Genomic DNA, 113,607 nt, shown 5'->3' with positions numbered 1-113,607 from the left:
TCTTGAGACAATTTAAAAACGATAAACTACATTTATTTATAATTATCTATCTGTAAATGTTTTCCTATCATTGAAATCATTCATTAAACTAGAGTCAGTCATTTAAATACTAAGCCACGGTCACGTTGAGGTTTGACTGTACCTAATTTTTCCTTATACAGCATTCTACTAATGAAGATGTAAAACATGCAACCAATATGTGCACTAGTATCTTTAAGGAATATGCAAACACGTGTACATGATATTGTGCATGCATAGATTATATTATTTCTCACAAAATTCAATGTATACATTTAGGAAGTTAGTAATTTGTTTAAGTTGTCAATATCTTGTAATAAGTTGTTAATTTCCACCCGTAGGCTTCTTGGTGAATCAAAGAACATGTTCCGTTCGATTGATTTCACCAAGAGGTGCTGGCTCGCCGCTTGAGAATTATATCCGGCCGAGTAGCATAATTCTTGGATTTACGAATTCCAAAACAATCCACAAAGGATTTAAAAACTATTTTCCAACGGTGAGTTAATTTTAATTTTTATCAAATTTGGTTCTGTATGGATTTTAAACTTTAAACTACATGAAAATATGTTCTTATCTGTAAGAAATATTAAAGAACATTACGTTTGAAGGGTGCCATTTTGTAATATTGTGTATCTCTTTTTGAAAAGACCTCCTTCCCAATATATGAAAATAAAATTAGTCGATATATTTCAATTTATATTTTATAATCAGATGGTGATCTGTTCATATAAAAAAAAGTATGTCAAAACTTGTATCATTGGAGGTAACATAATGATAAAACAATTAAAAATCAAAGTCAACAGTAGCTTATCTAAAAAATACCGAGGGAATTGCATATACTTCAAACACAGCAAGGTCCGGTACGTGAAAAGTGTAGTTGTCTCCTGTTTTGCATGTATCAGCCGTCATACGAACCCAGCCTCCATCAGATTGTTATGACAGAGAACAGTACACCATCGACTATTCATACTATTAGACCTAAGATCAATATCTTATTTCACTAGTGAGTTGAGACACAACCAGGGTGACCGTAAATCTTGCGTAGTATCTAGTAGCCCTGATAGAGCAGATTATATACATTACGAGCCCTGATACAGCAGATTATATACTATAGGAGCCCTGATGGAGCAGATTATATACATTACGAGCCCTGATACAGCAGATTATATACTATAGGAGCCCTGATAGAGCAGATTATATACATTACGAGCCCTGATACAGCAGATTATATACTATAGGAGCCCTGATGGAGCAGATTATATACATAAGGAGCCCTGATGCAGGTGATGGAGCAGATTATATACATTAGGAGCCCTGATGCAGCAGATTATATACATTAGGAGCCCTGATGCAGCAGATTATTATATACATTAGGAGCGCTGATGCAGCAGATTATTTACATTAGGAGCCCTGATGTAGCAGATTATATACATTAGGAGCATACCCCTATTAAAGAAATCTATTTAATGTGAACATACCAATGGAACCGAGAGTATATGTTACTACTGAGAAATGAAAGATTGACAAAAGGAAAACTAATCGTCACGTTATATATATTAGTTTCAAGTCGAATATGTGTGAAGTTTTAAGAGGTGTATTTCTAATTTTAGTTTCTTGTGTACAGTTTGGAGTTTAGTATGGCGTTCATTATCACTGAACTAGTATATATTTGTTAAGGGGACAGCTGAAGGACGCCTCCGGGTGCGGGAATTTCTCGCTACAATGAAGACCTTTTGGTGACCTTCTGCTGTTGTCTTTTCTGTGGTCGGGTTGTTGTCTCTTTGACACAATCCCCATTTCCATTTTCAATTTTATGCATCGTAACCCCATAATACTGTATTCACAACTTTTAAAGACTCTGGACAATTTAGAGCATGAATATTTTAGTCATTTGTCCAAGTGTTGAAGGATGTATTTCTATTTTGATATCATTAATACTATAATATCCTAAATGTCGAATTTTCTGGGATGTATATGAGATGCAAAGAATTTCCGAAATGTGGGTCATTGAGTGATCAGACATGATAGATATCTGAACGTGAAATTATAAGAGAACTTCTTATATATATTGGCTATAGTCATTTTTCTTTAGTCTTTGAGAAGGATTTGTATCAATTCAGCAACATATGAATACAACCACAACCCGCAGTGGCGGATCCAGGGGGGGGGGGGGGGGTCCGGGGGTTTGAATCCCACTTTTTTTGGACGATCAATGCATTTGAATGGGGACATATGGTTGGAACCCCCCTTTTAAAATGACTGGATCCGCCCCTGCACAACTCAGAAAGCTGGTTTGAACACTTAACCAGATGATAATGGGACTCTCCACAGCAATCAATATATCTTAATTTAATTTTGCTCTTTGGTTGGGCTGTTGTCCCCGATAGAAATGGAAAACACTTTCTAATTTTTATAAAACTCTTTTTACTTAAAACCAAGCACAAAGTATACTGATTTTAAGTTATAATATTTAAATAACAAACACATTCTGTATAGTAATTTGTGAAGTTGCATTACAAATACATGAAACACTTCAAAAGAGAAAAACAAGTGCTTGGTAGTTCAATTTTTAAACTGAAACAATGTAAATACAATTACAAGAAGTCTTTTTATAATTCTATCTCGATATAAAAGAGAGTAAGTATTTAAGCATGTTTAAGCTTATAAAATTGATTTCAGCTATTTAAAAGATATAATTACATGTATATGGATACGAAAATGTGGCACGAGTGCCAATTAGACAACTATCGCTCTCTGTAACAGACACAAAACCCAAAACAACATGTTTAACTTGACTATCACCATAATTAATGAAAGGTTGAACACAAATCACAAAACACACAACACTTTCGATATATACTTTACAATCTGTATTTGGATTAACCCGAATAGCTGTGTCATACCTGACCACGGAAATGGCAAATGTGTCGTAGATACAATCAGATCCTCTAGCCTACGTTCTGACATCACGGAATAAGACCTGTCACTGAACTTTTACTTGCTGTGATCACCACGATAGGTGTCATGTCTATTTCGGGAATTACTTGTCCATTTGGGAAACACCCGATTTCACCTACAGTTATGTTGGGGTTCTTTTTGCTCTCATGCCTCTTTGTAATGTTTTTTTTCTCTCTAAAAATAACTTCGGATCCCCAATTTGATGGTAAAAGTATTGTGTTCAAGCAGATGACAAAACAAATACCCCATACCGTGCAATGTTAAATTTGAAAATAATTTGATTGATAGCGTCGAAAAACTTTCTAATCAAGATAAAAAAAAACATACCCCACCCTATTTCTCCTTTAAAGTTATATTGTTGCTTGCTTATAAATGATTTGTTGTGTAGTTTGGGGCATCTCATTGTATTAATTAACAAGCAGCTTTCCTTGTATGCAATAATTAAGGAGCTTGACTCATCTGCATAAAGTACAAGTAGGGACTCCCCTTTAAGCACCGACTCTTGGTGCTTTCTGCAGATAAGTCATATTAAATATCCTTTATTAAATATACTTTGTTATTTGCAGTATACCTCATAGTCATTTTTTTTTATATTGACATTTCTCCGCACAAACTACTAATGCCTCATGTTTGTCTTTTTAAAGTGAAGATACACTTACCGGGTGCACTTGAGTCAATTTCAACATAGTATTCATTGAATAATAATACATTGCTACTATTTTGAGTGTATTTTCTGTGGTATATTATTTTATTTTATTATTTTTATAACACTGTTATATATCTTTTATTATGTGTGTATTGCATATGTTAATGTTTATAATAATATTGTCTGTATCATATGCCCTCCTGGGGCCCTAATTTGGAAAATAAAAATATTCTATTCTATTCTATTCTATGCAGTATGTTTGTTGTTTGTCGTTTGCAGCTTTTCGTCATTTTTTTCAGTTGTTGTTAGTTTGACTGTGTTCGACTTGTGAGTTTGACACATGATATCCCTTCTGTAAATTCAAACTCTCTTTAATTCAAGAAATAAGTGTCATATGCACTACAATCTGTGTGAATAAATTAATACAGTTAAAGCTTTATAAACTATTGTCTCAAGCTTTCCTTCGTAAAAAAATAAATCATAGACATTGCTTCGAATGCAGCAAAATGGATATGCTAAAAAAAATAAACTAATACACATTTTTGTTTAGAGGCCAACTGCGGTATTTTCTCGCAGCATTGAAATTCCATTGGTGACCTTCTGCTGTTTTTTTGCTCTTCAGCCGGCCACGGTTGTTGTTTATTTGACACATTCCCTATTTCCATTCTCGATTGAATGCATGGTTTGGATTTATCATCAACTTTTCTTTTATGACTAACCATTACAAGAAAGTATCAAGTTAAAAAATAAAGGAAAGTCTTGTGATGAAAATGTTTTCAAACGATGGAAAAAGCTTATCCATATTGTATGTAGATTTAGTTTTAAATTTGAATTTACAAAATAGAAGAAATAACAATATTAGTTTCCAATGTCAAATTACACTTTGAACCAGTACACTATCAATATGATATCAACAGTGATCCTATTTCATAAATATTCTTCCCGTTCATAGAATATAAATGTCAGATGTCGTGTGACTTGGAAGACGTAGAAACTTTGCCTTAGGTTTGTTTTCCTGACAGATAACTGATTGGATCCCAAAACACGTGACGTACTTCACCACATGCACAAATAGTTCTGTCTAGACGTCAATAAATTACAATTGAAAAAAGAAAAACTTTCTAAGAAGTGACGAGACTGAACAAGGCATACCATGATCTATTATTTGTTAAGCAAATAGAAATATATGGTGTAAGGATAATGGATAAAAACAGCTTTTGAATTATTCTATTATTTACGATTAACGAGAGAGAGTGGGAGATAGGGGTTAGACACGGGGGGGTCTCTTCCTATATAAAGGTATATACATATGTGCCGCTGGAATGGGTCCCTTTTTTGATCCGTCAAATATATCAATGGGGTGCAATTTTACCGAGGAAATATATTAATAGGTAGTAATTGACCGATTGTGATATATTTGAGCTGATAAATATATAAATGGGTTATGATTTCGCTGTGAAATATATGTATAGGTAGGGATTTCACAATTATTCAATATATGAATGGGGGGTGTTTTTAAAATCCCAGCTGCCAACCTGTACCCAAAATCCCATGTTGAGACCCCCCCCCCCCCCCCGTGGGGTTAGACTTGGTACACGAAAAAAAAGGGAGGGTTACAACCCCCGGACCTCCCCCTGGATCTGCCACTGACGACAAAAAGGTAATACATATAATGATGTACTGGAAATGACATGTCATGTCAAAAGAATATTATGGTTTTGAGTTGAGGTTTAAATGTTTAAAAGACGTTGTGATGACATGAAGACATAACCCCTCCGGGTACCGTGACCCATATGAAAATCTGTGCTCTTTTTTGTGGAAACTCGTGTCATCATGCATGTTACATTTCATTTGAATATGAAGGTTGATTTTAGAATGGCGCGAGCTTGTTGTTAGTCAATCAAAACAGGTTAAAGGATAAAGTCACATTTCAACTTGAGATGTCTGGTGATGCACACTTAGACAAATAGATACCCCCAAAATCAGATTTAATTGAAGGTCGAGGATAGTGAAGGGTTTCCGCTGGCGGTCGCCATTTTCGCAATTTGCGAAAAAATAACAATTGTGGCGATTAAAATTTGTCATTGGCGAAAGAATTTGGCGAAGGAAATATATAACAATTTATTTTCAGCCATCTTGGTTATTTACTTTTTTTCGGGTTTCTCTGACTTTACCGATCAGACAATACTCGGAATTCACCTTGAACTCGTTAAGATTTTGACCGAAAATCAATAATCGGCTGATTATATTCATAGCTATCGACATCAAAGGACTAATTAATAAAGGTGTTGATTGTATGATATGACAAAATGATATAGTTTAATGGCTTCTGTCATATGTCACAAAAAGGTTTCTTAACCACTTTGCGACGCACGTGTTTAAAGCAAATGTTTTACGCTTCCTCTCCTTCTTTTGTACGATAGTCCAGAAAAGAAAATTGCTGTTATGACGGAAAATGTTCAAAAGCAAGAAAGGTCTCTGATTTAAAACTTTATCATTTAACTTTCATATAGATTATTGATTTGAGTGGGTACTTCAAAGTCGTTTCAGTGATACACGTGTTTCAAGCATATACTTTTACTAATTTCCGATGGTCTAGAAAAGAAAACTGTCGTTATGAAGAAATCTATTCAAAAGGTTGGCACGAGAGTAACCCTTCAATGTAATGACTACACCTTACACGAGGTATCAATTCCAAGTGATAAGTGTGTGTGTGGGGGGGGGGGGGGGCTGAAAAAAAGAAAAATATATTTGTATTACGTGGCGAAAAAAATAATAAAGTGGCGAAAAATATATTGTTTTGACGAAAGAAGTGGCGAAAAAAATAACTGACCCAGGGGAAACCGGGTCACTGAAGCCTCTTATTAAAACTTGTTCCTCATTGTTAGGTTGAAATATAAAACTCAGTTTTACGTCCATTTTCACTGAAGTAGTCCATGTGCAGATTTTTATCAAGAAACCTGCTTATGCCCGACTCTTGGACAAATTGGTTACATTCGGCTGTTGTTTTTTATTTTTTATTTTTGCTCTTTGGTCGGAACGGGTTGTTGTCTCTTTGACACATTCCCTATTTCCATTCTCAATGTTATCTCGCTCCATGAAACCAACTAAACTATTCAAGAGGCGAAGTAACGTACATGCTCTGAAGTTTGGAAATCTCTGAACATGTGATTTAGAACTCAGCCGTTGAAATCGTATTATCTGAAAAAAATTACACTGTGGCATTTTAATCTTCAGAGATTTATTAATTAAATCATTTAAAAGATAAGAAATATCTTGTTCTCTTTATATGAATTGAAAATACCTGGATGTGTTAATTCTTACATTTAATTTATTATATATATTGTCTTTTTATATCTAAAGTGCTGACTAAATCAAATTTAAATAGAAGTAATACATAATTGTTTTATCTTTTGATATTGTTATATTTATAAATTAACTGTGTACACAATTTTGAATTTTTTGAAAAACTAAGGCTTTTCTACCTCGGGCATAGATTACCTTAACTGTATTTGGCAAAACTTTTAGGAATTTGGTCCTCAATGCTCTTCAACTTCGGACTTTATTTGGCCTTTTAAACTTTTTTGGGTTCGAGCGTCACTGATGAGTCTTTTGTAGACGAAACGCGCGTCTGGCGTATATATAAAATTTAGTCCTGGTATATCTATGATGTTTTTATTTACTTGTTTAAAAAGAACTAGAAAGTTTCAACAAATCAGGAATAGTGTCACTATCGCAAATGTACCAGATGCATTACCACTTTCATGCAGACAATGTTTCTAAGTTATGTATTTGGAATGAAATCTTAAATGTGTCTATTTTTCTGTTATACTTAATCACTGGTTTTGTATGGAAATATGAATCTCTGTACAGGTGCGGATCCAGCCATTTAAAAAGGGGGGTTCCTAACCCAGGACTAAAAAGGGGGTCAAACTACATGTCCCCGTTCAAATGCATTGATCGTCCAAAAAAAGGGGGCCCCCTGGATCCGCCAACGCTGTACTATCTTGTCCGTTTTTTTCTGGTTTATTGTAAAATGCTAAACTTTTTACTGGTATATGATAAAACTTACTTTTAGTACCTTTAATTCCGAGCATGTCAAACGTTTGATTAAAACAGTTAGATATAGAAAGATGTGGTGTGAGTGCCAATGAGACAACTCTCCATCCAAATAACAATTTATAAAAGTAAACCATTATAGGTAAACGTACGGCCTTAAATATGAGCCTTGGCTCACACCGAACAAAAAGCTATAAAGGGCCCCAAAATAACTAGTGTAAAACCATTCAAACGGGAAAACTAACGGTCTAATCTATATAAAAAACGAGAAACGAGAAACGACGTATAAATTATATAAACAAACGACAACTACTGTACATCAGATTCATGACTTAGGACAAGTGCAAACATTTGCAGCGGGATTAAGCGTTTTAATGGTACCAAACCTAATTGTCTATTTAGGAATTAGGTGTCAATTGAATTGCATCTTTTCCAAAAAAATCTGTCACATATATTTGTCTGGGAACACTTTTTAAGAGCAATTGATATATATTAAAATATAAAAAAAAGGGATATAGATATAGAGAGGGACAATAAAACCAGACGTCATATAGATCACCATACAGCACTATGACAATGACAGAATGACAACACATATTCAACAGTATATATATAGCATCTTATTTCACACGGATGCACTCGACTCCAATCCAATCTTAATTGACTACGATTATATAAAAAAAAGAAGATGTGCCCGGTATGATTGCCAATGAGACAACTATCCACAAAAGACCAAAATGACACAAACATTAACAACTATAGGTCACCGTACGGCATTCAACAATGAGCAGATCCCATACCGCATAGTCAGCTATAAAAGGACGCGATTTTCAGTTTTCATATCGAAGGTCTGTGGTTTTCTCGGGGGACTCCGGCTTCCTCCACCAATAAAAACTGGCCGCCACGAAATACTGAGCCCAAAAGCGGAGCTTAAAAGTGTCGTTAAAACCCCAACAATCAAATTAATCATATTTCACATGACAAGTTTCTTTTGTAAATTAAAATTAAATCCTGCAACCGATTTCATTGAGCGTGTAGCTATAGGTAATGTCTTTGATTAGCTTGCTTGCTAGCTGAACCGTGAAGTCATTATTAGTTTAGGTAAACTATCCTCCCGTTTGCGAAAAGACTAGTCCGACTGATAATCAATATATCTGTCTGTAGGACTAGGCTTCTTTGAATAGAGGGTAGTATACCTAACCTAATAATGACTTCACCGTTCAGCTAGCAAGCAAGCTAAACAAAGATATTGTCTTTAGCTACACACTCGATGGAATCGGCTGTAAACACATATCTTGATAACAGTAACGCAAATCAAGTTTGTACAAATGTTGTTGTTTTCAATCAATCTTAACTTGTTTGTTTCCTTTCTTAAACAAATGGAAGTTGTGAGAAGAAATAGTTTCATTGAATTTTGTTTATGAAAAGATAAAGACACATCGATATGAAAAAAATCAATATCAAAATTCATCTAAGATTCTAAGTCTTATGTAGCTAGTTCTGTTAGCACAAATACAAATAATTTATGATAAAAAAAAATAATGATACACGTGACGTTCTCGGCTGAGCTAGAACTGATAGTCGATGGTTATCGATTATCCCCAGTTTATAGCTGATAGCTGGGAATAATCGATAACCACCGATAATTACCAGTTTATCATTGAAAACCACACTTCCTTTTGGTAGTCCAAACTACTAACGTATCAAATACACTTTTTGTGTTGGTCAAAATACTTCATTAAACATTTGAAAAATAAACCCCATGTAAGATAAGGAAATGTGGTATGATTGAGACAACTATCCAACCGAGTCCAACTAATTTAAGCAAGTTTAAGCATATATATAGTTTGACCTGTAGAAGTCATCTGGTGTTTTTATCAAAAAAAACTAGACATAATTTTTAACCTTCAGTAGTCATTTGTTTTCTATTGTTTTTTTTTTTACTTTAAGAAGTCATTTTGTTTTTTTTATTTTCTGGAAAAAAATGTTGTACCATCTCATTAATCGTTGTATCTTAAAACTCATATCTAATTCACATTTTACTCATATCTAATTCACGTTTTACTCATATCTAATTCACGTTTTACTCATATCTAATTCACGTTTTACTCATATCATACTGTGCTTCATAAAGGACTTGTAACGTATGACATACAAACTAGGGAGCAGTCATTTAACTACAAAAACGAGAGTTTGTTTGAGTCAAAAAGCTCGAATAATTTTTTTAAAGTTTTTTAACGCTATGATTTTTTTTTAATTTAACACTATAATACGGGGCGCCGAATGTGACTTGCACTTTTTGTATTCAATTACTATTTTGCGTACACAAAATTCAATTCTGTTTTACAAAACAATGGGCTAAAGACTTGTTTTATGAGAAATTCAATTTTATAATGACAAAATTCTCTTTTTGTGGACAAAATTCATTTTTGCAAATATAAGCTTATTTGCATACAAAATTGACTTTTGATACCTAATTTAAAACACAAACGTAAATTCAGTGAAATAAAATTCAATTTTGTGAGATAAAATTAAATTTTGTAAGATAAAATTAAATTTTGTAAGATAAAATTAAATTTTGTACGATAAAATTAAATTTTGTACGATAAAATTAAATTTTGTAAGATAAAATTAAATTTTGTGAGACAAAAAGACAAAATTCAATTTTGTTAGACGAATAGACAAAAAAAAACAATTTTGTTTATAGTGAGACAAAATTCAATTTTGTTAGAGAGAAAATTAAATTTTGTAAGTGAGAGTAAATTCAATTTTGTTAGTGAGAGAAAATTTAATTTTGTGTTTATTCTTATGTAGACAAAAAAAATGTTTTGTTAAACAGAAGTGAAAATTAAACAAAAGTCAATTTTATGTCATAAAAAGTAATTTTGTCACAAAAAGTAATTTTGTCACAAAAAGTAATTTTGTCACAAAAAGTAATTTTGTCACAAAAAGTAATTTTGTCACAAAAAGTAATTTTGTCGCATAAAGTAAGTTTTGTAACATAAAGTATTTTTTGTCAAAAAGTAATTTTTGTCACAAAAAGTAGTTTTTGTTACAAAAGTAATTTTGTCACACAAGTATTTTTTGTCACAAAAGAACAAATAAAAGAATTATTGTCACAAATAATGATTTTGTCTATGTCCACTGTAAATAATTTTGTAGGACAAATTTAAATTTGTAGTATGCTATACATTTTGTTAAACTTTTTTTCTGTTGAACAACACTCACTTTTTGTCAGTAGAAAATTGAATTTCGAGTACAAAACAGCAAGAGTCCTGTTCGTCGTCTCGTCTATAATGTATGGTGAAAATCTGGATTCGGGTATTTTTTTCATCTACTTGATCACAATTTTTATCGAATTAGGGATCAGAATATTTTTTTTGGGGAAAAAAACATAACCATCCCCCTTTTTTAGAAGTTAAATGGTCGTTTTCCACTTTTTGGTTCATTTATAAACATATTCGCACCTATTTTATGGTATTTGACATATTGGCATCCATTTTGACTATTTTGACCAGAAGGTAAAGAGGTCAAATTTATAACCATTTCCTAATATTACAACATTCTGTGTATTAGGAGATTATTTTTAGGTAATGACAGGAATTTGCCCTTATTTGATATTATGCTAATACTCAAAACGAGGCTTGTCTTGTTTCAGGGTAGGTTTATGACGTTGCAAATATTTCGTTAGATTTTTATTTATAATTATTTGTATTTTTTTACTTAAAGGATTATGTTTTATATTGTGGAATTCGGCAAAGAAGAACACTAAAGTACACTAAAAGGTAAGAAAAACTCCAGCTTTCTGATTTTGTGTCCAGCAATAATTCATACAAGAATTGAATAGTTCTTTTTGTAAATTTCTTGGGGTGTAATAGCGTTGACCGAAGTACATTTTGTATAAAGCACATAAGCGCTTCGTTCAAAAAATGTACGCACGTTCAACGCTTTTCTGACACTATAAAATAACTATGCGAAGCATTCAATACTTATAATTACTTTTATTATTGATATGATCATGAAAACACGATTTCTCTCAAGTTTTAATTTTATTTACCTGTGTTCTTTATTGTTGAAGCTCGTGTCATCATAAATGTTACATTTCATTTGGAAATGAATGTTGATTTCAGAATGACGCGGGCTTGCTGTTAGCCAATCAAAATAACGTAGTAATGAAACGTTCATGTGATGTAATTATTTAAGCGAAAGAAATTAGTAAATCGTGATTTAAAGAATTTACAACCGATGATGGAGTTACTTCCCTTTTCCTCCGCAAAAGTATGTATTGGAAAGTTTTTAATACAACATTGGATTATGAATTGAATTAAAAGATATAATGTGCAGCCTTTCCACATGTGAATCGCCATTGTGTGATTCCATGGTGAAGTAGTACTTTAAAAACAGAAAAAAAGTAAAGAGGGTGAAACCTATCCAATCTCTTTTTGTCACAGTGACTTGTAATATTCTACACTTCTTACATGTAAGTAAGATATAGGGAAAGACTTGTACATAAACATCTGACAAACGGAAGTCGTAAATCAAAAAAGTTCAAACCAACCATAGGCAAGTGACAAACAGGTATATCGAAAAGAAACATTTTATTAGAAGTGAAATATTTTATAACTCGAACTAAAATATTCAACAATAAAATTATTAGAAAGGCATACACATTTAATTTAACAAATTGAAAACAAATTAATGAATAAAACATATTTTTGTGTTGGTTTTCGTTTGGATAAAAGTAAACTATTAACGAGTAAAGTTTAAAATAAATCTGATTTTTGATATAGTTTATGACGACTGACGACGACGGACGCCAAGTGATGGCATAACTTGAGGCCCATTGTTGGGTTGCTGCTACTAAATTGGTAGTTTTTATTTTTTTATTTTCTTGAAAATTATTAACCCCTAGGGGTATAAATGTGCATTTCATAAATACATAAATTATAGATAGATATAAACTGTAAACAGCAATAATGTTCAGCAAAGTAACTTAAGATCTACAAAAAAATTGTATGACCAAAATTGTCTATTGACCCCCTTTTAAAAGTAGTTATTGCCCTTTGAAGACTATTTTACACAATTTTTTCATCAAGTTTGCTAACATTTAAAAATCTTCTCCTGTGAAACTACAAGGCCAAATACCTTCAAACTTGAACTTAATGTACCTTAGGGTATCTTGTTTATAAATTGTATCCGAAATTTTGATTCATCGACAAACATGGCCGCCATTGCTAAAAATAGAACATAGTGCAGTGTTTGGCTTATATCTGCAAAACTAAAGCGTTTAGAGCAAATCTTGCATGGGACAAGATTGTTCAACTGATCAAAATTTACCATCCCTGAAATTTTCAGACGAGTTAAACAATCGGGTTGCTACCACTAAATTGGTTATTTTAAGGAAATTTTGCAGTATTTGGTTATTATCTTGAATAATATTTCAGATAAAGATAAACTGTAAACAGCAAAAATGTTTAACAAAGTAAGATTTTCAAAAACAATTTATGACCAAAATTGTCAATTGAACCCTTAAGGAGTTATTGCCCCTTACGGACCATATTACACAAGTTGTTTATGTGTTTTAACTTTAAAAATCTTCTCAGATATCTAGTATAAATTTTATATTTCATTTCCTTGTACGCCAAGAAACATAGACATTCATGAATATAAATTGAAAATCAAAAATAATTATTGATGAAAGATTTAAGCAAAAACATTACAGGTGAGCGATTGATGAAAAATTTAAGCAAAAACATTACAAGTGAGCGATTCAGGCTTTTGAGATCCTCTTGTTTTTATAAAACTTCTCGTTGTATGTCTTTCGTAACAACACAAACAGCAGAACTCAGCGTTTCTGGTGAATTGTTAAAATAAAAGCGCATTTAAATGATCAGGGATGGTTTCATATAAAAATAATCGTCTTCTTTCTTAAATTCTGTCTTCTGGTTAAATGTCAAATTCTGAATTCTAAATTTTTAAATCTGAACTGAAATGTCCTTACAATTTTGAATATCGAACTTCGGCGAAATTGGAAATTAAAAAAATATGTTCCAGGGCCTTCGTAGACGATTCAATGTCAATACAATAAAACTTTTTATAGAGGAAACGATTAATTATGTTGCCTAGTCATCTATGAAAATAAACTTTGACAAAACAAATATGGATCCATCATAAAAAAAAAACCACCAAACATATGTACATGCATATGATTAAATGACAACAATCAATGATTTTTTTAGCGTTTCAAAGGTCAAGAACTTTTTATTTACTATTTTTAACGTTTCTTATACACACCCTTTACCGTTAATAATTATAAATGTGTAAATATATATTTTTTACGCTTCAGAAACGAGTAATGATGATAAAACATATTTATTTTTTTCTAACAATATAAATTTGTTTTCAGTGTTTTGTTTTACTTTCTTTTTAAAAATACATTCGATCAAGGAAAATAAATCTTAAGAAAATATATATGAATATATAAATATTGGTATCATCTCAATAAGGCGACATTACGTAACAAAAAAAATAAAATTTTAAAAATGAAAATATTAAAGTCTTTATTAAACTATATATAAAAAAAGAATAATTATAAAGATCTTCAGAGCCCCGAATGAAAAGGTTGAAATAAAAAGTATCGACAACCTTTGGGCCTACAATAATTTGAAAAACAAATTCATACTGTACAGTCGGTATGGGTACATAGCTTCATTATTGACTTCAGTTTAGAAAAAAACAATGATCCTTGAATTATATACACTTCTGTTCCTAGTAGAAGAGGTGCTGTGGTTTTTATCCTATATCAACTAACATTCCTGGTTGATATGTTCATAAATGAAATGACATATTTTCTTCATTTACTAAATAAAGGAACATGCATTTTTATATCTATATAAATCTTATTTGGATTTGTTTTTTCAGTTTCTGAAGTTTTGTTACACTTTCTTCTATCAAAATGTGTGCTTGTCCATACCTTATTGTTAAATGCATTGGTACAGGGGGAGGGTTGAGATCTCACAAAACATGTTTAACCCGCCGCATTTTTCGTCTGTCCCAAGGCAGGAACCTCTGGCCTTTGTAAGTCTTGTTTGTTAGTTTTATTTTATATATTTATATGTTTAGGAGTTTATAGTGCGACGTCCATTTTCATTGAACTAGTACACATTTTGATTAGGGCCTGTGGGTGCAGGATTGTCTCGCTGTGTTAACCTATTTTAACTTTACTGTACAAGACCTATTTGTACATGGCCTTTAGCTGTTTTCTGCTCTTTGGTCGGATTTTTGTATCTTTGACACATTCCCCAAACCAATTCTCAATTTTATTGTACCAATACAATATCGGAAGTGGATTCCGGCAGGGGAGTGGCGGGCATGCACCCCGGTCTCCCATAAAGTTTGCAAAGCGGCATGGGTTGTCCTTAGCTTAATATTTAGATAATTTTGCCTCAATATTTTTTCGACTCGCTCCGCTTAGCTTATACTTTAGCTTGCGACCATTAACCTCATATCCTGAATCCATCCCTGCATATTCCTTTCCGTACTTGTAATTTACCATTCATAAGCTCACATTAATTTGGTAAAATATTTTGGTGTTTAAGTGCGTTTCAAAAATAAATGTAAACAATATAAAAGTAGAAAAAAAGTATAAATATCACGGAAGACTATCAATCAGTAAAAATATTTTCAATTTTAATATTAACACAGTTTTAGGTAACAATGATATAATCACAGTTAACCACTTAAATTGTAATAAATTCAAAACAATATTTATGTAAATGAATTTGGTTTAAAATTATAAAAATTTAAGAAGTTTAGGATTTTCATTTTTATTCTCAAGAAAGCGAACTTTAATTAAGGTAAGTCATGCGCATTTCAATAACGTTCTAGTCTAAACTGAAGAAGAACGTTCAAATTGAACAATGAGCTTAGTTAAGTACTGATAAGACAAAATTATACAGAAAATCTAACTTTTTAACTGTTATTATATAGCACAAGAGCAGGACAACCAAAAAAGGTTACATAGGTGTCTTCCAGACCACCATCATGTAATTATTTACCATTATTTTATATAATTCGAGAGATAACACAGAAAAAGTACGGTTTCCATCTTGTGTCCATCTTATTTTATAGCAGGGAAAAAACCGTACATTGGTCCCATTTTTTTTTATTTAAAAACATATAAGAGCTTTATTTTTCTTAATTTATTTCAAAATTCTATTATAATTTAGTTTTTCTTCTATTCACAGTACGATGAAAAGGGTATGCTTTTCTCAGAGTAATCCATAAAAATGTTTCATTTTTTTTTAACATCTGTATCTTGAAATCAAGCTCTTTCATCTCATATTTCTATAATATTTTTGAACACATCACAATATTTGCTATATTTTGACAAGTAAGAAATTTCTTATACTAGACTAGTTTTACCCCCGCCTCATTCTGTATGCGCCTGTTCCAACACTGTTTTTATTGTTTTTTCGTTCATTACTTTGTACATTATAAAGACCGTTAGTTCTTTCGTTTGAATTGTTAAATGCATTTTTCATTTCGAAGTCTTTGTCTTTTGTCTTTTTATGCCCCATCTACAATAGTAAGGGGGGGGGGGGGCATTATGTTTTCTGGTCTGTGCGTCCGTTCGTCCGTCCGTCCGTCTGTCCCGCTTCAGATTAAAGTTTTTGGTCAAGGTAGTTTTTGATGAAGTTGAAGTCCAATCGACTTCAAACTTGGTACACATAATCCCTATGATATGATCTTTCTAATTTTAATGCCAAATTAGAGATTTTACCCAAATTTCACGGTCCACTGAACATAGAAAATGATAGTGCGAGTGGGGCATTCGTGTACTGAGGACACATTCTTGTTTCTTCCTTCTTTCTGTTAATCCATCTTTTCTTTTAATTTCCAAGCTGTTCAGATCTAATTTTTCATCTGTATTCACTGCTATTTTATGAGAAGATGTTGTATGATTACCAATGAGACAACTCTCCACCAGAGATCAAATGATATTGAAGTTAGCAATTACAAGTCTACGTGCGGCCTTCAACCTTGAGCAAAAATATACAATTATTGAATTACGAAATGAATAATTTCTCGATATTAAGTGTTTTTACAAATATATGCAAAACAAGACAATTGCCTCGAACGATACATACTGAGAAATATCCGATTGGTTTTATTGTATTTCCAAATTAAATTTTTCACACAACTTGTTATGAAAATTTATAGAAGGAGATGCATCTATTTTTAGTCCAAAATGTAGTTTTATGTATGTCTTCTTATCAACGGTGTGAAATTTATTAATTTGCACCTACTGCAACAGTTTATCGAGACATTCAGTCGCCTGAGACAAAATGACATATCTTATATCAAGGAAGTCGACTATGGATGACATCTCTTTAAGATAGATATCTGCATTTTTAGTATGCAGTTTTTAAAACATGCATTACCGTGAAGAAATAGAAATAGCTATATGTACTTTTTAGTTTGTTTTAATGAGAAATAATGAGAGAAAAAGTAACACAAAAATAATGAAATAAAAAATAGAAATTAGGAATTTTTACAATAAATCACAAAACACCATAGTTTCTAACATTTTTAATATAGATGAAAACTCAGTCGAGTTAATTTTATTGTAACCTTGACCTTTGACGTATAGTGATCTATGGATAATTGCGGTTTTCACCCAAAGCTATTACCCACTTAAGATATTGTCCTGGGAAAAAATCATTTCCTAAAATCATTTTTGTTTCGTTTTCATTTGACTTACTGGCACAAACGTTTATCTTCATACCAAGGATTTTTTTAGCTGAATTTGGCGAGAGTTGGATACACACTTCAAAATAAATCATCTGGAATCAAAACCTTTGACTCACTTCAATCTTTTGTATGCCTCCTGTAATTTCGACCTTGACATAGTGATCTCATTCGTAATATCTCGAAATCTTTTCTCATCTCCTGGAGCAACGGTAGATGTTGTGACCTTGACTTCTATCTATTGACCCATCAATGAATAGGAATATATATTGCATACTTTGTTGCTCTCTGAAATATTCTCATTAAATTAGGTAGAGCAAAAATGTTGAACATGGTTTAACTATAAAAATTCGGGAACACAATGTTGGCCCACATTTAATTTATCAATCGCTACTGCGATCTTGACCGTTTTTCTATTTTACCCAAATCATAGAGCCTGCCATACTCATCCTGTTGGGCAAAAGACAAAGTAGTAAGTTTGGTAAATTGTGGCCTATATTTCAAAATACAATCCTGGAACCAAAATTTTACCCAAATTTCAGTTGTATTTAAGTATCTGCTTTGACCTTGGTCTTTGACCTCAAACTCCATTTCCTCGAAATTTGGATAAAGAGATAAGAAAACACGCACAAAAAAGGATATGAAAATCTTACTTTTCTCGATTGGAAACATAATGTATAATGATATTCAGCAAAACACCGGTTGAACTATAGGTGAAAGATAAAGGTAAACTAAACGGTTGCCTTAGGTATATTATGGTAGAACGTTTTCTGTCATGCATGTATAAAATAAGATGCTGTAGGATTGCAAATGAGACAACTCTTCACCAAAGGCCTAATCGGACGTCGAAGTAGGCAATTGTGTTTAGTCTTTCTAGTTGTTCAATTAAATACCCCTTCCTTGACGATTCGAAAACATGTACGTAGTCTTTTTGTTAGGGAGCTACCAATTGATTTTTAGGGGGGAGAATGAAATTTGAAAAAATTGTAGGACCGAATAGAGTGAACAATAAAAAGACAGGATATATATAACAACTAAGAATAAATGCAGGACAACATTTGTCATCCATTCTAGACCCCCTCCACCACAAAAATCAAATGGAAGCTCCATTCCATTTGAAATAATAGCAACAATTCCCAAGATCCCATTTTATTTCTACTGCGATTTATTACATTAATTCCATAAATCTAGAGCCATGTAAAATACATTTACGTGATATAAATTCTGCCAGAACTGACTTATAAACTCATATCAAGATGTTTGAACATACATTTTCATACATTTTAATGATGTTTTTTACTTACATGTTATGATGACCTTTAATTTAATGCATATTTATTTTTTATTATAGCTTTGCTTTCGATCAATAGGTATTCCTTAATTATTTGCGGAAAAGTAATAATTTATTTTTTCCGGAATAGTTACTTTTTTTCCGGAAAAGTAACATATTTATTTGCGGAAACATAAACTTTTTTTTCCGGAAACGTCATCTTTTTTTCGCGGAAAAGTAATGCCAATTTGCGGAAACGTAAAACGCCGATATAAATCACACTTTCGTGAGTGTGTTCTTTACTTCCAATATTATAATTAGCTGACTAACTTCCTATGGGTTTTTCCAGGATTACACGCAAATCTTCATGAAATTACAAAACTGTTTAAATCGCACGACGGACTAGTCTTTTTTCATTTTTACAGTTGTAATTCATATTAAATTTAAACGTTTGTCTTGGAACCAAGCTATTGCAGGAGCTGTTAAGTCAAGTTGTTGGTAACTTTTTGTTTTCGTCTTGAATTGTTAAATTTTTCTTGATATATAGATAAATTTATCTTGATTAACTTTCTATGTATGATTAAGTATTCCAGTAAGTCAGAGTATAGGATTCAGCCTCAAAGACTGAAGCTATCACTTTATTCATTTTTGACAAGATAGCCTATGGAAAGTTGTAAATGATTTAAAAGCGCAGTTGTAACATTAATTTGTAAATGATATTAAGTTATTCAAGACGTCTACACCTAAACAGGAAGTCTCACATAAGGTGTCAGATAAGTTGCCAAAGGTATCAAAAATCCTACCAAACGTATTTTGGAGATGTAAGATCTTGTCACGTTAAAAGCTGAGTTGCAACAAAAATTACCGTATTACGGAATTCTATGTTAAGAAGTATTTTTGGTATATATTTTTGCATCTGACTATTATTACATTTAAACGGAAGGTATTTACTTGTTTTGATATCACAGCATTAAGTATTTCAGACTTAAATTGACTGCACGTATTTTTCCACAAAGAATTGATTGTATATTTAAGTATACTATTCCTTGGTGTCCATGTCAATTCGAAGTACAGTTAAACCTGCCTTGAAGATCAACTAAATTAAGCAAAAAGCTGTTTTATAAGACCATACATTTTAGATCCCTTTGTAGTACATTTCATATACTTGAAACTGTATCAAAAGACCACATGTCTTAAGAGAAAACTTTTTTTGTTCTCCCTTTTATAGTGGCCTCTAAAAATAGGTTTCACTGTACATAGCATTCGTCGAAAACAGCTTTCTTACTTTTTTTTATTTATTTCATCGCTGATCTGATAAAAAAAAGTCTAGTAAGTGTGAGCTTTTGACTACAAATTTGACATCTGCTGCCTTTCAAATAAAATCTTAACTTTCCCCACAATCTTTTATTTCTAGTATGTTTAAATTTGAAAAAAAGAAAAACAGTTAAATATCCGGTAAATAATAATCTCCATCTAACGAATAATGGCTGACTGCACCGTTGCTAACAATAACCAAAGACTTTAAAGAGACAGTGTCGGCTACCTAGACCCAACTGCATATTCATCAATGGCCATTCTCCTCCAATATTCTAGACTAGAATATTATTCATGACTAAAATACATTTTTTAATTAGACATGTACTTTACTTTCTTGATGTTATACAAAATTAACCACTTTCGGACAGTAAAGCGAATTTGACGTGCATATTTTGACGTTTCAAATTCGAATCGAAATGCGTGTGAACGCAGCATGCATTTAAGAATTGAATGCTTCTTTTTGTAAATTTATTGGGTGGTAAAAGCGTTGACCGAAGTACATTTTGTTTCCGCGCTTCATTCTAAAAATGTACGCACGGTCAACGCTTTTACAACCCTATAAAGTTTCAAAAAGAAGTATTCAATACTTATAATTACATTTTTTTAAGCTAAAATCATGAAAACACGATTTTTATCCAGTTTAGAATAATTCACCTGTGCACTTTTTTGTGGGACCTCGTGTCATCATGCATGATAAATGTTATTGTCTGATGCAATTGTTTACGGAATAACATGTTAGCCAATCAGAATAACGTATTATAATGAAACTTACATCTAATGTAATTATTATATAATAAAAGACCGTGAGTTACTCTATTCATAATGATTTGTATTTCAATGGTCTCAGTGACATGAAGCTTTTATATGATATACCATATTTCAATCTATTTTATATTATTTTTCAGATGATAAAAGGAATTCTGGTCATTGGATACATTTTATCATTATTCAGTCTTTGTTGTGCTCTGGTAGAAGAAATCAAGCCGCCCGATGAATTTTCAGCATGTCTAAAAGAAAGATTGGCAAAAAATGATCCAACACACACAACTTATGAATCACTTAATAATTTCTGTATAAGTAGCAATCGAAATAAGCAAACAGCTAAAATAGAAGGTCAGCATTTAAATATATCAGTAGAGACTGTTAACTGGATTAATGAACTTCTGCGCATGTCGGAAGTAGATATAGATATACACGAACGAGCAAAACGTCAAGCTACAAATGATACTAATATTCCTATCCCGCCATATTTACAGTTCGTTTTTCCAAGCCAATTTGGTACTCCATTATATCCCAGTTTTTCTAGTAACACAGCAAACCAAGCTCAGCAACAAAATACTGCACAGCAATCCCAGAGTAACGTGCAAGGTCAGCAGACGATAGTACAACCAGCCTCGGTTCAGCAGAATCCACAATTACCTGTACAAAACAATGTTCAAACCCCTCAAATACAAGCACAGGTACCACAAAACACACAGAACCAGTTTCAAAACGTACAGGTTCCAGCTCAAGGACCACAGGTTCCCTTTCAACGGCCACAGATTCCAGTTCAAAATCTACAATCGGGACAGGGTCCCGCAGTTCAAAATTTTCAGCCAGGCCAAAGTCCAGCAATTCAAAATCTACAAGCGGTTCAAAATCTACAACCGGTTCAAAATCCTGCAATTCAAAATATACAACAGGGTCAAAATCCTGCAATTCAAAATTTTCAGCCAGCCCAAGCTCCCGGTAATCAATTCGCTGCTGGAACACAGTTTCGACAACCACAGGTAGTAAGACCACCAGTCCAACAAGTTAGACAGCCACCTAGAAGACAGCTACGGGTACGAAAAGAGTACAGACGTCTCACAGACCAAGAGCGTGCCAGATACCACAGGGCGATTCTAATGATGAAAGCCGATACGGTATGACATTTATTTGATATAATAAATAGTTAATATGATGTTGCATGCCATATTTCTGGTTAGTCAGAATTAATTTCAACCCAAATCATAAATATTGAATAGTCATTTGACTGACATATATCTTTATAATTAATCGAAGGTCCATTCACAAACAATTAATTAACGGCTGATATTGTTATTTTTCGTTTTCGGCATTTTGAGGAATTATAGATTATTGTTGGTCATCTCAACGAGTTTGATTTCTCGCTAAAGTCGGTATGGCGAAAGAGATAAAAAGCAATCGAGTTGAGATGACCAATGATAATCTGTTTATCGCTACTTTACCTATGACGACGTTGTAAATTTTATTGAAAACAGCACGTGCATCCTTAGTGTTTCTAGCGATAATTTCTCATACCACTCTACGGTTCACAGAAAGTTCATAAGATCAAATGACAAATTCGTAAAACAGCGAGTACTTCCAATATCAAGCACTTTTGATGAGAAATACATTTTTAAAATGATCATCTGTGTAACAATTTAACACCAATACAGGGGATTCCCAACCAAGAGTAAAGGGGGGTCCAACTCCCATTCAAATGCATTGATCGTCCAAAAAAGGGGGTTCCAACCCCGGACCCCCTGGATCCGCCAATGCAATATCTAGTAATTTTGTTTACAATCACTAGGTAGATGTCACTGCTATTTGACCGCAAGTCACCAAGAGCATGTCATATTAACCCTGTCATCAGCACTACACTATGTTACATGCATGAAATTGAGAATGGATATGGGGAATGTGCCAAAGAGACAACAACCCGACCATAGAGCAGACAACAGCAGAAGGTCACCAACAGGTCTTCAGTGCAACGAGAAATTCCCACACCCGGGGCGTCCTTCAGCTGGCCCCTAAACAAATATATACTATAACATGCATAACGGCATCTTGATTTTGATAAATTTGGAAGTTGCATGATTAAGAGAGATGAAATTTGTCAGATTTTACAGATATAGTATTTTAATGCTATATTTTGTCTATTTTAAAACATTTATAGATTATGTTATAAAAAATCATTTCTTACAAAAATATATTGTTTCAGCATTTATGGTCTGCGGAAAAATGGGAGCTTTCTTATCTTTATAATATGCAATCCTTTCGATGCAACTTCCAAGCAAAGACGGTCTGATGCTCATAAAGGCAGGACTTCGGGAAAGTCCGGAGATACGAGAACCTTGCTTCGGAAGTTGCTTTTGATTGAGCTTAAAATATAATGTATCGTTGTCATTTCAGAGTGTTCCACCTAATAGATACGATGCCCTAGGTCTTATTCATTTCCGAATGGTTGACAACATACATCATGGCGGTGCCTTTTTAGCATGGCATAGAATTTTCATAACAATGTAAGTATCAAAATTTAGAGGTTCATATAAATAGCAGTATAGTTGAAAAAAATATTGAAATGGTATATATACATGTACTAGTCTGGCAACAAAAGATACGATTCACAAGTTTGAACACTCAATTTATCATAAAATACATGTATAAAGAAAATCAAAAAAGTGAAAAACTATCCAACAATTACCAAGCAAATGCATATGATTAAAAGAATCTGGGCAATTTGGACTTGAAGTTAGAAAATACCGAGTTATTGAACACGGGGTGCAAAATGATTTCGGAAATCGGCATTCAATTTCGGATGTGAGAATTAAGTATTCAAATATCTGCAAAAGCATTCAAAATTTTAAGTTCACAATGTTTAAGTCTTAATATCTTTTTTAATTTTTCGGTAAAAAAAATGGTTTTTGAAATACCCGAAATTTAAAAAAAAAATCGCGTTTTAGTCTTAAATTAATGTTTCTGATAAGAAAATAACACTCTGTAAAAATTAATATTTACCTTGGTACAGTGTATATTCTTTATATGTTGAAAATGCATTGCCTTGTGTCGTTTCTTTTGTTGACAAGTATAGTCTTAGTCCTAAGTCAAAGCAAAAAGGAAAAGAAAATAGCATTCCAAGAAGTCATAATTATTTGACTTATAAAATATGTTTTAACACACCAGTCCAAACTCATAAATCGAAAATAAAGTGACATCGTCATGGCTAAAAAAGAAAAAGACAAACAGACTAACAATAGCACACAAAAACCAACATTGAAAAGTAAATACTATGCAAAATGAACCCCTACTCCTTAAAGTAAATCTGCTGGTCTTCAGATAATTTCTATTGCAAAATACCAAAATTGTGTGGGTCAAATGCTCGATTTGTGACCCGGATGGAGCCCGCACATTCATGGAATCCTAATGTATCCCCTTCCTCATTTCGACAGAAAGCTTTGCACTTTCTTATTTCTTATTTATTCCAAAATTTGGGAGGTCAAAACCTTCGGACCACACCCTATCTTCGAGAATTCTGGCTTACATGGTAGGAAAAGCGTGGACAAGGGATAAGTATTTAATCAGATTGAATTTATGCAGTAAAACACATTGAAGCTTCCAGTGGAAAATATCTGTGGTTATCTGTATTACATGTCTTTTAAATAACGGTTTGAACAGTTCAAATATTCTGATTAAATACAAAATGCGTTTATTTTTCAGATTTGAAAATGCCCTTCGACAGAAAGTGCCAGGTGTAACACTTCCTTATTTCGATTCGACAATGGATGAAGCTATGGTAGACGAGACTCGATCGATCATGTTTTCACCCTCTTTTCTTGGGAATGGAAATGGTTTGGTGACAAGTGGTCCTTTTGCCTACTGGCAGACACCATCGGGTCCACTGATAAGAAATACTGGCAACCCTGGTGGGAGTCTATTCTCAAAAGACGAAATTCGGAGAATTTTAACAAGAAATAGAATTTCAGAAATTTTGGAACCTGGTGCTACGAACCAATTCAATCTTGAGAATATACATGGTGATGTTCATACCTGGATTGGAGGTCAAATGGAACCAATGGAAACATCAGCTTTTGACCCTATTTTCTACATGCATCATGCATTCGTTGATTATGTTTGGGAAATATTCAGAGGTAATCAAAGACGGAATGGTATCAACCCTACTCAAGATTATCCACAGAATTATGGCCCTGAATCCCATGGACCAATGACTTCAACTGGATTCGGCAACTTAGTCAATTCTTTTGGTTTAAGCGATATGTTTACGTCAGAGGTTTACACTTACGAGCCTAATCCCTCATGTTCTTTTAATAATGCAAATTGTGGATCCAACTATTTGACCTGTGACATATCCAGTGGCACTCCAACATGTATTCCAATAACATCTGGGGGACCGCCGAATGGACCACCCCCAGGTCCTCCGATGGCACCAGGCGGTTTTGGCGGGGTTAATGGACCAATGCTTCCTGGTTTTATGCCAAATGCATTCGGAGGAAGAAAGAAGCGAGCTGTGGAAAAAATTGCAAAAATGAAAGCCAAGCGTCAATTGAAAGTAAATCAGACGTCAACACTGAAAAGTCCATTTAGTAGTGATAATGAATGCTATGTTCCTTCAGATTCAAGCCAGAACACATTTGCAATTGACGAAAAATCCGATACAAGGAAATGGGTCTTCATCCCAATCAAGATAGTTAGTAAACGATCACCCGAAAGTAAAAATTTCAAAGCTTTTCCGATTTATGATGGTGTTCCTGCAAGGGATTTTGATATATATAGTCCAGAGTCGTACCCAGAGATCAGTTCTTACTTTCAAGATGAGGTTATGCTGCAATCAAAAAGATGTATACAGTCAATAGGAAAAGGCAAATCTGTAGGTCGTATTCATATCCGTTCGGATGGTCTCAACTACCGTGGTACCTACGACGAATACGTCATCGTTGACCTTCGACAAGCTTTCATGGAATCAATGACTTATATTGCATTGCGAAATCCAGACAAAGAATATTCAGAGGTTCTAATTTCAGCATACGATTCTTGTGGAAGAAAGTGTAAAGCTTTCTGTCGAAATGAGGAAGGGGATACATTAGGATTCCATGAATGTGCGGGCTCCATCCGGGTCACAAATCGAGCACCGTACGGTTTCGGGAAGAATTACGGATCAGCTGTTGACATGTCATGGAATATAAAAAGCAAAGCATCCATTCCAGAATTTAAGAACGATTCAGTTCATGTTCAGTTTTTCTGTGATCATCATGAATACTAATATATTTATGTGTTGGGGTACAACTTAAAAATTAGAAGAAACAATAAAATTAGGTACATATTAACCAGATTCGGCCGCTTCTTATCCTTTAAGTTACTTACTTGTAAAACTAGACAAATTCAATTACAGTACTGCTCAATAAACTTTGTTGTTAGTTAAATGGTGCTTTTAAAGCTATATCCTTCCAAATAGATCTTATTTTTATTTTATTGCCGAAGTCCATTCTTGAACAAAACAAATATTGAGCTACATTTGTTTTTTTATGCATAAAAAAGATGGATACTTTAACAATGGGGTATGAACTATACAATACAAATATTTATATAAAGAAAAAGAGTCAACCACTGGCACGGTTGCTGAATGCATGACGTGGCGACGTAAAACTAGCTGTTTTGTTAGATCTCTGAGTCTATCTCTCAATCTCGATCAGTGAAATTCAGTAAACAATCAACAATATCAACCAATAAAGCCTGAACACTATTTCAAAGATGATATCGGATATGTTCTTTATGTCGTAACTACAATCCGGTCCCTTTTCACGATTGTGACCTAACGAATTGGACTATTTACCGGGTTCATAATAACACGAGCAACACGACGGGTGCCACATGTGGAACAGGATCTACTTACCCTTCCAGAGCAATTGATTTATCACCCAGTTCTTCATGGGGTTCGTGTTGCTTAGTCTTAAGTTTTCTATGTTGTGTCTTGTGTACTATTTTTGTCGACCCTTCGACCTTTGTTCAAAAAGCGATCCTACATTCCGTCGTGGTCGGCAAGGTCCACAAATATTCACTCTGTGGTTAAAGTTTTTGAAATTTTAATAACTTTCTTAAACTATCCTGGATTTCTACCAAACTTGAACAGAAGCTTGCTAAATATGATCATAAATAGTATCGAGAATAAATTTTGTAAAATAGAATTCATGTTTTTCCGTATTTTACTTCTAAATGAACTTAAATTTTCTGCCAGGAAACATTACATTCACTCTGTGGATTAAGTTTTTGAAATTTAATAATTTTCAAACTATCCTGGATTTGTACCAGACTTGGTCAGAAGCTTGTTTATGATGAAAAGTTAGTATCAAGAAGGATATTTTGTTAATTTTCCCCCCTGTTTTCCATATTTTACTTATAAATGGACTTAGATTTTCTTCCAGTTAAACATTACATACAGTCTGCAGTTTAATTTTTAAAAACATTTATTAGATTCATAAACAATCCTGGATTTTTACTTAAATTGAACAGAAGCTTCTTACAATCAAAAGATAGTATCGAGAGGTATATCATCCTTATGCCCCCCTCCCCCTCATTTTTGTTGAGCCTGCGATTAACAGCTAAAGTAGGCGAGACACTGGGTTCCAAGGAACCCTTACGATTTTTTTGTCTGTTAACTTGTCTTATTTCAGCCATCGTGTTGTCAGTTTATTTTCTATCTGAGTTTGAATGTCCCTCTGATATCTTTCACTCCGATTAAAAGACATATAGTGATATTCGTCACCAATTTGTCTATTTTTACATAGATGGCCAACACTGGTTTCTCTCAATACGTTTTGCCAACTTCCTGTTTTAATCGGCAATTTGTTATTGGTTGCTCGAAATCGACAAGTGTCGAATACTTATAGGTATTGATGGACGTGGTTAGAAAATATTAAATACATATACAGGAAAACAACATTCCTCTAACAAAAGTTGACAGCACAACAGAACACACTTACCACCGACACTCAGGTCCCTACCAAGACATACAACAACGAACAACACATGGTCAAATTGTCTGCCATGGAACAATCATAATTCTGGTTGGTATTAATCGGATATAATTTTGGAAGCACAATCACATCTTTATTTATCTAGACAATTTTTTAAGTAATCCTCAAAAATTTGATGGTATTACGTACTAGTAACTAAAGAAGAAGAATTCATCGAAAAGATGACAAAATTTCTGTATATATATAAAAAAAAAAAAAAAAAAAAAAAAAGGAAGATGTGGTATGATTGGCAATGAGACAACTCTCCACAAGAGACAAAAAAGACACGAAATTAACAACTATAGGTCACTGTCCGTCCTTCAACAATGAGCAAATCCCATTGTTCAGCCATTAACATGAAGACCACTTACCTAAACACGTAATTGATTGACGGTTCATTAATTAACAAAATGTATACGTCACCAATAAGAAGCTAGTTGGTGAATGTTTCATTTCGTCCCCCATGGTTTCACCAGCCAGGTAGTCAGCACGTCTGTGTTGACATGAATATAAATTGAATGGCCATTTTTATAAATTTACTATTTGCAAAAGTATTTTAAATTATTCTAAATACTGAGGATTTTCTTATCCGAGATATAGATAACCTCAGCCGTATATTGCACAACTATTGGGGATTTTTGGGTCCGCTTCAAATTTATACTTGTTTTGGCTTTCTAACTTTTTTTACTCGAGTGCGTCACGGATGAGTCTTATGTGGACGAAACGCGGGTTAGGCGTAACAAATTATAAGCCCTATAGTACCTTTGATAACTATTGACAATGGACATGTTACCGGTTTTGTACTTTGTACTTACTTGAGACACCACATGTGTAAAATGTGCTTACCATTTCGGAGCCCCCGTAGACCCCCACAACCGGTTTTTTGTTGGTGTTTAAGGTTACTCAGACTCGTGCCTTTGTCATAAAATTGAGAATGAAAATGGGGATGTGTCAAAGAGACAACAACCCGACCAAAGAGCGGAAATTAGCCGAATGCCACCAATAAGTCATCAATACAGCGAGAAATTCCTGCTTGTTTTCATTTTATGAGTGAACATCCTGTTGGTATCTTTCGATTTATTGTAATTATAATAACCAAACAAATGATGTACATAAAATTTACATTACAATAGAAAGAAATAATAAAATGAATATCGTCAAATATCTTTTTTAGGAGAAAAATACTTAAAGAAAAGAGGCGGATACTATCTTAATATTTTTGGGGGTATTTTCGGAATTTGTAAAACAAAGGACACTAAGTAAGAAGGCAAACAGAAACAACAAGTCTAATAAAACAGGCAACAACTTGCTCAGAAGAAAAAAAACATCGATAAGACCAACAACATAAACAAAACAATACAAAAGAACTCGAGATAGAGCAAAACAAACCAAACCAAAAAAACGATGTGAACTGAGTGGAAAAGTGACTTTTGTGTAATTGAAAGACTACAGTAATTAAAACCAGCTTACTAAGGACACAAACTAGCAAACCGTACAATGATTTCAACAAAATATTACTAAACTTATACACAATGCTTATTACCACAAAATAAAGATCAAGTTTTAATTTTGGTAGCGTCACTCGAATCGTTCTAGAGTTATGCCCCTTTAAAAATGAAAAAAAAATGGGAAAAAAAATAGTTCTCATTCTCTTACTTAAGTTTGTCTCAACCAAATATTATGGAACAAAACGTAAAATAGCGAAAAGATAAACACGAGTCTACAAAATACAAAAAGACTGAGTAAAAATATGTAAAATAAACATTTTGACATGAAATGCAGGTACATTTGTCAGAAGATAGAAATGTAAGAGTGTGTGTAATTTTTTATGCATAATGTTTTTTGTAAATAATTCGCTAGACCGGATAAACACGTCGTGTCATTTTATGTGTACTACTTTATAAAACAAAAGGAGTTACCATCCTTTAATATGTTTATATTTAAAATTTTAAAATATTCGAAAAATAAAACATTATAATTCAATCAAACTAATAAATTCAATAAAATGCTTAATTATTTAAATGCCAACAAAAGTAAAACATCCTGGGGTGCCTTTATTAAAGTTGGAACGCAGGAATTAAAAAATAAAAATACCTCAACTTGCATTATCTTCAAAAATATAAAATGTTTTTTTCCACATTTGTAGTTATCGCACCCTAAACTAATGAAGGACACTGAAGGTGAAGGTGCCGTCCTTTCCAACATACTGGTAGGCAGTGGTGTTGTCCCCAATGGACTGTTTTAATTAACAGCCCTGAGGGAGTAGAACACTATACTGCCATAGCCATACACCTCTACACGGTGTATTATCTTGTGGGTTTGGGATAACCTAGAAGAATATATTTTGGAAAGGTAGTTCTCGCTTGCACTCTCTACATCTCTCTTTCTCTTTCCCCTTCTTCTATATCTCTCTCTCTTTCCCTTTCTTCGTTATTTCCTTTTCTGTCTCCTCTCTTACTGGGTAAGTTGCTGAGAGAGGGAAGTGTGCGAGAGAGAAACAGTGAACGAGAGAGAAACAGTGAACGAAAGACTGGATAAGTAAGTGAACGAACGTGCGACCGATTGAGTGAACGAGAGACTGGATGAGTGAGTGAGTGAACGAACATGCGACCGATTGAGGGAACAAGAGAGTTCAACTGAGTGAACGAGAGCGAGAAAGTGAGAGAAAGAGAGTGAGTGAACCAGTGAGTGAACGTTAGAGAGAAAGAAAGTGAGTGAACGTTACAGAGAATGTCAATGAGTGAGTAAACGACAGAGAAGGACAGTGAGATGGTAAGTGATTGAATGAACTAGAGAGAATAAGTGAAGGAGAAAGAAAGTGAGTGAGTGAAAAAGTGAGTGAACGAGAGAGAAAGAAAGGGAGTGAAAGAGTGAGTGAGTGAGTGAACGAGAGAGAGAAAGAAAGTGAGTGAGTGAACGAGAGAGACAGACAGTGGGTGAACGAGAGAGAGAAAGGGAGTGAGTGAAGAAAGAGAGGAAAAGAGTTAATGAGCCAGATAGAATGTGAAAGATAGAGTGACCGAGTGAGTGAACGTTAGAGAGAAAGAAAGTGAGTGAACGTTACAGAGAATGTGAATGAGTGAGTAAACGATAGAGAAGGAGAGTGAGATGGTAAGTGATTGAATGAACTAGAGAGAATAAGTGAAGGAGAGAAAAAGTGAGTGAGTGAACGAGAGAGAAAGAAAGTGAGTGAAAGAGTGAGTGAGTGAAAGAGTGAGTGAGTGAACGAGAGAGAAAGAAAGTGAGTGAACGAGAAAGGGAGAAAGAAAGTGAGTGAAGAAAGAGAGGAAGAGAGTTAATGAACGAGATAGAATGTGACCGAGTAAGTGAAAGATAGAGCGACCGAGAGAGAGAAAGAAAACGAGTAAGTGAACTAGAGTGAACAACAGACAGAATAAAAGTGAAAAAATGAACTTATGTAAATGAGAAAACGAGACAGAGAATGGGAGTGCAATAACCAGAAAGAGAGAGCAAGTGAATAACAAGATTAATAGAGCGGTTTTCAAGGTAAGGGAGTAACAAAGGTACCATTTGATTTTTAGGGGACTAGGATGAACAATTTTCTCATAATTTTTTTTTAGTTGTTATTTATGTTTTGTCTTTTTATTTTTTACTTTATTCTGTTATTCCTGAGAATTTTATTTTTACATACATTGTCAATTGACAAGACGTCTACACATGTTTCTACACCCTGCACAGCCAGACTGACTCTTATTCAGTTGTACCTCTAGAGCAGGGATTGCCTTTTTACATGCAATGCTTCTTTACTCCAGTCAATTATCATATGAGTTTTAATTATCCATAAAATGAGGTCAAGGGTATCGTACTTATATATTATATAATAGTTAAAGTCATAAGAAACGAGTGACCGGTGAAAAAAAATGTTCTTCCAATTCTTAAACCAATGCATACAAACATCATAAACTTAAGTCTTCTGTGCTCGAATTTATCATTTTTTTCGTGTAAATGTCGTATAATCGTCAATTTTTTTTCAATCGGTCAGTGTTGTTGTGAAAATATGGCAGGTAATTAAAGTTCGTGTCTTGAAGCCGAAGTTTAACGATTGTCACCTGTTTGTCAACAATTGACGAAAAATAAACAAAAAAGCATGGAAATTGAGCACGTGTTTAACATGTAAATTCAGATAATAGTTTATTTTAAGGACATCCATGCGTATTGTGGTCACCGGATTTTTACGAGATGGGTCACACTGAGGTCACCTTGCATACGGAAAATATATCGGGGGAATTGCTTGCTGGAAGGAAGCAATTCAAATAAAGTAAACTTCTTCTAAATATGAATAAATTAAAGAATTTTCTTCAGAAAAAAGTATATAAACATAAGTTTTATAATGAAAACTATCCATTGAGTTATAAAAAACATATGCATTATTTTTTTTGATTTGAGGTTTCTTATGACTTTAAAGGTAATATGATGTAATTAGAAAAAAACTGCACATTGGCCAATTAAATGCGCAATCAGGTCAAGCTATGGTGGACTCAGACAAACAACTCCTAACCAGTATACCTTACAATCATTCTAATTCCAGTTTGGATGGTATAACACTCGTCATTTTTTGGGCCCTTTATGGCTTACTGTTTGGTTTCAACCACGGCTCCGTGTTGAGGACCGTGCAAATTGTGATTTAGATGGAGAGTTGTCGCATTTGCACTCATATCACATCTCCAAATATGGTTGACATAATGGCTTATGGTATATGAAAAGAGGTCCAATCTCATGAAAACCTAACAATGACCAATGAACCTTGAAGATGATGAAAAGGCCAGATGATATCTGCCAGACAGTTTGCTTAAAGTATAAGAAAACCTTAAATTTAGTAATAAACAATGAAAAATAGGTAACGGTAGGATGAGATCTGCAAGACAGTTGCGTACCCTTACAATCATTCTATACACAAATATACATGTATTTATCCTATTGCAAATAGTATTTGAACAATCAAAGAGCAGAATGCTCTGAGGGATACGATTGCCATAGTTTTCATTGACACATGTAGCAGTTCTGCCAAATTTTCATTAAGCAAATGCATGAGATTTGGCCAAAATTGAAAAGATCAAAGAGGAAAAAAATAGATCCAAGGATACAGCCGCAAAAAAGCATGAACATGCGTGAGTCTCAAGCATTTTTGGCCGGTAACCCTTGTACAGCTGGATAGTATTATTTTCAAAACAAATTCACCTGCACATGCAAAATGTAATAATCTGAATAGTCACTCAACTTTAAGAATAGCCAATCCCGGTTACAAGTGAATGAGCCATGTACTCATTGTGTTTTATCGAATTATAGTTATCCCGTACCATTGTAAACTCGTACCACTAAAAAAAACTTGTACCAATGCAAACTCGTACCACTTCTTACGTGTACCAACTTATTTAAATGCATTTAAATGGTGTTAAATGTTGAATATACATGATATACGTTACTTTCACTCAATACCTCTTAAGTCTGTAAAATGTACATAATTTGAAAGTACAATGACCAATTTATAGCTAATGTTCCTTGTCTATTGGATAGAAAATACTGTGGCAGATGTAGATAATTAAAGTATTAACAGTTTCACCCGAAGAAACTTTTTCATGAATAATTAAATCTTAGCAGTTCGTCAAAATGATTGCCTATTTTTATTTTACTGTCTATAAATAACAATGAAATGTAACTGATTCCTGTTAAGAGGTCCTCCTTTTCCCCGCCAAAAAAGCACATGGCTTTCAACAATTGTAAACATATCATTCAATTTGTGATCATGGATTACAGCTTTAATTAACTTAAATTGGATATATTTATATATATATAACTCGTCTAAACATCAACCCAACAATGTTAGATCTGTAAATTTGCTTTCGCAATTTTTTGGTTCTTCCCTCGCCGGGATTCGAACCCATGCTACTGTGATATCGTGTATATATATATATACTAGAACACACCCGTGATCTCACGGGTCCGTGACTGAATTAAAGTATATAACTATGCGCAAGCCTATCTTAGTATTAGTATTGTCATCTGATAAAGTCATGCCGATTATAAGATACACAGTTTTCTCTGCTTTCAAATCTTTCTGTTTGAACCCGTCGAACTGAATTCGCTGTTTTACGTCATGCCCACTAAAAAATTGAAAACTGTACCCTATATGCCTTAGTTTTAGTCCAGATTTTTAGTATTCGTATTGTTATCTTAGAAAGTCTTACTGATTAAAATACTACAATTGGTAACAATTTGACAATTTAGTAGTGTCAACCCTGTGATTATGACCCGTGTATATAGCATATTAATCCTAAATACAACGTTTGGTGGTGCGCCTATCAGATGCGGAACGTACAGATAAGGTAATACGTAACAGGTGAATATACTATTGGTATCGGTATCGGACTCGACCCGGAACTTCTTAATTATTGGCAATATTAATTACGTGGAAAACAAAAGGGCCTGGAGTGGTGTAATTTTTAATCTTCACCTGTGTACTATATTAGTTATATATGTAGGACTCAAATCTATGGCGGGTTCCAAATCTGTGGCAGATTCCTAATCTATGGCAAATGTGACGTTACAAACGCCAAACAACTCAAATCTATGGCAGATTTTTGTTTACTCCAAATCTATGGCAGATTTTTGTTTACTCCAAATCTATGGCAGATCTTGTGGAAAGGGTACCGTATAATGTCACAATTGAATATACTGCCATATTACATCTTCGTCGCAGATAACGATGGCGGAACCCATAGATTTGAACACCATTCAAGATAAAGATATTTCCCTGGCAACAATTTGCGGGTGGTATAAAGGAAGATGTAACATATTATCCCGAAGATGGACCAAAGGCGCTGTACTGGCCGAGTCCCGCGATGAATTATGGCGCCGCTATTTTAAGTAACGCATATTTTAGAAAAAAGGATTTTTAGAGCCCTTTATAGTTTGCTGTTCAGTGTGAGCAAAGGCTCCGTGTTGAAGGCCGTACCTTGACCTTTACTGGTTTACTTATAAATTGTAACTTGGATGGACAGTTGTCTCATTGGCACTCATACCATATCTTCCTATATCTAGTTTGTAGTATAGTTTACTGTCTACGGCTGGCAAAGTTTCTATGATATATAAAATTACCGGATACAAATTTGATTTAAATCGTCAGCAAATAAAAAAAAGATGTATTAAAGATATTGCTGAAATAAATATTATTTGAAAAATTCAAGCTGGTTATTTTTCTTGGCCGTTACTTTTTTTATTTTATTTTTTATAATCAGTAGCGGCCTCCTGGTTTGTTATTATTCTGACTTTGTTTTATTAGTTTGTTTAATGAATTCGTTAAACAGGTACCATGCACAGATTAAAGAATGTTTATTTTTTACAGAGCACATCATTTTAATCTTGAAGTCTGTATTAAGGCATATGCTTTTATCATTTATGATTTTTTTTTTGGTTGACCATTAATTATGAAATGTTTATTTCACAAATATTTATAGACATGCTCCCGTTGTCGTATTTTTTCCACCTGCTTATGACAAGTCATTGGTAAACAATGTACTGCATTGGGACATTCCAGTTAATTTCTGACAGGTGGGGATGGATGGGGAGATTTTTGTTCATACCTATCAGAAAAAAACATCATGAAAAACTACCTATCAGATCTATAAATTAAGACCTATCAGATGTAGAAATTCTGTTCATATTGGGTGGATGGGCTTTCATGGGAAAAAATGACCTATCAGAATTTTTACTGCAAGGATTGTACCCATCAGAATTGTAAATCCAATACCAGGTAATGCATAATACGAAACTATCTACATTCCAAAGCACCCCTAATATTTGAAATAGGTATTTTTTGTAACCCCTAAGATGAAATTTTTTTAAATTATTTACTGTTGCAAGACCCTTAGAAATTGTTGCGTAAAAGTGTACCTTTCAGATGAAAAAACCCAAAATTTCACCCCTAAGATGTATAAATGTTACACCCCTCAGAAAGGACCATCCATCCCCCATTATCAGATATTATCTGGAATGGCCCATTGTTTTTCATTTGCACAAAACTTGCCATAAATTTGGAAACAACATAAATCCGCCATAGATTAGGAAATTACAAAACTTGCCATAGATTTGGGATGGAATGACGTCACATGTACCATAGATTAGGAACCTGCCATAGATTTGGAACCCACCATAGATTTGAGTCCTACATATATAAAGTTGAATTCTGTGATTCGTCGTTTTTACGTGATGACGGCTGACAAATTGGACCTCGTAATTTTAGTATTATAGATATATATATATATTCAATTTAAGGTACAGTTAATGCAATGTTTTAACTTTCTTCTGGATTAAGTTCTACAGTGGCGGATCCAGAACTTTTCCTAAGGGGGGCCCGCTGACTGACCTAAGAGGGGGCCCGCTCCAGTCATGCTTCAATGATTCCCTTTATAATCAACCAAATTTTCCCACGAAAAAGGGGGGGGGGGGGGGGCTGGATCCGCCTATGATCTAGTTTGAAAGATCAGTTAAAACAATAATGCTTAAAAACATTCTTTATTTTTGTCTAAGTTTTCATTAAAATCCTGTATAAAATTCAAGTAATTCAACTTTATTTTTATTAAGTTTACAAACAAAAACCCATAAAACACACAGGCACTTGTCTCAGAATTTTTTTTTACCTATATACCTTAATATACAAGGGAAAATAGGTAAAAAAAAATCTGATATTAAGGTATATAGGTAAAAAAAAAATTCTGAGACAAGTGCCTGTGATAAAACATCATATTTTTAAATATGTTTTTCTGAATGGTACGACTTCCCAGTGGTACAAGTTAACTTTTTTTGGTACGAATTGCCGTGGTACGAGTTAACTTGATTCCGTATCTTATCACCGTAATTCTACGAGGAACCCTAAAGGCTGGGCCCTGTTGTGTTCACTTATCGCTACACTGACCTTCGGTGCGAAGCTATATATAGAACGGCGGACCAGTTTAGGAGGAACACCATTTCTTACTCTTTAAATATTGTTCCTTTGGGTCAGAGGGCATGACTCCTTTCCGTACACACTCCTCTGTTTAAATTGAGATCGTTCTTAATATAATACGACGTTTATCGGCATTAACGAGTTAATTTTTCTTGACGAATACTTCTAGAAGGGAGACAACTCGAAACGATAATATGGAAGACCCCATTTCGTCTGAAGGGGTGTTATTGGTAATTTGTAGGATGAAGCATTTATTTTAATTTAAATTATGCATATGATTTAAAGTTATGCAACAACAATAACCCTCAATACCAGACAGACATAGAATGAATCCCATGAAATTCAAGTTAACCAATGAAGCGGGGAATCACTCAATCTGATACCCCTTGAAATCAGGAAAACTATACGCATGCAGGGTCTAACTAATTAGAGACAAGAAGCGTCATGAAGCGACAAGAAGAAAAAAAATAGTGACAAAAAGCGACGAGAAAACATTTTTTTTTAATTTTTTTTTTTATCAAAATAATTTTTTAGTATTATATTGAAGGATGAAGAAATTAAAAATTTGCATATTCTTTTAATATTTATTTCGAAAAAGTAATTTAAATTAAAAAAAAAATGTTTTCTTGTCGCTAAATAGTTTCTTGTTGCTAATATTATTCTTCTTGTCGCTTCTTGTCTCTAAAATTCTTCTTGTCTCTAATTAATGAGACCGCACATGCGCACTAATACATAAACAAACGGCGACTTGCGATTTGGAACAAGAACGTTTATTAAATAATACTATGAATGGTTCTCCATTTCTTTATGAGAGTACAGTATCAAATATCAGTTTCATAACGGTAAAATATAGAAATACTCCACTTCAGTTCTTATGACAGAAATAGAATTATCGATCGGAATTCAGAGAACTCTCGCAAGTTATCAAAATTTGGGATTCCCTCTGACGTGTTTCTAAATTTATAAAAACACTAAATATAAATACTGTTTATTCGGATTTTCCGTGTTGTTAAAAACACGCATATAAGTCAAGGAAAATATCACACATGAAGATAATGAGTAAAACATTACAGGAAAGTTGTTTATGTTCAATCGTTTTGCTTGTTTTTACCTTTTAAAGCAAGACAATCATAAGAATCTGAGATGTTGCTGAATGTTTAGAATAAAACGAATGACGTGAGGAAATGTAGCATGAGTCAACGGTAAAAGTCTACAGATTGCTTGACAGCAATCGTATCCCAAAAACCATCTAAAAAACAAAGAACTTAACATTGCCAAAGCTCAACATTTTTAAGTAGTCCCAAAACCATGAAAATGGAGTCAAGGACAATGGACATATGTCAGATAAAAACTTATTAACATACATGTAAGCATGATAAGGGATCTGAATACAAGGTATGCAGCATCCAGGTCTTTCACCCTTGAAAATATATAGCTGTCATAAATAATTTATATCGCTTTAAATTCAAGACAAAAATGAAGAATAGAAACAAAATGATTGCATTTGGTAATGATAGTGCATATTGCATACATGTAGTACATGTATCTTCTAAGATCAATCTGTAAAGTGTCTCTGTCATTGCTGGATTTATATTTTTTTCTATTGATACAGAATATTGAGATCTGTTCTTACATTGAGACAGCTGTATACACAAATAATCATCACATATTTACACATAGTATATAAAAGACCAATTCAGCAATTAACAGCATATTTAATATATTTCTAACAAATAATTTTTGAGCAATGTAGGCAAAGGCAATTGAGGTACTTTTTCCACTAGATTTCTGTCAATAGATTTGTAAATAGCAACTCTAGCATTTTGCTTTAAACTTCTTGGATTTTCAGCCAGACGGTTTAGAATTTGTAGGAAAGATTTCCTTGTTGCACCAAGGGGATGAAAATGGGAGATAACTCTGGCAGTATTTAGACAGTTATACAGAATATCATATGACATAGTATTATAGAATATCATCAGAAGTTCCTGCGCATTTCCATCCTGGAATATATTAATACCCATGTCTTTAACTTCATGGATATAATGACTCATAGCCTGCGTGTCTTGCTTTTTCAGAAATATTGAACTTTGTGAATGACAAATGATAGGTTCTGAAGGATAAGGTTCAAGATCCGGGTCTGCACCCCATGCAAACAATGTTTTCAGCCATCTGTGGATTTCAATGAAGTCTTCTGGTACCGCAGCCATTTCAGTTAAACGGACAAAATCAATTAACGAATTCCCACTACCTCCTTGCAAATGCTGGCTTTTTATATCAGTGACATAATTTGGGTTAAGACCATTTTTCAGAAAAGTCTCTAATAAACTGTTTACAAGTGATGAAAATATCTGCCTTGAATCACTAAAAATGGATGAATTATTGTCAGAAATGGTAAAGAAACGAGCTGCGATTTTTGCTAATATGGTAGAGCCACCATGACAAAATTTCAGAGTTTTAGCACCATTTTCTAGTAACAAGTTTACAATGTTTATTACTTCCATACTTTGTTCACATAAATTTTCAATATTGTCTTTCAATAAACATTGCATCATGAGTAATAAAGGAGTATGACCTTCAAGACATGATTTATTCAAATCTGACCCTCGGTCAAGCAAAACTTTTAAGGCACTACACAAATGACCATAATCATTTTTATAACTGTATGTTGAACTAATAGACAATTTAACACATTCACATTGCTCAGACTCTGGTAGGCAAGACTTTAGAGCGATATGCATTAATTTTTCCAAGGGCTGAAGTCCATGATTATTCTGGCTCCCAGGGTCAGCATTAAATTTCAGCAATAATTCAAGGGTCTCAACAACTTGATTTTGGTAATCTGGCTGTAACTGAGGCCGTGAACATTTTAACAAGACCTCGTCTGGGTGTGTCAGGCTCCCTCCTATGTAAGATACATGTGACACTAACACATGAAGAGGGGTTTCTCCGTTATTGTTCTTACAGTTTATCAATTGTTCAACCCCAGTTGTCAATAAATATTTTGTAGTGTCAAAAATTGTAAACAAACCATCAACATCATTGTTATATAATCTATGAAGAGCTGTCTCTCCAATACTGGATACAATTTTTACATCAGCGCCAAAATCAATCAAAGTCTTTGAGCATAGTTTTCCCCAAACTACTGCGAGTAAAAGGGGTGTGTCTTTGTTTACATCCATTGAGTTGACGATTGATGGATTTTTAGAAAGAATTTTACTGATACATTTGCTTGCCCCTCTACGACATGCAAAATGAAGAAGATCAACCATTTCAGGGATTATCTCCCCTTTATTGATCATGTGATTAAGAAGTATTGCGAAGCATGATACCCTGTCGCTAACTATTGCCCAATAAATGGGTAACAACTGATTCTTATTGCACTTGTAGACTGGTTGATCCATTAGCCAAAGCCATTTTGTATGGCCAACTGGTTGATGAGGATCGGGATAACAGATCCCTGCTGCAAAATTACATTCCAAACCATTATTTAGAAGGTGTTGTAGAATTGTCAAATCTCCCCAAGATGCTGCCAGATGAACAGGAGGACTGCAATGTTTGTAACCATGACGACCATGCCATTTCAACAAATTTAAAGCCAAATCTTTATCTCCGTTTATTATTGCAAACTGCAGAAGATTGCATCCAGTTGTTGTGTCATAAACACTAAGCACATCTTCATTCAGGGGAAACGAAGATACAAGTTCCTTAACTTTGTTCCTTGACTGACAAACATCCTTTTTACGCTTCAGAAGATAGAATGTTCTCAGCACTTTCAGTTCTGTCTCAGTAGATATTGGTTGCAGGGTTTGTTTTCCTATGATAACTTTTATAGGCCATAATGTCCCAAGATACTGATTAAGCAGCTGTAAACAATTGTATGTTAAATGTACAATTGCTGCCATGATCGGGTGAAATTTTCATCGAAGAATTCTTCATCACTTACAAATCCAAAGCCCTGAAATAAAATAAAAGAATAAGAATGCTATTTTGTATACATGTATACAGTAATGGAATAATGAAATATTTTTTTTACGAAAAAAAATTTTTTGTTTTTTTATAGTACAAGAACAGAAAAAGTGAAAATTTATAGTACAATGTAATACCAACATGACCAAACACTTTAAAGACATTGAGTGAAAAAAATCTTAATTTTCCTAAAAAAAATGAAATAAATCTTTTATGTCCAAGGTCAAAGCTCTTTTAGCAATTACCCCCCAAAAAGGCACTTAATTCATTCCAAAATTGAAGATATCTGTCCATTTTAAATGTGTTTTTTTTTTAATTCATACTTTATAGAAATGTACTAGAAATTGTATATATATTATATCAATACTTATTTAAAAAAACACCATCTTTTCCAAAAGATGAATAGTCCTAAATCATGTTAACTGATTATGACTATAGCCAGCCAAGAAGAGACAGATACAACAAGCCTATGAAAACCTCTCCAAATGTATGAAAATAGAAGATGTGGTATGAATGCCAATGAGACCACACTCCACAAGAGACCAAATGACACAAAAATTAACAACTATATGTCACTGTACAGCCTTCAACGATGAGCAAAGCTCAAACCATAATTTACTTTAAAAAAAAATGTATCCTTCAAATTGTCAATTCTCCATATCAATGTGTACCAATTAAAAAGATAAGACAGCTTAAAGCTTGAAATTACAGATACTACCAAATATAATGCCTACTGGGTCAATGAAAAAAGTTGTAAAAGACAAGATGTGCTATATATGCCAAAGAGACAACACTCCACCAAAGACCAAATGACATACATTTTTGTAGAAGTCATTAACTACATAGGTGATCATATGTATGAACAACCATGAACAAAACCCATGATGGATGTACATACATGTACATACATGTATGTAGTCAGTTTTAAAAGGCCCAGAAATAGCAAACAAGAAAGGTAATGGCCTGATTTACTAACAAAACAATGAACAAAAACAACTATGCTATATGAAATACAAATAGAAAACTACATAAATTGCTTCGTGGAGCACTGCTGTTTATGACCGATGATGTCCAACCCTGAAACATCGGGCAAAAATTGACACAATATTCATGTTTGATACAAGCATGACAAGTCTGAATTTGGATTGTAAAATTACAAAAATTGACACATAATATGTTTCTGACACAAAATAACTGTAGTCAAAGAACTTAGAATTGGTTATATGATTAGAATTTATACTCAATGTTTTGCTTTTATGCAATTAACTATGCTGTTGCCAATAGTCCCCTACCCAAAAATAAAAAAATATCGCCCCCCTCTTTTTTTTATTTTATTTTGTGCAATACACTATGCTGTTGAATATTGACCCCAACTCCAAAAAAAAAAAGAGAAAAACTTTTCCCTTAAGATATGCCATTGGAGATGCAACCATAATTACCCATTTGTATACATCATAAAAGTCTTAAAATAGAAAATTAATATTCCTTAATCAGCATAAATTTAATAGTAACTTGACAGCTAATCACCTAAAAACAATACAAGATTACCTTATACATAATTTTAAAGCAGTGTAAGGGAGGTGATCAAACACAGAGACAGATTTTTTTTGGGGGGGGGGGGGGGCGGTTGGCCAGGGCCCCCCCTTTTTGGAAAAAAAATTGGTTGCTTATATAGGGAATCACTGAAGCCTGACTGGAGCAGGCCCCCTCTTAGGTCAGTCAGTGGGCCCCCACTTATGAAAAATCCTGGATCCTCCACTGAAACATATTATGTTTGGATTACCTCAATATATTTAGATTACCTTCCTTACACTGCTTTAAAATTGTCTATTAACCAAGTAACCCTTGTTTTCCCCCTAGCTTATTCTAAGCTTATTTTAAGCCATAACCCCATAAAGCCAATCCTATCAATCCCTTTGTGATATGGAAACTTGTATTATTATTTCTAGAGAGATCCATACACTTAATACAAGTAATTGTCTGGAAACTAGAAAAATGTCTTTTTGGGCCTCTTTTTGGCCCCTAATTCCTAAACTGTTAAGATCATAACCCCCAAATCAATCCCAACCTTCCTTTTGAGGTTATACCGACAACAACAACCTGATACCAGTACACATGTACGACCAAAACATTTTTTTTGCAGTTATAAAAATGAACACAGGTCAATAATAGCATACTAGTACATACAACGAAGAAATACATTTAAACAATCTCACTACAGTTATTAAAGTCATAAGAAACATCAAGTCAAAAAAAAAATAATGCATATGTTTTTTATAACTCAATGGATAGTTTTCATTATAAAACTTATGTACATATACTTTTTTCTGTAGAACATTCTTTAGTTTGTTCATATTTAGAAGAAGTTTACTTTATCTTTATTGATTCCTTCCAGGAAGCAATTCCCCCCACATATTTTCTGTATGCAAAGCCATCTCATAAAAAAATCTGGTGATCGCAATACGCATGTATGTACTTAAAATAAACTATCATCTGATTGTACACGTTTAAAGCACATTTCAGTCAGTATGTAGCTAATGGTAATATCTTTGGTTAGCTTGCTTGTTAGCTGAACCGTGAAGTCATTGTTAGGTAAGGCAAACTTCCCTCCTTTAATAATAGACTAGCCCAACACATAAAAAAAAATATCTCTCTGCAGGACTAAGCTACTTAAAAAGGAGGGAAGTTTACCTTGCCTAAAAATGACTTCACGGTTCAGCTAACAAGCAAGCTAACCAAAGATATTACCATTAGCTACATACTGACTGAAATGTGCTGTAACAGGTGCTCAATTTCCATGCTTTTTGTTGATTGTGGACAAACAGGTGACAATCATTAAACTTCACCTTCAAAACACGAACTTTAATTACCTGCCATATTTACACAACAACACTGACTGATTGAAAAAAAAATTGACTGTTATCATGGTTACAAATGTATAAGTAATTTATGCCAAAAAAAGATAAAATCGTGGACAGAAGATAAAGTTTATGATGTTTGTATGCATTGGTTCAAGAATTGAAATAACATTATTTTTTACCAGTCACTTGTTTACTATGACTATAAATACTGTTACATGTAAATATGTATAAAGTATTTAAAAAAAATCATATATAAATATAACTAATGTTAGGGACCCCCTCCTCCCTTTGTCCTGGGTTGGAAAACCCCCTTTTTAAAATGGCTGGATCCTCCCCTGCTTCCTATAGATATAATATTCAGTAAAATTAATAGTTGTGCAAGTGAAGACCATGTTTTAAATGCCCAAACCAGAAGAAAGGAGGGGTTAAAACTATGTGTCCCAAAAAATGGGGGCAGTGCCCCCCCCCCCCCCCCCCCCTGTTGATCCACCCCAGTAGGTGTGTTTGAATTGTCAATATTAGTTCTATTAATTCTTTATTGAAAAGCACTTTACGCCCATATGGGCCAATGGCTTAAACATTATACATAATATACAGTTTACATAAAACAATGAAAATAAACAATGGCGACACTTTGAACTATAATTTTTGTCTTTTTTTAAATCAATATTCATATATATATATATGCGAAAGCAAATTTACAGATCTAACATTGTTGGGTTGATGTTTAGACGAGTTATATATATATATTTCCCTCGCCGGGATTCGAACCCATGCTACGTCCCGCTAGACCACACTACAACATGGGCTCTCAAAAAAAGAGCTTTCGGTGGGCATGTGTTACCTTTCCACGTCAGTTTTTTTTAATCTAGCGGCGTACTACAGTACATGATATAGAAGGCATGAAGATATATATATTATACAATTCGTCTAAACATCAACCCAACAATGTTAGATCTATATATATAAGAGATTGAAATTATATCAAGGAATCCCTGCCCTCCTTTTTTAAAAAGGAGCCTAATTTGCAAGTGTCCTGTTTTGTTTCAGGATTGAGGATATGTTTTAATTTATCTATATCATTTAAGTTATTATATTTATTTTCATTTAAAAATTCTTTTCTTAATTCTTCATTAATTTTACATTTAAAAAAGAAATGAAACTCATCATCTAGTATATCACAATGTGTACATAGTCTTAAATCTCTGGGAATTTTCCTGTATCTTCCAGTTTCTATTAATAAGCAGTGGTCACTTATTCGAAATTTAGAAATTAGTTGTCTATATTCAAAGTTTTGAGAAAGTAGGTATGGTTCAAAGTTATAGCTTTTCTTTCTTCTTTTTTTAAAATGCACATAACAAGACTAAATTAAACACTATTACAATTATTACATGTTTTAGTGACCATGGGATATATTTGCAAACCAATGTGAAGCAATTATTTTGAAAATATGGCGAGTTGTTTAACAAGAGACTAAGAGTGGGGCAATCAATGTTTTAAAAGTGGGACGAGTTGATGCAGGTCGATTTTCCATTGGGGCGAGTTGTCTTACTTCCCAACCATGTATAAAATTAAAAATAGATCATAGATATATTTCGTCGTACTGGCATTTAGTTAATTTACCTGTAATTGTAATGAATTCGTGGTCATTCTCGTTGTTTTGCAATGCCAATTGCATTCAAATAAAAAAGATATGTTTTACTTACCTGAACATGTTGAAGAGTGACAAGATTTCATCTGTTTACGACCTTACCCTTGTTTACCCTCTTAGTCGTACGATTTGTTTACCCTCGTAGTCGTACGACTTCCTGGTTTTCACAATAGAGAGCCTGAAGTCATCCCTGACCTAGATATTTTTTAAGCGATTCCACACAAATATCACGCGTGGTGTAACGTTTCCTCGTTGCAAGGCTACATGTATATCTATGTTATCTTTGAACGAGGACAAGTAGTCTACATCAAAGATAATAGATAAAAAGAAGAAATACTTTGGGAACGACCATTTTATAGATTTTACTTAAAGGAAAAAGGGGGGAGGGGGGGGGGGGGGGAGTCCTTAGAAATATTCTGATCCCAAAATGATAAAAAATTCTGAATCAAGATTTTCCTGAGATATATCAGATATCCTAGTCCAAATACCTTAATATAGTGTTAAATATCGAAGACGAAAAAAATCAGGTCGCAAAGCTCGCAAAAAAAAAAACGAACTCAGAAAAAAAACCCGATATCCCCCTATTTTAAGTTAAACGAATGCCATAAAGCGAAAAAGTTTAAATTCTTGCAATCTGATTTGTTTTAAAATTACTCGGGTAAAATTGAAAAACACCCCACCCCCAACTTCAAACGTGGATAATCAAAAATACTTTTTTTTTGTTCAAAATTAAAAGCAAAAATTACAAAAGTAAGCCGATAGAAAGTTTGAGAGAAATAATAAAAAAAAATACAATACTTCCAAATGTCGGGTTTTTATTGTTCAGTCTGTAAGTTTTAACGTCGTGATTTATGTATTGATGTTTCAGTGTCTTTTATAAGCTTTTTTTGCCATTGCTTTGCCAGCCAGTTTATTTTCTTCTTAAGCATTTGCATGTCCTTTTGGTATCCTTCGCCTCTCGTTAATTTTGCATCTGATAAATTGTTATATTCTTTTGACCATATTGTTATCTCTGTCTCTCCTTTAACTATTTACCAACTCTACTGTATAAAGGAAATAATGCATAAATAATCTGCTTGAATCTGAGAGCCTCAGACTACAATAACACATAGTAGTCTCAGCTTGAATGGACGAGATTAAACACCAGCCTTTATTCTGGCTTTGAAATAGCAAAAATCGGAAATTATTCAGGCTATAATGAAGCATCTAGTATAATTTTGACATACAAGAGAAAAAAGTCATTTGTTTTATCTTTATGTAAATCACAGATCTCAAAATGTTATTCGGCGACAGCACTTTTGCAATAAATACAACCACTTTGCAGTTTTAAAGAAAATATATTATACAAAATTCAAAATTTCAATTCTGATGTCAAAGTGTGTTTTTTTCCCTTTTTAGCTCACCTGGCCCGAAGGGCCAAGTGAGCTTTTCCCATCACTTTGCGTCCGGCGTCCGTCGTCGTCCGTCGTCTGTCGTCCGTCGTCCGTCGTCGTTGTTAACTTTTACAAAAATCTTCTCCTCTGAAACTACTGGGCCAAATTGAACCAAACTTGGCCACAATCATCATTGGGGTATCTAGTTTAAAAAATGTGTGGCGTGACCCGGTCAACCAACCAAGATGGCCGCCACGGCTAAAAATAGAACATAAGGGTAAAATGCAGTTTTTGGCTTATAACTCAAAAACCAAAGCATTAAGAGGAAATCTGACATGGGGTAAAATTGTTGATCAGGTCAAGATCTATCTGCCCTGAAATTTTCAGATAAATCGGTCAACCCGTTGTTCGGTTGTTGCCCCTGAATTGGTAATTTTGTGGAAAATTTGCTGTTTTTTGTTATTATCTTGAATATTATTATAGATAGAGATAAACTGTAAACAGCAATAATGTTCAGCAAAGTAGGATTTACAAATAAGTCAACATGACCGAAATGGTCAGTTGACCCCTTTAGGAGTTATTGCCCTTTATAGTCAATTTTTAACCATTTTTCGTAAATCTTAGTTATCTTTTACAAAAATCTTCTCCTCTGAAACTACTAAGCCAAATTGAACCAAACTTGGCCACAATCATCATTGGGGTATGTAGTTTAAAAAATGTGTGGCCTGACCCGGTCAACCAACAAAGATGGCCGCCACGGCTAAAAATAGAACATAGGGGTAAAATGCAGTTTTTGGCTTATAACTCAAAAACCAAAGCATATAGAGGAAATCTGACAAGGGGTAAAAATGTTTATCAGTTCAAGATCTATCTGCCCTGAAATTTTCAGATGAATCAATCAACCCGTTGTTGGGTTGCTGCCCCTGAATTGATAATTTTGTGGAAATTTAGCTGTTTTTGGTTATTATCTTGAATATTATTATAGATAGAGATAAACTGTAAACAGCAATAATGTTAAGCAAAGTAGGATTTACAAATAAGTCGACATGACCGAAATGGTCAGTTGACCCCTTAAGGAGTAATTGCCCTTTATAGTCAATTTTTAACCATTTTTCGTAAATCTTAGTTATCTTTTACAAAAATCTTCTCCTCTGAAACTACTAGGCCAAATTGAACCAAACTTGACAACAATCATCTTTGGGGTATCTTGTTTTAAAAATGTGTCCGGTGACCCGACCATCAAATCAAGATGGCCGCCACAGCTAAAATAGAACATAGGGGTAAAAGGCAGTTTTTGGCTTATACCTCAAAAACCAAAGCATTTAGAGCAAATCTGACAGGTGGTAAAACTGTTTATCAGATCAAGATCTATCTGCCCTTTAATTTTCAGATAAATCTGACAACCCATTGTTGGGTTGCTGCCCCTGAATTGGTAATTTTAGGGAAATTTTGCTGTTTTTGGTTATTATTTTGAATATTATTATAGATACAGATAAACTGTTAACAGCAATTATGTTCAGCAAAGTAAGATTTACAAATAAGTCAACATGACCGAAATGGTCAATTGACCTCCTAAGGAGTTATTGTCCTTTATAGTCAATTTTTAACAATTTTCATAAAATTTGTAAATTTTTATTAACATTTTCCACTGAAACTACTGGGCCAAGTTCATTATAGATAGAGATAAATGTAAGCAGCAAGACTGTTTAGTAAAGTAAGATTTACAAACACATCACCATCACCAAAACACAATTTTGTCATGAATCCATCTGCTTCCTTTGTTTGATATTCACATAGACCAAGGTGAGCGACACAGGCTCCTTGGAGCCTCTAGTTTTATTCTTCTAAAAACTTATTCTGATTCCAAATTTTACGAAGAAAAAGATCTATAAGCAGATGACAAAATAATATTCTAATAAATTATTTCCCACAAACCTAGGCCCTGTAGTGTTAAATATTGAAAATCGTTGATATCTTAAAAAAATAAATATTTTTTCTTACTCAGACAAAAACCATAACTCCCTTGAAGAAAAATGGTTGCTACCTAAATATAAAGGGTTTTTTTAAAGAACATAGGAAAATGGATTTTAGTAGCTATAGAATACCTTTCAGTTTTCAAATTAAGGGGGGGGGGGGCTAGAAAAGATCTCATTTTGACACTTTCAGTGCTCTTCAACTTCGTTCTTTATATTATTTTGCCTTTAGAATTTTTATTCGAGCTTCACTGACGAGTTTTTTTTATTAAAGCGAAATGCTTTTCTGGAATACAAAATTATAAGCTCAAGGTACTTTTGATGAGTTTCTTTGTATGACTTTTTGCTTTGTCATAAATAATTGTGAAAGATATGAATTCGAGTCCGATTACTTTTACAGAAGAGGAAGCATAATGTCCATTAAAAAGCCCCAGTCACACTGTCCCGTTATTTTGAAAGCTAGGTTTTACTTGGTTTGTGCTACGTTCTTATCACGTTTTGCTACGTACTAGTACGTGTAGACCAACTTTTCAATACGTAGTAAGCACGTTTTGTTTCGTTCGGCTAAGCTTTGATAAGTATTTTCTAGGTTTTTACTTCGTTTCAATTTTCGCTAAGTTTGTTGTTGCTCTGATTTGAAGTGATTTTATTCTTCGAAATAATTTTATAGGGTTGTAAAACCGTTGACCGTGCGTACATTTCATGAATGAAGTGCTTCCGCGCTTCAAACAAAATTTACTTCGGTTAAAGCTTTTACACCCCAATGAATTTACAAAAACTAGCAGTCAATTCTTAAATAAACACAAGTATAGTTACAGTATAAATGTACAATTCAGTCGCCTTATTTCCTTTATTCATAAAAAAAAAGAAGGGTTTTATCAACTGGTTCTCTTCGTTTGAGTGTTGATACATTAATTTGTTAGTCGTTTAGTGTTTGTTTATGTCTTAATCGTTCCCATATCCATATTTGTCCATTGTGTCATGTGCATTCGGCAAGTTTTAATTTGTTTTCTGCATCCGAAGTCAGACACAGTCCTGTATCTATGTTTTGTATCAAGTTATCCTGCAATCAAAACAAAATGATATATTTACATATGGTTTATTAGTGTATATGATACTTTGTTATATTATATAGAATCGAAAAACGTGATTGTGTATTCATAAACTTACCCTGCCGGAGCACCTGAGATCACCCCTAGTTTTTAGTTGGGTTCGTGTTGCTATGTTGTCTATGATTGTGTCTTGTGTACTGTTATTTGTCTGTTTGTCTTTTTCATTTTTGCTAAGGCGTCAGTTTATTTTCGATCTTTGAGTTTGAATGTCTGTCTGGTATCTTTCGCCCCTCTTTCACAAGAATTCACTACCAGCACGGAAGTCCAAGGCAAAGAAAAATTGCTTTCGCAGAAATTTTTCAAATTAAAGACAGAATGTTGACTGAATGATGAATTCATCATTACGTAACTAACACAAATCTTTAAGTTCAAGACGGATTCAAACCTTGCTTGGCATTATAATCTGTTTTAAGTGCTGTGGATTTATTATTGTTCGCGAGATACCAATTTGTGTGAGTTTCGAGGGTAAATGTGAACCACAAAGTCCAATTTTTAACGAATAAATAAATTATGAAGGCTTTGTATGCAGTGATTGGCAACACCATGAAATTTAATATCCACGGAAATTCGTACACACGAAAATAAATGAATCCACAGTAAACAGTATGAACATCATGTATGGTAAAATATGATTTAAAAATATTAAAACATGTTACAATTATTTTCATTATAACACGTCGATATGTCTACTAATTAAAGCTTTATTAAATTGAAGCCTGGGTTCAATTTTCTCAAAAATCGGTGGCTGTACTGAATCTGGCAGTGTCAATTCGACTTCAAAGTATAATTTAAACATGCGAATGGAAGTGTATCCATGTAAACATATATGCAATCAGCACAAATATATTTTTTTGCAATAATAATCATTCAATGTCATTTTCCAATTGTAAAACGACTTTGTTTTAAAAACTGTTCGCAATTATAGATTATGTGAGACAGCTGCATCAATGTATGCTATTAATAGAATTCCTTGAACTTTATTTTTAAAGTATATCGTCAAGGTTACTACTTTAAAACATTTAAAACACAAATGTATCGTTTGATAAATTCTAATTTCGAGGTTAACAAGTTCGTTAACAAACAATTTATTATCTATCATCTGCGTAATACTAGAGGATGGGGGTACTTTTACTTTTAAATGCGACGTCTATTTTCTTTTGCTGAAATAGTTAACATTATTGTTTTGAGCAGAAACGAAGGCCGGATGCGGGTGTGGAATATTCACTCTGCGTTGAAGATTTGTTGGTGGTTTTGCGCTGCTTTCTTTGACTTTCTGAAGCACTTAGCTTTATTTTTTTACGCCAGATTTCCATTACATAAAAGTAAGGCTTGGATTAGTAAATACACAATTATGAATGCTACAATTCCAATGTGTAGGCTTACCTGGTTAGATCGACAGATAATTCAGTTGCGGTAAATTTTCATTTTGCATTCTTAAAAATGTTATGCGTACTGTTACAACGCCCCATAATATTCAATTTGAATTAAAAAAATAATGTTTTTCTCATGTCAGGTCCAAAATGTCTACCTCTTTTTATTTTTGATAACACGCAGATACAAGAGAAAAAGACGAATACACAACAGATATTTGTATAATACTGTTGTCAAGTCATTTATATGGGCATTGTGATGAATTTCCTGTTACAAAACTTTGAATTTTTTCTTAAAACCAAAGGATTTTCTTATCCCAGGAATAGATTACCTTAGCCGTATTTGACACAACTTTTTGGAACCTTTGGTCCTCAATGATCTTCAACTTTGTGTTTGTTTGTAGACGAAATACGTGGTCTAGCGTATTTTAAAAATTATAATCCTGGTACCTTTGATAACTATCAAGATGACATTTTTCTTAACTATCATTTATTGAATTATCAGGTCCTTCTATATAAATTCTAAAACCTGTAGTTTGTATGATACGGGTTATGCTTATCGTATACTTCAATATGGCATGACAGCTAGCCCATAACGGAAGAATCGTGGTTGGTATCAAATTGATGAAGACATAATATTTGATCAATTTAAAATTTGGGTATTTAGCTGGCATTCTAATAACTACTAGTAGTTCTTTGTTAATTATGTTGATCTGTGTCATTTTTACAAGTTTCTTCGGATACCTATTCTAACTTCGGATTTGGACTCTTTTTTTAAGTGAGTTTAACTTGTTTATCTTTATTACTCAGAGATGAAGCCCGGATGCGGGTATGGAATTGTCACCCTGCTTTGAATATTTATTGGTGGTTTTGCGCTGTTGTTTTTTTTAAAGTTTGAAGCACTTAGCCTTTTCTATCAGGAATAGAGTACCTATAAAGCTTTATTTAGCAAAAAATTTAGAAACATTTGTTCCTCAATGCTCTTCAACCTCGTCTTATTTGGCCTTTTTATCTTTTTTTTATAGATTCAAGCGTCATTGATGAGTCTTTTGTAGGCTAAACGAGCATCTGGTGCTAATACAAAATGTCAAACCTGAGATCTATGGTGAGTCTATTTTCTACCCTTTAATCGTGTGGTTGCTCTCCGATACATTCCCCGTTTCCGTTATTTACCCTAAGAGGTGTTTTGCATTCGATTGTACCAAGTTAGGCATGTTATTCTAGAGTATCTGGTTTTGCTCGTTCTATTTCTTTAAGATATAGAACGATAACTTTTGTTCCCGCATGTTAAAAAAGTTTAAGTCGATCAGAAGGTTAAAGTTAAATCACTAAAATACGGAACTTTGAGGAAAATACAAAACGGTGAGTTCCTAACTAAATGGCAAAATCAAAAGCTCAAACTAATCATACGAATGTATAACAACTGTTATATTTCTGATTTGGTACAAGCATTTTCCAATGTAGAAAAAAGTGGATTTAATATGGTTTTATAGTTTTTGTATGACAGTCGCATCAAATATCAAATATTGACAACGATGTGTGAACAAGGCAAAGATGTCAAAAATAGGAGGTATAATCTTAATCCTTATAAAAACTAGTTTAAGGTTGTTGTCTTACCTGGTCCTTGTTGTTTTCGAGGCGGAAGTAGAAAACTCCTCGATTGTATTTTTTGGTCTTCATTTGAATACAACATTTTCCCGTTTTCTATTGTTTTTTTCTGTTCAATTCTAGTTTTACAGGAGCATTATGAACCGGATTATTCATTTCTAACCCTTTGTCACTTTTAACACTAGATGAAGATGCAAAATCATGAAATTGAAGAAAGTTAAATGCTTTTAATGTTATTAATACACCTCACAAGATAAGAAACTGTAACACAAAATATCTATACCTCGTAGTCATTGTTCAATGAAGACTTACGACTGCTATTGATTTAAGGTTTTTGCAATACATTTCCATTTCAGACAGCCTGAGTATACATGTACGTGTTTTTAAGTATTATTTGATTATTTTTTAACGACACATTTGAATTCTATGGTTGACGTTTCTTTTTAAGTTTTCTTAATTGTTTGATATATTATTAAAACAAAGAAAAACTGTGAATCAGCTGTTACACAATCTGAAATTTTATTATCACTGATTTCGACATGTTAGATGAATATTTTTTCTACGAGCAAAAATGAACAAATTTGAATCATGTTATATCAACACTTCAAAAATCTGCAATGCTATATTTGCATGCTGATTTTTATGACTTTATAACTATTTTGATAGTCACTGGTGAGTTATATGTAGACGAAACGCGCGTCTGGTGTACTAAATTATAATCCTGGTATTATCTTAATCTCTATAACAATATTTAGTAAATTTCACAGGTATAAATTTCAAATATAGCGATGATAGAACATCCAATGGGGATCTAAGGATACATATAAAATAACTTTATGTTGTTCAGACGTGAGGCCGTGACAAAAAAAAAGTCACACACATACAGTTTATTAGCACAATAAAAATAAATAAACACTGAATAATAAAGGCAACAGAAGTATACCGCTGTTTGAAACTCATAAATCAATTGAGAAAAAAACAAATCCGGATTACAAACTAAAACTGAGGAAAACGCATCAAATATAAGAGCAGAACAACGACACAACAGAAACACAACATTAAAATGTAACATACACAAAAACGAACTATAATATAACAATGGCCATTTTCCTGACATGGTACAGGACATTTTAAGAAAAAAATGATGGGTTGAACCTGGTTTTGTGGCATGCCAAACCTCCCGCTGTTATGGCAATGTTAAATATTTACATTAAAACTGAGCGACACGAACACAACCAAAAACCGGGTGTTTTATTAGGTTCTCCGTTTTCCATAAGGGTGAACAGGTCCAACTTCATAGGTTCCGCATATACAGAAGTACATATTTTTTATTGAAAAATAATTATGTTTTATGGACTTGTAATCTTCATTTTGTTTTACTTACACGAAGTAAAATGAAGACGAAAATTAAATATTTCTGTGGATCAGATGGCGTTTATTTTAAATTGTATATGAATCAGTCAGTTTATAAACATTTACAATATACTTAAACAAATCAGTTTTCACTACAAATACAAGAAAACAAATATTTTTCAAAATCTTGATATAATAAAAAAAAATTAGCATATTAAAATAAATCATTTATGTTCTAATAGAACGAGAATAGGATAAATAAATTGACAAATTTTGAAATGAAAATATGAAAACAAAAAAATATAATTTACGTTTAGCATCATGATAACGTTTTATGAAATATATTATTGCTTCATTCAATCACAATGAACATTATAAGCAGTTAATTGCTATTCCTGGTTCTAGTGGATCCATTATGTTGTTCTTTCGTTTGATGTGTTTGAGCTTTTGAATTTGCCATTTGATTAAAGACTTTCCGTTTTGAATTTTCCTCAATGTTCAGTATTTTTGTGATTCTACTTTTTATCAGTTTTTTTTTACTAATGAGTTCGATTTCTCTAAGATATCATTTGCCTCTCTTTTCTGTACCTTAGATTTTAAAACTCTACACAGAAAAAAACAGATGTCCTTCCTGGATCATCAAAAAACATAACAATCACGATCTATCATCTTCATGCTGGAATAAGAAAATATATCAAAAAACTTATTGACGGGATCATTTTGATTATAACATACATCGTGATGATATACATTATTATTAGCTCTCATTATTGATTGAAATTATATCCGTTTTATTCATTTCTTTATACTGATATATAAACAAACACTGAAGGAGACTGATGAACTGTTAAATGTTTTTGTTGATATTTTAATTTGCCATTTATAAGATAGTTGAATGACGAAATTTCGGAGGGAGACCTACTAGTATATCATTTTTCACTAATACCATAGGAGGTGTACATTATGGATGCAAAACTATATAGCACAACTGAACAACCCATCTTGTTATGAAATCCTCCTTATACTTATTTGAGCGCACATATACACTTAACATATTAAACATACAGAAACATTTAATTTTTTTGATTAATACAACTTTAAAAGGTTTTACGGCCCCACACATTAACATTTTTTTTAAATGTATGTCTGTATATCTGTTTATAATGAGACACTACATTTTATATAGAAACTCTTCAAAAAAATACCAGGTTATCATGATATTGTATGACAGATTGGCATTTCAAATAAAAATAAAGACCCATTAAACTCAAGAGTTGCTTGACCGTTATGAAATATTGGTTTCACAGATGATAGCGGATAAGCTCCTTATGTCTTAACTACAATCCTTTTCCTTTTTCACGAATGTGACCTACCACATAAGACTTATGATTGAGTTTTTACAAACATGAGTAAGACGACGGGTGCGACATGTATAGCAAGATCTGCCAACCCTTCCGAAGCACCTGAGATCACACCAAGTTTTTTGTTGGGTTCGTTTTGCTAAGTCTTTATTTTCTATGTTGTGTTTTGTGTACTGTTGTTTGCCTGTTTGTCTTTTTCTTTTGTTCAAAGCTTTAGTCCTGACAGTGTCAGATTATGAATTTGAATGTCCATCTGGTATATAATGACAAAATACTGTACGAAGTTGAAGAGAATTTAAAGACGGCAAATCAAGGTATTTGATGTCCCATTGAATTTTAAAACCGAAAAGTACTATCTGACAGACATCATTATTCATTTTTTGGAATTTAGCATTTCATGCTCTTAAATGCCAAAATTGTACTAGAATTCTCAATAATTAATCAAATTAAAAAACACAATATCTTTAGGTGTAATAACACCAATTACTCCCTCGAATTTAAAACATTTGTAAAAGTAGTCATTTTTTTATACTTAAATTGTAAACTACCAAATTTGATTTTTTTTTACTTTTGGTGAAAGCGAAATATATTTTGACCATTTTGAGCCAAACTTTACTTGGCTATGATTTTGCATTAAAAATTCAGCAACATTGCGCACTATAGGATACTAATTTCATATTTCAAGAAATCCAGGAGTTTCTTTTGGTAGTATCTGTGTTCCGAAGGTCAGATTTATCTTTTAAGTCTTGAAAGGTAGGTTGCATATAGTTACCAAAGGTACCAGGAGTATCATTTAAAACACAGGACGCGCGTTTCGTCTACATAAGTCTCATCAGTGACGCTCAGATCAAAATAGCTATAAAGCCAAACAAGTCTAAAGTTGAAGAGCATTGAGGATAAAAAATTCCAAAAAGTTGTGCCAAATTCGGCAAAATTAATCTATTCCTGGGATAAGAAAATCTTTAGTTTTTAGAGAAATTTAAAGTTTTGTTACAGGAAATTTATAAAATGACCATATAATTGATATTCCTGTCAACACCGAAGTGCTGACTACTGATCCGGTTGAAAACTGGCATGTAAAAAGTGATAAATGTACATGTACGATGTAGGTCTGGTTTCTAAGAAGTTGAAGTTAAATAGTTAAAAAGTTGTGAAAATTGCAAACTTTGGTTGAACAGATAGGGAGTTTTACCTTGGTAGTCTGACACCGGCCTTATTAATTTCCGATTCATGCTCGTTTCTCAACTCGTCGTTCAAAGCAAATCTGTATCATGCATTTACACCAAAAAAAAGTATAGGAAAATATGTCAAAGCAGAAACAAAGGCTATGAATTTAAGAGACAATAAAGAGACGTTCAACCTCATAGGTCGAATATAAACGTAACCGCTTTGAACACTTGTTGTAATATATTTATAATAAATTTATCAATCAAAAGGATAGAAATATATTGCAGTAGTCAAATAATGAAAATATATCATGAAGACCCCTTTGTAAAGTCACAGCACCTTGTGGAATATTCAACATTAATGGAAATTGTACGATTGCTTTTTTCATTACCATACATAGCTTATCTTAGTGTAGAACCGATCTTAATTTTGACGTAAAAAGTGTAAAGCTTCAAACTAGTTCCAATGAACACGTACTTTGATAAACGGAAGTTTATGTTGAAAGAGTAGAACAAGGCAAGAAAATGGCCATTGTTATATTATTGTTCGTTTCTGTGTGTGTTACATTTTAATTTTTTGTTTCTGTTGTGTCGCTGTTCTCCTCTTATATTTGATGCGTTTCCCTCAGTTTTAGTTTGTAACCCGAATTTGTTTTATCCTCAATTGATTTATGAGTTTCGAACAGCGGTATACTACTGTTGCCTCTATTTAAACTCCTAGCAGTATTGTAAACTGATTGTGTTGTGTTGTGTTTTACTCATTACTGATTAAAACAATGGACTGAATGATGTTAAAACTATAAATGTTCTGTTCTACTTTTTCAGTCGTATATAACAAAATTTTTTTAATCGAAAATGGACATATCAATATTTATGATAACTTTTAGTACTGTTACAACATAAAAGAAAAGTTATATGAGAAAAAAAACTAACGTGGTATTATTGAAGTTATCCAATGAAAATAGAAGTTGATGAATATGTTAAGTGACACATTTTCTATATAATTCAAACCCCAGACCAGAATAATAAGGAAGAAGACTATTGTTACAAACTTAAATATGAAAGTAGTGCTAATCTTATTCGTTAGTTTACTTTTAAGGACTGCAATTCATTCCGAATTCAATTTGAATGTAGGAATAGTTTCAGAATCACAGTCTTTCCTTACTGGAGAATTCAAATCAACAATTAATCCAGCAAGGTATTATGAGTCTACGTCGACACTTTCTACAGATTTAAGCAGAATCACCAGAGATGCAGAACCATTTACATTTATTTCAAAAAGGCCCATCTTGCATGAGGATAATTACACAACTATAGTAGACAAAAGCGGACAGACATCAGAAATATTTCAAGTTACTAAACTTCAGAGGTCAACTGATTTATCTACCCCATCTTCTTTAGTGGATCCATGTTTTCACGTAGGCTCGTGTAGTTTTACGTCAAACATGGTCCATCAATTTTGCAAGTGTGACAAGGAATGTCAAATATATAACGATTGTTGTCAAGATTATAATAAAGAACCTCATTCATTAAGTTCTGGATATTCCGAGCACCTTTCCTGCATTAGAGGACATAATGATAAACAGGCATTTGAAGGATACTTTGCAGTAACAACCTGTCCATTAGATTATGAGAACCAGACTGTCATTACAAGATGTTATGAAGATGATATAATAAACAATGGACCAAGTGTAGCTAATGAATCTGTTGTTTTTAAAAACAAATTCTGTGCTCTATGTCACCACGTAGTTGATTACGTAGTTTTCCGGTTGAAATTCTCCATAACTGATCGAACTAGAAAATATTTATTAAATGTCTCAAGAACTGATAAATTACAATATTTGATAAATTTAAAAGATATGCTATATACAACAGTTCCCCCCGAAAATGTTTCTATTCGTCCGTGTATAGTACATTCAAGCTCTACAAACACCTTCTCTTGTCCAAGTTATATTAATCCTGTATATCAATTTGCATTCCGAAATAGTGTCATGATGTACAGAAATCACTTTTGTGTTCCTGTAGAACAAAGAGGGGCTTGCCTAGGTCTTTTATACGACAGAATTGCTGAGATTGGAAGACTTACTATTTATCCATTGACTGTAATGTTTTCGTTTACAGCAATGACGAAAACAGAATCTGAATGCAGTATCTGGAATGAACAGGTAAATAATTTATATGCTGTTTTTTTCCAAAATAAAACACAAGTTTGTAAAACAATACACAAACATACACACGAAAACAACATCGTAAAAAAAAAACATAAGGTAAACATTTTTCCGAGAAAGAGCGGTTTTGTTGGAACAAAATATTGATTACGTATTATTGGTTCGGATATCTGCAGATTATGACATCATTTTAGTATAGTAAAGGTAAACTATGTGAAATAGGTGAACGTGTCTGGTTCGTTTAAAGAGTAGAAGATTACAACCTGTCAACTCGGAGGTTATAAATTCGAATCCCGTACGTGGTTAGGTGTGTTCGTTTCCAACTAAAGTTATTCTTTTGTAAATAATGAAAGTTAAATACGATTCAGTTTATATATACCACGGCAAAAAATGACTCATGATCAGGAATACATATAAGTTTAAATAAAAACAAAATCGATAGATACAAAACTGTTACACATTAAAAGATAACTTTCGAGTTCGATTCATTTCCGTCAAAAACTATTGAACATCATTCGTGTGTTAAAGGGTATTGTCATTTCTATCCTCATGTTGAGCTTATAAATAGAAACATATGATTCAATATTGCACGAATTCTGATAGCTGACACCCAGCACTGATTGTCATTAGGGAATTGAAATAACGTACTTACCGAACATATATTATTTCTAGTTAATCCTGCACAATGACGATAACTGAGACGCTTGATGAACGTTAAAAGTGCAGGGATACTGACGATTCCCTCTACCTGGTAAATGACGCCATAAAGGCGCGCATAACTGACGATTTTTTTCCGTTGAAGAACATAACTCAAGAGGGGTCTATTGAAATATGCATAGATTAAATATAAATATTTGAATAATGTATCACTGTGGCTTCCAGATTAAGATCATGCAACTTACTGTTTCGTTGATGAAATATGTATAGAGATTTCGTTTTATAAAACACTTTATCCATTTTTTCCATTGAATTAGCTTTACATTTTTTAGTTTGTATTCCATAAAAAATGGCTGTCGTTTCCATGGAAACGGAACAATTGTGAAAAATTCCAGTTTTTGGTTTTGGTAAATAATTCGGAGATGCTTAAACTCAGGATCATTATATTTCCATGCAATGTAGGTGCCAGCCATATACTAGTTTTGGATGATTATGGCAATCATTGGAACTACTATGAAACTGCACCAAAAATTTCAAAAATATCAAAATGTTCCAATTTTTTAAAAACTTCATGGTAACAATGAGCAACATTGGAAGATGTGGAATTTGGCGTTCGAATTTCCAAAATGTCTGCTGTTACCATGGAAACATTGCAAAAAGGTCAAAATGCTAAAAAAAACTTCAGGGTTTGGTGAATAATTTTGGTATGCTTGAACATAAAATCATCAAATTTTAATACAATGTAGTTGTCCACTATATACAGGTTTTGAATGATTTTGACAATCATTGGAACTACTATGTTAAAATTGAGAATGGAAATGGGGAATGTGTCAAAGAGATAACAACCCGACCATATAAAAAAAATGGATACAGGAACAAATATTTCAAAAACTTAAAAATGCTCCAAAATTGATGAAACTTAATATGATAGTTGACTGGCAAGGTTGGATGAGACATTTTACTTTGGAATTTCCAAAATGGACACCGTTGCCATGGAAACTGCCAAAAAGTCAAAAAGTCTCAAAATGCTTCGAACTTAATGAAACTTGATATAATGGTTTACTGGCAAGTAAAGGTGAGACTTTTGACTTTGAAATTTTCAAAATGGCTGCCATTGCCATGGAAACAGCAGAAATGTGAAATTCTGTAAAATGTGATTTTTTTTTAAACCATTTTGAAAATGGCTGCTGCATAGCGGAAATAGGGGGGAAGGGTGACATCTGCCTTTGCTTGCAATGGCAATTCTAGTTTGTATTGTTATTCACCAATGGTAAAATAAAAACAAAGGAAAAAAAAATAATTAAAATTTCTACGTAGCAAGCATCTTCAAAAAGTTTTGTTTTTATATATCTTCAGATTGAAGAAAAGGACACCTGCTCTTTCACAGAAACGTATACAAACATGAGCTTCGATGTTAATTTGAAATTGGTATCCGACAAACAGTTACAAGCTATAGACATTTTACATATTAGCTTAATGTATGCCTTGACATTTAATATTGGAAATTTAACATCATGGACAGATTATAAATTGGTCATCAATGAAGAAAATCCGACAGATGTAACGCTATATATGCTGACGATCAAAATATACAAAACTATGTTTGAAGAAGAAGGAAATGATTTTATCCAAATGGTTAACGACTTGAAATGGCAGTTAAAACTTTATGATGAAATAACAGGTGACACGTTTACAGTACATAAACGTTCGGGAAATGCAAGTAACACAAAGAAAAAATCTATTCTAAATTATGATAAATTATTTTTAGAGGCTAATCACAGCTATGTTATAGACTATAAGTGTCCAATCCTAACAAGTTATCATGAAATACCAAAACGAGATAGTTTATGTCCAGATATAGCAATTACTGTTATGCGAAAAAATATGTCACACTTGGCTATAACTTCTTTTGTATGTCAGTTGAAAATAGAAAACCCAACAACCGGCTGAAAGCAATTGTAACCTATGTATGTATGAGTGTTTCTATCTTTTCTTTAATTTTGTTAATCATTATTTACAGAAAACTTAACCTTTCATCTTCTGTTCCAGGTTCTAATCTAGAAAATGTTGCAGTGTCGCTTATATTTTCGAATCTTTTATTTATGTTAGGAATTGGTGCTTCTGATAATGGTTTAGTATGTTATGTTATTGGTGTTGGTCTTCATTATATTTGGCTTGCTGTATTCAGTTTTATGTCAGTGTCTGTTTGTTGTATAACGTTAACTCTTATTAAAATAAGGTCAAACGGTTCAGATAGGAAAGATAAGCTGACACAAAAAAGACGTTGTTTAACATTTGTAGGAATGATCATTCCATTGCTTTTTGTCTGTCCTGCTGTGCTCTTGGATCTATATGGAAGTTCGTATCTATCATCCGGCTATAGCAAACAACCATGTTTCCCTAACAAATATCCTGCGAATGTAATATTCTTTAGTGGTCCATCTTTATTATCTATCATAATTAATTTTATATGCCTCCTTCGAATTGTTATCAAAATTTGCAAGCTCCAATCTGAAATACGCCACGTGTCAAAAACCAATCCATTCAGGTATGCTAAGGTATATCTTCGTATTCTGGTCATTTCCGGTTTCTTTTGGTTGATTGGTGTTGTGTCATCCGTGTTCAAAAATGAATGGCTTGAATACTCATTTATCATAATATGTGGTCTTCATGGTTTTTTTGTTTCCCTTGCAAGCCTGTCTACAAGAAGAATTGTTCGATCGTTTGTAGAGGATAGAGAAACTAAGACGTCCATGGTGTCGTAAAAGACGAATACTGTAAACCAACTTATTTTCGCGGATACTTTATTTCGCGTTTTACCCTTTCTTGACCACTTCGCGGCTATTTAATTTCGCGATTATCTGATTTACTTGATGAAGTTTATTAAGGACAGATCAGAGATAGACATATTCGCGTTATTTTTCTACTCGCGAAAGTCGCGAAAATAAATCGCTCGCGAAAATAAGTTGGTTTACAGTAGTTTCCTATCAGAAATCCTCGAGTGAATCCGTTACTCTCTTGATGAAGGTACTGAATTGGTCGAGTTTGGAAGAATTGGATAATTTCCTTTCCGTCTGATGTTGTGTCTTGTTGTTGACAGTTGCTGTTGTATACCACATTGATTTAATTTTAGAAGCTGAAAAAAACTAATTTTGTTTGCACCTGTCCTAAGTCAGGAACTTGATGTTCAATGGTTGTCGTTTGTTGTTACGGGTTTAATTGTTTCTCGATTTTATTTTTTATATATATTACACCGTTGGTTTTTCTGTTTGAATGGTTTTACACTAGTCATTTGTGATGGCTTTTGTTTAATCTTTTTATTCATGGTGTTTTGGATGGATATTTGTCTCATTGGCACTTTTACCTCATCCTCTTTTAACTATAATTGAGAAAAAATTTATTTCTTAATTTCAAAAGCATATTTTTAGTGCGATCTTAACACTTTTTTCATATTGTAACATTTTATGCAGTAAACAACTCCCACATCAAAAACTTGAGAAAAATCAAGGATCACCAATGTTCTAAAAAATATTTTAAGACTATTCAGTGTGTCTCACCTTGATTCATACAAAGGGTGTTTGTATCATTGAAATTACAGATTAATGTATATATTTGCTTAAAATAAAGTTTTGTAGGCCTCAATTTGTATTCATGTTATTGTTCATAACGTTAAGTGTATAACATAGCACTAACCGACTGAGTAAAAATGTATCTTACTTTATATGTTAGTTGTTATTAATTAACATTTTTGAATAAGCCACATCATGTGGATCATATGCCACTAAGGCTGCTGTTCACAAACATAAATGAAGATAATGATATACAACAAATTCGAATTTCTGGATAACATTATGAACTCAAATATTTTAAAGCCTATGGTCTTTTAATATGTAGACATATGATTAACCATTCGACCAAAAAGAACCTAAATAGAATAGCCAAATTAATCAAAAACATTTGAACGTTGATTATACGAGAAAAAGATGTGTAATGATTGTCTGTGAATAAACTCGTCATAGATACCAGAATTGAAATTTTGTATTTGTGCCAGACGCTCGTTTCGACTATAAAAGGCTCATCAGTGATATACGAATCGAAAAACGTTAAAAAGGCCAAATCAAGCACGAATTTGAAGAGCATTGAGGACCGAAAATTCCTAAACGTTTTGCCAAATACAGCAAAGGTTGTCTATTCCTGATTTAGAAAAACCTTAGTATTTTTAATTTTTGTAAACAGTTAATTTAAAATTATGACCATATTAATGATAATTCATGTAAACACAGAACTGCTAAGTACTCAATTTAGGGTACCCTCGGGGAATAAAAACTATAAAAAAAATATCAACAGTGGCATCGATCCAGTGATTGTAAATAAACTCATCATAGATACCAGGATTAACAGTTTGTATTTGAAATAACTCTCCATCAGCAACCAAATGATGTAGAATCATTAACTACTGAGCTGATGATATCCTCAATACTGTAAACCAACTTATTTTCGCGACATTCGCGAGTAGAAAAATAACGCAAATATAAATCGTCGCGAATATGTTTAACTTTGACCTTACTTATCAAACTGCAACAAGATGATAAGAAAATCGCGAAATTTAGTAGCCGCGAAGTGGACTAGAAATCGTAAAACGCGAAATAAAGTATCCGCGAAAAGAAGTTGGTTTACAGTATCTAACGGTACACCAGCAGTAGTATTGACCCAGCGATAGTAAATGAAAATTCTACTTGATTAGTTAGGTCTTTCTGCTTTTTGTTGAAAGACCGTTTGTTTTGTTCTTCTGATTATTTTGTTCTTCTGCCGTCTGTAATGTTCTTTTACAACATATCGGATGGATGTTTTGGCCAATGATGTCGTACAGTAATGGGAATTTCAAAATCACTCTGTGTTACCAAACATTTATTCTTATAGAAGTTATCTTCCTGCGTCCCATTTCTTTTGTTATCTTTTTAACTCTGAAAAAACTCAAAGATTTTAAAAAACTGTTTTCAACATATTGTTCGTCTACTCTTAAGAATGATTTGGTTTAATTTATCTGATGTGATCGGATGACATCTTATGGGAGTTATTGCCCTTTGAAAATTTAACATATGTGATATATTGGATACATTCATACATTACAAGACAATTACAATCAAAACCAAGGAGTAAACAAAGACTTATAAAACCAAGGACATTTACATCAACATTTATAAATATTAATGTCAATTCGATACAACATAAACAATGTGTTGCTCACTTTAAAATAACACGCGTTATTTAGTGTGCACCACATTTTTTATGTTATTTCTTCATAGTCAGAAAAAATATTACAGTCATTCCTTAATTGGTTGTGCGGATTGCTGTTATCAGGTTCATTAGCATCATCGGTCTGCGTCGATGGGTTTCAGCAGGACCACCTAAAATCAATCGTATTTTTTTGGTGCTCATGATGCTCAGCCTATAGCATATGTTTAGTGTTCTACGTTGTTTAGTATAATATTTTTGTTTTATTTTTTGACGTTTTTTTTCGTTTTTGGTAATGGCATTGTCAAGGGGATGAATTGCATTGGCCGAGTAAGATATTAAAAACTTCGTTTACATTTATGGTGATTAGATATGAAACAATACCACGGTTAACATCTGGCACCAAATCATTAAATTGTCACAAACGATTATAAGAGAAAAAGCGATAGTTTTAATAGATTTTTTTATTTCTTTTGTCTCCAATTCGATTTCTTTTCCCACCAATCTAATTAATTTTTGTATCTTTTTCATATCAATTCTTACAAAATCATGTTTTGGATTGAAATTTTAGTTACGACAATTTGGACATCGTCATTTTGTTAAATTGATACGGTATAAATTAATAACCACTTCGTGATATTTTCAATGGATTGATTTCTCCTTATCCAAATTAAAGTCTTAGTTTAAAAGATCTCTTGTAAGCAGCAACCAAATATCACGGAAACCAAGGTGATAAAATGTAAGTTTTTGTAAATGATATCAACTGGGAGGTATATACTACGTATGCAGATGCTGTAATAATGTTGATACATATAAATGGAAATTTCAGAATTGGAAAAAACAAAAGTTCTCTTTTTTTTTGTTCTCAGCTAACCCTCATTGTCAATCTCCAAAGGAGTAATTGGTAAAGTTGAAATTATCCAATCGAAAATATCACCAGTTGGTTTTCCAATTTGGGATAAACACTTTGCATTCTAATCTTTCATTTTTGCTTATAAGCTTTGTCTATTTGCCTGATATTTGCTCTACATTATACAAGAGGGACATTCTTAATGGCATGCATGATAGAGGTAGCTATCTGTAAAACCAGAATTTAATCTACCATTTTCTTTATAAGAAAATACTTGTACCAAGTCAGGAATATGACAGTTGTTATCCTTTCGTTTGATATGTGTTCAAGCTCTTGATTTAAACATTTAATAAAGGACTCTCCGTTTTGAATTTCCCTCGGCGTTTTTTTATTTTTTTTATTTTACTTTTTATTCCAAGTTCGATCGGAATAAATGTCTTGAACAACGTCACCAAACTTATTTATTGAGTTTCGATCATATCATATAGCGTGAATTTAATGATAATGTTAGCTTTTATTCTCATTAAGAAGCTCCTGAAAGAAATCTTTGCAATGTGATATAAAGAGGAAACTAATTGAATGGAATTACAATTTACGAATCTTGTAAATTGTAAATTTTGATTTAAAAACAAAACACAATGAAAAGAACAACGGATAAATAAAAGAAAATCATCAGGACAATATATTTATGAAATAAGAAGCTGTGTTTTCCCTCAGCGACAAACAATTTTTGAGTGCACCGACATGTCTAATAGCATAAATATTTTTTGTCTGCTTCCCCGTTTTGTAAATGTATGCTCCAGAAGGTCATTTTTCAAGTTTTAACATGTATTCCTGTTAGTTTTTGTAGGACTCCGATACCGCGCGATGGGTGCATTCTTTCGTTTAAAGACATTGGTAATTACATTAATGAAAATTTTGATCTCCTTCGTTCACAGCTTTGATTCTTTCTGTAAGTTGTTTTTCACGGTTTGTGTTCTTTTCTAAAGGCATTTTCAACGAATTCTAATGAATATTTCCTTGATTGTCATCTATTTATTTGTCGAAATGCACATCGGATGCGTAAAAATAAGACCAATTAGTTATCATTGCAGATGTTTATATGCTGCGTTTGGATTTTTCTATTTCGTTAAATTGTAAGCGGTATAACATTATGAAATTAATTTTTGGATAATTATACATGTGCAATCAGTTATAAATCTGATTAAGCATTTATTTTGTCAGTTTTAATGGCTTTTGCTCCTAAACCTCCTGTTAGTTTATTTTAGAGTTATCATAATATTTTGAAATAGAAATAGGTGACGAAAATTCTAATTCGTAGACGGACAAAAACATGTGTTGCTCATACCAAATTATAAGTCTGATATCCTTATGCGTTTTTGCATTACAGAGTTGTCTCTCGTTCAGCGTAAAACATCATTATGCTTAGGATTGTCGCTTTAATCCAACATCTTAATTCTTCTCTTCTGTTGCAAGCCTCATATCAGAGATGTACATTCTGTGTCTGTTACACAAATAATAAAAGATGGTCTTAATTGCGGTTATGTTGTGCGCCGTTTTATTTACTTTATATTTTTCCTCCATCTGTCTTCAGGCTATTTTTTTTCTTTCGTTCGTATGACTTTTGCCGTGTCATGGTAATCATAAAATCCCGCTTATAGATTTTTTTCGGTGTTCCTGGTGCAGGTTGGTCCTAGTGTGCTAATCGGATGCAAGACGCTTTTACCATGTTGTTTTTATCTTGTTTACTTTTATATCTATATTCTTCGTAATGTGTATACGGTAGGTATAATCACCGACAAAAACGTTTGTAACGGCGTCTTTGTCAATTTACTATCAACAGCAATGTTGTGTTTGTCTTTTGTAAGATTTATTTCTCATGTTTGTTTGATTTTTTTTTTATCAGTTGTATTGTATTTTGGTGGTGTATGTTTACATGTAGTTTGGCTTTTGGATCCCAATTATTGTCGCATTATCCTATTATATATATTGTATATGTCTGTTCAGCTTGTTGATATAACAGAAATATTAACAGCTGCCATACAAGTAGGAGGTTAAGGTTTACAACCAGGGTTTACTAAAACATTTCTTCGGACAATACCTGGCCCAAGTCAGATATACGACAGTTTTTTTGGTTTTATAACGTTTGATGTTGTGAGTTAAAAAAAAATTAAGGGTCTTCCACCTCTTTAAATCTACCTTTAGACTTCGGTATTTTTTCTATATTACATAAAATTGAGAATGGAAATGTACATTTGATGTCGTGAGTTAAAACAAAATAAGGGACTTTCACCTTCTTAAATCTACCTTTAGACTTTTGTATTTTTTCTATAATACATAAAATTGAGAATGGAAATGTTCATTTGATGTTGTGAGTTAAAACAAAATAAGGGACTTTCACCTTCTCAAATCTACCTTTAGACTTTTGTATTGTTTCTATAATACATAAATTTGAGAATGGAAATGTTCATTTGATGTTGTGAGTTAAAACAAAATAAGGGACTTTCACCTTCTCAAATCTACCTTTAGACTTTTGTATTTTTTCTATAATACATAAAATTGAGAATGGAAATGTACATTTGATGTTGTGAGTTAAAAAAAAAAAATTAAGGGACTTCCACCTTTTTAAATCTACCGTAGACTTCGGTATTTGTTCTATAATACATAAAATTGAGAATGGAAATGGATATTTTTCTGACTGTGGAACAACAAACAAGATATTTTATTTAAATGCAGATTAGTACAATAAGAATATTTAAATGGTATCTTTTTGTTTATAAAAGTTACAAAAAGTAAAAATAACAAATTACCGACCTTCAATGAAAATTTAAACCGAAAAGTCTTCAATCAAATGACTAATCAAAAGCTCAAACACATCATAAATGGGAAACAACTGTCATATTCCTGACTTAGTATTTCCTAATGGAGTAAATGGTAGATTTTTCCAAAACAAAACTTAAATCAATTTTATGTTTGTTTTGAAGTAAATATGTTTTTTTATACTAATTAAAGGCCATAAAAAATGAAAGGATAGAAAGGAAAAGAAAACTAATCATTTCATCGCTTCAAAAGGTTCATATAAATAGTAGAAATGAAAACTCAAAAATCATAAATAATCTATATAGTTAATAATTAATACGCAAGACGCGCGTTTCGTCTACATAAGACTCAACAGTGACGCTCACATCAAAATAGTTATAAAGCTAGACAAGTACAAAGTTGAAAAGCATTGAGGACCCAAAATTTCAAAAAGTTGTGCCAAATACGTCTAAGGTTATGTCTTCCTTGGATAAGGAAATCCTTTGTTTTTCGAAAAATTTAAAGTTTTGTAACAGAAAATTTATAGAAATTACCATATAATTGATATTCATGTCAACACCGAAGTGCTGACTACTGGGCTGGTGATATCATCGGGGACGAAACGTCCATCAGCAGTGGTATCTACCCAGTGGTGTAAATAGTTATCAAAGGTACCAGGATTATAATTTAATACGCCAGACGCGCGTTTTGTCTGCATAAGACTCATCAGTGACGCTTATATCAAAATAGTTATAAAGCCAAACAAGTACAAACTTGCAGAGCATTGAGGACCTAAAATTTCAAAAAGCTGTGCTAAATACGGCTAAGGTTATATATTCCTGGTATAAGGACTTTCTTAGTTCCGTTTATTTGTTAATTTCATTTTCAAAAATGATAACTGAATGCAAATAAGACCAAAAAAAGTAAATTAACAAAAATACTGTACAATTTGGAAATTAGTATGGTGTTCATTATCACTGAACTAGTATCTATTTGTTTAGGGGCCAGCTGAAGAACGCCTCCGGGTGCGGGAATTTCTCGTTACATTGAAGACCTGTTGGTGACCCTCTGCTGTTGTTTTTTCTATGGTCGGGTTGTTGTCTCTTTGATACATTCCCCATTTCCATTCTCCATTTTATGAATAAGAAAATTTCAAAACAGAAAGTCATTTATCAAATATCAAAATGAAAAGCACAAACACATCAAACGAATGGGAAACAACTTCCTTATAGCTGACTCAGTATAGGTTTTTAAAACTTTTCCTTATGTGGAAAATAGTGATGAATATAATTGAAGAAATCGGATACCTTTATCATTATAAGATATATACTCAAATATTTCTAAATATGTAATATGTAACTTATTTTGCGAACAATACCTTGAGTAAAACCTTTTCGCCTATAAAATCATGGTTTTAAGAATATCAACAATCCCCTAATAAACCCTAGCTTCTGGTCCTGACACCATTACAGAGTACTAAAACAAAACATTGAAATTTTTACAGACATCCTCACTTTTATAATTACTATATCATTCAAAACAGATAAATACCGGAACCATCTGACTGGAACAATGCAAATGTCATACCTATGGTAGCGCTCCACAGTTAGGTGTGTAGTTTCGTGGATTTTTCAAATATAAGAGCTAGTGTGCAATGAAATTCTTTTTTGGATAGCTGAGTATTAAAATAGCCTTGGTATTGGGTTTACATGAAGATCAAGATCATATCATGTATGTAATATAAGCTGTTTTCCTTATGACAGTCCTTATTTGTATGTCCATGCCATACATTGGTACGGCAATTATTGTAATGTTTTTTCCATCTTTTTGTCGCACGACCTTTGTGATTAGATTTTACAAAAAATGAGGCGACAGACACCCATGTTTTATTAGATCCTTAGGAACATTTATGAAACAGTGTATTAGAAATCCAGGAATAGGAGATGATAAAACACTGTGTGGCTCATTTTTTAATTTGATTTTCTAAATAAAGGCAACAGTAGTATACCGCTGTTCAAAACTCATAAATCCATGGACAAAAAACAAAATCGGGGCAACAAACCAAAACTGAGGGAAACGCATTAAATATAAGAGGAGAACAACGACACAACACCGAAACGCAACAGCACACAGAAACGGACCAAGCAACAGACAATACACCACGAGAATAACAAATATAACATCAAAACCAAATACATGAATATGGGATAGACAAGTACCGTGCCACGTCTTATTTCAAAAATAAGAGAAAACAGAAACGAACAATATTATAACAATGGCCATCTTCCTGACTTGGTACAGGACACTTTTAAAGGGGAATAAAAGTGGTGGGTTGAACCTGGTTTTAAGGCATGCCAAACCTCGCACTTTAATGGCACAGTTAAATATAACATTGAAATGAAAACAAAAAATTACAGGACTACAATACAAATAAAAAGCAGAACATATTAGACAAAGAAAAGCATGATTAATAGATAACAAAAAGCATCAGGTTTAAAATTCAATACGCCAAAAACGCGTCTAGTCCACACGAGACTCACCAGTGACGAAAAAAATACAAAATTGTACAGCACTGAAGATAAAAAGTTGAAAAGGTTTTGCCAAATACGGCATTGTTTGTAAGCCCAGGATAAGAACATTCATATTATATACAACAATTCACTCTATTGCAAACAGTAAATTTTAACAAATGAATATGAAAGAGATATACATAATGAAACTGAAGTAAAAACTAATTACAGAAAACTAAACCCGAATACATAACGCCCAGATATACAAGATCGAAAGTGAAAAAAGTACAAAGTTGTACAGCACTGAAGATCAAAAGTTGAAAAGGTTTTGCTAAATACGGCATTGTATTGTGCCCGGGATAAGAACACTATTATATAGAACGATTCATGCTATTGCAAACTGTGTAGTGCTACTCTTACTTTGTTGACGGCATTGGTAGCGGACCACAATCTATCGATGGTAATTATCCAGTGTTTATCACATAGCTTGTAGACCTCAGGTTACCGATGATATCAACAGTCACTCTGCCACAGCTATTGATTGCCTTGTAGACTGCAAGTCGCTTAAAAAGGAGCGAAAGATACTAGAGAGACTTTCAAACTCATAGACCGAACATAAATTGACAACGCCATGGCTAAAAAAGAAAACGACAAACAGACAAATAATAGTCATAAAACACCTACGACTTAGCAACACATTTCCCATAAAAAAAAATGGGGATGATATCAGGTCTTTTGGAAGGGTAGGCAGACTATGATGGAATCAACAGGTGAGTTGCAAGTCGGTTTCAACTAAGATGACTTTACTTTGGTTTTGTTCTATTCTGTTCTATACAGATCGCATCCTCTATTATTGGAGCACTCCTACTTGAGATAGAGGTTTTAATTAACTCTTAACTTCTATTCAAAGGATGATAAATTGTATGGGTTATTCAACAAATTAGAACTGTGAGTTTGAAAAAAAACCAAATATTTATAGTTGTGTGCTTTGTATATCATTTCTAGTTCTAACTAAGTTTAAATAAATGGATTTTGAATGATCTTAGTTTCTTTCGTTAGGAAAAAGTGGGGTTTGATACCAGATGTTTAAAATTACTCACAATTGGGGAGGAGGAATCAGTTAACAAGGTCAAATGTGTTTGCTTTATTATAATGTTATTCTGATGATGCACTTGACTAAAGTTATTTTCCGTATCTGTTTTTATTTGTAAATAGTTATCAACGGTACCAGGATTGTAACAGTTGTTGTTTGTGGTGGGTTTTTTTTTTTCTCTCTCTTTATTTATGTCTTGGTTGACCAAACTCAAGCTAACGTCTAATAAAGATCACATTTAGAATCAACCAGCTAAAGAAACAACAAGGCGGTCTTTAATGGTCGTTTAACTCAACTGTGGCTAGAAATTGGCCACTAGCTTGAGTCTAGTTTCTTTTTTGTGTTTGTATGGTTTCGTGTCTCTTCCTTTGATTTTTCGGAGTATTCGATGTTATATTTCGGACCGCCAGTCAATAAAAATCAAAATTTCAAACTGTTTATAAAAGAGGGACAAAAGATACCAGAGGGACAGTCAAACTCATAAATCGAAAATAAACTGACAAAGTGCATTAATTGGAATTTGGTCATATGTAATTTTGTTTCTAGATGCAAGTAAAACAAAGAACAATGCCAAATTGCAAGATGCATGCTTTCTTTATGTCAGAGAACCGTGCTGATTAATTTAGTCTGAAAGTCGAAACAGCAACAGATAGATAGATTTTCATAAGATTTTTTAATGTTACATGTCAGAAAGCCAGTACAAATCAAAGTTTCAAAATATGCATAAAGTGCATCAATTTGAATTCGGTCATCGTGTAATTTTAGTATTAGTAGCAAATAACAAAGAACATTGAAAAATTGCACGATGCACACTGTTTTAAGGACAGAGAACCGTGTTGATTGATATAGTCTGGAAGTCGAAACAGCGACAGATATATCGACCCCCATAAGATTTATCGATATATTTTATGGCCAAGTATATTTTCCTTGACATTATCGTTAAACCTTAAATTGATATATCGTCAGTTTAACCAAAAAAACTGCTATTGGTAACATTTAAGCCACTGTATGCAGAAACATATATATTGATGTCGATACACTTATACGAGTAATTCTATATGACAGTATACAATGTATATATATCTACTTTAGGATTAAACTTTTATTTGTTGAAAGTTTTAAATCATATAATTGAACAATTTCGATGAATTTGCAGTCAGACGCTTCCAAAATCCACAAATCTCCCGAAGTCTTGATTCGAGATTTTATCAATTTAAAAGCCTATCATATTCATTTTCCATTAGATATACTGCTCCTAGCTGTATGTAAACTGTTATCTTACAGCAATTCACATTTTGCAATGCATATACTCATAAATTCACAATTGCAGTAATTCTCATAACATTTAATATTTATGTCACGTTCTCATTGTAAACTAATTTTCACATACTCCAGCGTTAGAAGTCAATGGTCTATATATATTTATTAAATCGTACGTTTTTATCTAGTTTACATTATTAACTTGCGACATCTGTGTTCAAAATAAAAAATCAATTATTGTATTATCTGCAAGCATAGTTAACACATTTGTATCTGAGACAGATATTTAGCCCTGAAATTGATATTTACTTAAAATCCGGTAATAAATTTATATGCTTATGTTATATGGATGTACATTTTATCAATACATGCTTGATTGGTAAGTAGATTTCTTTTTTATCAAGCATATGTACTAGATCATTTATTTCATTTATGAATGAATCGGCGTAACATTCTTGCAAACCTTTGCTAAGATTCTCAACTCTAACACTTTGCTATTGTTTGAATACCTATTACTGTATTAATATCTATAAAGATTCAGATCCTAGATAGACGTTTAGTTTGTTTGAATAATATATCGGAACAAGGGAAAATATAGTTTTTATTAAGTCAACCTTCTTCGTCTATAATTTTTGCTTATCTGCTTGGTCTATATGCATTTTAGTGCTTCTTTGTTACATATGTATTTGTTTTATAGTGATAACAATTAAAACACAATGTTGACTGCTGAACCCCTATTTTTTTTTACATTTCTATCTATCATATCTGTTTGTTTTGTTCACACATCGTTGTCAATATTATGGAATTTGATGCGACTGTCATACAAGTGAGACGTTAAGCTAGCCATAACACCAGGTTTAATCCAACGTTTTTTACATCAACAATGCCTGCACTAAGTCAGGAATATGACAGTTTTTATCCATTCGTGTAATGTGTTTGAGCTTTTGATTTTGCCACTCGATTAGGGAAATTCTGTTTTGAATTTTCCTAGGAGTTCAGTATTTTTGTGATTTTATTTTTGTGCATCTTTTCCGAACTTACACGTTCTTGCATGTTACCACCTGTTTTGTGTCCACATTACTGCTCATGTTCCATACTTATTATTTTAGTGATGTTTGTCTGGTTGCTGGATCGCAAATATTGTCACGTTTGGGTTCCTCCGCGCACCAAAAGTTCGTCAATAGAACGGAACTAAAAACAACTGTCACACCAGATGGAAGTTAAGCTAGCTGAATGACTAGATTTAGCCAACCATTTTCTTGGTGAAATGTCTTTATAAATTAAGTCAGGAACAAGATGGTTGTTTGAGTTGTTTCATGGTTGATATAGTCGATCGTTTGGTTATGTCAGGTTATATGGACTCCTCCCATTTTTATTTTCCTTCCGTAGAGTTTGGTATTTTTGTAATGACATTAGTTTATTAAGTAAATGATTCCATAAAAACGCGTCTGTATAAAGCAGTGAAGTAATGAAGACAATCAAGATACAACAAAAGAGGGGCGAAAGATACCAGAGTGGCATTCAAACTCATAGATCATCGAAAAATAAACTGACAACACCATGGCTATAAAAGAAAATAGAAAAACAGAACAACAATAGTACACAAGACGCAACATAGAAAACTAAAGACTAAGCAGCACGAACCAAACCCAAAACTGGGGGTGATCTCAGGTGTTCCGAAAGGGTAAGCGGATCATACTCCACATGGGGAACCCGTCGTGTTGCTCATATTGGTACACACTAGGTTAATAGTCTGATTCAGTAGGTCACATTCGTGGAAAGGGAACGCGGGATTGTAGTGACGATTTTAGGAACATATTCGATACCATCTGTAAAACGAATATTCCTTAATGTTCAACTAACTCGTGATGGCGTCCGTAAAATTTACGAATGGATGATTTCAACTTCACTGTTTTGAACTCTTGGTTCAATAGCTTCCTTGTTACCAGGCATTTTTCATGCTTTCATGTATGTAATTGTTTAAAATTACATGTAAAAGCTAGTGTGTTGGACCTTTTTCCTACACCTACATTGTAGTTTCTTTGTTTAGTTTAATTGAACTACAATACTTTTCTTAACAGCACATACATGTATTTAATCAATCTCCTTAAATTTTTAACTGTTCGAACACGTTTTTTTGTTCCAGGATTGTCCATCGCAGTTAAGATAGTTTGCACACGAACTGCTTGCAAACTTGTTTTTCCATGTTTCAGTTATAATTCTATAATATTTTTTTAACTTTTTTTTTTAATTTTTTTATTGACTGGATATCTTATTATTATTAATTCGAATTAATTTATCAGATAGACTTATTCTGTTAAATACTTTTCTTTTTGATTGTCTGCATACTCGTTCTGTTGGTGAAGCTGTTTGTTAGTAAGTCCTATTTTAACGCTTTTGCTTTTTCCGTTGTGTCGTTTGTTTTCTCTTATATTTGAGTGTGAATTCACATTACTATGAGACGTGTCACTGTACTTTTCTATCCCAAATTCATGTATTTGGTTTTGATGTTATATTTGTTATTCTCATCGGATTTTGTCTAATGCTTAGTCCGTTTCTGTGTGTGTTACATTTTAATGTTGTGTCGTTGTTCTCCTCTTATATTCAATGCGTTTCCCTCAGTTTTAGTTTGTTACCCCAATTTTGTTTTTTTGTCCATAGATTTACGAGTTTTGAACAGCGGTATAAACAGCGGTATACTACTGTTGCCTTTATTTTGCAGGATCTAAAGAAGGTGATGCTTACGGTGTTCAAAGTGCAGCCAGCTATAACTAAAATTTGATAATTTTCATTTTATTTGTGATTTTCACAGGGCATATAGCTCATATTCTCTTTATCAGTTTTGTTATCCCCTGTATCGTCATGCGCAGGGGATATGAGGCGTTGTCCGGAAACGTGAGTCAATATCCTCTGTGAAGCCTAAACAATAATTATATTACTCTGTAGTACCACCCTGTTTCAACATTAAGGTGGTACCTAACACTACAGGGAGATAACTCTGTAAAATCAGAAGAACGTTTTAATGACGTTGTGTTCTCAAGGGAACATAAAGCTTCTCAATGATCAAAATAAGTGTTTGTCAAACTGCTATGTAACCAGTGTAATTTTTCTGATTAAACGGTTGGTTCAATTTTTTTGATTTTTTTATATTTTTGTCAAAGGGTCAAAGTAAATACTTTGTCAAAATTTAAAGAAAATTAAACGAGCCAAATTATTTTTAGTTCAGGTGTTAGGTACCACCTTAATTACAATTTTTATCACAGGGTATACCAGCTCATATACCTTGATAATTTTTTCATTTTTAGCCATGGCGTTTTTAGTTTATTTTCAATCTATGCGTTTGAATGTCTCTCTGGTATCTTTCGCCCCTCTTTAGTAAGGTAACCAATTTTCTGTCATGATAAGCTGGGATATTTCACTGCAGAAAAGTATATAAGCACATGATACAAATACCGGTGCACATGAACGTATTTCTGGATTAGCTTTCGTCTACAAAGTTTTACTTTTTACAGAATGATTCATTTTCAAAGACCAATCAGATACGTTCATTTACAAGGAAATGTCATCAACTATTTTTATCTATAGATTTGTATATTACAATTAATTTCATCTTATCTATTTGAAATATGTCTGACTTCCGCCTTTGGAAACTTGCGTAAAACAACATTATTAAAAAAAGAAAGTTTTTTTTTTTTTTGCTTTATTGACATTTAGAAACGAAACTTCTAACTAAATGTCAAAGGAAAACAAGAATACAATTTGATTTTATAGTTGGCAAATAAGCCAAAGCAGCTTAAAGGCTGACGGAAACATTTTGATGGTTTCCGTCTATAACGTCACTCAAAAGTATTTTCAACATTGAAATGAAAAAGACATCGCAGGGAAACAGAGATTATTACTTACATTTGATGTAAACTCAAGAAAAAAACAAATAAAGACAATTAAAAAACAATAATTTATTTCGCGATTTGCCATCACGGATTTTGTACCTCACATATATGACTTCGTTTGATAACTTCTTTATATAAGATGTTTTTACTCTGTGGTGTTGTATGGCTTGTTTAATCATTGCGGAAAAAGAACGATGTTAAATTACCAAGATATATTTTGTTGAAGGCAGATCAATGACATTTTTCTTCTCCCCATATCACGGTGGGTATGGTTGTCCTGCGAGAGAACGTACTTTGCTGGTGATTCGGTCCTGACGGGTGCTGGTGATCAATGAAAAAATGTAAACAAAGACGAAAATGATGATTTTTGACGTTTTCACTCATGAAAAATGGAAGAAAACAGTTGAGATTTTTCAATTTCGTTTCTGATGGGTCCATATATAAACCATTAAAAAATTGACCCTCTAAACTGTTTCAGTAAGCGTAACACAAAAATGCTCATTTTCAGAAAATCTCGAACTGAAAAAATAAAACAAAAATGATCATTGAGTCCGCTTTCTATACCGCAATGCACACGACAAAACAATTTTGTGAAAAAACATTGCAATTTATTAAAATTTTGCATTTTCTCAATTTATTCATGTCCTGATACTGTGCTGGTGGGTCCTGTCATTGTGCTGGTGGGTCCTGATACGGTGCTGGTGATTTTGGATAAGAAGTTGGTCATATTTGAAACAAATGTTACAAAATCAATACAGTTAGCCAGATAATTGTTGCCAACAGGATCTATAACTCCTATTTTAGCTCTTGTGCATCCATTTGGCTTTTAACATGTGTTTTCAAATGATATGAACTTGTATTACATAATAACATAATAGGGCAACATCTTTCGTCCAATATCAGATAACAATATATAGTATCTAAAATAAGTTAAAAATTCCACAATACTAATAATATAATTCATTTTATGTGTCGATTTGTTCGAAAAAAGTCGAAAAGAAGAGACTTTTATTAATGTCATGATTATCTGTCGCTTTCTAGATCTATGCTTAGCATTTATTTCAGATGACATGGACTCCTCACCCTGATGACCCTGCTGCCTTTCATAACTTTATCCGTATACATATATTAATAGATAAAAAAAAAGGCTGCAACACGTATTTTTGTATTTAAAATGATTCGTTGTAACGAGAATATTTGTGGTGAATGGAAACTGTGAGGGTCACAATCTTAAATTGCTTATAAATGTTGCTGGACCAGTTTCGTTATCTGATCTGAATTTTCTAAAATGTGCAAGGTAGATAGACATTTTGATTTTTTTTACTCGGTAATGAACCACTGTGTTGATCCCATGCTAAACATAACAAAAATCTCTGTACAAAGGTCTGTGAATTCTCACAAAAATAGTGATTTTATTTTCACTAAATTCTCTTTTTCTACTAAATACAATAATGAACTATAAATAATAATGCTTTCCCCTTGATATATGTACAAAATTATATCTCTGTTATTCATTGTCTGTGCTGTTTTGATACTATTGCAGTTTGCACATTTCGGAATTGACAGGCCACAGGAGGGGTCATAAACCGTACACGAAAAGATAAAATATTGATATACGGTGTTTATATATCGCAACTCGTTCGGTTTGCCCGTGTGTGTTCTGATGTCATAGATTTTAACGAACGTAATCAATGCATCACTGGTAAATTGTTGTGTCAGGGATTTCGATACCATAAATTACTTAAAACTTTTACTAAATTCTTTCATAGATACAAAGATTTGATTAGTAAATTTGGCTATACCTGTAGAAAGCTTATTAAAGATGGTATTTCTCATCCTAAATTTTATGGTAATATTGTACTTAAAGCGAGGAAATCACTATGTGATCCTTGTAAACTCATCGAACCTTTAAACAAACTTATAAGTAAGGGTTATCGTACCAATATTGTAATTAGATCTCTGAATATAGTTCACATTGGCACTAATATTGATTTTGTCATTAGCAAATTAAAACATAACTAAATTTCATTACCTTTTGAGGCGAGATGTATAGGGGACACAGCCACGTTAACTTTTATTTCTATAGAAGTCGCTCTTCACTATACTACTACCTGTCGATACATTTATTTTTGGCATTGCACAAGTCATGTCTTCTTTGAATATTAATGACGTTAAAATACTAAATCCCTGTGATGTGTTTTAGTCGATTTTAGTCTCTGATGCATGATTTTTTACTATTAATTGGTTTTGGCTTTTAACTAGCTGTCAGTAACTGCGAGTACTCTCAAATCGTATTTTCTTGTTAATTCGACCTGTTGATACTGTTTATAATGCTTTTTTGTCATTTTTTATTTATATGGATCTTGGCTGTATACCAGCTTTGATTATTTGTAATATCTTCAATTTTTCACTTATTCTTACAACATTTGTATAAACTTCAAGATTATAAAAAAACGGTTTTTTTCTAAAGTGAACATTGATTGGTTAAATATTTCTCAGTGTGTTTGAATTTGTTTGATAGCCTTTTGGTCATGACTGTTTGTCTCTAATATTTAATTAACTGTGCATTTGTATTCAGATATCGCAGATCAAATTTATTCGTTCTTTGTGTAATCATACGTTTTTTGATTGAGTTAAGTCTGCTAATTGATATTTTATCGTATGTTTTTATATGTTGTGATGTTATGCTATTGTTTCAGAAAAAGGGAGAAGGTTTGGGCCCATTAAAACGTTTAATCCCGCTGCAAATGTTTGCACCTGTCCTAAGTCAGGAATCTGATGTACAGTAGTTGTCGTTTGTTTATGTAATATATACGTGTTTCTCGTTTCTCGTTTTGTTTATATAGATTAGACCGTTGGTTTTCCCGTTTGAATGGTTTTACACTAGTAATTTTGGGGCCCTTTATAGCTTGTTGTTCGGTGTGAGCCAAGGCTCCGTGTTGAAGGCCGTACTTTAACCTATAATGGTTTAATTTTTAAATTAATTTTTGGATGGAGAGTTGTCTCATTGGCACTCACACCACATCTTCCTATATCTACTTAATTTGCATCTTTGCGGCTTGTTTTTTTAGGAGCCTGTGGTGTCTAAAAATTGTCGATTACAGACAGCCGAGTACGCATTTTCTAGGCGTGTTATTGTTGATTGTTAAAGTCCTGAAAACGGATAGATGGAAACAAAAATGTTTGATATATCTGGCTTTAGATTCAGTTTTTTTAAATATAAATTAAGGCTACATTATAATATATTAAATTTATGAATTCACAATATAAAAAAATGCAGAAAAAAAAATGAATGAAGTGAAATATCTTAGTAAGGAGTCATTACTACAGAGATGGTGTGTTTGACACACAAAACTTAAAAGCTTAGTGATATTTCCAATATTAAAATAAAAGTGTATTTTAGTTGGGTATTTTTTCCATTTACTCATTTTCAATTATAATCAAGGCACATTTTATCTTTATTCATGAAAAATATTTTAATATAGAAAAGGAGGACACATCGTTCACTTCCTCCCCGTCATTCTATATCAAGAATATTTATTTTTAAATGAAAAAACTAAGAAATCGTAATTTTGTTAGTGTTCTCTAGGTTATCTCGTCTTCATTCTCTGACACATTCTAGCCTGCCCTTTCATAAAATAGTGATTTTTTTTAGTGTTCTATCGAACTTTCGAAAAAAAATATACCTGATAAAAGAGGGACCAAAGATACCAAAGGGACAGTCAAACTCGTAAATCTAAAACAAACCGTTTAGACAAAAAAAAATATGTTGGAAAAATCTAACAGCAAGTGATTCTTAACAGCTATAAGATACATTTTTCTTTAACAATACAACTTTTAAATCTTACGGGAAACTATTCCAAGCTTGCACTGTAACCTCGCTCTAACTTATCTCCATCCCTCCCCACCCCCACCCCCCCCCAAAAAAAAAACACCAAACAAACAAACCCGCAATACTATTGTCATTCTTATAGTCAGCACTCAATTGTTGACAAACAAATGTGTTTTAAGCTGCTAAAGACATGATTCAAACGCTCAGAAAGTCCTTTGTTCTATATTTTTGCTCTCCATTTTTATGTTAAACCTTTTACATTTTTATTTTATGGGTTATTGTTAAAGGTCGTACGATGACGTATGGTTGTTAACACATACTTCCTTTGGTTTCTTATGGAAATTTGTCCATTGACAACAAACACACATCATCTACTTTATATAAGTATTGTAAAACTACAACGTATTTTGGTGATCTTGCAAAATGATCGTAATCCCGAAAATCGTAAACATATTTTCTTATCTTAAATGGGGGCAAGAAGGGTTCCTTCCATTAACATGCCAATAAATAAGATTACAGTTAATTTAAAAAAAAAATAGAAAAAATAGGGGTATTTTTTCTCTCATAATAACAGTAAACAGATTCACAACAATGTCAATTTCACGAAAGCCGACAACAGCTAATTAGTCAATAACAGTACAGCACCAATGATCTTGAATATATGCCAGTTTTAACTAAAATATAAAAGCACAGAACCAGGACCGTTTTTCATATCACCAGCACAGCGTCAGGACAATTCCGTTTAACGAACTTGCACGACTTTTGCAATATAATATTGTTGTAATATACCTTGCATGGTACTTATGACACATCAGAGAAAAAATAAGCAACAAAACAGTCGTTTTATTGCCGTTCTGATACAATGTAAACAAACCCACCAGCACAGAAGCAGGACCCACCAGCACCCGTCAGGACCAAATCACCAGCACAGTACGTTCTCTCGCAGGACAACCATACCCACCGTGCATATTGTCTAGGTTCCACACTAGATCATGACACATTGTCTTTTGTTGTAATTGTTTAAAATCGAGAACCTTTACGATTGCCGAGTCTCAAATCTTTTACAAGTTGATTTTTTTATCGTGTAGTCGTAGAGTCTTTTGTCGTACTAAATTATAATCCTGGTACTTTTGATAACTATTGTAAAAGAAAAACGCGTATGTCGTTTACACATTATAACCCTGGTATCGCTGATGAGATGTGTGTTTATCACAATTTTGCTTGTCTTTGAGGTCGTTTACCAATGTTTGAATGTTCAAGTAAATAGTTATCTGGTCAGATTTTGCATTTTTTTTCAAAGAATATCGGTATATTCGTTAGCTCGAGATTTTCCCACTGATAGTTGTTATCTTTAGAATGAAGCCATATCTTATAGCCGTTTTACTAAATATACACTTTGCTACAATTAATGTACTACAATCGAAATAAAATGACAAATATTTCCACTTTCTATAATAGTCTGAGATGATTTCATGAATATGAAGTTCTGAATTGTGAAGGAATTCAACGATTATTGCTGTTTATATTCATTTGTAGAAATGCTGTCTATCAAAAATGCTTTTAGTAGAATGATAAATATGGTTTGTGATAACGCAGACATATTGTGTGGCGGAATATCTAAATTGGAAAAGATCACTCCGCTGTCAAAAACTATGTAACTAATGCCAGTATTGACTTCAAACGGTTTCTTTCTGGTAATTTGAATTGATTTGTTTCTTGCAGATTAGAAATGGGTTAGAATTGCGGTTGATATATATATTTAAGATTGCGGTCAACGACAGATTTTTTCTATTTAACTCGATGTGAATGTGTGTGTGTTTGAGTGTGTGTGTGTGTTTGAATGTGTATATTTTGTATGAGGACACAACCATATCTTTAACCATATCATGGTGGTACATATGAATAAGTCTTCAGCATCTAGGCTTTTTCAAATCGATGATAATGATTCAAAATAGCTTTACATATATTAGGCCGTGTGTCTCCTCTTTTGAATTGTTTATATTTTTCATTTCGGGCCTTTTATAGCTGACTATGCAGTATGGGCTTTGCTCATTGTTAAAGGCTGTACGGTGACCTATAGCTATTATTTCTGTTTCATTTCGTCCCTTGTGGAGAGTTTTCTGATTGGCAAACATGCCACATCTTTTTTTTTTATATTAATTTAAATTTAAAATAATGTGTGTACAATAAATGTGTGTATTGTGAATAATGGCACACAAACATATCTGCAACGAAACCCTTTTTTTTTTGGTAATTCTTTTCAGCATCAATGCCTTTTTTTAAATCGCTGATTATGAATTCAAAATAATTTTAGAAAATTTCGTATATTTGGTATATTACGTTAACGCAAATCACTGGTTTTGAATCAGTGATGTTTAAGAAAGTGTCACAATACGGTGTTATATATTATCATCTACTTCCTTAAGAACAATTTACAGTGTAATGAATTATGTCTGTATCGTTAATTCTCAATTACTGTTTTACACATTTTTGTCAGACAACGGAATATCTAAGAAGATTTGGAGAGCTAATTTGAAAAATTAATGACGTTCACTTTTCTCGTCCCTGTCTTTGGACGTATTCTAATCAATATTATATTTTGGAAGGAAAAAATGCGCCGAGCTTTAATCAAATTTATAATTAACTCTCTGTGGAAGCCGATTTCTACTTGAACAACTATTATTAGACTATCCATTAAGAAACTGAGTTGTGTCAATGATCAATACACGCTATTTCTTTAGGGGGAACAGTTGTTCAGTAATTGGTGGAAATGAAATAAAATCAAATTTGTAACCTTAGAATGAGGCGAACAAGAAAATATCAAGTAAAATATCATTGCTGATGACATCGACTCTTGTCCATTATGTTGTGTTAAATTTGTACATTGTGCTTATTACAGTTTCAATATCAGAAGCCATGAAACGACTGTAATGTCTCGGAGAAAATGGTTGCTAAGGGATACAATTAGTGCGGAATAAGATAAATGTGAAGATTTTACAGAAATTGAAAGGTTAGTTTCAAATTATTGACTTAAGATTTAGGTTTGATATTTTGAATTTGCAAGGTTTGTATAATTGAGTTTTATTTTTTTTAGAGATAACATTTGTTTTGCATATAGGATTACAACGACAATAAAATTGTGGTTTTAACTTTTAAAGTATTTTCAGAGACCGTATTTTATTCGGTGTTTTTGTTGGTTTTTTTTTTCACACACTGTGATGACATTTGAAATTGAAGGCTTTATTACCAAAAAATACCTACCATTTTAGAATCTAGCAATATGGGGAGGCTTGCATTTTATGTTCATTTATGGGGTTCGTGTTGTTTATTCTTTAGTTTTCTATGTTGTGTCATGTGTACTATTGTTTTTCTGTTTGTCTTTTTCATTTTTAGCCATGGCGTTGTCAGTTTGTTTTAGATTTACGAGTTTGACTGTCCCTTTGGTATCTTTCGTCCCTCTTTTATTCTTCTTCTACCAAGCTCGAAATCATTGTTAATATTTATATCGGCAATGCCTTATAACTACAACGAAGTAATTTAGTTACGATAAACACCAAATGATACAGAAAAAGGGGGGGATACCCCAAAAGAAAGAAGGTGATGTTTTGAGACTGTCCTTTACTATTTATGGTTGGATCTTTCTATACCGCCTCTTCGTTATTTTGAAATTTGTAAAGTTTTTAGATATAGATTAAATTGATATTCCTGATATAGCTGATACATTTGATTTTGATTTAAATCCTCTTCATTTATTTCCCTTTAACTTTTTGAATCAAATAAATTATATATATTATATAAGCTAAACATTTATTGAAATGAATTTCAACGTAGTTGATTTTCATTTTGATAAAGTATTCTTTTTTTCTTTTGATCTTGAAATGTAGATATAGACTTGATTAATTTCTCAAGGAAACGTTTGACTGCGTTACTGAGCTATCTGTTCCCTTTGAGCAAAGTCTAAATAGTTTAACCCTTGAAATTTGGTATTTTTCTTTAATTTTGTTATTTTCATTTTGTATTTCAATGTTATGAACGTTTATGTTCTTAGATTTGCATTGTCTATAATGTAGAAAAAGACAGAATGGTGAAATGAAATGCTGATTCCAATCATTCCAATCAATATTGCATTATTCTATTGTGCAGATGAGAAAAAGCATGCACGCGTTTGCCCGCGAGACGAAAATACAGTCGCTCAGCAAATAACGTTTATCCTAATGATTTTCCTTTTGAAAAATGCTCGATGAAATAACGTCATCTCATTAGAAGTGAAATCCATAAATCCACAAGATTAGTGTACAGATAAGATGACAGTCATCGAATCAAGTATTTGATCAGCTTTCAGTCCAATGCCCTCCCCCCTCATGAATCAAGGAGTATTAAATCAAAACAACTTCTCTGACTGTACATCTTAAAAGAATAATGACTGTTGTTACCTTTGACCTTTAACTACCTTTAACTACAAGTTATACCCCTTGAACTTATGAAAATAAGCTAAGTTTACCTCCTTGAGAAAACTTGACGTATACTGTAAAAGATATTAAAACTGATTTACAGACACTTATACCCCTGATAAAGATGTTCAAATGAATAAAAAATAAAATGCAGATGTTTTATTTAAAAAAAAAACCCAAATGATTGCATAATGGCCGAGGTTTTGCCACTTAATATTTTTGTTCGAAAATGAAGAGAAGGTGAACAATACACATTTGTTATATAAAAGGGGCGAAAGATACTACAGGGACATTCAAACGCATATATTAAACTGACAACGCCATTGCTAAAATAGAAAAAGACAAACAGACAAATACTAGTACACAAGACACAACATAGAAAACTAAAAAATAAGCAACACGAACCCAACTAAAAACTGGGGGATACCTCAGGTGCTCCGGAAGGGAAGGCAGACTCCTGCTCCAAATGTTGCACCCGTCGTGTTGCTTATGTTATTACAAACTCGATAAATAGTCTTATTCGGTTGATCAAATTTGTGAAAATCGACATAAATTGTCTCATTATCTTTTGTCACTAAACAACAACATGACTAGCCTGTGTTCTATTCTGTAACTTTGAATACATATATGTGTATATATATTTATTTGCCTAGACAACAAATCAAATTGAAGATATTAATTTTCAAAATCTATCTATTACTTGTAAATTAGTTTCATTCAACATATAAGGAATTCATTTGAATATAATAGGCTTTTAAAAAAAGAAAACGTGGAAAAAAATATATTTTGTTAGAATCGATAGTGTATAAGGTTTTATAAAATTAAGCCGATGCGCAAATGTTTCATTAAAATTGTCCTAGAAAATGGGAATTAAGACATTAAATAAATAATAGTCAGTTTGTTTTAATATCGTGATCAGCTGACGTCAAGATGTTCCACATTTTTTTTAGTCATGACTTTATATGTATCATCACCATTAATATAGCTGTGTCTGCTGTGATATCGCTTGACTTCCAAATAAATTTGAGCAAACATTGAGAATGGAAATGGGGAATTTGACTAAGAGACAACAACCTGGCAAAAGAGCAGATAACAGCCGAAGCCCACGAATAAGTATTCAATGCAGCGAGAAAATCCCGCACCCGGTGGTGGGCCTCATCTGGCTCCCAATTAGAAAAATGTGTAATGGTTCAGTGAAAATGGACGTCATACTAAACTCCAAAACATATAAATGAACTTAGATTAATTAAAAAAACCAAACACAAGACTAACAAAGGTCCGATGCTCCTGGCTCAAGTTTGGACAGGACCCCCCCCCCCCCCCCCCCTTTTGTACCTCTAGTAAATGTCGAATAAACAAATACAAAGTCTATATTCAATTGACTATACAAAGGAAATGTCCTTAATTTGATTTGGATTAAAAGTAAATAAATGTATGTCACAACTACACTTCTTGGCCGATGTTAACAGGAGTGTACCGTGTTTTTAGAGTGTGGTATATCCATGGACTCAGAGGGCATATAAAGATCGAATAAGCTTCCCCTTTTCAAGAACTTCAAAAACACACACAAGCTGTGATTAGTTGGCAGAAAATCTTCATAGAAAATTTCGGTTCGCTACCCTCGGTATCATATTTATCATTTCCCAACAAATACAGCAAATTTCCTTGAACCAAGATCCGCCACTGCGTAATCATGTCCAACGAATGATGTATTTCCGATCTTGGCATTAAATTTTGACTGCATATATTCCTATTCTACAGACCCATTCTTGTATCATAATTATAGTGGCATTGGTATTTTTCATCTTTTTAGTATATATATATAGTAAATTGTCCAAATTATACATATCATCTTGTGAAATGGACAATACATAAAATGATGTCCAATATCAACTGTCGGTCAATATACGATCTTCTTGTTTTATTGACAATTATTATCAGAAATAGTCAGATATAAGATCATGTGAAAGTATTGTCTGCATAATATTTTCTTGTTATAACCATATTAACAAACGAATTTTCTAGCTTTGTCGACGTTTATGGTCTTCTTGGTATCGCTCTATGGTCAAGGTCTTGAACTAGGTCAATATACATTAGTTAATCTCTTTTGCATAGGCGGTTGTCATAGCGTCATAATTTTTAAGCCATACAAAATATATTCTTCCTTATGTTCTTTAAGTTTGTTGTTCAATAAATCTGTCAAATTCCTAAGCTGGTGAAGAAAAACCAACTTGAAATACAGGTATATAATGACAAAATAATTATTCCAAACTAGTAAAAACAGCTTTTTATTCCTTATATAGGTTCTAAGACTTGTAGGAAGCACACGGTGTTTTAAAAAAAAATCCTGCTTCAAAATAGATGTTCAGTCTTTAACTCATTATTTTTAAGTAAACAGTCATGTATTGGTAAATAGACTACTAGTATTTAGATTTTCTTTGTGTTTTCGACTTCTACCACCGATGGTTTAGATTGACAAAGGAGGAGATTGTGTCCATGTTTAAACTGACATTACCCCAACCTATTATTATGTTAATGTACCAAACGAGGCTATCTCGACCACGTTTTGTTCGTTGTCGTTTTCCTTCTATATTAAAGAGTCGGGTGTTGATATTTAGTGTAGTCATTGGTTCTGTCCAATAAATCTTTAATATTCTTTTTTTTTTTTTTTTAAATATATCTGTATGCAAATTTCTTTGATAAAAAATCTGAAAAGTCTTATGTAAATAAACACTTCCATTCCCAAGTTATCTTTTTTTTTAATAGAAAGCAAGGAATTGTAAAAACGTTTTAATATATTTATTTCTTTAAAATTCATAATTTTAACCTTAAAATCTACCATTTTTCTTATCAAAAAGTAATAAAATGTTGCAATTTTATCAAGCTCATTAATTATTTTATACTTTTAAAAACATTTAGATAGTTCTAAAAACACCTATTGTTATTATATAAACATCCATTGAAATATTTTTGTTGGCATTCAAGGAATAGGTTACACATAAAATGTTGGCATTCGAGGAAGACACCCTTCTAATAAGTAGTCGAATGACGATTTCGAACTTGTTAGACATATTTTGTAGAACTTGTCTTGTTTATCTTTTTTGCAAATAAAAATTTCTCTTTGACCTTTTATAGTTTTCCAGATAGAAGCCAAACATTAAAAATAAAATTCACAAACCGGTAATTTCTGCATTTTTTCTTAATAAAAGAATGACAATTTAATCAATAGGGAAACCTATCAAAAAAAAAATACCCCCTTTCTGTGATAAAAACAGTAGTTTTGCCGTTAACTTGCATACTGTATACTTCAGTAATCTTACAAACAAACTGACGATTATATGACAATTCTTTTATTAAAAAGAAGAATTTACATAAGATAATCTGAGTCATCTAAAGTTTTAATGATTTCATTTATTGATTCTTTAGATATTTTTACAATGATATTTCTGTCTAAATGCATTTAATATCGTTCAACGGAATCGGCCGACTTGAGACGAATGGTTATTCTTATGTAGGTTCCATCATTAAGCGTAAATTCCTTAGAGCATGCCGTTGATGAAATGATAGTCAAGTATGTTTTTGAAGTTTTATATTCTAAAAAAAAAATCCTATTCATAATTGTGTAAGATATTATCTAAATATTCTATCGGTTATAATTAGGTTTTAATAATTGGTTGAAGATATCTTTATTAGAAAAATGAAGAGCCCTCAATTTATAACTGAGAAGAAACAATTGAATCAAATGTATTAATAAATGAAATGTTAATACCCTATCGTATTGGTCTATCAATGTATCAAGAGCATCTCAAGCTATTCTCTCAATAACTTTGCCTAGGATTTCAACGAAAACAATTTCCTTCGTTTGTTAAATTCTTTACATTTGTAGATATAAACTTAGAAATCCATAAACACCGCCAAAAAGCAAGACTTTAAAGAGGTATCTCGTCGGCAAGAATAGGCGATGCTACACAAAGAGGACAATAATATTAAAAATCTTAAGACTTTTATTGTATATACGCATACAAATTTATTATACTAGTTTAAGAATATGTAACAACCTTTAGAAAATCATGTTGTCCCCAGTGAAACTTCCATAAATCATATCCTGGAAGGTGTTGCTTTCTTTTTATCGATATGGGTTTATTATGTAATAATTTCCAAAATGTTCAATATTAGCGACTAGCAGATTGTATAATTTTGAAAACTAAATATTCATAATAATTTATCATTTTTCGAAATAACAGTTGAAGTATTGTGCTTAAATTTAATCCATCATTTTTTTAAGAGGAAATAATTTCATTTAGAGTATTCTAGAATGTATAATTGAAGAGAACTTTCCATTAAAATCAAAAAGGTTTCTTGTAATCAATCTCAAATTATCCTGTTTCTATGTTTTATTGCGTTATGTTGTATTTTCAGAGCTAAAATCATTCTGAAGTTTACGGTTGTCGTTAATGGTGATGAAAGAATGGATTGGACTCTTTCACGATGATTCTGTTTTTAGTATTGATGGTCATGTTACGTTTCCAGACCTATTCATCACTGCCACAATTAGGAAAGAAAGTCGCAAATCTGACAGGTAAGGTTGCGTGATTCCTGGCAAACTTTCCCGCGTAAAAATTACTCACCAAACATATGAATGTAAAGTGAGATTCACATATTCATCACTACCACAATTAGGAAAGAAAGTCGTAAATCTGACAGGTATTAAAGGACTTAGGTTGCATCTTTCATGATTCCTGGCAAATTTTCCCGCGTAAAAGCTACTTATCAGAAAGGCAATGTGAAACAAGGTCAAATTAAACAGATTTTCTTTCAGATGTATACGGTGTTGATATCCTATGAGGCAATGTACATCTTGAGAAGGAGGAAGTGTTTTAAAAGACATTTAGTAACAAAAAAGGAAAAAGTTTGTTTTTGTCATGTGATATTGGCTCCTTCTGAATCTCACTTGCGAAACCCGTACGATTTGGACTGTTCTTCGGTATACAGTTATGTTGTTGTCTCAATGTCCAAATTATATATAAATCCTACACTGTAACATTAAATCGAATACCCATGTAACTATGACAGAGAAGATGTGGTATGATTGCCAATGAGACAACTGTCTACAAGAGACCAAAATGACACACAAATTAACAATTATAGGTCACCGTACGGCCTTCAACAATGAGCAAAGCCCATTCCACAAGTTAGTCACCTATAAAAGGCCCCGAAATGACAATGTAAAACCATTCAAACGAGAAAACTAAACTGCCTCATTTATATAAAAAAAAATGAACGAAAAACAAATATGTAACACATAAACAAAGACAAAAACTGAATTACAGGCTCCTGATTCGGGACAGTCACATACATACATAATGTGGCGGGGTTAAACATATCTTTTTTTTAAAAGAAATTTAGCGATTGAAATATTGGGTTTGACCCACTCCGATGTCAGATTTTTGTTTTAAACCGCCGCGATAACAACAAAAAATAAATTTACAGAAAACAAAATATATATGAAACTAACCGGTTCTGTTTTAAAAGAATGGCAAGAAGATATCGAGTTACTCACAGAGGCTAATTTCAATTTCATCGCAATTCCGTTATAACTGTTTTATAATCTAATAAAAGGCTCCGTGCTTCATTCAATATTTATTAAATTTTCAACTTGAATTTCAATTAATGAAATAAAGATAGTTAAAACAACATTTTTCATCGAGCTGTTAAACTTTCTTTGAAAAAGAGAAAGCTCTGTAGATAGATACATGATAATTTCTCTACTAACAGAAAAGTTTTTAATTTACAGTCTATAGTTACAGCTGATTTCCTAATGCTTGCTAAGTAAAACTTTGGTTGGTTTTGCTTGCTTTGTTTGTATTATTGTTTATACAAGCTTTGTCTTTAAAATGAGATTGACACCTTTAAACAATATATATATAGGCATAGTTTAAACTGTGTATATATTTATATTTGAATTTAATTGGGTGTTATCCTAATTTGATTGTACAATATACGAACAAAGCAAGCAAGCGAACCAAAGTTTTGCTATACATGCAGTAGGAAATTAGCTGTTACAGTAATATAATAAGCTTCAAGCTTATTTCGTTGTTACGTTCAGATCTTGTTGTGTTTTGATTATCTTACATGTTTTGTATACTTGGTTTCTCAATCTTTTACTGGGAGGTTTTTTCAGTAAAACAAAACGTTCATGCGGTGAAAAATGTATCTGTATTTTATGTAGGAACACAAACATAAAAGACAACTTAAACGATTCAAAAAGCGAACGCTGAAAAATAAGCAAACCTAGGCGCAATTGACTTTGTTGCAGCTATATTACGTCACAATTTTTCCATATAAATCTACAATACAATGCATATCAACAACTATGGTATTCCTAAGTTATTGCTGTATATTGATATAAAAGATAAATCAATATAACAATGCGATGTATATGCTGCAATTAAACATTAAGATGTTCATCTATTGAAAAGTCCATTCCCGTGAGAGCGAATTTAATATGTTTTTGTAAATATGTTTGCTTTCAATTTTTATTCAAAGTTTTGGTAAAAGCATTGAACATGGTACACATAGATCAAAAGAATTCACACTGACGGATAACAGTATATATCGTATCTGTGAGTGTCTGTGTGTGTATGATCGAGATTTTTATTTTGAAGAAAAAGAACATGGTTTATTTCTGGAAATGTCATTTAAACCCTTTTCATATTTTGCACAAAGTTGTTTCCGCTTTTAAATAAAGGACACATAATATAGAATTCTAATTATTATATTTTACTCTCTAGTATATAGTTCAACAGCAAGACATGTTAATCGACAGACTTTTCTCTTAAGGTCGGTTTACGTAAGAATTGTCCTGAACTCAACCTTTCTTTTGCCAGTGACAAAACTGTCAAAACAAACATTAACTGAGGACAAAATGATATCATATATTTTCATCGAAATGTCGTCTGCAAGGAGATCGATGATTTGGAAAGTGTCTGTCAATAATATAAACTTCTTTAATCACATATAATTCTCATAGACATCCATGAATAAAATCAAATTGCGAGTTTATCGGAGTATACTTCTGGGAATCGGATTTTGGAATGACACGTTTGCATTTAATGACTGTATGATTTGATCACTGTAGGAATACATTCACCAATTCCCTAATAACTCTTTTCTCGCCACTGCTTTCAAGAAAAGTGCCAGTAAAGATCCTCAATTTCCGCTTAAGTGAAATTAACTGAAATGTATTCGATGACTCCGTCAAAATGAATTTTCAAAACGACATGCTTTCCGATTTAATGCATCAACATTAAAGGATTAAGCATAGTTCATTCCTGTTAAACCATATTAGTTCCTCGTTTAAATCCTAATTACAAAATACAGTAAGGGAGCTACCATTTGATTTTTATGGGGGGGGGGGGGGGGGGGGGGGGGGGGGGGGGGCTAGGATGAAAAATTTTGTCCTGCATTTTTTTTAGTTGTAATCTCTGTCCTGCCTTTTTATTTTTCACTCTATCCGATCCTGCTTTTTTTTTTTTTAGTTTATCCTGACTTTTTTTACATAATTTGTCATCCTGACTTTTTTTTTTTGCAAGTGTCTCATCCTGCCTTTTTTTTTTTACTCAAAACTCCTGTCCTGCCTATTTTTTTCAAATTGCATCCTAGCCCCCCCCCCCCCCCCCCCCCCCATAAAAATCAAATGGTAGCTCCCTAAATCTTTCGTCTTCTTGAATAATAAAACAAAATCTTAATTATATGTTTTTTTTTAAAAGATTTACGTTTAAGCAGATAATGAAAAGCAGGAAATGCAGTAAAATATTCGAAATGATATAAAAAAAATCAAAGTGCGTGTAAGCACTGTGGGTAAAGATTGCCCCAATTTATCAGTGGGAAGTAAAATTAAATATTGCATTGGTTGTAGTTGAATTAGTTGCAATTATAGACTAAGGAAGATAACTCCAATTTTTAAAGACGACTTTAACAATGACATCATTTATATTTTTAGAACAGATACTAGTATTAGCAAAAGTTATGAAATTTTCTTGACAAGCGTGACATCATTTTGTGCAATAACTATCTGAGCATATATTGCATTGACAAATTTCTGGAAATGTATATGATCAATGCATTATAGTTATTGTATCAAATAGGTAGTGATAAGCCTTGGAAGATTAAGATATCATGTCAACCCCATAAGGTTTTGCTTGCATTTTATACAATCTTTACCTAAAAAAATACCAGTCATATCAACAAAGCAAAGATTCAAATTCTCATTTCTTAAATATCAGACATTTAGTATGGCATTTTTTTCTCTGTGTGTAGCTTACAAAATATTGGAAACTGTTTATACGGTGTTTAACCAGAATAACCACTATTATTTCAAAATGCATTGAGTGTGTAGTAGTGGTAATATCTTTGGTAAGCTTGCTTGTTAGCTGAACCGTGAAGTCATCATTAAGTTGGGTATACCACCCTCCTTTAATAGTAGACTAGTCCGACAGATAACCAAAAGGAAAGTAGTTTACCAAAGATATTACTTTTACCTACACACCCAACGCATTTTGCAGTAAATGGTAAGTAGAAGCTTACGATGCTGATTATACATTATCTACAATTTTTATTCTATTATTTTCAGAGGGACCAGTCAAAAGATGTCGTCATGAGTATTCGTTTAGAGAGTATACATCCGGTATATTTATGTCGCCACAATTTCCCGAAAAATACGGTAACGAGTTGAAATGTGTTTATTTCTTCCGAGCTGATGACCGAGGAAGAATAAAGATAACCTTTGACCTCTTCAAGCTAGAAGGACCAAATTCAGACAAGGGGTAAGTGCTATTCATAACACAATAATAATGAACATCAACTAAGGACAAAATGATTTCAAATATTTTCATCCAAATTTTGTCTGCAGTAAAGATCATATTTTAATTCTATCATAACATGGTCATCAGTATGCTGTACTTTGTATATATACCTTATCACTTTTTGTCCGCCATTACTGGACGTCCCAAGTCAGGAGCCTCTGGCCTTTGTTAGTCTTGTATTATTTTAATTTTAGTTTCTTGTGTACAATTTGGAAATTAGTATGGCGTTCATTTTCACTGAACTAGTATATATTTGTTTAGGGGGCAGCTGAAGGACGCCTCCGGGTGCGGGAATTTCTCGCTACATTGAAGACCTGTTGGTGACCTTCTGCTGTTGTGTTTTTTTATTTGGTCGGGTTGTTGTCTCTTTGACACATTCCCCATTTCCATTCTCAATTTTATTTGTTTTTTTTTTTCTATGGCAGGTTGTTTTCGACTTATGAGTTTGGATATCTATTTGATATTTTTTGCCACCTTTTACAATAATTTTCTGACATTTTTGTTTCGTGAAATCTACTGGATTTCTCTTCTTGCTCTATCCAAAATTTAAAAAAAATGGATTGTTAATTTAGCTTTTCTGAACATGATAGGCTGATAAAGTATCAATTTGAAAATGTGTATTAATTTGTTTGACAGATTTGTTAAAAGTAAATTGATTTTCTAACACGACCATGATTGTATATTGTGTAATTTAATGATATTGTCCAAAAAAATAAAGTTTGATAGGATTGTTATCATTCAATTGAGAGAAGAGATGGAAAATAAGACGACTCTAGGGAATTACAAATGATGCTTAAATGTTCGACTAACATTAGAACTTCCACGTTCTTTTATTATTTTTCTGCTACTGAAAATCGATTTCCAATAGAAACTTTTACGATTAGGCTTAAGGGATTACTTCAAGTATTTTATAAGGAATCTTTATGTAACTGATATTTATTTAAGGAGACATGTAAAATTTAGATTCGTAATTGCTTTAATAGCGCACAAACAAATATACTAAACTGGGAAATCATTAAACTGGAAGAATTTATCAAATCGACGTACAAATCCTACGTCTTTAACATTTATCCATTTTAATACTATACAACATTATACTAACTAATATCAGATATAAAAAAAAAACGTTAATTCTTAAAACATAGGACTTTTTTATGTCCTGGATGTTTTTGTTTTGGCATATCTATCTTGTGGATTTTTTTTCTCACGCCGAACACATATGAACAGCACTTAACACAAAGTATTCACTGGAGAATCAAAATGATATCTTTGAATAAAATCTATCTTAAAAGTAAAATATACCAAAACTTAATTTTAAACTTTTAATATTTTAAAAATCACAGATGATAATTGTCAACTGAATGATTTTATTTCAGTTGTCAGTTTGATTACATCGACATCTATAACATAGATCTCTCTGGATTCAAAGTACTTATGGATAGATACTGTGGTGAAAGTGTTCCGAAAGAATTCATATCTCAACAATCGAAATTGGAAATCGTATTCAATACAGACTTCACCAAGACACTACATGGATTTATTGGACATTATGAATTCCTAGACGAAAGTAATGCCAGTACATATATAAATAAGTATGGGTATGATGTGGGTGATAAAGTAATAACAGATGTATATTTATAGGTTTTATATAGATATAAAACTGAAACACTGTTAGAGCTAATTTCCTAATGCATGTAAAGCAAGACTTTGGTTAGCTTGCCCGCCTTTTTTGTATATTGTACAATTGTTATTGGGATAATTTAGCTGTCTATATTGTTTGAAGATGTCAATCAATTTATTACAAAGCTTGAGTAAACATTTTTACAAACAAAGCAAGCAAACCAACCAAAGTTTTAGCAAATTAGCTGTAACATTGTATAAGTGCTAGATATTATCATCTCAGCTAATCTTGAGGAGCATGTTCAGTATCTTTCACCATTTTCAACATAAGGAAATGCATTTACGAAATCATGAATATCATTATGACAGTTGTTTTCCATTTGTTTGATGTGTCTGATAATTCCATTTCGAATTTTCCTTGGAGTTCGGTATTTTTAAAATCTTACTTTTCACTATCATACTCTTTGTTAATGCCTTCCGCCAGAAACCAAAAGCCTATTTGAATAAACCCAAATGATATAATATTAGCTCATTCACCATGCATTTTCATATCTTAATGTTTGCTTCAAGTGTCTATCTTAAGGTGACTCGGGGGTACAAAAATTTTAGCAAAAAATTAAACCTTTATTTTTTCATTACAAATTTTATTTATTATACTATTAGTTGTTACTTTATGATACTGTACAAAAAAACAACCCCAAAAATGATTTGGTTTGGCCCCAGATGACTTTAAAAATTGAAAAAGCTCCAAATTATCTCCCTTTGGTGCAAAAATGCCATTTTTTTTGCCTTAAATTTGAAATATCTTTTTTAACTCATTGGTGACCTATATTTTTTATTATTGTTTTCAACTAAGCTGTACATAAACTAAATAATTGTAAAATTTAAGCGATTTCTTATGTTAGGTTATTTTTTTATTTCGATATTTCCTCTTTTTCTCCTATTAGTTCAACAGAAAAAAAGGACATGAACAAAAATGTATGCTTCTTCCAGAGGCAGATTTTAGCTTAAATGAACGGTGACCCCATTTTTTTATTTCATTTTTCTTTTAAGTATATGATAAAGTTTATTTATGAAAAAATATAGCGAAATCCTATATTAGAAAAAAAAATCATTTATACCCAGGAGCCCCCTTAAATCCAAAAATGTTCATCTTACACATCATATTCGTAGGTAGGGTATTATGTTAACATCTTCAAAACTTTAAGGGCTCTTTTGAGTCTTGAAGGTTGTTTTTATATCTTCTATCGAATTTGTTATCTGACGCCGAACTCATAAAATCAGCACTAGCCATGATTACAAAACTTCAAGCCCAGTTTATTTATTCCCAATAACGTGGTATGTAATATGTATGGTAACATTGTTTAATGTCTTAAACTGTTGATTTACGTAACATGGTACAAGTGGTGAACTGACCATCATCTTAAAAGAATTCAATATATCTGTGAATACATAAAGGATCGCAGTTAGAAATAAATAAACTGCGGCCTTTAATGACTCTTTTAACAGTTTGACGCGTCTTATGTGGAGATTATCAATTTGAAACTATTTGATAAAAAGTGTATGAAATATAAAAAAGTAGATGTGGTATGATTGCCAATGAGACAGCTATTCACAAAAGACCAAAATGACACAAACATTAACAACTATAGGTTACCGTACGGCCTTCAACAATGAGCAAAGTCCATACCGCATAGTCAGCTATAAAACACGATAATTTAAGAAAACTGATGATTGTTGAAACCAACGAATATCTTTACATTGGAGTCTTTTCAACTAGTTTCATGTCAGGAGCAATTGGCCGTTGTTAGTCTTTTTTTTTCTTTTTTTTTTATATGGTTCATTCATAATTTAAGAGTTTTGTTTATGAAACAGTACATATTTTAGTTTAGTGACCAGGTAAAGCGCACACCTGGGTGCGAGATTTTCTTGACGTGTTGAGGATCCATTGATGGTGTTGGTCTGATTTCTACACTTTGTTCGAGTTGTTGTCTCTTTGACACATTCCCTGTTGCCATTCTCAATTTTGTATTACACGTGTCTCACTCACAATGAGGGTCTTCTTTCTCGCTAGCTTTGTAATTGTTAGGAACTTCAAGATCTACAATTAACAAGTATTTTGATGCATTTAATTGAAAATTGTTATAAAATCAATGTTATTTATAAAAAAATCCTCGTCATTGTTAAAAAAAGTACTGATACTGTAAATTCGGAAATTATTTTATATGGATAGAACATGCTCTTTCTCAATATCACAAACAAATTAAATCGCAGTTTAGTTTAGAATGACAAAATTGCAATAATAATTGCACACAATAATTTCTGAATTATCAGTATAGTAAGAAACACACATCTTTATTTTACATTCTACCAGAACTGTTCGTTTTTTAAGCATCTTGAGTTTTCATTGTTGAATTGACGAACAAATCATGAATCGTGATAATCTCAACTAAAGGCTAATGGAATGTGTGTCACTAGTTGCGCACGATTTGCTATTTTTGGAGTTCTTTGCGATATTTGTCTACGGGCATTTCGGAAAGCGTGCTGTTATGAAAATGCTATGGTAGATGACATGTATGCTTTTCCTAAAATTGTTTAAAAAGATTATGCGACATTTAAATGTGGATAATTAAAAGTGTAATATTTTTCCATTTGGAAGAAAATTTCCATATTTCAAAGATTATGATATTTTTTTTAGATTGGCACCAATTTGGAATGTCGACTATTGGATGTGGACCGGGCTTTCATACTGGTATGACTGGTATCATCTCCTCTCCTAATTATCCAGATAATCCAGTCATAACTACGGAACCTGGATCTCGTTGTACTTGGATCATTAAAGTACAGGACAACGAAAATATTCTTGTCACCATGGTGGATTTAGATTTATCTAGTAAGTCATCTTGATCTTGTTAAAAATAAGTTATATTATAAAACTCAAAACACTAATAATTGTAATAAGTTGTTTCAGAATATCAAGGACATTGTTTTCATGTACTGAAGTAAAAATAACATGAGTTGAATACCATTGTTGAAGGACAACCATACTGACGTTTTAGTAATCGTTCCCAGAATGTGTTGTTTGCATGTAACGAAAAGAAAATATCGTTTGAAGCCTTTCAACTGTTGAGAATGCTATACACAATTTTTTGATGAGCGCTTTTTAGAAAACAGAAATAACATATCTCATGGAAGCATAGTTTCTACACCACGAAGGGTGCCACCGATGTGGAGCAGGATCTGCTCATCCTTTTGGAACACCTGAGATCCCCCTAGTTTTTTGTGGGGTTATTGTTGCTTAGTCTTCAGCTGTCTATATATGTTGTATCTTGCGTACTATTATTTTTCTGTTTGTTTTTATCTTATTTAACCATGGCATTGTCAGTTTATTATTGATCTATGCATTTGACCTTTGGAATACCTGCATAGAAGACCTGTTGGTGACCTTCTGCTGTTGTCTGATTTACGGTCGGGTTGTTGTCTCTTTGACACATTCCCCATTTTCATTCTCAATTTTATTTGACTGTTTCTTTTGTATCTTTCGCCCCTCTTTTCGAAAATTGTAAATTACAAAAGACACATTTTAACTTTCAATATATATTTAGAAAACTAACAAAAGTAAATGTGAGTCACACGTCAATAAGACATCAACACATGTTCTTGACTCTAAGGTATTATAAAATCAATTTCCTGGCAACATACTGAAAGCAATCGTTATTGGAACATTTGACAAATGACCGTTATATAGTCTGGCTTGGTGAAAGCAGTTATTATAGTTCATGGCATCTTACGAGTATGACTTGTTTATGGTTTAATATATAGAAGTAGAGTCTTCAATTGACAATATGTGCTGGCTAAAATTTCAAATTGCAAAGCTGCATTTTTACAAATATTTATGATGTTGTTGCATCAGATGTGTACAAAATGTATTTTGACAATTAATCTATTCGATGATGCCGGAGGTTGATACTCGAGGCTAATAAAACTTTCATTTTTTTCGACAAACTAAGGATTTTCTTATCCCAGGAGAAGATTAACTTAGCCGTATTTGGCACAAAATTTAGGAATTTTGGGTCCTCATGCTCTTTTACTTTGTACTTGTTTGGCTTTATAACTATTTTGATCTAAGCGTCACTGATGAGTCTTATGTAGACGAAACGCGTGTCTGGCGTACTAAATTATAGTTCTGATACCTTTGATAACCTTTTGATAACTAATAGGTTTTTCATTCCGAAACCTAGTGCAAATATTGAAGAGTTGATAAGACTAATTTGTTTACTTTAAACAAAATGAAAAAAAAGACGTAAGAAAATATGTTCAACATAAAGAGGTACAAGAGAAAGTTACCAAAATAGACATAAGAGAGATAATATCATAATGAAGAGAAAAAGAACGAATAGTTAATTACAATAAGGGCAACAGTATTATACCGCTATTCAAAAGTCACATTAAATCGATCAAGCGAATACAAAACAGGGACACAGACTAAAACGGATCGAGAGAAACACATCATTAATAAAAAGGAACACAAAGGAACAACAGAAACACTGAACTGCTAGCCTACAAATACAACCGACAACGTACTCTGAAAAGGACTATTTGAAAACAACTGCAATACATTTTATTCTTTCGTAAATCTATTAAGTTTTTGCACAGCTGAAAATTCTGTTGACAGTCTCTTTGATTATTAATCATGTCATGCATTTAATGCATTTTATTATTACTGGTATACACGGTACGTTAAATCTGTCAATTATCAGATCACACGACTTTTCTGGTATCTTGAGGTTCAAGACTTCTATAAACATTTCGTTCCTATGCCATATATGGAGCAGGATTTATGTACCATTCCGATGCATTGATGTCACACATCGTATGTGTGTTGTTCAGTACTTTGTTTCTATTTGTGTATTTTACACCTGTTTGTCTTTTCGTCGTTTTTCGCACCGTGTTGTCAGTTTCTTTTTTACTTTTAAATTTTGATTGCTCCTTTGAATTCTTCCGCCTCGGTTTTGGGGAATCAAACACAACATAACTTATTTGTTATCAAAGTCGTGATTGTGAACGTAAAGCTTAAGAAGCATACCCGTAGCCAGCCGGTTCGAACGACCCCCCCCCCCCTCCTTTGAAAACAAATAAACACTGTTAAAGTCCAGGTTCTGTTCGAATTGTGACTGTTAAAGTCGAGTGTGTGAGTCCATCGAACAACCCCCCTTGGAAATTCCTGGCTACGGGCCTGAGAAGTATAGGGTTCAGTCGTTCTCATTACATTGCTGTAAAACATTTAGTGTGAAAACAATGTAAACATACATGCACATAACATAGAATCATTTTCATAACTGCGTGGACAACCGCAATACTTATTTTGGTAAACTTATTGAATCAGTTTTGGTATTCAGCATTTAAATCAACACACAAGGTTTTTGTCCTCTGCTAATTATTCGGTTTATTTTATTTATGCGTTTGGAACCGTTGGCGACCCAACAGTTCAATTGTCTATTACACGAACAATATGACAAGTGGGCGTTACAGACGAACGTTTATATAATCTGACCCAGTAATTTTGATAACTTAAGCGCGCAAAGAAAGTTTATTATCCACGCTGTTTTGACAATTATTCTAATAATCGTGATAAATAGACTTTGATAGAGGGTATGTATATACAGAAAAGGGAAACTAACAGTTGGGAAACTGACATCGTCACTTGTGTCATAGATCGTAGTTGGAGTTTTATATGGACAACGTCAAATAAACGGATCTAGATAGATAATAACAGTTGAAAATAAATCTCCATTTTAGAATTAAATTGTCTGTTCGCACCTCTCATAAATCTTAAGAACTGCAAGAAGTAAGCAAAATATATTATATCTCGTTTTACTGTATACAATATCACTAGAGCCTTTTCAAATCTGTCAAACTAATTTTGCAGTACTTTCCAGGGAAAACTAACCTTTAAGTTTATTGGGTTGACATTTTTCTTGATAGCTGGCTGGTGATAAACATCGCATTATATTGTGTAACATTTGCAATATAAGCACTAATAATTACAAAGCGCCATTTAAAAAAAAACCTTACGATACTGCATAAGATGCGAATTTCGACAATTTATTCAGGTAAGGTCCAGGCCAAATGATTTTTCTAATCAAAAACCATATACAAATATTAAAAAGTTGATGAAACCGACAAACAAAAAATAGACGTAATGATATATGTGTTCAATTTAAAAAGATAAAAGAAAAACATATGAAAGTATAAAATTGATAGACATTATAATGGTCAAAAGAAAAAAGAACAAAACATGAATTGCAATAAAGGCAACAGTATTATTATACTGCTATTCAAAAGTCATAAATCGGTTAAGCGAAAACAAATCCGGGTTAAAAAAAACTAAACACGTGGGAAACATAAACTTTAAAGAGGAAAACAAAGGAACAACAAAATCATTAAACATCTATAAGTCAAACGCCAACATACATACAAAAGGACTATTTGATATCAACTGCAATATATACTATTCTTTCTTAAAACTATGCACAGTTTTTGCACAGCTGTCGACTTGCTGACAGTTTCCTTCATTGTTAATCATGTTATGCATGTTATTCACTACTGGAATGTACGATTCTGTAAATCGGTCAATTTTCAGATCACACGACAATTCTGGTATATCGTGATCTAAACTGCCAAAAACATTTATTTCGCTACTTTGTTCAGTCCTTGGTTTCTATGTAGTGAGTTTTACGCCTGTTTGTCTTGTCTTCGTTTTTATGTCCCATTTATGGGCATTTTTTTTTCTGGTCTGTGCGTCTTTTCATTTATTTGTTCGTCTGTCCCGCTTCAGGTTAAAGTTTTTGGTCGAGGTAGGTTTTGATGAGGTTGAAGTTGAAGAATCAACTTGAAACTTAGGACACCTGTTCCTTATTATATGATCTTTCTAATTCTAATGCCAAATTAGAGTATTTATCCCATTTTCACGGATCACTGAAATAGAAATGATACTATGGATGGGGCATCCGTGTGTTTTGGACAATTCTTGTTTCGTTGTTGGCATGGTGTTGTCGGGTTCTTTTCTAGGTTTAAATGTTGATTGTTCTTTTGATTTTGTCCGCCTCGTTTTGGAGAAACAGACACATCGTATTCTTTTTTTTTTATCGATTTCGTGACTAATAGTATACTAATATATTGCTTCAAAAAATTTGATATATAAATAATATAGACATTCCTGCACATGACCTAATAATTTAGATAAATAAACTTTGGTAGATGTGTATGTATGTACAGAGAAAAGGGATGTTGACAATTTGTAAACTTATATCGTCATGTGTGTCGTAGATCGTATTTCGGACAACGTCAGATATACGGACATAGATATACTATTTCAGTTGAAAATAAGCCTCCATTTTAGAATTAAATTGTCTGTTCACACCTCTCATAAGTTTTAAGAACTGCAGGAAGTTGGCAAAAGCTATAATATTTTCTTTTTACTGAATACAATATCACTAGAGCCTTTTAAATCTGTAAAACTATTATGTCAATGCTTTCTAGGAAAATAACCTATAGTTTATTGTGCTGACATTTTTCTTGATAGCTGGCTGGTGATAAACTTTGCATTATATTGTGTAACATTTGCAATAAAAGCATTAATAATTACGTAAAGAAAAGTTGTTGTGCCTCTTTCCAGACATAACAATTTCTCATAATTCTGATAAAATATCCTATGTAATTACTTATATAAGAAATATGCAAGATATATAATCGATATTAATAAAAGAAAATATTATACAGGGTCTATGAATGTAAACGTAACTAAACAACGGAAAAAAGGAGGAGCGGATGGAAGATTGAAAGGGACATTCAAAACCTATTAGACATATAAAAAGCAGACATCATCTAAGTTAAAAGAAATTTCACGAATATATTACATGAACTAGAATGTTTAGCATGTTTAGTCAGTACTTGAATTATTATGTTTTATTTAGGTTGTTCAACTTCACATATTAAAATGTTCTTTGCAGACTGTGCACATATACATTATATACACGTATATTATTTTCTGTTTCTTTGCAGGCTGTTTGTATATATGTCTGTTATATATTTTTCATTGCCGACTATTCACAAAATATGCCTTTTATTTTCTGATTTTCTGCAGGCTGTTCTAAATCATGTCTGTTGTTAGCAATTTTATTGCAAGTTGTTCACAAACACGTCCATGAATATCTCTTGCATTGCAGACTTATCACAAAAACGTTTAAACATGATTCGTTGCAGTTTTTTCACATGCCAGTTAAATATGTATGCCTTATTAGCAGCAAGCTGTTTACATACATTCTTTTTATTTTATGTGTCGTTGCAGGTTGTTCACCAGGACTACTATTATATTTACCTGTTTTATTAGCGGCAAGCTGTCCATATACACTTCTATTATTTTGAGTCTCATTAGCGGCTGTTCATATACTCGTCTGTATTTTTTTGTTGCATTGCAGGCGGTTCACATGCAAGTCTATTTTTCACGTTTATTTTTTTCTGTGTCTTTGCACATTGTTCATGTGTAAATCTATTATTTATCCGTTTCTTTCAGGTTGTAAACATACATACGTCTATTATTTTCTTTTCTTTGCAGGCTGTTCACATACACGTCTATTGTTTTTCAATGGTTTTACTGTACCTTTATATCCTGATGAGAACTACTGTGGTAAATCACGATACGTACAGGAGGATTTAGAATTTATTTCCGGCAGTTCTCGGCTAGTGATAAGGTAAGGTTTATACCGCCTAACTTAAATATCATTTTCAACACGTATCACACTGGTTATTATGAGGTAGAACCATACACATGGCAAACGTGCTTGATCTAATCTTAATTGACGAGGGTTGTCAGTTTTCCAGTCGAAGCTCTGTTAATCTATTCAAAAGTTTAAGGCTTCCTTCACAAAAAAAAATGACCGACATGAAATTACCATCAGTACTGAAAATGGCATTTAAGAACGATTAATCAAAATACTTTGGTATCTGCCCTTCAATTTCGAAATTGAGTTGGTCTTTTAATTTGTGTCTTGAGTGCTTGTAGTTAGAGTTGCCAAATATATTATTTAACCGTGTTCATCTTTCAACTACTTACGTCCAACTTATACTTTAAGTACGTGGGGGTATCATTAGTGAGCAGTAGCTCACATGCAGATTCACTTGTTGTTTTTGTTTTGTGGTTTGAAATAAAAATGTGTGTAAAGCATGAGTATTATAAAGAACCACTAACTTTCGTATCTTTAACGTATAGATTAGCCGATAATGTCGAATCGAAGAAGTACAATGTAACATTATCTATATTCTTTTGTCCTTCTTTCAGATACGAGGCTAATCCTCAAGTAGATGCCTCTAAATTCAAATTGGTTTGGACAGCAGTCACTAAAGTGGAACTAGGTAAGTGTATGTCCAAGTTTGAAATGCATAGTATCCACTGAAACTAATAATTATGCATTTTGGATTACAATAAATTTTGTTATTTAACTTTATTTTAAAATTGGTCCTCAATGCTCTTCAACTTCGTACTTTATTTGGCTTCTATTTTAAACTTTTTTGGATTCGAGCGTCACTGATGAGTCTTTTGTAGACGAAACGCGCGTCTGGCGTATATGCCAAATTTGGTCCTCGTATCTATGATGAGTTTATTTACAACAATAAAGTATTACAATGTTACATGAAATTCAAATATGGAATTCGGAAACCAGTTTTTTAAAAACTTTTATAAATCTGTCTCCCCTGTTATATTTCTTAATGATACACACTTTTGCAGGAAAATGTCACCAGTTTTTATGTCATGAGACAAAACACTGTTTGGAAAATAAAAACAATGGCTGTAAAACACCAACATATCAATACTGTATAAACCATTCATTGTTGTGTAATGGTCTACCTAACTGTGGAGTAACTGACAACAGTGATGAAGCAAGATGTAAGTATATCGCACTGATATCAAAGGGAAATAACTCAATTAAAGAACGAAAATCAAAGTACGTAAAGTACTATATAAGAATAATGTATGTTACAATTAGGCTGTTGTCTCCAATGATTTGGTTATATGTTTTAAATAAGGAACGCAAGATACCAGAGGGGTATTCAATCTCATAGATCGAAAATAAACTGACAACAAAACAGAAAAAGACAAACAGACAAATAAAAGTATACAAGACACAACAAAGAAATCTAAAGACTACGCAACATGAACCAAACAAAAACCTGGGAGAGTCGCTTGTTTAATTTTCAAAATGTATGGTACAATTTAGACCGTTTGTTTGTTTGAACAGATCTTTAACATTTTAAATCAGTTTTGGATTTTCAAATATTTCGGCATCTCGATTACTTTATAAGAATCATTAATTGTAGAAAATCACACCTGGTGCAGTAAAATTTGTACCGTTGATTGCAACGAGACACATCAAAATCAGTAAACAAACACTACACATCAAATCAGAATAGCATCACGAATGTTACGAAAAATCCGGATTAACTCAATGCGGAGGAAGTTCTTGTTCCAGTGGGAACAACTGGCGTGGTACTCAATTACATTTAGCAATATTTATTAAAATAGTAATCTTTATATGAGGTTACTTTTGTATTAGATTTTCGAAACAAATTATACAATTCTGATTGAATACATAAACAAGGCGTCGATGTTAAATCTTTGTAAAATATGGAATCCCTATGGATTTGATTGTATCAAAGCAGATCAATGATTCTGGTTCTGTGCTAGCAAATTGATGTACTGTCAAATATAATTCAACAGCTAAGATCTATTTCTGGTTTGTTTAATAAACTCACATCTAGTTTATTTTGTCCAGTATATGATATATTGCAATTCGACTACGAAATATTTTGTTCATAGATATACACATTTATTGTAATTTAGTTATGAGTTGACAAAGTATGAATTGCACAAATGCAATTTTACCTCTTTTAAGTCCTGATTGGCGAATTGCGATGGACTTTCGTCGTCCAATATTTTAAATGTAACTTCTACAGCTTCTACGGCTTCAGTTTGCTATGTCTTCTCTGTTGTCAAGTGACAATGTTAGATACTATATCTAATAATAATTTCCAGCGTCTAGCGTTTCATCCTCCTAGACTGACATATAATATCCAATATTATGATAAAATTGCTGAAAAAAGCAACGAACTGAAATGTGGATATTTATGGTGATAACAGTTTTTCTTCTTGGCGCCGAGTCGATTTTTACCGATGTTTTATTAATTATTCTGAAAATAATCGACTCGGCGCCATTACTTCATACATTACCAACATAACAATATCAGATTTAAGCACCTAAATAAGTTTGAACACAAGTTTATCTTTATATTTTTCTTGTGGCGGTGTATTAACTTGAATGATTAAACAGTTGAAATTTTTTTTTTGAAACAATGGCGGTAGGAACTATAATCCCAAAACATCTTTGAAAGTGCGTAGATGTCAGAGAAATCAATTGGACATGTACAAAGATGATTCCATTTCCATTCTCGACTTTATGACTGATCAAATATGATATATAGAGTATTTTGACCACTCGTGTAAAAAAACCATTCAGCGGCGTTTTTTCTTCATTTATTCTACTAAGGTCAGGATGACCTAAAATCTAATTACTGCAAATGGTTTTCTTTTATCTGTGTTGCTACTATAAGATGGTATACTAGTATATGTTATTAGCATATGTTAAATAAAGGAAAAAAAGCTGATGTAATAACAGAAGCAATATCAAAAACTATATGGTAGACATAACAAAAATTATAAGTTTCTTATGCCTAATTTATGCACATAAGTCTTAACAGAGACAAATAAAAACATATGACCAATAAACTGCACTAACAGTCTATAGAAAAAAACAATACATATAACTATTAAAGGGTGTGTACTTAAGTATCAGTAACCGATGTATAGGCTGGATAGTCCGACTTTATACATGCCAATAGATACTATTGGTTTGTTTAACTAGCTTGAGTGATACCAGTGGTAAGGGGTAAAAGTAACATAAGGGTAGAAAAAGACGACTGAACCAACTCGTTCTAACACCCGAACACTAGGTTACGAGAATCAACTTTAATTGTAAAAAGCTATTGTTAGCATGAGGTCATTTTGTTAAATTTCTTGAGTCATATTGATATTATTAAGATTATTTGAGCTACCGTATAGCGGGTTATTTTCGCGGTGTGTAAATTTTCGCTTATTTTCGCGGATACAACAAAATCGCCAAAATAAATTCCGCCAATTGAAAAGTGTACATGCAAAGGGAATGTTAAAAAAGTTGAATCCGCCAAAATAATAACCGCCAAAATTTTTCGTATACCTTATTCAATGAAAATCGCGAAATTTTACACCCGCGAAAATAAACCGCTATACGGTATTTGATGCTAGCTTTAGATTATTCTGTATCTTTCAGGTTTAAACAGATTGGTATTCATTGTAATATATGTTGCTGTACCCGTCTCGGCTATTCTGTTAATACTCGTAATAGCATTATTATGTTTCCGATATCGAAAACGTAAACAGAATGTAATAAAAATGGAGTCTCAGAAGCCACCACAGACACATTGGGTATCACCACACATCAGAACGTCAGATCCGGGTTCCATTGCTGCGCAGTCAGCAACTTTGTTAACAACGAGTTTTGTTTCGGATGATAAAAATACGACTGATTTTATCGATATGACAATAGATCGACGGAAAAAAATTCAGAATCGAACAATCGAAAATATTAAAAGTAGTGAAATGTTTAATAAAAGAAAAGAAAGAGATAAAAATGTTCATTATGAAGGAGTTGATGTTGGTTCAAACAATGAAGATGAAATTCATGACATAGTCACACATAATATTCATTTAGAACCTCAGATGCCAAATCAAGGATTACGAACTCATAAAAAACGATCATCGTATCATATGATGCAAGAGCTAAATTTAGAACATGGACCTGATACTCAACTTAACGTTTAGAGTTTTCATAGGGGTATGTTTGGAATGTCGGGTATGGAGAGTAAAATGTAGGGATGTGGGATATAGGGTGTACAAAAGTGGGGATGAAGGATATAGAGGATAACAACTGCGATTTTAAGATCTAGGGCTAACCAAATGAGATTTGGGATAAAGAAGAAAAGAACTGGGAAGAGTTGAAACCATTATAAAAAAAAGCGGGATCTGAACAATGAGCACCCTACGTGCCAACCCTGTGCCATTCCACAGTTTCAATCATTCAAATTGACTAACTGCTATAGAATACATAAGATTTTTTTATATTTTAGTCAAATGTTGAGTGATTTTTTTGTAATCCTAATTTTCTTTCAAGTAAAACTAATTCGTAAACAATCAAGTCATACATTTTTATATACAAATGTGCAAAAGAATCAAACTTATGCAATCATGGTTTTAAATATATTTCACGTAAGTCGACTTAAATCCATATAAAGTATATTTTTATATGCTGAATATGTTCACATAGATAGTACTGCGATAACACTTGAATTTTACATGTAAGTATTAATAATTGTACATTATGTATTTGTTTAATAAATAGATGAAATTCATGACATAGTGACACATAATATTCATTTAGAGCCTCAGATGACGAACTCATGAAAAACGATCATCGTATTATATGATGCAAGAGCTAAATTTAGAACATAGACCTGAAACTCAACTTAACGTTTAGAGTTTTCATAGGGGTATGTTTGGGATGTCGAGTATGGAGAGTAAAAAGTAGGGATGTGGGATACAGGGTGTACAAAAGTGTGGATGAAGAATATAGAGGATATCATATGATGCAAGAGCTAAATTTAGAACATGGATCTTATATTCAACTCAACGTTTAGTCTTTTCATAGGGATAGGCACGCGTTTGGGATGTCGGGTATGGAGAGTTAAAAGAGGGGTGTGGAATATAGGGTATACCAGAGTTGGAATGAATATAGGGTGAATTATGAATCTAGGGCTAAACGAATGAGATCTTGGGAAAGAAGGAGAAAAATGTAAAAGAGAAACAAACCAGTGTAATAAAAGCGGTTTTCGGACAATGAGCACCCCTAATTATGTCATTACATAATTTGATTATTCTAATTGACCAGCTGCTGTAGAATGAATAATATTTTTTTTTTATATTTGAGTCGTGATAGCATTTGTAACTTTTTTGTATTCCTAATTCTTCATTCAAGCAAAACTTATTCCTAAACAATCAAGTAAAAAATTTGTATTTACAAATTTGCAAACCAATCAAACAGGTGCAATCATGCTTTTAAATGTGTTTCACATGTAAGTCTACTTTTATCCATATAGGGTATATTGTTATATACTGAAGATGTTCACATAGATAGAACTGAGATGACTCTTGAATTTTACATGTAAATACTTATTATTGTACATTATTAATTTGTTTAATAAATAGATGACAAAGGAGTGGATGAACGAAGTTCAACATTTGGCTCCTAATTTTCCATGAAAATAATTTTTTTAAACCTCATCAACATTTGATAAAATAAAAAAAAACCTTGCAAATAAGATGATAGCTGACTAATACAATATTAAGCAAGTTATGGTACATTTCATCAGTGATGCATTCAGTCAACATCATGAGCTTTGTTCTTTAACACTATATGATATTGTTTATTTCTTTGTGTTTGATATCTAAAATGGTTTTTTTTTAAATATACTGATTTGATTGAATGTTCTACTATGTACATTTTAAAAGACTAAAAACGGTTAAATTTGATATGAGTGAACTAGAAATCGTTAGTTCCATTGATACTATTGAAGGTCAGTTATAAATAGTACCTATATTTTTTTATATCCTATATTAACGCATGACTTATTAAGTAATCTAGTATCGTGTTGGTACATAGTGATGGTGAAACCTGTCCGTCTTTGCGACTGTCCTTCTGATCCGATTTTACATACACAATTGCTCCTGTTCCAATCAACATAATCATGTGAAACATTAATTTTCTTTAACACCTTTTATTTCGTTTCTTCATAAAGGATTTGTATGCCCCTGCAACTGAAAGTTGGGATTATCTTGTGTTACTCAAACTCGAGTTCCTCTTACAGTTTGATTGCAAGGAAAATTTCATTTTGCCGGCTGTTTTTTTCGTGTAGTAAAGGTATTCATATGGTCATGCATGCAGGGTTTTGATTTTCATTGATATTTCCTCTTTTATAATGTAGTTGAACTCTCACAATTTCGGAGTATATACTTTCATCAGAGGTGCATATCGTTTCCGGGTAACTCCACCTACAATTAACCACAGACCTATATGCGTCCATGCTCAACTGTGTGTGTTTCAAAATAACACTTTAGATCTGATGAGGTATGATCTGTATTAACACAGTTATATCTCAAAGAAAGTTCTATATTGACTTTGTTATATATATGATACAGTTACTTAAGAGTCGATTACAGGGGCATCCATTTTTTTAGTTAAGGGTGTTTTAAAATGACTGGATTTAGTCGTAAAATATAATACACATTTGTTGGTACCCATTTGTAGCCACTTCCCCTCCAGCTCTCCTGTGTACAAATATCGATTTATGAATAATTCCTTTATTTATTTATTTTTTAATTTTTGCAAACATTCCCTCTTATAATAGTCTCCATTATCACTGAACTAATACACCTTTTTGGTTTAGGGAGCAGCTGAAGCACGCCTCTTTGGGTGCGGTATTCTCGCGATGTGTTAGAGACACATTGGTTGCCTTCGGATGTTTTTACCCTTTTGTCCGGTTGTTGTCTCTGACACATTCACAATTTTACTTTGTATTCATTTTTGTACTGTTAATACTTGAAATCATTCCCTGTAGTAAATTAACCATAAGAAAAGCTGTATTAGTAATAGTCCTCTTTGGATGCGGATACCAAGAACCTGTTGATAAATATTCCGTATCAACTTCACAAATAATACAAGATGGTCTTGAAGTATAGATTTTGCATACTGACGTTGGTTATCATCTTTTTTCCCCGTCATACTTTGAACCACACAATTATTTTGGTTAGTATTATTACTTTTACTGTTAAGTCTGTTTATTTGTTATATCTACTTTACGTGACTCTGCATTTATATATGCCGTCATACTTTGAACGACAAAATTATTTTATGTCTACCTGTGCGAATTTCAAACGTGCAATTTAACACCAGTACGGAAAACCTTCCATCCGTTACGGGTAGACTTTACATAGATAAATAATATCGTATTAGATAAGCAAAATGAGGATGTTAAATTTGATGTATGCCTTTTTGTGTTTCTTCGTTACACTTGTTGTTTTAAGATGATTATACCATGTTGACTGATTTACCCCTATTTTTGACATTTTTACTCTTTGAGTATGTTTGTTTTGTTCACGCATTGTTGACAATGTAATGGAATTTGATGCGACTGTCATACAAGTGAGAGGTTAAGCTAGCTATAAAACCAGGTTCAATCCACCATTTTCTACATTAGAAAATGCCTGTACCAAGTCAGGAATATGACAGTTATTATCCATTCGTTTAATGTGTTTGGCCTTTAGATTTTGCCTTTTGATTTTGGACTTTCCTTTTTGAATTTTGCTCGGAGTTCAGTATTTTTGTGTTTTTACTTTTTTATTGTATGTTAGTATTGATATGTCTATAAACATGAATATACCAATATGAAAAGGCATATAACAAATGATTCCTAGCATAGTCTTTAAAAGAGGGACGAAAGATACCAAAGGGACAGTCAAACTCATAAATCTAAAACAAACTGACAACGCCATGGCTAAAAATGAAAAAGACAAACAGAAAAACAATAGTACACATGACACAACATAGAAAACTAAAGAATAAACAACACGAACCGCAACAAAAACTAGGGGTGATCTCAGGTGCTCCGGAAGGGTACCGATCCTGCTCCACATGCGGCACCCGTCGTGTTGCTTATGTGATTACAAATCCGGTAAATAGTCTAATTCGGTAGATCAAATTATGAAAGGGAAGGGGATTGTAGTTACGACGTAAGGAACATATCCGATATCATTTGTGAAAAGGTTATTCCATAACGGTCAACCAACTCGTGATGGCGTCCGTAAAATTTACGAAGGGATGATTTCAACTTCACCATTTGGAACTCTTGGTTTAATAGCTTCCTTGTGAGCAGTCACCCTCTATCAAGAAAATCATGATAGGAAAAGCAAGCACGGGAATATCGTATGAATTGGGCGATATATACTCCGTATGCAGGTGCTGCTGGAATGTTGCTACTAAGAAATGGAAAGTTCACAATTGGAAAGCTGAAATCATCTCTTTTGTCGTAAAGATTTGTCTTCAACCGACCCTCATTATCAATTTCTAGATGTAAGTCAAGATATGAAGCCGACTTAACTGTATCTGTAGTATCCTGTATCTCCAATTCGATGGGATAGATGCGTTCCACATAGTCACCTTTAAAAGTTTAGATACAATGAATATGTTTCCCTTTGAGAGACAACCAGAAGAATAAGAAAGAAGTTGTGTTTGAGTTCTACACTTCATTGCAAAACGTACTGAGTTCCATGTACTGAGCCGATTTTCTTTTTCAAAATAAAGTCATCATTAGTTTTCTATTATCATTGTTGATTTTAAAAACAATCGCTGGTATAACTGCGCCTTTCAAATGAGAAACACTATCATGAATTCTTTATTCTATTAAACTCGGTAGAATTTATAATCTCTTTTTTTATATTTTAGCCCTGATATTAGTTATCCCAATTCTTTCTTCAAGCAAAACTAATTCTTAAACAATCAACTGATACATTTGTATTTTCAAATGTGCAAAATAATTAAACTTATGCAATCA

The 113,607-nt window shown here is 32.7% G+C and overlaps 3 protein-coding genes across 4 annotated transcripts; 2 read left to right on the top strand and 1 right to left on the bottom strand.

The window, feature by feature from the left end:
- Nucleotides 1-377: 377 nt before the first annotated feature.
- On the top strand, nucleotides 378-26,267 carry LOC134687219 (uncharacterized). The gene is made up of 5 exons (XM_063547345.1): nucleotides 378-514; nucleotides 11,411-11,466; nucleotides 20,924-21,922; nucleotides 23,193-23,302; nucleotides 24,498-26,267. Exons 3-5 carry the CDS (start codon nucleotides 20,924-20,926, stop codon nucleotides 26,056-26,058), a joined length of 2,670 nt encoding a protein of 889 aa, XP_063403415.1. The 5' UTR covers nucleotides 378-514; nucleotides 11,411-11,466; the 3' UTR covers nucleotides 26,059-26,267.
- Nucleotides 26,268-37,742: 11,475 nt separating this feature from the next.
- On the bottom strand, nucleotides 37,743-45,435 carry LOC134687218 (uncharacterized). Its single transcript, XM_063547344.1, has 2 exons — nucleotides 45,304-45,435; nucleotides 37,743-40,725 (listed from the first exon to the last, which is right to left on the bottom strand). The coding sequence occupies exon 2, from the start codon at nucleotides 40,670-40,672 to the stop codon at nucleotides 38,486-38,488; it is 2,187 nt and encodes a 728-aa protein (XP_063403414.1). The 5' UTR covers nucleotides 40,673-40,725; nucleotides 45,304-45,435; the 3' UTR covers nucleotides 37,743-38,485.
- Nucleotides 45,436-73,409: 27,974 nt separating this feature from the next.
- On the top strand, nucleotides 73,410-109,830 carry LOC134687217 (cubilin-like). Of its 2 annotated transcripts, XM_063547342.1 has the most exons (10): nucleotides 73,410-73,515; nucleotides 83,758-83,868; nucleotides 89,729-89,888; nucleotides 93,942-94,134; nucleotides 95,550-95,740; nucleotides 98,492-98,686; nucleotides 104,411-104,546; nucleotides 105,134-105,207; nucleotides 105,581-105,739; nucleotides 108,216-109,830. In XM_063547342.1, exons 3-10 carry the CDS (start codon nucleotides 89,798-89,800, stop codon nucleotides 108,764-108,766), a joined length of 1,590 nt encoding a protein of 529 aa, XP_063403412.1. In that variant the 5' UTR covers nucleotides 73,410-73,515; nucleotides 83,758-83,868; nucleotides 89,729-89,797; the 3' UTR covers nucleotides 108,767-109,830. The 2 variants fall into 2 exon arrangements, with proteins under 2 accessions (XP_063403412.1, XP_063403411.1); XM_063547341.1 differs by lacking the exon at nucleotides 73,410-73,515 and having other exon boundaries at nucleotides 83,607-83,868.
- Nucleotides 109,831-113,607: the final 3,777 nt, after the last annotated feature.

This window comes from Mytilus trossulus, chromosome 10, assembly GCF_036588685.1.
Source record: "Mytilus trossulus isolate FHL-02 chromosome 10, PNRI_Mtr1.1.1.hap1, whole genome shotgun sequence".
Lineage (NCBI taxonomy): Eukaryota > Metazoa > Mollusca > Bivalvia > Mytilida > Mytilidae > Mytilus > Mytilus trossulus.
This window is presented reverse-complemented; position numbering and strand designations above follow the sequence as displayed.

Bases quoted from the DNA above. Each gene is read 5' to 3' on its own strand.
- LOC134687217 (XM_063547342.1), top strand. From the start codon at position 89,798: ATGATTCTGTTTTTAGTATTGATGGTCATGTTACGTTTCCAGACCTAT. The intron at 89,889-93,941 runs GTAAGGTTGCGT...TATTATTTTCAG, and splicing joins GAAAGTCGCAAATCTGACAG to AGGGACCAGTCAAAAGATGT. The intron at 98,687-104,410 runs GTAAGTCATCTT...TTTTCTTTGCAG, and splicing joins GGTGGATTTAGATTTATCTA to GCTGTTCACATACACGTCTA.
- LOC134687218 (XM_063547344.1), bottom strand. From the start codon at position 40,672: ATGGCAGCAATTGTACATTTAACATACAATTGTTTACAGCTGCTTAAT.
- LOC134687219 (XM_063547345.1), top strand. From the start codon at position 20,924: ATGATAAAAGGAATTCTGGTCATTGGATACATTTTATCATTATTCAGT. The intron at 21,923-23,192 runs GTATGACATTTA...TTGTCATTTCAG, and splicing joins TAATGATGAAAGCCGATACG to AGTGTTCCACCTAATAGATA. The intron at 23,303-24,497 runs GTAAGTATCAAA...TTTATTTTTCAG, and splicing joins CATAGAATTTTCATAACAAT to ATTTGAAAATGCCCTTCGAC.